Source organism: Zalophus californianus, chromosome 3 (assembly GCF_009762305.2).
Source record: "Zalophus californianus isolate mZalCal1 chromosome 3, mZalCal1.pri.v2, whole genome shotgun sequence".
NCBI lineage: Eukaryota > Metazoa > Chordata > Mammalia > Carnivora > Otariidae > Zalophus > Zalophus californianus.
The window spans coordinates 139149817-139293995 of record NC_045597.1 but is presented as its reverse complement, the minus strand read 5'-3'; the positions used below and the strand labels follow the sequence as shown (position 1 = coordinate 139293995).

The 144179-nt window shown below is 36.8% G+C and overlaps 1 protein-coding gene and 1 pseudogene across 1 annotated transcript; one reads left to right on the top strand and one right to left on the bottom strand.

Annotated features, from left to right (window-relative positions):
* Positions 1-10087: 10087 nt before the first annotated feature.
* On the top strand, positions 10088-11422 carry LOC113920723 (annotated as a pseudogene).
* Positions 11423-71965: 60543 nt separating this feature from the next.
* Positions 71966-134856, bottom strand: MTX2 (metaxin 2). The gene is made up of 11 exons (XM_027590663.1): positions 134851-134856; positions 133927-134293; positions 110353-110400; positions 109097-109143; positions 88150-88222; positions 84267-84343; positions 82906-82998; positions 82363-82401; positions 81854-81979; positions 80698-80774; positions 71966-72423 (listed from the first exon to the last, which is right to left on the bottom strand). The coding sequence occupies exons 1-11, from the start codon at positions 134854-134856 to the stop codon at positions 72240-72242; spliced, it is 1137 nt and encodes a 378-aa protein (XP_027446464.1). The 3' UTR covers positions 71966-72239.
* Positions 134857-144179: the final 9323 nt, after the last annotated feature.

The window sequence follows — 144179 nt, the reverse complement described above, 5'->3', positions numbered from 1 at the left end:
ACCAGGAATGACATATACTTTAATACAGATGCTACAGTCATTATAATGATAATAAAGGGGTACTACAAACAACTTTACACTCATAAATTTGATAACTTAGAAGAAATGTACCAATCATACTAGAAAATCACAAACTACCAACTATTAACCAAGATGAAATAGATAATCTGAATAGTCCTAATAACCATTAAAGAAATTAAACTCATAATTTAGAAGCCCTCCCAAAAAATGTCCTGGGCTTGGATAGTTTCACTGGAGAATTCTACCAGACACTTAACAAAGAATTAACATGAGTTTTACACACTCTTTTTCAGAGAAAAGAAGAGGAGGGAACAACTCATTCTGAGATAAGTATTAGCCTAATAAGGCAATCAAACAGCAACAACAACAAAAAACAAAACAAAACAAAAACCCTACAAATATCTCTCATGAACTTAGACACAAAAATCCTCAACAAAATTTTAGCAGATGGAATCCAGTAATATATAAAAATAATTATATACCACAACTAAGTGAGATTTATTCCACGTATGCAAATCTGACCCATTATTCACAAATCAAACAATGTAATCCAACAAATCAACAGGCTAACGATGAAAAATCATATCATATTAATTGATGAAGGAAAAGCATTTGGCAAAATTAACACTCATTCAAGATAAACACTCAGTAATCTAGGAATAGAGGAGAACTTTTTCACCTTGATAAGAGCATCTACAAAACTCCTACAGCTAACATCACACTTGATGCTGAGAGACTGGATATATTCTCCATAGGATTGGGAACAAGGTAAAGATGTCCTCTGCTACTGCTCCTATTCAATATAGTTAACTCAGAAAGGATCACAATCTTAAATGAAAAATTATAAAACTTTTAGGAAAAAAATAAGAGGAAATCTTTGGGACCCAGAGTTAAGAGAAGAGGTCCTAGACTTGGCCTTAAGACCACAATCCATAAAAGGGAAAGTTGATAAATTACACTTCATCACAACTTTAAAATTTTTCTCTGCAAAAGATCCTGTTAAGAAGATAAATGATAAGCTACAGACTGGGGAGAAAATATTTATGAATCATATATCTGAAAGACTGTCAAAACTCAATTGTGAAAATCAAACAATACAACTAGAAAATAGGAAAAGATATGGACCAACATTTCACCAAAAAAATACACAGATGACATGTAAGCACATGGAAAGATGTTCAAAATAATTCACTATTAGGAAAATGCAAATTAAAACTACAATAAGATATCACTACATACCTTCCAGAATAAATGGATAAAATTAAAAGCAATGGCCGGAAACTAGATCGGTCTCATACATTGCCATTGTGAGTATAAAATGATATGACCACCCTGGAAAAGAGTTTCACAGGTTTTTTTCTTAAACTAAACATGTAACTACAATATGACCCAGTAAATATATTCCTGGGCATTTAGCCCAGAGAAATAAAAACTTGTGTTCACACAAAAACGTGTACAAGATGTTTTTAACAGCATTATTCATATTAGTCAAAAATTGGAAACTACCCAGATGTTCTTCCATGAATGAATGGTTAAGCCAACTATGGGACATCCTTACCATGGAATACTACTTAGCCACCAAACAAGAAGAAACTCTTGATTCATGTGACAACTTGAATGAATCTCAGAGTATTATATTAAGTTTTAAAAAAAATCCCAAAAGTAGGGGCGCCTGGGTGGCTCAGTCGTTAAGTGTCTGCCTTCGGCTCAGGTCATGATCCCAGGGTCCTGGGATCGAGCCCCACATCGGGCTCCCTGCTCAGCAGGAAGCCTGCTTCTCCCTCTCCCACTCCCCCTGCTTGTGTTCCCTCTCTCACTGTGTCTCTCTCTATCAAATAAGTAAAAAATCTTTAAAAAAAAAATCCCAAAAGTATGAGATTTCATTTATATAACAAATATAAACTTACAAATAACAAAGAAAATTGAAATAACAAAATTAGAGAGATGAACAGAGTAATGGTTGCCAGTGGTTAAGGATGGGAGTAGAGGGAGAGGAAGCGTTGTAGCTACAGAGATAACACAAGGGACCCCGTAACGATGGAACATTTCTGTACCTTGATTGTAATGATGGTTACTAGAATCTATGCATGTGATAAAGTTGCCAGCACACACACACACACATACACGGTTATATAAAACTGGTGAATCCTGAATAAGTTCTATAGATTGACCAATGTCAATTTCCTGGTTTTGACATTGTACTCTGGTAATACAAGACATTAGCATTGGCAGAAACTAGGTGAAGGGTACATAGGACCTCCCTGTACATTTCTTTATGCAACTTGCTATGAATCTATAATTATTTCAAAATTAACAGTCAAGTAAACCCAGCTATTTTCACAAAGGATGAGGCACTCGGGAGAGTAAGGCTGGGTAGTGGGGAGATCTTTCACTTTTCACTTTATACGTTTCTATAAATAGTTGAGGTAAATACATAATAAAAATGGAGCTGGATCTCAGGGGGGATAAACACATAGATTTCTGATTGAGTAGGTCTGGAGTGGAGCTTAAGAATTTGCATTTCTAATTGGTTCCAAGGTACACTGATGCTGCTGGTCTAGAACCCACACTTTGAGAACCAGAGATTAAAGACTATGCTCAATCAATTCAGTCGTCCCTTGTTTGGTCTGATCTAAAAATGCTCCTTAATCCAGTGATTAGATAGCTGCAGAAACTAATCTGAGCTATCATGTCAAATTTCACAGAGGCCAGTCCTCTCAAATAGACAAATATGGACAATTAACGGTTCAGATCAAATGTCTTTCAACTCAAACAAATGGCAACTCAACATGGTCCTGGAAAATAAATAGGTTAACTGAAATTAAACAAATCCATTTGTAAAGAGAGATACCCCCATCTAATCTGTATCTTAAAATGAATCAATCCTTCTGAAATGCCAGGCAAAAGCAGCCTGTGAAAATCTCCTCAGCCTACCCTTCATAACCCAGAGCTTCATGTTTTTGTATCTACCACCCGAAGCAAGGACATTCACCATCTATCTCACAGAGATAGAAGCCAAGTGTAGCTCAGTGAATAAAATGTTATTTTCTTTCTCAGTTCCTTTCTCAGTCACATTTCATGCCCTCTTCTCAGAATGTTTATCACCACCCAGAGTCATATTTCTGTTTGAGTATCTGGCAAGTGACTCCCTGCTGAACAGGCAGGGAGAAGCCCCATAAATCAGAGTCCTGGAGTCCACAGGCAGCCTTGCCAGCCAGCAGTGGGGCCCCTGAATATTCTTCAAAGCTAAGTATTTCGGAGCAGCACTCTTAAAATTAAAGATCCAATTACTCAGAGCTGGATGGCATTAGAAATACCCCAAATCTCCAAGTGAGCAGGACCCTAAGGGGTTGTGAATAGTTCCCTTGGCTCCCAAGAAGTCTAATCAGCACTGACCCAGTGAGTTCAAGGAAAACATGCTTGTCTGCACTACTTGCTTCTCCCGTGTGAGAACAACGTACCCACTGGGACGCTAGGAGATGGAAATAAAGTACAAAATCATGGGTCTGTAATTATCAGTAAGAGATCGTGACAATTCAACATAAGGAAGTGTGGCATGTCTGCGGCACTTTTACTCTTAAAAATAACACCACGGATCATGACAAATTCTTCTGAATATTCCTACATCCTTACTACTCAAAGTATGTTCTTCAGACGAGCAAGACTGTAACCATCTAGGAGCTTCTGCAGTCTCAGACCCGCCCAGACCCACCCGATAAGTATCTGCCTGTTAAGACCCCAGTTGCGTCTATGGGCACATTGAATTTTGAGCAGCTGTAAGGCCAAGTAGCAGATCCCTGTTAATGAACGTGGGGAAGTGCTGGGAACGCAGTGAACATGGAGGCAGGGATCTCATGAGTGACTGGATCACCACCACAAACACTGTAAGACCACACTGGAGAATGGAGCAGTATTGACTCCAGGCCTGAACAACCAGGAAACCTGCCACAATCTGGGACACTCTGCCCTCATAAAATGCTCACGGAGGCTAGAAAGCTCCGAGACTCAGTCCTAAATTCAAACCTCACATATTCCTGAAGAAGCACTATTCAATCCCATTACCATTTCCTAATTGAATTTCTCATTTCCCAAATAACTGGTAGTTTGATAGTTTGCAGAAATTTGTTGCAGGGGAAAGTTTGAAATAGTTGAATAATATACCAGGTGAAATATTCTGGAAAGGCTGAAAAATTTATCACAGAATCATTACAATTATTGCTTGCCTTCTCTTTGCTTTCTAATCGCTGTTTTTAGTGATGAAACCATAGGCATTTATCAAGGAGAGAAGCTGCAAAGTAGAGATGGTCTGTAGAGACCTTACTGGAGTCAGTGCATTTTAGAGGGCTGTGTTTGGTGGTGTTTAGAAAGTTTCTTGCTCTCTTACATTGTATGGACTTTTATGTAAAGCTCTAGCTTCATAAATCATAGTAACCATAAATATATTTCAAATGACTATACTTTAGGCTTTTCAGACAATTTCAACACTCAGTTTAAAACACTTTACCTAATTACACAAATATTTTAAAATATATACTTAATGATGGTTCTGATATTGGAATGGGATAATCCTGCAATACCCTTTTCTTTTGAAATGACATTCTTTTAAGAGAAAGATAAGTTAGTCCTCTGTTCTCATGGAGCGCTATTGTGTAAAATATTAGAGGAGCTTTTCTAGAAATCAAAGTCATCCAAATCGGCAAAGAGGAAGTCAAACTCTCACTCTTTGCAGATGATATGATACTGTATGTGGAAAACCCAAAAGACTCCACCCCAAAACTGCTAGAACTCATACAGGAATTCAGTCAAGTAGCAGGATATAAAATCAATGCACAGAAATCAGTGGCATGCCTACACACCAACAACAAGACAGAAGAGAGACAAATCAAGGAGTCGATCCCATTTACAATTGCACCCAAAACCATAAGATACCTAGGAATAAATTTAACCAAAGAGGCAAAGGATCTGTACTCAGAAAACTATAAAATACTCATGAAAGAAATTGAAGAAGACACAAAGAAATGGAAAAACGTTCCATGCTCATGGATTGGGAGACCCAACATTGTGAAGATGTCAATGCTACCTAGAGCAATCTACACATTCAATGCAATCCCCATCAAAATACCATCCACTTTTTTCAAAGAAATGGAACAAATAATCCTAAAATTTGTATGGAACCAGAAGAGACCCCGAATAGCCACAGGAATCTTGAAAAAGAAAAGCAAAGCTGGCGGCATCACAATTCCGGACTTCCAGCTCTATTACAAAGCTGTCATCATCAAGACAGTATGGTACTGGCACAAAAACAGACACATAGATCAATGGAACAGAATCGAGAGCCCAGAAATGGACCCTCAACTCTATGGTCAACTTATCTTTGACAAAGCAGGAAAGAATGTCCAATGGCAAAAAGACAGTCTCTTCAACAAATGGTGTTGGGAAAATTGGACAGCCACATGCAGAAGAATGAAACTGGACCATTTCCTTACACCACACACAAAAATAGACTCCAAATGGTTGAAAGACCTAAACGTGAGACAGGAGTCCATCAAAATCCTAAAGGAGAACACAGGTAGCAACCTCTTCGACCTCAGCCGCAGCAACTTCTTCCTAGAAACATCGCCAAAGGCAAGGGAAGCAAGGGCAAAAATGAACTATTGGAATTTCATCAAGATAAAAAGCTTTGCACAGCAAAAGAAACAGTCCACAAAACCAAAAGACAACCGACAGAATGGGAGAAAATATTTGCAAATGACATATCAGATAAAGGGCTAGTATCCAAAATCTATAAAGAACTTATCAAACTCAACACCCAAAGAAAAAATAATCCAATCAAGAAATGGGCAGAAGACATGAACAGACATTTTCCCAAAGAAGACATCCAAATGGCCAACAGACACATGAAAAAGTGCTCAACATCGCTCAGCATCAGGGAAATCCAAATCAAAACCTCAATGAGATACCACCTCACACCCGTCAGAATCGCTAAAATTAACAAGTCAGGAAACGACAGATGTTGGCGGGGATGTGGAGAAAGGCGAACCCTCCTACACTGTTGGTGGGAATGCAAGCTGGTGCAACCCCTCTGGAAAACAGTATGGAGGTTCCTCAAACAGTTGAAAATAGAGCTACCATACGATCCAGCAATTGCACTACTGGGTATTTACCACAAAGATACAAATGTAGGGATCCGAAGGGGTACGTGCACCCCGATGTTGATAGCAGCAATGTCCACAATAGCCAAACTGTGGAGAGAGCCAAGATGTTCATCCACAGATGAATGGATAAAGAAGATGTGATATATACATACAATGGAATATTATGCAGCCATCAAAAGGAATGAGATCTTGCCATTTGCAACGACGTGGATAGAACTGGAGAGTGTTATGCTGAGCGAAATAAGTCAATCAGAGAAAGACATGTATCATATGACCTCACTGATATGAGGAATTCTTAATCTCAGGAAACAAACTGAGGGTTGCTGGAGTGGTGGGGGGTGGGAGGGATGGGGTGGCTGGGTGATAGACATTGGGTAGGGTATGTGCTATGGTGAGCGCTGTGAATTGTGCAAGACTGTTGAATAACAGATCTGTACTTCTGAAACAAATAATGCAACATATGTTAAGAAAAAAGAAAAAGAAGAAGATAGCAGGAGGGGAAGAATGAAGGGGAGTAAGTCAGAGGGGGAGACGAACCATGAGAGACGATGGACCCTGAAAAACAAACTGAGGGTTCTAGAGGGGAGGAGGGTAGGGGGATGGGTTAGCCTGGTGATGGGTATTAAAGAGGGCACATTCTGCATGGAGCACTGGGTGTTATGCACAAACAATGAATCATGGAACACTACATCAAAAACTAATGATGTAATATATGGTGATTAACATAACAATAAAAAAATTAAAAATAAATAAAATAAAATATTAGAGGAGCTTTTCTTACTTATCAAGGAAAATTTGAAGGCCTTCTCTTTGCTTAGACTTTGCACGAAGCCATGTTCACACATGCACCTTGCCTTTCAGGAGCTTACCATCTAGGTGAGGAGGCAGGCATGAAAACAGGAGATATGTTTTACAGGAAAAATTGATAGAACTTTAAATAAGAATATCAGGGGTAGATAAATGAATTTGGCTGAGAGGTAGATTGTGAATGGGAAGATGATGAACTTAGCTTTGGACCAAGGAGTAGGAGATGGCCATGAGGCATCGACTGCCAAAAGTCAATGTATGTTTCAGTGTGAAACTGATAATGAGGACTAAGGGAACAGAAAAGAAGAAACTAAACAGACTAGTCAGCAATGAGTAGTGACTCAAAACTCCACAGAGCTGTGACTTGTATTAAACCTTAAAAGAGAGATGAATTCATGAACGTGGAGTCAGATAATAGAACACTGTAGAAGTACAGTAGGCACTTTATATTTAAAGGGGTGGGAAAGAAACACCAAAGATTTTAGGAGAGAAGGGATGAAAACAGTAAGGAATTTTGGAGTAGGGGAAGTTTTTGTTCAAGGCTTCCAGAGCTAATATCCCTGTCAGGAGGGATAGATGAAAACTATATTTTGAAGGAAAAATAAATAAAACATTGAGTCAGACTATAAAGGAGTTGGCAAAGGAGAGACTGGATCTGATTGGTAGATTGGTGGTATTACTGATGAAGACTGGAAATATAGATGAGGGAAGGGAGAAGGATTGTGAATAGGATGTTGATGAACTTGGCAATGGACATCAACAGGTTGGAGGTGACAATGAGATAATCAACATGGCCACATGTACAGGTGGTAGGGCCGGGATTAGGGTAGGGATAACAAGGAGCCAAGGGTGCAAAATTTAAGAATTCTTAGGTCTCAGGTCGCACAACCCTGAGAGGGAGTGCTTCCCTAAATTCTGCACCTGGGACCTAACTGCTTTGTCCTGGAAATTTGCCATGGAAATATGGAACTATGAGTTTTGGTGGAAATATGAGTTTAGATGACAAACAAGACTGGAGATACAGGCTTGAGGTACGCAGCCTAAGAGCAATTGTATTCATGATGTCTTCAGAGTAAACAGCAAAGAGAAGGAAGGACATAAGGCTGAGCCTCAGAGAACTCTCTTTTGGAAACCAGAGAAGAAAGAAGAGCAAGCAAGTCTAAGATAGGAAGGACAATCGAAAAGTTCGGAAAATAGACATTTCTATTTAAACATGGTTAGATTTAGCAGATGCTCGCATTGTTATTCCCTCCCGAAACGCCATTGAAATGGTAATAAAATAATTTTTGAAAAAGCATTCACTCGCAAGGATTAAAAGACCAGGTGAGGAGATGACAGTAATAAAATCATGGAAGCTTGGGAAACAGGTAAAGAAGTCAGAACTATCTAGGCAGACTCAAAAACAAAACAAAACAGAAACTAAAGCCAGCAGTGGAGCAAATATATTTGCACCACAGAACCCTGAGAGGCATGGGAATTGGAGGCACTTGATACCTCTGAAGGTAGGCGTGTAGGTGAACTGAAAACAGAAGGATTGATACAATTCTGTACATTCCACAGCAGTCATATATATATCAGATTCCCTTCCCCAGCCAGCATGGTTAGACAGTGCGCTAGACCTAACCTGGCAGAATTCTAGAGGTCTATTCTCTAGAAAAGTTGAATCAGAGTGACTTTGAATACAAGATTACAAATCACAGCTAAGCATATCATTTCCTTACTGGAAACAGGACTAAGTGAAAGCCTGCATACAGAATAGTACCCTTCCCCAGCCGAATTCCAAGAATGCTGGGAGCCCAGGCAGGATTCCTCTCTGAGAAAAACCAACCAAGCTCCAGAGGAGATCTGTGAATGTGAGCAGCTTCAGGCACTCGCCAGGGGAGGAATGGAAGCTTCCTAACAGTGAGGCTTACTGGTCATCTGGTACTGACTTGGGCACACGCGCACACATGAACACAGCCTCCAGATCCCATGGTAGAGACACTCTGACAACTGAACAGTCAGAAATCATTTAGACATTTAGGAAACACTTCTAACATGAAAGACAGAAAAGGGAGAAGGAAGGAAAGAAAGAAGGAAGGAAGAAAGTGTGGATCCAACTTGGAGAAAATGAAAATAATGTAGGGACAGAAGAAGACATCAAAAAACAAGAGAGATCCTCAAAAATATAAGTTATTTTAAAAGACATAGTCAAATAACAGTAAAGAATTCTTGCAAATTATGATCACTGAAATGGAAACAAAAAGCGGTAGAATGGTTGGAAGATACAGTTGAGGAAAATTCCCACAAATCAAATAAAGAAAATAAATATATGACTGTGGAGGAAATAAAATGAAAAATTTTAGGTAATCTGTTCGGGAAGTCCAACTTCTGATGATAGCAGTTTAACAAAGAAAAAACAGGGAATGAGGTGAGGAGGAAATCATCAAAGAAATAACACCAGGAAAGAACCCTCAGAGAAGTAGGTAAGGTTCCATATGAAGAGGGCTTTTCAAGTACTCAATATGTTAAATGAAGAAAAGGCTGATATCAAAATGCATAATCATGAAACTTCAGAACTCCAGAAACAAAGAGGAAATCCAGGAACTCTGGTGTAAGGGCTACATACAAAGGATGGTATAGGAAATCATAATGGCAAAATTGGAAACAAGAAGACAATGGAACAATGCCTCAAAAGTACTGAAGGGAAATCACTTGCATAAAAGAATTCTATTTGCAGCCAAACTATTGATCAAATGTAAAGATAGGATAAAAACATTTTTGGAAATGCAAAAACAAAAAAAATTGCTTTCTCTGCATTTTTATTAGGAAGCTACTAGACTAGAGGCTTACTACCCAAAGGGGTGACAAAACAAGAGGAAGATTTGGGATCCAGGAAACAAGGGATCCAACAGAGAGAAAAAGGCATGGGGAGTCTACACAAAAATGGCAAAGGGAGCTTGTAGGGCATCAGCCAGGAGCCAGTCTAAACAAGAGCAAGGTGAAAAGGGCTTCTGGAAGGGGGTATCTTAGAAAAGGACCACCTGGGATTCGTGGTGTTGCTGGAGACTCGTAACGCGTCTGCAGTCAAAGACCCTCTGCAAACATCACCTGTTGGAACAACCATGCGTGAGTGTATCTCCATCCATGTGGGCCAGGCGGGCGTGCAGATGGGCAATGCCTGCTGGGAGCTCTACTGCTTGGAGCACAACATCCAGCCCAATGGCACCATGCCCAGTGACAAGGCGCTGGGCAGCAGCAATGACTCCTTCAACACCTTCTTCAGTGAGACCGGGGCTGGCAAGCATGTGCCCTGGGCTGTCTTTGTGGACCTGGAGCCTGCTGTCATAGATAGGTAAGAACTGGCATTTATAGGCAGCTCTTCCACCCTGAGCAGCTGATATCTGGCAAGGAAGATGCTGCCAACTACTATGCCCGAGGCCTCTACACTGTGGGGAAGGAGATCATCGACCTTGTGCTGAAGCGAATCCGAAAACTGACAGACTAGTGCACCAGGCTTCAGGGTTTCCTGATCTTCCATAGCTTTGGGGGTGGCACTGGCTAAGGCTTCACCTCCCTGTTGATGGAGTGCCCTTCTGTTGACTATGGCAAGAAGTCCAAGTTGGAATTTGCCATCTATCCCACCCCCCAAGTATCCACAGCAGTTATGGAACCCTACAACTCCATCCTGATCACCCACACCACCCTGGAGCACTTGGACTACGCCTTCATGGTGGACAAGGCCATCTACGACATCTGCCACCGCAACCTGGACATCTGGACATCGAGTGCCCCACCTACACCCACCTCAACTGGCTCATCGACCAGATCGTGTCCTCCATCACGGCTTCCCTGTGCTTCGACGGGGCCCTCACAGAGTTCCAGATGAACCTGGTGCCCTACCCCCTCATCCACTTCCCACTGATGACCTACTCCCCCATTGTCTCAGCCAAGAAAGCCTACCATGAGCAGCTGTCGGTGGCAGAGATCACCAACACACTTTGAGCCCTCCAACCAGATGGTCAAATGTGACCCCGTCATGGCAAATACATGGCCTGCTGCATGCTCTACCACAGAGAAGTGGTGCCCAAGGATGTGAATGCCGCCATTGCCACTATCAAGACCAAGTGTACCATCCAGTTTATGGACTGGTGTCCCACAGGTTTCAAGGTTGGCATTAACCACCAGCCCCCACAGTGGTGCCTGGGGGCGACCTGGCCAAGGTGCAGCGGGCAGTCTGCATGCTAAACAATACCACAGCCATCGCCAAGGCCTGGGCCTGCCTCAACCACAAGTTTGACCTGATGTATGCCAAATGGGTCTTTGAGCACTCGTACCTGGGCGAGGGCATGGAGGAAGGGGAGTTCTCAGAGGCCTGAGAGGACCTGGCTGCCCTGGAGAAGGATTATGAAGTGGGGACAGAGTCAATGGACAGCAAGGATGAGAGCGAGGAGTTCTAGGGGGTCCTGGCATCTGCGACGTCCGGTCTCTCCCTAGTTTTGTATTTCTCATTCCACTGTTTCCCTGACCCCCTACAAATACAATCAGTGTCTCAAGCAAAAAAAAAGAAAGAAAGAAAGAAAGAAAAGGACCACCTGATTTGTTTGATTGTCATAAGAGAAAACATACCCCTTTGTCCAAGATTTGGGGATAAACTAGAACAAAAACAGATAATGAAAGCAAATGAAAAAGAGAAAGAGAGTTATTGATTCTAGGGAGAATAACCAGAACAGACAATAAAGGAACTGGTATCATCATAGACTTAGCTGTGAAAAAGATGTACATAGTCCAAGACTTTGAATATTTATCTAACCAAAATGAGGGAAGGTGTTTGCAGGGAGGAATGGTGTGAAAGCCAAACCTCATCATTAAAGGTAGGAAACTCATAGTTAATACCTAAAGGCCAAAAAGAAAAATTTAAATAACAGTGTAAGGATGTTATTCAAAAACATGATCACAAATACTAGAATAGGTTAGAAGATTTCAAACTTGTTGCCACTGAAGAGGACTCAGGAGAGAAAGGCTGTTGGGGGCTTAATTTTAAGCCTTTAAAATAATTTGTCTTTTTAAAAAGATTGTATCTACATACACCTTTATAAAAGCTTTAAAAATAAAAGGATAAAAATAAGAGAATCCAGGGGCTCAGTTGGTTAGGCAACCGACTCTTGACTTCGGCTCCGGTCATGATCTCGGGGTGTGAGATGGAGCCCAGTCTCCAGCCCCAGGCACGGAGCCCGCTTGAGTCTCTCTCTCCCTCTCCCACTGCCCCCCCCTTCCACCCCCACATGCACGGGTACACACTCTCTCTCTCTCTAAAAAAAATTAAAAATAAGTAGAATCAAGGTATCAAAATAAATCCATAATCTAGAATCAGATGCATTTATGGTAATAAATGCATATTTCAAATTTAATGACTACACCTGTTAATCTATCAAGTTTTACAATTTCAAGTTAATATACTTTTTTAAGGAAGAACAATGAGAGGATTATGATGGAATTATATAGCCATTGTATTAAAAAGTGGCTTTTAAGATAGTTTCAATTACATTAAGTACACTCCAAAATCTTAAGTATTTTGTGGGTTTTTTTTGTAGTGTGTACCAATTTTTCTTTCCCAAGCATGTGTTCATTCTTTCCACTATTTAGAAACAACACTGGGTAGATGACATATAAATACAAAATCTCCTGTCCTCAGAGGTTTAAAAAATTCATTTCCCATGTTTTCCAGAGGTCTGTCTGGGAGAATCCATCATTGATTTTTTTTTTCAATTCACTATTTGAATAGTTTTTCCCATTTGTAAATATGAGTATCTCCAAACAGTGGCTCACAACACATTTCAACCTAAACATATAAACATTTCAGTGGGACAGAAAACTGCACTTTATTCAAACAATAGATTAGAGATGAAATAGTGGTTTTAAGGTTGTTTTTGACATTTAAAAAGGGCTGAAGTATTTTCATCCCTTTGCTGCCTGTTGTTTCGTGAGAGACCTAATAACTTTGAAGAGAAAGTCCCAGCACATTATATACACTGAAACCCCGTCCAATGCAAAGTGATATTTTCCTTTCTATTTTTCATTTCTGGATGCTGGCTCCAGTCAACAATATAATCATTTTCTCTTATTGATTTTCTTATAAAATGTATCCTTGTTAGATTCATTGATGACTATACATTACAGAAGCACCTGATAAAATTTCATTGTGTTATTACCACCACACAGGAAATGCTTTTTGCTGGATGAGAATAACTACTTCTCAAGGTGAAGATGAAACTGTGTTTAATGCAGAATTCCAGAGAATGGCATCCTTAGTTGAAAACTAATCATCAAGAACTCCCACCCTCAAATCAATTCAATATTATTCTCTGCTAAGAAGATGCACAGTATCACTCTAGCTTGACCTCAGTTTTCCAATTTCAAAAAAAAAAAAAAAGATGAATTTTCCCACTTTAAACACTTAACAACTTAAAGCTTTAGCTCTTCAAAAGAATTCTGATTCACTCATGACTGACCTGTGCAGCGCACCTCCTAAATCACTCTGTGTAGTTTTTGGTGGTCTGTATCCGATTAACTTGGATTGATTTGGGCTGGATTTGTTAAAACAACTCAAGTCAAATAGTGACTTGCATTTGCAGAGTCGTGTAAATATGTAACCCATAGTTATTTTTTCCTTTTTCATTTGGGGGCATCATAATAAAGTATAATATCATTGGGTCCTCTTTTCTACTGAGAAATACTTAAGTGCTTTCTTTCATTTTACCAAAATTATAGGCTTCCTGATATTCCTAAAGCACCACAAAAACAACAAAGGCTACATTTTTAGAAATTTATTCAAGGGTTATGGATTATTCCTAGGAAGTCTACCTAAAAAGGAAATAAAATGTTAATATTATCACTTAAAAATTTGAAAGGACATAATCTCTTCAGTTAAATTTTGTCTCAAGCTGTGTTGCCCCTAATGGAGTGGCTCACGAAGATACTGCTTCAAAAACAATAAACTTAATTTTTTTTCTTGGTGGGAAATGATTTTTCAAAAGCATTTTCATATTTAAAATTAGAATGATTGTTAAATTTAAATAATAAAAGCATTCAGAACCCCACCCCCCATAGATCAGATGACAGCAAATTTATGAATAAAGCTAATTTTAAAAATTAGGACACTTAAAGCTAGCACTTTGCTACATAAAAGATGGCCAATGATACTGCAACATTCTTAACTCAATCTCCTCTGAATTAGAGAATATTTTAAATCAATGCCATTTTATTTCTTTAAATCACACACAACTGACACAGCTTGCAGGACACTGCTAATAAGAGGTTCCTTAGGGATCTGATCGACACATAGGGAAACAATTCACAATAAGCATTCTGATTGTACATGATCGGCTGCTTAAAACAGCATGTACACTAAACTGGCCTTTGTAGATTATTAATTTGCGTGACAGATCCTTTCTGCAACCTTGAGGGAAGAGCCCAGCTCTTATCTCGACTATCAGCCTTCTTCTGACTAAGGAGGTTTCAACTCTAAGTTTATAAGCAGCACACTGGCTAAGATTTTCAGATAACCCAACTTTGCTCCTTAATACCTGACTGCCTTTGGCTTAAGCTGGAGCAAGCTATTTTCGTATCTGCAAGCCTTAGTGTCCCCATGTGAAAAAGGTGGTGAGGGTGAGAGTGTGCAAGTTCAAGCGAATCAAGTGTTAAAATCGAATTTGATCCTGAAAAAAGATGACCGGGCCGATAGCACTTTTCTCCATAAATCATTTTGAGGGAGTCCTGACCACAATAACATCCCACTTGGCTATTGTATTAAATGTGTGTAAACAAAGCGACTCTTCTAGCCATTCTAAAAAATATGCACTTGGGGACTTATAAACAGCATATTTTTATTCATTAAATCATTTTTAAAATAGGCTGTGAATGAGAACTTAAGAGTGCTTAAGAAAATATTATTCATTCTGCAAAAGAGTTACTCCGGCCTAGAATGCAAACTGGTCACCTGGGACTATTTTAAAACCACAAGCAGGAAGAGGCAGAGGTCATTGCCCTCCTCCCTCTAAGACAAGCCAAACCTCCTCAGACTTGGCCTATCCACTCCCAAGCTGGGGCTGGGCCATCCACTGGGGCTTTTGCAGTCTGGAGAGGACCAAGATTTTTTTATTTCAACAAGACAGAAAATCACAAAACTGAAAACAAATTTGCCGTAAGGAAAAAAAAAAAGTACTTTGTGTTCCAGATTTTATTTTAAAACATTTATTCAGCCTTCTCTACGATTTCAAGCCCCACAGCCCAAAGGCATTAAACTGTATTGAAGCTTAATGGCCTGAAAAGTTTCCTTTTGAATTAAAACACATCCAGTTACGAAAGGGGGAGGGGATGGCATCTGCAACTAATCTGAAAGTTCCATTTCGGGTCCTGGACTTTGAGGACATAAAAATAGCCAGCAGAAGACTTTCAAATCACACAGAAGGGAATATGATTTCTGGGAGCTGGGTTTCTAGACCAATGCCTCGCTAAGGGAATTTTCCATTAGTGCAGAGTGACCTAATAGAGAGGTTTAGATGAACACTGAGAAGAGAAAAACAACCTACCTAAGCTTGTCCAGACATTGCTCCTTCTCACCAGGTGCTTCACTTATTATAGAGACAAATTCTAGGGACTTGCATTTCATGGATAAAATGGGGCCTTTGTCTCCAGACCAGTGGGCCCCAAAATAAGAATGGTATATGGGGATATGGGGAGAAATTTTAAATTATTTTATTTATGTGTACTACTGAGATCATCTTCTTCAATTTTCTGTTTGATATACATAAAGAACATGGAACATCCTCTAAATAGGTAAATGTACCTATGATGGGTACTCAAGTTAAGGAAATTTAGAGACAATTCCTGTAGACACTATACCTGACGTACAGCCTCGGCTTCCACAGGAACTGAGGGCTGACAGTGGTTGTTCTAAACCTTTGTCCATGGAGGAACCCCTTGCATGTTGCAGGGCCAGTCATCACAACTCCAAGAACCTGACTGAGGACAGCTCTACTGACTGGATTTTGTTCTGCTTCCTGCTCTTTTGCCCTTCATTTAAAAAAAAAAAAAAAAAGTGCTACTGTGCATCATTAACAATGGTACTATAACAAAGTACAAAGAGCTGGTCCTGTGCAAGTCTTTATTAGCAACTGTCACTGTAAAATATCTATATTTGCATTAGTGCAACACAGAGCAACTCTGACACGATTGTGTTCCATTCAACACCCTATTTCTTGTGATAGCGAGCTTATTTCAGCAATAGAGAAATGCTGGCTATTAAAGTGGACATTTTTATTATCAACTTCAATCTGCTATTTTTGAAGAGCTATTTTTGTCTCCATACAAACAGGATACAGAGTACAACTTTCTTTTGTTGATTGTCAGTGTTTCCTCTTTTGAGTGTAAGTTGCCTGAATGGCTGGTTAGTGAAAGGAGAATGGGGTGGTCTCTGAGAAATACAGATTTGGTTTCTAAGCTTCAGGATGTTCAAAGAAAGAAAGAGTAACACAAACAACTAGTTAAGGATTTGAAAAAAAGTATTTTTAAATATCTAAATGACTTAACATTTCAAAGTAAGAAAGAACCTCCACCCTCCAATAAAATATCCCTTCACTTTAAGAGATTCCAATGGACATTGTATTTAAGCAGTTTAAACAGTTTTTGCTTTTAAAAAGTTTACATCCACGCGGCACCTGGGTGGCTAAGTTGGTTAAGTGTCCAACTCTTGATTTCGGCTCAGGTCATGATCTCAGGGTCATGGAATTGAGCCCCTAATCAGGCTCCATGCTCAGCAGTGAGTCTGCTTGAGATTTTCTCTCTCTCCTTCTGTCCCTCCCCCCAACTCATGTGCTTGTGCTTTCTCTAAAAATAAATAAGTAAATCTTTAAAAAGTTTATATCCTCATAAGGTTTAAGATACCTAATTTTAAAGATAAAACGCCTGGCAAAGTCCTCCAAGTCTCAAAGAAAATGATCAATATGACCAATTGACCAATCTGCTTCATGGGTAACAAGTATACTCTTTCCTCAAGAACCTTTTCTCCTCCTTACTCAGGTGGCCAAACCCTGGCAGGTCCCACTGTTATAATCTCTCATAACATATCTCTTGGGGACCTTTATCATAAGTATTTAAACAATTGTCTACTTCTGGTTTAAAGATTTTTTTTGTAGATTGACTTTTCTGTTCCCCAACACCCCATTTGAAAACCACCCCTAAAACAATAGGAGAAACAAGAAACAAAAACACAAGCTCTATCTCTGATGAGACTCAGAGTCATCTGCAACCACCAGCCACAATATATACACGTGGAAAGCAGGTGGAAGGTGCTAATAGACTTGACCAAGCAGAAAGGGCAAAAGCTAAGCACTCGTAGAGGGACATACTGAGGAGAAGCCAGCTCAGCCAACAGAATGCCCCAACTGGGAAAGCCTCAGGAATGGGAAGCACCAGGGGCTGGGGGGTGGGAATTAAATGCCCTGTGAAACCAGAGCGTTGGGCTGACATCTTCAACAGACCAGTTGTTCACTCCCTCCTCTATCTTGGATCCTCACCTCCACCCTGCAAGGCCAGGTTATGGGAAGTGTGTTCTCTGGAGAAACAGAAACAGACTCAGGGACACAAGGCACAGCAAAAAGCAATGGAAAGATGGCTGTGACTGCTCATCTTCATATTAAATGAGACGCCCAGCTCTTCTCCCACCTTCCTTCTAAATGCAATAGTTAGATTTATACACCCTTAACAAAAGATGATAGCCCCTTGATGGAAAGCCCCAGAGAACAGACCAATATGTCGTTATATCTGGGGGCTTGTCAATGAAAAAGGCAATTCACAGTCTGATGATTCTACAGTGACTTTCACCAGCTAAGTTTCTCACATATAGTGTCTCCAATCTTAAATATGTACCTCCCTATGTTCTCAGCAATTTTCCTTTCAGAATTTTTTCCTAAGGAAGCAGTCACACAAGTGGACAAAAATGTGTATACAACAAACCCTAGCACAACATTACTTATAATAGTAACAAACTGGAAACCTAAATGTTTCCAACAATAGATGGCTGGGTAAATAAATGTTGTAACCATTAAAATGGATCAGTATATGTATTGACATAGAAAGATACTAAGGGCCTAGTGATAGTGATAAAAGACAGGTTTCAAACACTGTATGTTGTAATTCCATTTATATAAGTAAGTTTATTTATATATGCATAAAAACATGAAGATTTTTAAAAATAGTGGTTCTCTCTAGAAAGCAGAATATGAGAGAATTTCCATTTCTCTGCATTACTTGAATATTTTATCAAACTTACATCAGAAAATCAAATAAAATTCCTATTTAGAAAATAAAATGTTACAGATAATTTTAAATACGGCCCTTGATCTTAATTATAAACTTACAGACAATAAATACCAGACATTTGAGAAAATCCTCAAACATGCTGGACAGAAATGTAAACCAATAAACATGGTAGAGGGAAGAGAGGACCTCTAAAGTGAGGAAACCATGCAGGGAGCAGAAGAAAACATCCAAAAAACTACAATTAATGTCCGCAGGGGGTAAAAGAGAAAACATTGCATTCATGAAACAAAGTGAAGCTCTAGAAAGGGAACGAATAATAAGGAAACGCTTTAGAAAAGAAAAATAGGGCCGCTAAAAGAAAAACTCCAGAAGACCGGAAGACAAAGTCAAGAAAATCTAAGGAAAGAGATGATGAAAGAAAAACATGAGAAAATTAGAGTATCAATGTAGAACACTGAACAGCTGATAATTAGAACTGACAAAAAGAAAGAAAAGAGAAAATTCTCAAGTAAGTAAGATAAGAAACATTTCCAGTACTGAAGTTTATAAATCCGAAAAGTGAAAGGCCTCCTGAAAGACTACTATCAGATATGAATAAAAAATGTCCACACTGGGAAATTTTAGAACAATAAGGATAAAGCAAAGATCCTAGTATCTTCCAAATGGGAGAGTGCTCAACTCAGACATACAAAGGATCAGGAGTAAGAATGGCATCAGATGCCAAAAGGCTGCATTAAAACCCAGAGGACAATGGAACAATGAAGAGCACTTTCATTTAGAATTCCATAACCAAATTATCATTCCAAGGTGAGGGCAGAAGAAAGATCATGTACAAGATGGAAAATATTAAAACAAGATGCAAAATATTAAAACGATTGCCTCTCCTGCCCCTCCTTCTCAGGCCCTTTTCTCTCACAAAACAAGTGAACAAAACAAGGACGAGTAAAACATGTGCTTCACGAAAATAGGGAATCCAATGTAGGCAAGAGGCAAAAGAAAATCCCAGGGCACAGGCCTCAGAGCAACTGGTTCAGATTAGAGCAAAGACCCAGAATCCAGGAAAGATGTTTTCATGGAGAAAAAGTCAGAAGGGAGGGTGTAGGGAGAACCTGACAGAGTATCAGATAAAGTAACTCTGAGGGAAATGGGACTGAGCAACTGTAAGAAAGGAGGGAAAGACCTATAAACGGGTACAAAGAAAACAAATCCAGTGATAATCAAGGGAATTAGTAACTCCAGGGAAAGTGAAGAGTTACATGGTAGGAGAAATGTAATCACAGTACACTAGCTGGCTCAGACAACAATGCTGACAATCATAATTTTATAAATTCGGAAACACTGATCTAACCAAAAATAATGGGGAAAGACTGGAGGGTGGTGTAAGCGAGCTAGGTCTTCAACAGTGATGAGTAAAAGTGATGACTCAACAGAGAGAAGCATACACTTATTTAGAAATATGGAAGTCTTACCAGAAGAAACAAGCCAAAGAACTGAAAGTAGTTGAAGGATGGGGACCAGAGCATTTCATTACATAGTAAATGAGACCATTCCTCTCCATGGAAGACTGTTACCGCTTTTACCTAAAGATAAGCATCAGTCCTGATACTCTACTACAAAAATTCAGCCTTAATTCTATACTTTAAAAACTAGACTATCATGTCTTTGTTCAGTGTTTAATATCCATAGGCAAAGAAATTCCTCCCATCCTGCCCCTTCATCACAGGCCTGCAAAGCCTTCTCCACCAAGATGAATTGGCTCAGACCAGACACTCTACTGGCCTGAATAAAATACAGATGTGCAACAGTCTCCAACTTGCATATGGATTTGTTGCAGAAATTCCTGGGCTAGTTAGTTGTCTGGAACATGGGAGTCTTTTTTCTTCCCTACCTCTACCCCATAAGACATGTTTTAGATGATTATTCCTCTCAGAATTCTGGACAGTAGCTTTCTAGGGTCAATGGGATGGGGGGTGGGAACCATAAGTCAGATGTAGGTTGTTGTTAAGACTGAGATTCTGTGTTGGATGGTGGGTTTATGGATACTTAGTATAAAATTATAGTATAAATCATGAAGTATAAATATAATATAAATCCTATAGTATAAATCATAAAATTATAATAAGTAAGCAACAAAACTAGGCCCAGTGATAAGAGTATTTCATGGACCAAAAATTATCAGCCCATTTCTATGTACCTAAAACCCAGTGGAGACAAAAATATATCAGCCCCAAATCCTGTTTAACTGATGATATAACAGATGGCACATTTGCCCACATCTTCAGCAATTACACGCAATACATATTTCTAATAATATTGTTCAGTATATTTTTTGAGGGTTGACTGATTTTATTTCTTTAATTTTTTATGGGAATATAGTTGATACACAAGGTTACATTAGTTTCAGGTGCACAACATGGTGATTCGACCTCTCTATACTATGTTATGCTCACCGCAAGCGTCGCTACCGTCTGTCACCAACCGTATAATGCTATAACACTACCACTGACTGTATCCCTATGCTACCTTTTATTCCTGTGACTTAGTCATCCCACAGCTGGAAGCCTGTAGCTCCCACCGCCCTTTACCCATTATACCCAACACCACACCCCCCTTCCTCTGGCAACCATCAGTTTGTTCTCTGTATTTACAGGTCTGATTCTGCTTTGTGTTTGTTTATTCATTTGTTTTGTTTTTTAGAGTCAATAAATATTTATTAAACGCCTCCTAAGGGGTAAGGCACTGAGCAATCCTCTGATTACAGTAATCAAGAGAGACACGGCCTGTGTCCTATGGGCACCGAAGAATCACCTGTATCTTTCAAAATTCAGAAATTATATTTAAATACATGGACCATTCCAAATGTGTTAAAAACATACACATAGTAGTTCTCTTATGCATCCCATTGCTGGTCATCAAATAAAAATGAAAAGCAACAATAAAATGGATTAGAAAAAGTATATTGGTTTTAGCTTGATCGTGGGTACTTGTGAAAAGCAGACTTAATCAGGAAAATGGAGAGTTCCAAGAAGGTCCAAGCAGGGACCCCTTTTGAGGTTCTAAGAGAGGATGATGCTGGTCCTTCCCCCTCCCTTGACACAGACATCCCTGAGTACTGCTTTAAGCTTATTAGTCAAGATCAGGGGCATATTTAGGTCACAGATAATAGTGAATATATGTTAATACTGAGAAAGTAACCAAAGTCTCTAAATTCTCCTCAAAAAGCAATTTTCCCCATGATTTCCTGATTTTTTTCTCTCTTATACACTTCTTTTCCAGAGTTTCTCTCTAATTCTCTTGAGTTGCTTCCTCTCATCCTAAAAATCTGTCTGAATATCTCAGTACCAAACAGGTTTTCACCCAGAGATCCTGGTTTATACCATACCCCACATACCTCCCAGACCACACACATATACATCCTGATTTACACACTGCACACACACACACACACACACACACACTCCACATGCGCCTGACAGCTCCCATTGCCAGCAGCCTCCCGGGCTTGGCAGGCCCAAACCTGCAGTCATGATCCCACATCAGGGCTAAGGCCTCACATGAGCTCATTCAGAGAAAATGTACTAACCATGCAGTTACGCCTTTGCCACGGGCTGCAGGCAGGAGAGGCCTGGTTCCCGATGCCCACACATACAACCCAACCCTCCTGCCGCCCAGAATAACAATGCAATAGGAAAAGGCAAGATAGTTAGACGGAAGACAGGGGAGGGAAACATTCACATTTGTTGAACAACACTTACATAGCATGTACTTTTTGCCAGGCCTGTTCTGAGTGCTTTACAAATGCTAACCTGTGAGGCAGATACTATTATTTACACTGCAAGATAGAAAGATGGAGGCCGGAGAGCTTAAGCAACTTGTCTAAAGTCACACAGCTGTAAGGTGATGGATTTGATCCACGCAGTGTGGCTCCCGAGTCTGTGCTCTTAATTATGACTCTGTATAACTCCTTGAGCCTGAGATAGAAAGCCTAGTCTCTACCCTCCTAATTCCTGGGATAATCAAGAAGCTGTTTTTCTATCAGAAGGCATAGAGAGAGGTGGGGCAAGTGCTTGAGAAAAGCCAAGAAACTTGCCAGCCAGGCAGAGGAACAGAGGTTGAGAATAGGGATCAGGGAAGGAGAGTCCTGGGGGATCTTTTGACAGCGTGAGTCCAGTACTCCGTGGTCGAAACATACATGGGGTGGGACAGTGCTAGCGGCTAAGGTAGGGGAGGTGACTCCAGTCCTGGAGGCCACTCATAAATAGGAAATAAACCAGAAGTGGAGGTTAAAGGCTGCCTGAACTGATATGAGGGCACTCTGGCTATGTGTGGATATAGCACTCTGGAAAATGAAGCCAAATCACTCTCATCCAAGAAGCAGATAAATAGCATTTACAGACCCTGGCTTCTTTTCAACTCAGTGAATGTTCATAAAGACCGTCTATGAGGAAAGCATAACATTCGACAGAATGAATTAAGGAGCATGGTCCAGATTTTTCTCACCTCAGCGAGGTGTTTACATTTAACTTGATTGTGGGCTTGGCATGCATGAGACGTTCAGTGGGGACCTCAGCCACCAAGGGCCCCTGAGAGCAGCCTGCAGCACTGTCTGCAAACTGAGAGCAGCCAGGTTTCTCAGAAGCATCACCAGTTGGAGGTGAAAGAAAGAAATAAAAGGGGGGAGAAACAGAGGAACCAAAGTTAGTCAAGATAAAAGAAATCCACAATAGGAAGGTCAGCCACTCTAAGAATAACTGTCCTGCAAAAACAAAACCAGGCCAAATATAATGTCTCCTACCTCAGCCAAAATCATCTGCCTTTGGAAGTCAGTGTGATGTTCCGGTATTTTTTTCTCCTTTATTCCCTATAGGCTCTTCTAAGGTAGGCCATTCTCTATGAGAAGATATAAGTGAGCAAGGTTTCATTTGAAATCTGTTTTCCAACTATGAAATTTGTGGTGGTTATTTTTAGAACAAAAGATAGTTTAAGAAATAATTAGGTGCCCATATGTGATAGAGGCTAGATAGCAGCAAATGTTTTTAGGATTCTGTCTAAAAAATTCAAACTGAAAAGTAGAAAAAAATAATGTAGATTTGAAGTTTATCTAAAGGATCACTTATTTAAAATTCAGCAATATAATGTAAATGTACCTCAATTTCCCCATTTGCATACTGCACTGTTGTTTGCATAAAATGACTTCCCTGACCCCTCCCTGCCCCCAATCTGTGAGGCCAGCATGATCAGTTGGGTTTCCAGTAGTGGTGATGGATTTGCTCTGATCCACCCTCACCCTTTATCCCGTTTCCGCCCATGATGAATGGGCACCATTACAAGATGGCGACTGGGGTTAGGAGTGCAGCCTAGAGGAGCTCATCCCCATGGGGGAATCAAACGCTGGACCTTGGCCTCTTTTGTGTGGTGCTTTAACCTACTGAACTAATCAGCCACAGAAAAATAAGGATGCTTATCACTGACTTGCCAAATAGAAGTGCTATGAGAATGTATTTTTAAAAAAAGAAAGGAGAGAGATCTTAGAAGCTTTGCTTCTATAGAAAACAGCTATTTAAATACCAACTAATATTATTATAAGTCAGAAATAGGCAACAGCAATAAAAGCTGTTTCTCTAAGTCAACAACTGGCTGGAGACTACATGTGTCTACAAAATGAGTTTCATAAGATCATGCTTATTTTAGAAACATCAATACTAAAACAGCAGTAACAGAAAGTGTTTTTCCCCTTAGTTTAAGCACTGCTTGGATATGCATTATATCCAGCCGAGCAATAACTAAACAAATTCTTCTCTTAAATTTCCCCCAAGTTCAAGTATATGGCTTTGAGCACATCACAAGCTTTATAAAACAGCCTAGCTTTAAGTATACAATAATCGCTCATTTCCTGGCCATTAATTCAGACATCATGCAATCACTCAAAGGCATCCATTTTCCTTTGCTGCTATTTTGGGGACTGCTGCCCTATTGTCATCCCTGCCTTAGACCCCTGACTTAGTCGTCTTTTAATTAGAGCCAGCGAGAGCGACAGGCGGAGTCAGCCTGCTGAGGGTGATCCATCACATGGCTCTCTGCTCCCTGGCCTCCTAGATGACAGTTTATAAACAGGACATCTTGGGTATCAAGACAGCTGCTTAAGGAAAGAGAAGAACAAATGGTGACCATCTTGTAAGCTACTTCCCTGAGATTACTCTATTCCAGGGCTGTATTTACTGACTTTGTATTTTGATTAAACATCCAAATAAACTTTACCAATGATGAGTCTTGGAAGATGCTTTGTCTAAGCTTGCCCTCAAACACACTGATGTCATACCCTAAAAGTTGCCCAAGGTGTTAACATACATACTTCCAACTGAGCAACTGGGCCTATTTTTAATGGATCTGCTTTTTAGCTAAACCCTGGCCATGTTGACCAACTGCAAAGGTACCAGTCCTGGAAAAGAAGAAAATAAAAATCAACTCAATGCTGGTAGGCTCTTTCACTGCCATTACAGAAATCACTAATTACTAGCCCACAGAACACTACTATTCAACAGTAGTTTCCAGGTAAAACTAAAAGACTGACTTATGTCTGCTGAAGTCTAACCCTGTTATCCCAGAGAGAAGACCTATAAGACCCAAAGTTATACAGCTGTAATTCAACTCTACAACCCTGGGGTGAGCTGGTGCATGTTCTGGGTGCCGGGTTAGACACCCAGCCCTGCACTGGAGAAGCTCACAGCTAGAGGGAGTGGTGCTGGTGAGGCTGAGGGGAACAGCATGACACGTGCAGAACCAGCACTGTGATGCAAAAGATGCCAAGAGGCTAAGGCTAGAGCTGCACCGGCTAGATTTAACACAGTTCTTTCATGTACTGTGGACTGTGACCTGGGGTGGCTTACTTAGCCCATCTGTATCTCAGTTTCATTACTGTTTGATGTATTTCTTTCCAGTCCTCTGAGTGTGTGTGTGTGTGTGTGTGTATGTGTGTGTGTAATCTTACACACAATAGAGTTGAAATTTTAATTTTTGTACACTTAAATCTTATTTTATACACTTAAGAGTATAACAAAAGCATTTTTCCATGTCAATGTTATTTCTCATGACTCTATAAGAATACAACATACAAATATGTATTAACTTGCTGGACACCTACATTGTTTCCATTTTTCACTATAATAAATTATGATACATATTTTTCCTACCTTCCAAAAGAGCTTAATAGTATTGGATTGAAATAGTCCATGAAAACAGTATGGAGGTTCCTCAAAAAGTTGAAAATAGAGCTACCCTATGACCCAGCAATTGCACTACTGGGTATTTACCCCAAAGATAAAAAGGTAGTGATCTGAAGGGGCACCTGCACCCCAATGTTTATAGCAGCAATGTCCACAATAGCCAAACTATGGAAAGAGCCTAGATGTCCATTGACAGATGAATGGATAAAGAAGATTTGGTTTATATATATATAATGGAATATTATGCAGCCATAAAAAAAAGCAAAACGAAATCTTGCCATTTGCTACGATGTAGATGGAACTAGAGGATATTATGCGAAGTGAAATAAATCAATCAGAGGAAGACAATTATCATATGATCTCACTGATATGTGGAATTTGAGAAACAAGGCAGAGGATCATAGAGGAAGAAAGGAAAAAATGAAACAAGATGAAACCAGAGAGGGAGACAAACCATAAGAGACTACTAATCTCAGGAAACAAACTGATGGCTGCTGAAGTGGAGGGAGTGGGAAGGATGGGGTAGCTGGGTGATGGACGCTGGGGAGGGTATGTGCTACGGTGAGCACTGTGAATTATGTAAGACTGATGAATCAGAGACCTGTATCCCTGAAACAAATAATACATTATATGTTAATGATAATAAAAAAATTTAAAAAATAAAGATTATACACATATAACATGAAAAAAAATATTCCATGAAAGATTTTAATTCCTCAATGAAACTGTCTAAAACCCAATCATTTAGGAGGTAATTATGCCATAACTATTTGATTCTTCCTTAGCTTGGTCATGTTCTATTCCATTTTTTAATAAGAATGCAGATTTTACAGACTGTAAATAGAATCCAATTCAATATTAAACAATGAATGTTGATTTGACCTCCTACTGTATTTCCAGGCATTGATCTAGGCGTTGAGGATAGAGCAGTGAACAAGAGAGATCAACCTCAGATGGTAACTACATTTGTGGTGAGCATACCATAACATATAAACTTGCTGAATCACTGTGCCGTACACCGGAAGCTAATAGCACATTGTGTGTCAACTATACTTTGGTTAAAAAAAAAGACAGACCAACCAACCTCAGTCTTCAAGGAGTATGCCGCCTAGCAGGGAAGACAGAAAAACAAATGCACAAGTAAACATAAAGTACGTCAGAAGCTGGTAAGGGCCATAGAGGAAAAGCTTGAGAGAGAGACAGGTAGGACGTACAGGTTGGGGGAGGTACTATTCTTTTTAATAGAATAGGCAGGGAATAACTCACTAAGAAGATGATATTTGAGTAGAAATTGAAGGAAAAGAGGTGGGAAAGTGGTCCAGGCTGAGTAAACAAGAAAGAGCATGAAGGCCCACAGGCTGGAGACGAGGAGGTGAAGTGAATATGACAGGAGATGTGTTCCGAGAGGTAGCAGGGGCCAAATAATGTCTGGCCTAATAGGCCTTTGTAAAGACTTTGAGTTGAGTTGGTAGACCCGAATTCCTAAAAGATGCTTTCATACACATTCTGAAAGTATCCACCTCTTTCTAAAGAATGGCTCTCAAAATAACATGATTTGCTGAGTTCTAGTTGATGTATTTTTAGGCCTGCTTCCCATTCTAATCCACCAATATATGTCCTATTGGACTCATTCTTATCCAAATGGCTATTCATGAGCTCAAGATCTTTATTCTTGAAAGTTTTGTTGTTTTGTCAGGAAGAGAGAAGTACAGTAGTCCCCATCCCTCCCTTACCTGCAGTCTCACTTTCCTCAGTGTAAGATACTCATAGTCAACCACAGTCCAGAAGCAGATGATCCTCCTTCTGATGAAAGGTCAGAAGGTCAACAGTAGCCTAACACTACATCTCAAGGCCTATGTCATTCACCTCACTTCATCTCATCACACAGGCATTTTATCACCTCATATCATCACATGAAGAAGGGTAAGTACAGTACAGTAAGATATTTTGAGAGAGAGATACCACATTTGCTTAACTTTTATTACAGCATGTTGTTAAAATTGTTCTCTTTTATTATTGTTGTTAATATCTTACTGTGCCTAATTTATAAATTAAATTTTGTCATAGGTATGTATGTATTTTAAAAAATAGTATATATAGTGAGAGTTTAGTACTATCCACGGTTTCAGGTATCCACTGAGACTGTCTTGGAATGTATCCTCTGTGGATGAGGAGTAAGGACTACTGAATAAAGGCAAAAAAACAAAAAACAACTAAAAGTAAACATTTTTCTGAGTTCAAAATTGGTTTCCATAGAGATCAGAATTGGGACCATCTGATGTTTTATAAGCGTTCTGCAAGAGAGCACAAGAGAAAGCTCCCAGAGTATAGACAACACTAAGGTAGCTAAAATGTGAAGCGCTGATAGGAGCAAAATACTAAAAGGATCTCTCAAAACTCTGTGATTTGATATAAAATTGAAAGATGAGTGTCAGCATTTAGAGAAGGCGTGCAAAATGTTTCTATGAAACTCCACAGTCTGGGCTTTTAGTCTTGCCAAAGAGTTTAAGGGCTTTCTTCTTATACACGCTGCCCCCTGCCATCTTCCTGCAAGCAAATAAGTGAATATATGTGGATGGTATCAGAAGATATAACAAATAAACACTATTTCTTTCAATAAACATGTTCTGAACATAGACTATGTGCAAAGCACCATGCTTGCTATTGGAAATGCAAAGCTTCTGGTCTTACAGGGTAACAACTTGATGGAATGTGATGAGTTCTCTCCTAGATGCACCACATGATACTATATGGAAAAAGAACACATAGCCTAGATGGTTGGGGTCAAGTAAGGTAAAAGAAGTGGTAGGAGTTAGTTGAATGTAGATGGCTGGCTGGAAAGGATTTGGTGTCCCAGAAAGAAAAAACTACAAGAGATAAGGCCCATGGGTGTTGATGAAGCTGTTTGGAGGGGTTGGAATGCAGAGACGGAGAGATGGGGGTCTGGAAGTGATCAGGGGTGAGAGGTAAATACTTGCTCTTACCCTCGTGGGAATGATGGTACATCCATGTCTGGAAAAGTGTATACAATTCTGGCCTCATATTCAATATCCACACATGACCAGAAGCTTAGATAAAAGGCAACTAAAATGATTGTGTGGGTGAAGCATTTCTCATAGAAAGAAATACTAAAAAAAAAAAAAAAAAAAATTGACTCCTTATCCGATAAAGGCTAAAAGGAAAAATGTACCAAAATCTTTGAAATTAAGATAAACAATGAGTAGGATAACATGATGTGCTTGCTCATCAAATCCCAGAGATCAAATTCTAGACAAAATCCAGCCAACCAGGGCATTTCATACATAAACCCTATCTAAAGTCAATGTCTCCTAAACTTGTAGGATTACCTGAGGAGTTTGTTAGAAATACAGATCCCAGACCTCACTGCACAGATCACCATCCCACCTCACCCTCCTACCAGCCTCCTGAGTCAGAATCTCCAAAAGATGTGCCTTGGGATTTGTATTTCAACAAATGTCTCAGATGGTTCTTATGCTGTAGCAAATTTGGGAAACACCATTCTAAAAGTATAGGCTGGAAACTCCTAGGATCAATAGTATTAATTGCAAAAATTCTCTCACCTGGCCAGTGGTTCATCTCGAATATACCAATTAGCACTATGTTAGATGGCTTAAATCCCCTTGAGCGGTGGTACCGATGAAAAGTACAGAAGCTTCTCAATGATATGGGATGTTCCATGATGACTGGGGCTATTTGTGGATAGCTTGACTGACCCCAGATCTCATGAGCCTCACCAAGCCTGTGGAGACCATGAAGGTCCAAGTAACGATATTTGACTGTGATTAGCTCAGTGTCCCAAGGGCTTATGTAAAATTTCAGCCTCCTTCAAAATGTCCTTTGTGGTTTCCTCAAGTTCCGCCCCTCGGAGCAAGTCCATTCAAAGTCTTCCTCTCAAGAATCATGGAAGCTGACAAGCCACAGGACATTCAAGGGAGCCACCACCTGGCAGCTGCAACTCCTGGTCCTCCTGTGTCCCTCTCTGGTCTCCCTCCAGATGCCCTTCTCTAGAGCCCCGCTCCTTCCTTCAGCCTTCCTGACCATAAATGGCTGAGGAAGGGATCGGGACTTGCACTGCATCCCCACTCTGGGCTTTAACTTACCCAGCACTATGCTCCTGCAAGGCAATTCCCCTAAAAAGGCACGACTTTCACCTGCTTGTCAAAAAAATGGATTTTAACATTCATGTCTATCATTTTAAATAGCATCCCAAGTAGATAAAAGATTTTTTAAACATATCTAGAATAGAAATGGTTTTGCCAAATTTCAGCTTGAGAGCCTCTGAAATACTTAGTGTCCAAATCAATAAGATTATGGGGTTTCTGCATCCTAGGAACCACTAAGAAAAGACAATTCTTATACTGGATTTGTATAAGTTGCCAGCAGGTGGAAGACATATGAAGCTTAATAAATATGGTACATGGGTGCTTCTAAAACATACTCGTATTTCAATAGTTTGTGATAAGTGAATATGTTCTAAGTAAGAGCTCAATTAACTAGAATCACAAATACAACTGTTTCACACACCAAATCCAAAACCCCCAAAAGTTTAGGACAAGGTTAATATTTTTGTAAGTCTGAGTCAAACCGATCCCTTGTATATAGTCATTTCCCTGATTGCTAAAACCTTCAACAAAAGGTAGAGGAAAGATCACAAATCAATCAATAACAGATGTTGATTCACTATATGGGGACACTCAGTCTGAAAAATCTGGGAGGACCTCTTCTTGGATAACATAGAGGACCAAGAGAAATTTCTTCTGGGCAAAAATTTCTCACATCCTAAACAAGCACAACCATTGTAAAAATTATGTTTACAACTTAACAGATGTTGCCAGCCAAGATCAGAATCAGCTTACAACAGCGAAGTGACTTCTTAAAAGAATTACATGAAATGTCACAGGGAGTAGAAGCCATCACCAGGCGAGGCACTCCCATGCATAACCTATTATTTTTAAAACACATATTGCCTTCATGAGACAGTGTATAGGCCTTGGTAATTCTCCTATTCAGATGCTTGCCCATGAATGGGATATGTTCACTCTATCACTTTTGTTTCTCCATATAATTAATGACTGGCCACTTGTGATGTAGACTCTTATTTGGAAAAGGGGATAGTTCTCTAAAGATGTCAGCCTTAGTCATAGGCACCTATCAACCACTTTTCATTATTCAACATTTTGTATTACAAGACCCTTCTCAAAATAAATTATGAGCCAATATATTTGTTCATCTGGTATGTTTGTGGATCCTAGACATATATCAATGTTATTTTCTTATTTCCCCTTCAATTTACTGGATAATAGATCTTATGCTGAAATGCTTCTTTCAATTAAACTTGCAGTAGATCTAAAGATTCAGGATTGTAAGTTCATTACAATGGGAGTAACATAGGAGAACAATACCATTGCTGGTGGCCCTGGATACCCAGATGTAAGGGTGGGAATTCCTTATAACAAGTTTCAAATTGAATCTTTGTGTTAAGCAGATTCAATTCCTCTGAAGGAGACAGAATCAGACATCAAAATCCAATAAAAGGAATACTGGCATGCAAAATCAGTAGTTGTGAAATATTTAACAAAAGCCAAATATTGAACTTGGACTTGGGGAAGACAACTTTTCTCCTACTGTGACCTGTTGGAGGTGAAATGGAAACACCCAGTCTCATATTGAGCCAGAAAACAGAAAATGATCATGTAATCCAGCTCAGAGTAACTCCCTATGGACTGGGGGTAAAAGAAAGCAAACATACCAGGGGTGTTTTCATTCCCAGAATGTTTACATTATTATTTAATCATTCTAAAAGTTCTAAATGTGGAACAGGTAAGTTGTACCAGGATCTCTGGACAGAGACATCTGTCTGTAAAAACAAAATACACATGTATCTTGGGCTTATTTTAGACATACTTCTGTGCTAAATTCATTAATATATAAACATGAATATTATAAGAATGGTCTTTTTCCAAGAAACCCAAGAACTAGGGTTGCCAGATTGAGCAAATCAAAATCCTGAACACCCATTAAATTTGAATTTTAGATAAATGATAAATAATTTTTTTAGTATAAGTATGTCCCATGCACTACTTGGGGCATGCATACACTAAAAATATATTCATTCTTAGGCTGAGATTCAAATTTCACTGGACATTCTATACTTTATCTGGTAACTCTACCAGCTCATTGTTACAAAAGGAGACCACACTTGAGTCTACAGATAAGAAACTAAATTTGAACTAATTTACCTTGTTCAATATTACCCGAACACCATGAGTACTTGGGCAGAAAGCAGTAGATTTGGTACAAAGGAAAAATCTCAGTGATAATCTTGTTCCTGCTTAAAGTAGAAGGACATTGCATGCTATCACAGTGCTTTTATTCTTGTTAAATTCCCTTGAGTTAATACAATACAAAGCCTTAATACTTTGCATTTTGTAGTAGCCTTCCAAACAGGAAGACTGCCATCTCTATGGGAATCTATGCATTTCTAACAAGACGACAGTGACAAGGGGCTAAGTACACACCTCAGTTACATTTAAATTAAAGAAAGAAGGGAGTGTTAATGTGGCACTTATGCTTCGAGATGGGCAAACCTGGAGTGGGTTTATTTGTTTGGGGTTTAAGGTTTGGTATGTCTGTGGATATACGTGTGTTTGAGGGTTTCCCCCTTAAATCAGAAAAGCACTGACTGCACTGATATAAACAGACTATTTTTTTTAAGTCAGCAATAAAAAATAAAATTATAGATATTTTGGGCAATGCAAAATACATATATCTCTTTTTATAAATATGTACCTGTAAAAGGCACAGAACACCTCTGATTAAGCATTTGTTTAAGAAATTAGGGGTGCCTGGGTGGCTCAGTTGTTAAGCATCTGCCTTCGGCTCAGGTCATGATCTCAGGGTCCTGGGATCGAGCTCCGCATCGGGCTCCCTGCTCAGCGGCTCGGTGGGAAGGCTGCTTCTCCCTCTCCCACTCCCCCTGCTTGTGTTCCCTCTCCCTGTCAAATAATTTTTATAAAAATTAATTAATTAATTATAGTAAAAATACCAAGGTGACTCAAGATCAAAAATTATCAAGCATAATTCATTTCCAAATACATGGGATATCTTAGAGACTAAGGAAATTATTCAGCCATCTCCTATACTCTTGGGTATTCCGGTGTTTTTTAGTATACACAGAATCCCATTACTGGGGCGCCTGGGTGGCTCAGTAGCTGGGCGTCTGCCTTCGGCTCAGGTCATGATCCCAGGGTCCTGGGATCGAGCCCCGCATTGGGCTCCCTGCTCAGTGGGAAGCCTGCTTCTCCCTCTCCCACTCTCCCTGCTTGTGTTCCTTCTCTCACTGTGTCTCTCTCTGTCAAATAAATAAAATCTTAAAAAAAAAAAAAAAGCATCCCATTACTTCCCATTACACATCAGGAAATCAGAAACTGATTCCAAAATACAACTGAAATTGAACTTCTTTATTACACACATTAGTTTCCCTCTATTTATCTAGAAATCGCTTTAGCACAAGAAAGTCACCTGGCAGTAACTGACTCAAAAGTAGGTGCTCAGGAAGTTGTGTTAAATCAAGGATTCCAGCAAGATTTGTTTGGAAATAGTTCAGATGGTACAAACAATATTAAAAAGTGTTGAATGACCTTTAGCATAAGTTTTATTGAGTAAGATTTGAAATGAGTTTTTTTGAAAAATCTATATAGTTGGAGTCTAAGAAAACGTACATCAGGCCCGAGCTTGGCTTTCAGCTCTAGTTCTAAGATCTCCCAAATTGTGTAGTGGTTTTCTCTGCATCCAGGAAAGATTCCATTTGTGTCTGTGGAAGGAGAGCAGCAGATATTCCTGGATCTATTCACATCTTCCAGGAGCCTGGCCAGGAGGCTTACTTACTACTCTCTACTTTCCCAGCTTTTGTTTCAAATACAATTCTAGCAAAAAGACAAACACATTCTTTGTTTTTTCTAACTTTCTAACTCCAAATAAAATGAAATATAAATTGGGGCGCCTGGGTGGCTCAGTCGTTAAGCGTCTGCCTTCGGCTCAGGTCATGATCCCAGGGTCCTGGGATCGAGCCCCGCATCGGGCTCCCTGCTCAGTGGGAAGCCTGCTTCTCCCTCTCCCACTCCCCCTGCTTGTGTTCCTTCTCTCACTGTGTCTCTCTCTGTCAAATAAATAAATAAAATCTTTAAAAAAACATGAAATATAAATTTAGAGTGTCTTCACCAACACAATGATAATAAGGCCAAGATCACAGCTTTAACCCCTGGATATGTCAATCGGCATACTACAGAGAAAGACCAGGGCATGAAAATAAATCTTAGCCCTCCCTACTCACCTGCATTAATGATGCCTTAATAAATGGCAGGAGAGAAATGAGACTACTATGCATTTGACATTTAATCAGCTCAGCACCTATAGTGTAAGTATTAGATGCTCATTTTACAACTGGAGAAATTGACTTCCCAAGGTCACAAGACTAGGAAGCAGAAGTGGTAAGATTTGAACCCAGGTCTGATTGATTCCAAAGGCTGCACTTTTGCTAAGGCATCGTGATGCCCCCCACTACACCAAGAGCAGATGGCTTACAGCAGACCATTTCTGCTAGTGGGTAGTCAATTTGGTATACATACGTGTCTAAGACTGGATTGGGGATGTCTTTTCCTATCTGCAAGGGCAGCAGACAATTCTGTTCTTTTACAGGATGAAAAATGTCAAAGTTTGGACAAATTAGCTCTCACTAAAAACTGCAATGGGACACATAAAATCAGATTAGTACAAAAAGAATAAGATAAATCATTATTTCTTTCATTGTTATTTTGGATTTCTGTTCTTTGTTTTTTCATACATGCTTGCTGAAACATCAAGGATTAGTAATGTCTTCATCAGGTTCCAACTTTCCAAGGGACCTTTATCCCAATTACCCTTCCATGCAACACCTGCTTCAGAAATATTGACCTTCAAAATGCTCCTGAAATGCAACTTTATCTATAGATCTGTACCCTCTGAACAAGTACCTCCCACTTATCTTCCTCTCACTTCTGGAGTTAAACAAGTTGATTAAAGAAAGGGCGCCTGGGTGGCTCAGTTGGTTGGGTGGCTGCCTTCAGCTCAGGTCATGATCTCAGGGTCCTGGGATCAAACCCCGCATCGGGCTCCCTGCTTGGCGGGAAGCCTGCTTCTGACCCTTTCCCACTCCCCCCCGCTTGTGTTCCCTCTCTGGTTGTCTCTCTGTCAAATAAATAAATAAAATCTTAAAAAAAAAAAAAAAACTGTAATAGAAGGGAACTTTCTCAACCTGATTGAAAAAAAAAGCTATGAAAAAAACTGCAAATAATTTCATGTAATGGTAAACATCTGATATCCTAATATTGAGAATAAGGCAGTGATGTTTCATCTCACCATTTCTATTCGACAGAGTACTAGAAGTCCAAGCCAGTACAATAAGGCAAGAAAAAAGTAATAAGGAGCATACAGATGGGAGAGGAAGAAGTAAACTGTCTTTATTTGCAGATGTAACATGACCATGTATGTAAAAAACTAACTAATCTACAAAAAGCTATTAGTACTTATAAGTAAACTTAGCAAAGCTGTATGGTACAAGAGAAATACACAAAACTTAATTAAATGCCTATATATTAACAACAAATAAGTCCAAAATGAAATTTAAAAGCACTAAGTACAACTTCATCAAAAACATGGAATTCCTAGGGAAGTTAACAAAACACTAAAAACTATAAAGTGTTGCTGAGAAAAATTAAAGAAGACCTAAATAAATACTATGATAATTAGATGGAGGAAACAATATTGTTTAGATGTAAATTCTCCCTAAATTTAAAGAAATCCCAGCAAAAATCCCAGAAAGTTTTTGTATGTACATAAACATTGACAAATGGATTCTAAAATTTACATAGAAATTCAAAGGACCTAGAATCACGTAAACTTTTTTGTTAACGAAAAATAACATAGAAAGATGTACTCTGCCCGATTTCAAGACTTACTATAAAACTACAGTAACCACAACAGTGTGGTATTGGCATAAGAATAAACATATAGATTAATGGACAGAATAGAGTGTCCAGAAACAGATACATATGTGGTCAACTGATTTACAACAAAAGTACCAAAGTAATTCAGTGTGGAAAGAACCGTCTTTTCAACAGATGGGGCTACAACAACTGGATATCCATATGGGGTAAAAAATAGACTCTACCCCTCACACCACACACAGAAATAAATGTGAAAGCTAAGACTTTAGAAAATCTTTGTGGCCTTGGGGTAAGAGAAGATGTTTTAAATGGGACACAGAATGCACAAACCTAGAAAGAAAATAGTAATAAATTGTACTTCCTCAAAACTTACAACTTTTGCTCTTCCAACAATACTCTTTATAAAATTGAAAACGCAAGCCACAGCCTGGGGAAATATATTAACAATATTGACAAAAGACTTATAGCCAGGATTTTTTTTTAATAGACTCTTAGACCCCAATTAACATTGGGCAAAAGATTTAAACAGACACTTCATAACCAAAGACATATTAACTGGCCAGTAGGTCTACAAAAGATGCCCAGCATCACTGTCATCAGGGCAGTGCAAAATAAAATCACAATGTGATACCACTCCTCATGCACTACAACGGCTAAAACTTAAATAAGTGCCAACACCAAGTGATAGTAAAGATGAGGTGCAACTAAAATTCTCAAATGCTGCTGGTAGGACTACCATATAGTACAACCACTTCGGAAAACATTTTGTAGTTACTCATAAGGTTAAATATACACTTACCATACACTGAGCAATTCCACTCCTAGGTGTTTAGCCAAATGAAAACATATGTCCACATAAAAACTTACATGTGATCATGAGTATTCATAACAGCGTTTCTCAAATAGTCAAACACCTAAAATAACACAAATATCTATCCAGAGGTGAGTGGATAAAGTGTAGTATATCCCTACAACTTATAAAAATGCATTTCAAAAAATGAACTGATCCATGCAACAACATGGATGAATCTTACATAGAATCTCAATTTATATTAATTGAAAAAAATGTCAAACACAAAAGTACATACATATAATTCCATTTATATGAAATTCTGGAATAGGAAAAATTAATCTATAGAGATACAAAGCAAATTAGTGGTTGCCTGGGACCAGGAGTGGGGTAGGGAGTGAGGACTGACTACAGAAGAACTTTGAGGGATGATGGAAATATATTAATATATTAATTTTGGTGAGAGTCACATGGATATATATTTTTTTCTAACTCTGAATACTGTATACCTAAAATTTACATTTACTATGTGTAAATTACACCTCAATAAAGTTGATTTAAAAGCTAGATGGAGATATTATTTCTCACCTATCAGATTGGTAAAAATAAAAGAGAAAACATACTATGTTGATGTGGAGGGAATAGAAACTCTCATATATTACTAGTGACAATGCAAAATTAGATCATCCATTAGGGAATTTACCAATAGTGACCAAATGACATAGGCATTTACTTTTAACTCATATATCTCACTTCTAGGAATCAATTCCAAAGGTGTATTAGCAAAAATATGGAAAAAATATATATGCAATTTTTCATTAAAGTACTGTGTTCTCTGCAATAGAAAGCAGAACAATAGGAAAACACCCAAATACCTAAGGACCATAATATATCCAGGACAGAAATGCAAGTTAGACTTCTCTAAATATGCCTCCTGTTTCAACTATGTATATGAATATACTTATATTATGTTTCCTACTTCCAGTCACTGAAAATGCCTAAAATAATGATCAACCCAGTTGCAAGGGGTATCTCAATTGTGTTCTCTAAATATCGTTTCCCATCAAGAAAAAGCCAGAGTTCTTAAGAGAGACAGCTCATCCCAGGCCTGGGAAAGGACATGTATAAATGGATCATAATAAAAGCCAAATAAAAATTGGAAGCCACCAAATACTACCCGAGTCAAAAGGATTCAGAGCCAAACTCGAGAACCTCCCACTAGCTGAGGATGAGACCACTTGAGCGTCAGTAAAGAATATAAATACATGGAGTGAACAAGCAAATTTTAAAAATCCTTTTGTTCATAATGGTACTAAAAAAAAAAGTACACTCATTAGTCACTGAAGATTGTTAGGAAACCAATTCATTAATTTGAAAACTGGTAAATAAAGGGAAAGAAACTGCCATCAGCAAATTCAGACTGCAGAAAAAGCTGTAGGACATATACCTAGTTTTTACAACAACTAAATGCCAAGAAAAAATAAAGAGTTGGGGGTGTTCTCTATAGATTACATAAGATTAAGTCACTCATCAACCTGACAGCAATGTGTACACCTCATTTAGATATTAATTTGAACAAACATAATTTTTAAAATACATTTTATGAGACAACCAAGGAATATGAACATTGACTACATACTAGATGATAGTAAAGTGTTACTGTCAATTTTGCTAAGTGTGATAATGGTGTTTAATAAGGTTTCAAGGGAGTCTTTGTCATTTAGAAATATATAGTATATTTAAAGGTGACAGATCATCTAGGATCTGACTCTAGCCAATGATGCACAGAAAAAATGGGGATGGATATATAGACAAAAGAAGATTGCCCATGAGCTCCTTACTGTTGAAGCTGGACAGCGGATACAGGGAGTTCATTATGTTATTCTCTCCAGATTTTTGTATGTTTAAAATTTGTCAAAATAAAAAAGTTTTTTTTAAGCACCAGTAAACAGTTGAAAGGAAAAGAGAAATCTAATCTGGGCATATAAGCTAAAAATAGATGTCACAAAGAAGAGAGATCAGACTTGGTGAAAGCTGCAACTCAATATAAAGAATTATATTCTAAAACTCAATCTATGCAAAAAGTTAACAGTAAGCTAATATTTGATAAGTCCTGATTGGTGAAACACAAATAATCAATCCTATAATGAGGCCATGAGTCCCTGGAACAGCAAGACGAAAGCAGCAGCATATGGACCACCAGGAAACATGTGTCCACCTAGAGTAGGGGCAGAAATGGGAGACTTCAGTCTGGACAGAATAGCTAGCACAAAGTAATAGAAGGACGATGAGGATCAGAAGCCAGGAACAAAGCAATGGAATGAAGATGGTGCTATAAATTCTAGAGACAGTTCATAGGAACAACTGACAGTACTTGATACTGAGATGAGGGAGAAAGAGAAGCCAAAGATGACTCAATTTAATTCAACAAATCTTTACTGAACAGCTGTGTGCCTGACATGGCTTCGAAGACCTGGCAGTCTAATTGGAGAGATAAATAATTTAAATAATTAACTGTGATATATACAAATGTTTTATGGCAGAAATGAGCATGAAAGTTGTAAGAGAACATAGACTAAGGAGCAACTGAATAGATGGTGACATTAACTGAGATGGTGCGAGTGCTGGAAGAAGAGCATTTCAGAAAGGATTGTTAGAGGGGCACCTGGGTGGCTCAGTCAGTTAAGTGTCTGCCTTCGGCTCAGGTCATGATCTCAGGGTCCTGGGATTGAGCCCCATGTTAGGCTCCCTGCTCAGTGGGGAGTCTGCTTCTCCTGTTCCTCTCCCTGCTTGTGCTCTCTCTCTCTTGCAAATAAATAAAATCTTAAAAAAAATAAATTAATTAAGAAAGGACTGTAGAATCTGAGGTGCTTAATGGGACATCCAATTGTATGGGTCCAACAGAAGGTTAGACAGAGGTCATATCAGCATATAGGCAACGACTTCCAAAATAAATGGACTAGTTAAGTTCGTTGGAAGACAGCAAAAATTGCCATCTTTTCACTTTGGTCCTATAAATGCAATATTTTATTTTATCAGCTTCTTCATCGAGTTTACATTTTTATTTATTTAAATCTTTCCTGGATGCTAAGTAAAGAATATTCCAATTTAATGCTACTATGAAGACTTCGTGAAATCATCTGAACTTAATGTTAAATTCCCTGATGCACTGTTTAAGTGCATCATTTAAGATAGATTAAAGCAATTTATTTATAAATGCTTGCCTCACTGCACTTATCAGTACAGATATAAAATGGTATAGTGATAATGGCTGCCTTCAGTGAGAAAAAAATGTTACCTCAAAGAAGGAAATGCAATAAATCTTTGTTTCAAGGGCTGTGTACTGAGAGAGGGAAGGTAGATGCAGCTAGACTGATGTGACTAAATAGAGCTAACTTTTCCAAATGAAAACAAATCCTATTTCCCTTTAGAAATCTTTGTGCTCGGGGCGCCTGGGTGGCTCAGTCGTTAAGTGTCTGCCTTCAGCTCAGGTCATGATCCCAGGGTCCCGGGATCGAGTCCCACATCGGGCTCCCTGCTCAGTGGGAAGCCTGCTTCTCCCTCTCCCACTCCCCCTGCTTGTGTTCCCTCTCTCACTGTGTCTCTATCTGTCAAATAAATAAATAAAATCTTTAAAAAAAAAAAAAAAAGAAATCTTTGTGCTCAACTTCTGAAAGCCCTGTTTTGGAATTGGTAGTTTTCTTGGAAACTCTGGGAAACTGAGAAACTGTTTCATTTATCACTTGGTCCAAATATAGGCAATAGAACAATGATTCAGGAGTGCCTACATTTGCTCTGCATGGTTCAACTGTAAGACACAGTCTTCAACATCAGTTGGCATCAGGAACTCAGTAAGCACAATGTGTCATGTGGCATTAAGTTCATACTACAGCAACCAGGACCACATGTCTACTTTTGAAGCACCATTTATAGTCATTTTCTTGGGTTGAGAGAGACATCCAGTACTACCACATGTAAAATGAAAGGTCACCATGAGGTATCAATGAACACTTGCATATTAATTTCTTAAATGTAGTAGAAAACATAACAAAAATCCACCCGATGGGCCATTTCCAACCTATACACAATCTAGGTATCTTTATAGCGAGAGACGCAAGTCAATATTCTCAAAAAAGAACCTCACCAACTTGACAAATGAACAGAAGTTGAATAATGGTGCAGATGAAGACGTTTATTTAACCACCAGAGATACAGGATGGAAGACTGCCTCAAGATCCCCATCCCACAGAAGGCGCATTTTTATTTTTATCTAAGCAATGTGCATGATACAGTACATGACTAAACATAATCCAATTTGATTTGTGTTGCAGTGGCTCTCCAAAGAACAAATCTGTGAAATTACAGCATGTGAAAGCTTAACACAGTGATATAAAATGGCAGTGGCACGGTTCATATCTTAAACTGACAGACTGATGGTGATTATTGCAAGGACAATGCCCTGCATATGTCAAACGATTTGCAAATAATTTATGTCACCTTCTCCACCATTATTGTTTTTGCAGAGGACATAAACTGTGTCACCAATATTAAACTGTCTGCAAAAAGAGCCGAGCTCAGCTTTCTCCTCTCTGAGAATGCAGAGCCATCTGCACCCAGACAAACATGCATATGGCCATCATTTGTCCAACATCTTACCCAGTGTGAAGGTTTTTTACTTGAAATGCCAACCTGGGTGGCAGATGATGTATGTGTTTCCTCAGCCCTGTGATTACCAGGCCTGTGCCGCTGTGCTGCGCTCTCACCTCATCAGTTCCACAAGCTGCGCTCCAAGGTGTGTGAGGCATTTGCAGCGAGATGGCTTCTGACACATGGGGAGGCAGGCTGCTCTGGGGTGAATATCTGCCTCCAGATTTTGTTCCAATCAGGGTCAAAGTCTGACCTGCAGAAATTAGTGCAGGGAGAGATTTAGGACTCAAAGACAGCGATTTGAAAACTGGAATGAAGATAGTTTGATAAAGGGGAAAGCAAAGGGCACTCTGGCCATCCCCTGGTTAGCTGCTGTGTCAACAGCCTTCCAACAGCCTGTGTTCTGTCCCCTTGGAAGAGAACGTAGTGTAAGGTGTACTTGGTGTCAACAGTTGTAAACAGGAAGGTCACACCTACAACTAGAAGGTGCGATCAGTTGTAGGGATTTGCCATGACTATAGACCAGAAGAAGTAGAGGGAATTGTCATCCCTACGATGACATGACAAGGCAGCTCTTCTGCAGGTCTGAAGTTTTAGGAACACATAAATAAGACTTTTATGTATATGCACGCCCCCACACACACAGGGTACAAGTGAGATCCTAAAACAAGTGAGATCCTAAAATCCCCTATTAAGATGGGATTATTTATTTATTTACTCACTTACTTAACTTGTAAATGCTCTCCAGAATCCAGACATTTGATTCTTTTCTTACTATGATCCTCTGTTTTTATCAGGGAGGGAGAGGGAGCAATAGAGAAGAACTAAAAAGTTTACAGATTGTCCCAAAGGGATCTGTTTAGACATCAAATAGTTTTTACAAAACCACACATTTTGATGAGTTAAGTGTAAATTCATCAGAAACATATGGATTTATTTTCCTATAAAATTCACATGGACATAAAATATCTCCCCGGCCCCCCTCTTTCAATGGCGGGTTGTGCGGGGATGTGGGGAGGAACTAAACGAAGACATGTGATATTTAGTTCTTGTCTTCTATCATTTACCATATTACATAAACAAAAAAAATTTCAAACATGGACTTTGAAAACTTGAGCAAAAGCACTTAATTTTAATAAAAAGAAACAATTCCTCAAAATTCATTTACAAAACAAAAATCTATGTACTTACCAAAATGAAAAAAATCCCATTTAGAACCAGTTATGCTTATGGGAGTAAGTGAAATAAAAGCCATCAAGGCCATCTTAGTAGTGACTCAATAGGATATGATTTCTAGAAAACGAATACTCTCAATTGAAAAGAACAGCCAGTTAACAGAATTTCCATCAATATTTGCCACTTCTGATTACCTGTAATTCTTTCAATTAACGACAAGAGGGAAGAAAATGGAAACATACATATGTTAATAATAAAATTATAGAAAAACAAGCAAGATGGATTTTGTGAATCTACATTTGGGGAGTTTTTAAGATGTGGCCAGCAGCCCCCTAGGAACTTATTCTGACAAGTTTAATTTACATGTTTTAAAATGAGCATTGTCAAGGTTGGCAGAGCTAAATTACACTCGGTTTATCCCTCCTTCATCCCCAGGCTTTTTGTTCTCCTATACCCTACAAATACCGAGGACATGGATAGTAAAGATCTCTCTTATGTAGAGAAGATTCTTTGGATGATTTGTTAAATTAGAATTGTAAAAATTAATGTCTTTTTAAATTGCCTATAGGACATTGTCATTTGGACGCCCAACTCAACATGTCCAAAACTGGCACCCAGACTGTCAGTGTCTCATGAATATGCTTTTCTATCAACTGGGTTTTTTTCTGCCATTGAGGCTCCAAATTTTGCCACTACCTTTTCTTCCACCACATCTCATTAGCTATCAGCCCTGTAACCTTTTCCTCCCAAGTTTTTCTCAGATCTACCCCTCTATTTCCTTTTTCTTGGCAACCTTCCTAATCCAAGTACTCATTACCTCAACTTAAATTAATGAAAGGGGCTTTCATTTTTGTCTCCTAGCTACAGGAGGCATAGAACACATCATTTCCATATCATTCTTGCTCAAGAGCCAACTTAATCATAGCTTATCCTTCTCTTCAATAAAAATAATACTTTGGAATTGTAGATTGCTTCATAATCCACAAAGCATTTTCCCATCTCTTAATTTGTTTGATCTTCACACCAAACTTGTGAGGTGGACAGAACAGGTATTAACATTTCCATTTTGTAGATGAGGAAGATAAAACTTGTAGAGGGCATAACTTGCCTGAGACCATTTACACAGTTACCAGTTGAAGCCAGGAGTCCAACGCAAGGTTTTTGACTCCAAGCCCAGAGAAATTTCCATTACACCATACTATCTAGGATGACTGCACGTTGCCTAAATGTCAAAAATTTTTAAGTGTGCTCAAGGCCATTTGTTACCTAGTCCAAATTTATACTTATAACCTCATCTTTTATGGTTATCCTACAGAAACCATTGATCCAACCACACTGATTTCCCTGCCATCCATGAATTTGCTGGGCACTTTTTACCCATACTGTAACCTTTTAGTAAAAGTCTTCCCCTATTCAAAGTCTACCTTCCTACCTTTTAAAATGCAATTCAGGTTTACCTGCTCCATGAAGCTTTCTACAACCATTCCATTAAATGTCAATAATTTTTCACATGTTTAAACTGTCATTTTTGGAACACTTAATTACCTATGACCTTCTGTCTCAAGTGGTTGCTTTTTTGCCTTTTCATTTAACTTTGCACACATCTTTGCCTTATCTGCCCCTATAGATTATAATCCGCTAGAGAACACAGGCTGTGTCTATCTTTGTATCTCCTTCAGAATCTAACAAATACAAGATGTTCGTAAATATTTGTTTACTTGAATTAAATTCAACTGAATTTTGTTAGTAGATGGCTTTTATATCTGGCCTTATTATTATAAGTATTATGACAATACTTATAAGTATTATTATAGTATTCCATATACAGGCATCTTGACTACCCTCTCTTAGATGCTTTCAATTTAATTTGATATTTTTTTATTTTAGTTACTTTAAATATTATATACATTATCAATCATCATAAAATGAGGAGTTTAAAATAAAGTAACTTTTTTTCTTGGTCTCATTTGGAAGTCAAGTTTTCATGTGACACATTATCTTCTGATTAGGTTTACACAGAGCTGGTCTTCACTGACTCCTATTAGAAAACCATTTGAAACAACTTCTATAACAGAAATGTGTCATTAATCAATAGTAATTATTGAATAAATTGTAAAGCTTTGACAACATACCAAATGAAGTGGACATTTGCCTTCACTTTACTCCTTTATATATTAATCATCTTAACATGGTTTCTAACACAAGCATAAATATGATAAAGTTGAGCATTTCAATTTGCCTTTCAGGATAATTTTCTTTTCCAATTGTTTTAAAATACAAATAACAATTTTTTTAAGGTTTTCTATACTTATTGAAATGATTCTTCTGAAAAGCCAATCATACCAATCCTGGCTTATTTGCATTTATTGGGTCCTTAGCACACTTTCAGAGTTCTAACATCAATTGTATACATAGAATAACATTTATTTTACATAGGGTTCTCTCATCTACCTTCTTGAACATTTGGAGTATATTTATAATAGCTGTTGTACATCTGTGTCATTTCTGGGTCTGTTTCTACTGATTGATTTTTCTTCTTGTGTTTCTTTGCATGCCTGATAATTTTTTTTTTTTTTTTTTGGATGCCAGACATTGTGAATTTTACATTACTGGGTGCTGGAGATTTTTATGTTCCTTAAATAGTTTAAGGTTTTGTTCTGGAATGAAGTTAAGTTACCCGGAATTAATTCAATTCTTTTGAGGTTTGCTTTGAAGCTTTCATAGGAAGGTCCACACAGCCTTCAGGCTAGGCCGAATTTGGCCCTAATCCCCTTCTGAGGCAACACTAATGCCAAGTGTGTCGAGTGATCTTTCCACTCTTGACTGGTTGGAACACAAATTATTTCCAGCCCACCATGAACTCTAAAGATCATTTTGCTTGTTTTTCAATAGTTCCTTGAGTCTTGGTAGTTTCTTCTTATGCATGTGATGATCAACACTCAAGACCAGAAGCACAACCTTTTAGAGATCTCTTAGAGTTCTCTATGCTGTTGTCTCCTCTCTGGTACTCTGCTTTGTGTTTTCTGGACACGTTGGCCTTTTTGAACTCTGAACTCTTATCTTCTCAACTCAGGGAACCTCATGGACTCTGTTTGGGTTCCCCTGTCTTGTGCTGCGGCTGAGAAATGCTCACTAAGCAGAAGCTGGGGCAACTGAAGGGCTCACTTTGTTTTCCTTCATGCAAATATCACTATCCTGAACTGACTACTGTTTCATGTCTGAAAACCATTGTTTCCTGCATTTTGTCTGCTTTTTTTTGGTTGTTTAAGGCAGGAGAATAAATCCAGTCACTGTTACTCCTATACTCCTATCAGAACTACAAGTGGAAGTTCTTAGATCGAATTTGAAAGGTAAAGATTACTCTAGGGTACAGAGGAAAAATGAGCTTTTCTTTTTTGGAACTGTCAAAAACAAAACAGACAAATAAACAAACAAACAAAAAAAACAGAAATGAAAATTTACCCTTTCTAAAAGAAACCCTTCAACAATGGTATTCAATTCAGAGTAGAAAAAGTAAAATACATCAACTCTTTAGAGTAAAATCTTTGACTTACACAGGTATAAGGAGGTAATTCAACATTTTAAAGGTGATTTACCTAACTTCTTTTGAAATCACTTTAATTTCTTAAAGGTCACAAAAAGCATTGTATTGAAATGGCCTGATATTCTATTAAAATATAAGGTATTTCTCCCTTTGTTATTTGGTAGCAAAAAAATAAAAAATAATGTGACTGGCTGTACAAATCTGTTCATAGTCAAAGGGAAAAAGAAGGAGAGCAAAAAAGAATAAAATAAACAGAAAATTGGACTGAGCAAGCTGGTACTTTTTTTCTTACATGCCCCACTTTGTATTGGTAAGACCAGATAATGAGTAGCACTTTTTCTTTGTAACAATTCATTAATCAGAGAAATGATCCTTGCTAGTGTTTAGATGTTTTACTTAATTTGGTACCTCTGGCCTGCTGCCCCACTAGTGCCAAAATTATTATTTCTCACCCAGCAGGTGATAAATAACAACTTCAGTTGTGATTAATACCATGAATCCTTCAACCTGACTAATGCAAAAAAACTTGAGACCTACAGAACAAGTGGGTGATAATTGTTGTAAGGACTGTTGGAGCTCCGCTCAGCCTGTGAGGAAAGAAATCCACAGGAAATGAAGCGTTTGCTAGCAGGCCAGCTGATCCTAAGAGGCTTCATTAAGCCCAACTCAGTGACATTTGCCATTTGAATACCAGTGCTAGGTTTCCTCCCTCTCAACACTAAGTTTTAAGTATCTTCAGAGAAAAGAAACCACTAACTCATTTTTGCATGCATTTAAATATTTATTGAATGGTTGAATGAATGGATGAATGAATAATAAATGAGAAAATAGAATTTTTGCCCAAGTACTCGACATTGTAATATGGGTCATTTGAGAGCTACATATGGTTATCTCTTGTCATTTCTCTAATAATGCAATTGTGCACAAATGTAGTTTTGTTCAAACCCATAGCAAAATTACCATTCTCTGCTGGCAAAATGAAAACTGTTAGCAATGGCCAGTAACTAAAGCCACATGGTGCCATCAACTTGATTATTATCATTTAACACTAGATACAAAGGTAGTATACCAGTGGTTCTCAATTAGGCAGATGGGAAGGGGAATATGTATTGTTTGAAAAGCTTCCCACAATATTCCTTGTCTCCTAATTGAGAAACTTCTTTGAGTGGTACTATATATTTTAAGTCACAAGTCAATGGATTCGTAATGGTGGTCAACCAGTTTAGTGTGGCCTATAGACATATTTGTTTGGCAGGCAAGTTGTCTTTTGTTGTTGTTGTTGTTATTTTAATGCTTAGGTAGAGGGATGCATTCTCCAGTTTGGTCCCCACTATTACCTATTGTCTTAATATTCAGTCTGTCTCATTCTGTTCATTACAAGCCTGGCTTCTGAACTCAATTTGTCATTCCTGGCTAAATGGAGAAGTATTATATAACAACCAAGAAAAAAAATCTAAAAAAAATAACTTGGATCCAGGATATGTGGCTAAATATATCCAGAGCTTTTCAAGATTCACAAGTTATATAAGCATCAATTTCTTCAGCTAAGAAATATTTTACTTCTGCCCTTATCTAAACAAGCAATGCCTGGCATGGTATCAAAACCACTTGAAAATTGCACAGTGTTGGAAGTGATGTGGAAACACAAAAGAGGGGAAAGTAACCAAACCTAGATCTCAGGATGACTCTTAAGAATAGTCTTAACTAGGATTCGAAGTAAGTGGAGAAAGAGAATGAAAATTCCCTCATTAGTATCTCATAATTCTTAATAAAAAGTAAAGAGAAGTAACCTAAATTGGAATCTAGAGCACTGATTTATCACTGATTTGCTCTTTAGGAAGAAACAGAAAACCTAAAGAAATTAATAACCAAAAATATAAGTTGAAATAGTAGTCAAAAATCTACTCCTCCCCCAAATCCAGTAACTTTTTTTTATTATGTTATGTTAATCACCATACATCATTAGTTTTTTTTAATTTTTTATTGTTATGTTAATCTCCATACATTACATCATTAGTTTTTGATGTAGTTTTCCATGATTCATTGTTTGTGCATAACACCCAGTTCTCCATGCAGAACATGCCCTCTTTAATACCCATCACCAGGCTAGCCCATCCCCCCACCCCCAGCCCCTCTAGAACCCTCAGTTTGTTTCTCAGAGTCCATAGTCTCTCATGGTTCATCTCCCCTTCCGATTCCCCCCCCTTCATTCTTCCCTTCCTGCTAGGTTCTTCTTCTTTTTTTTTTTTAAACATATAATGTATTATTTGTTTCAGAGGTACAGGTCTGTGATTCAACAGTCTCACACAAATCCAGTAACTTTTGAAGAATGGTAATCCCTATCTTATATAGGTTTCAGAGAACAAAGAGAAAGTGTTACTTAATTCATCTCTTTAAATCAAACTTATTCAAGTATAGTATAATTTTCATAGAATATAGTTTGATGAGTTTTGCCAAAATTTGTTATACATCCTATAAACAGCACCATTATCAAAATAAAAATTTTTTCCATTACCCCAAAAAGTTCCCTTGTGCTCCTCTGTATTCAATTAAAAAAAAAAAAACCTCACCCCAGGCAACCTTTGATCTCTTTGTCACTATAAATTAAATTTGCCTACTCTAGAATTTCATATATATGTATATAGAGTTTACACTTTTGCTTCTGGCCTCCTACCCTCACTAAGGTTTTGAGATTCATCCAGACTGTTGCAAGTAACAGTAGTTTGTCCCTTTTTATTACTGGGTTGTATTCCACTGTTTGAATATACCATAATTTATTGTTAAATGTATAGATGGATTTTTGGATTTTTCTCAAAATCCAGGCTATTACAGGGGCGCCTGGGTGGCTCAGTCAGTTAAGCGGCTACCTTCGACTTAGGTTATGATTCCAGGGTCCTGGGATCGAGTCCCACATCGGGCTCTCTGTTCAGCAGGGAATCTGCTTCTCCCTCTGCCTCTGCCGCTCCCCCTGCTTATGCTCTCTCCCTCTCTCCCAAATAAATAAATGAAATCTTAAAAAAAAAAAAAAATCCAGGCTATTACAAACTAAGTTGGAATGAACATTCAGGTACAATTCTTTATATGGATATGGTTTCATTCTTCTAGGGCAAATACTTAAAAGTAGATTTGTTCAGTCATATAGTAAATGCATGTTTAAGAAACTGCTAGTTTTCCAAAGTGCTCACATCAATTTGTATTCCTCCTGGCGGTGTATGAGAATTCCAACTGTTAATACACATCTTTGCCAATACTTGTTAGTGTCAAACTTTTCAATTTTAGCCATTTTAGTAAGCATGTAGTGGTATCTCCTTGTGGTTTAATTTAAATTTACCTGATAACTAATGACATTAAATTTGTTTTCATGAATTTATTGGCCATTGACAATATTTTTTGTATAATTTCTGTGTCTTTTGTTCATGTTTTAACCTGGGTTGTCTTTTTATTAAGTTCTAAGAGTTCTTTGTGTGTTCCAGATACAAGATGTTTATCAGATACATTATTGCAAATATTTTCTCCCAGTCTGTGGCAACCCTCTTCATTTCAGTATATGTGCTGCCAAAGCGGGCACTGACCCTCTTCATTTCATAGTGTCTCTGGGAGAGCAGAGGTTTTTAATTTTGATGAAGTCCAGTTTTTTAATAGTTTCATTTTTTATAAGTGTTTCTGTGTCCTACCTACAAAATCTTTGCCTGCCCCAAGGTAATGAAGATTTTTCCCAGGATTTTCTTTTAGAAGTTTTAACTTTTACATTTAGATCTATAATATATTTTGAGTTTATATTTGTGGATAGTTAAGATTTTTTTAAATATGATACTGAGTTGTTCCAGAACCACCTGTCTAAAAGGCTATCCGTTTTTCTTTTGGAATTATTTAGAGTTTTATTATTCTCTATTGTGTTTCTGCTTTCTATGTCATTTTGGGTTTCTCTACTGTATGTCCATTTCCTATTTCACTGATTTCCATTATTTATTATTTCCTTTATAGTACTTATTAGGGGTTAATTGCTCTATTTCTAGATTCTAAAGGTGGAAGCTGAGATCACTGATCATAAATTATTTTTCCTTTTCTAATATGAACATTTAAAGCTATAATTTTCCCTCTTGGCACAGCTTAAGTTAAATCCCACAAATTTGGATATATTTTTGTTATTCTTAACTTCAAAATATTTTCTAGTTTTCTTCATGATTTTGTTTCTGATCCTGGGTTATTTTGAAGTGTGTTGTTTCATTTGCAAATATCAGGGGATTATCCCTGACCTAAATTCACTCAATAACTATTTGTTGAGAATCTACAAGTTCAATAGGTATACTCTTGGAGATAAGGAGCAGTAAATTAGGTAGCAGATCTTTATCCAGACTACTTGCATTGCACAGATCCTGCAAACTAAAGATTTCTATTAAATAAGTAAAAATAAGCAGTTTGGGGAATGTATACATCAAATCTGATTAGAACTTAACTGTCAAGAGTATAAGTCTAGCAATGAAATAAGAATATGATACCAAGAGAAAGACAATGTGGTTATTCAAGAACTTGACGAAAGGCTTCCTGTGCTGTCCAATGAGAAATGCAGCACTTCTAAATTCTCCAAGGGAGCAGACAGATAATGGATGCCTATTCTGTTATTAATTTTAGTCGGAAAAAACTTTTAACATCATATAGTCAAATGACTGGCAATAAATGATACTGTGAATCTACATTATATGAGTGTTAAATTGTTTACATAATTATGGCCTTATATCCAGGAATATATCACAGATTAATCTTACAGTCTATTTAAAACATCAAGTATTTATCATGATAAACAACTAGACAGTTAGGGAGTGATCTTTCTTAGTGAGAAGCCTGGATTTTTTTAAAAAATCATTAATTGCCTTAATTTCATTATTAGCTTTGTCTTTTTACTTTGAGACTCCATGTAGTGTCAATAATGAGACTTGCTTATATGTTTTTCCTCATGGTATCTTCTTATTGGTTTTCAGTTTCCCTGTTATACTAGTTCTCAGTAATACTCTTGTGATCACACCTTGCTTATTCCAACAGAAAAAAAAATAAATAGGACCAGGAATTCAAACTAAATACATATAAGAAAAACCTAAAAATAGCAGTATCTTTAATGTTTTGTTTTAAATTCTCTCTGGTTTTCTAGGAATGACACATTACACTGATGAAAGTATGTTGCATTAAGTTCAGTAAGGCAACATTCCTGATTTAAAGAAAAAAACAGCATAAAATTGATAGTTTTAGTTTTTACACATTATTATTTCTAAAACAATTTTGCTAAGTTTAATTTGAAAACCTAGGCAGTGAAAAAAATAAGGAGCTAATCCCCCAGAAACAACTTTCTGCCTGCAAATGGTATTTCTTTCAAATATATTATTAAACCAAAATGAAATAATTACATGTTGAACATTAACAAAATATACACGTAATATGGAAGCAGAGTACACTCTCCCCTCAGGAACACAATTTCAACTCAATAATCATTGAAAGTGCACATATTAAGTACTTGGTTGAAAAAAACACAAAAATACTGAATAATATCTAATAAGCCAAACTTAGGACATTGATCTAACAGTCAACAGAATCACCTAAGTTCAAGGCATCCAAATCGGCAAAGAAGAAGTCAAACTCTCACTCTTTGCAGATGATATGATACTTTATGTGGAAAACCCAAAAGACTCTACCCCAAAACTGCTGGAACTCACACAGGAATTCAGTAAAGTGGCAGGATATAAAATCAATGCACAGAAATCAGTGGCATTCCTATACACCAACAACAAGACAGAAGAAAGAGAGATTAAGGAGTCGATCCCATTTACAATTGCACCCAAAACCGTAAGATACCTAGCAATAAATCTAACCAAAGAGGCAGAGAATCTGTACTCAGAAAACAATAGAACACTCATGAAAGAAATTGAGGAAGACAAAAGAAATGGAAAAAGTTCCATGCTCATGGATTGGAAGAACAAATATGGTGAAGATGTCAGTTGCTACCTAGAGCAATCTACACATTTAATGCAATCCCCATCAAAATACCATCCACTTTTTTCAAAGAAATGGAACAAATAATCCTAAAATTTCTATGGAACCAGAAAAGACCCCAAATAGCCAGAGGAATGTTGAAAAAGAAAAGCAAAACTGGCGGCATCACAATTCTGGACTTCCAGCTCTATTACAAAGCTGTCATCATCAAGACAGTATGGGACTGGCACAAAAACAGACACATAGATCAGTGGAACACAACAGAGAGCCCAGAAATGGACCCTCAACTCTATGGTCAACTCATCTTTGACAAAGCAGGAAAGAATGTCCAGTGGAAAAAAGTCTCTTCAACCCAAATGGTGTTGGGAAAATTGGACAGTCACATGCAGAAGAATGAAACTGGACCATTTCCTTACACCACACACAAAAATAGACTCAAAATGAAAGACCTAAATGTGAGACAGGAGACCATCAAAATCCTAAAGGAGAACACAGGCAGCAACCTCTTTGACCTCAGCCGCAGCAACTTCTTCCTAGCAACATCGCCAAAGGCAAGGGAAGCAAGGGCAAAAATGAACTGTTGCGACTTCATCAAGATTAGAAGCTTTTGCACAGCAAAAGAAACAGCCAACAAAACCAAAAGACAACCGACAGAATGGGAGAAGATATTTGCAAATGATATATCAGATAAAGGGCTAGTATCCAAAATCTATAAAGAACTTATCAAACTCAACACCCAAAGAACAAATGATCCAATCGAGAAATGGGCAGAAGACATGAACAGACATTTTTCCAAAGACGACATCCAAATGGCCAACAGATACATGAAAAAGTGCTCAACATCGCTCACCATCAGGGAAATCCAAATCAAAACCTCAATGAGATACCACCTCACACCAGTGAGAATGGCTAAAATTAACAAGTCAGGAAATGACAGATGTTGGCGGGGATGCAGAGAAAGGGGAACCCTCCTACACTGTCGGTGGGAATGCAAGCTGGTGCAGCCACTCTGGAAAACAGTATGGAGGTTCCTCAAACAGTTGAAAATAGAGCTACCATACGATCCAGCAATTGCACTACTGGGTATTTACCCCAAAGATACAAATGTAGGGATCCGAAGGGGTACGTGCACCCCAATGTTTAGAGCACCAATGTCCACAGTAGCCAAACTGTGGAAAGAGCCAAGATGTCCATCGACAGATGAATGGATAAAGAAGATGTGGTATATATATATATATATATATATATATATACACACACACACATACACAATGGAGTATCATGCAGCCATCAAAAGGAATGAAATCTTGCCATTTGCAACAACATGGATGGAACTGGAGGGTGTTATGCTGACCGAAATAAGTCAATCAGAGAAAGACATGTATCATATGACCTCACTGATATGAGGAATTCTTAATCTCAGGAAACAAACTGAGGGTTGCTGGAGGGGTGAGGGGTGGGAGGGATGGGGTGGCTGGGTGATAGACATTGGGGAGGGGATGTGCTATGGTAGCGCTGTGAATTGTGTAGGACTGTTGAATCACAGGTCTGTACCTCTGAAACAAATAATACATTATATGTTTAAAAAAAAAAAGATAGCAGGAGGGGAAGATGAAGGGGGGGAAATCGGAGGGGGAGACGAACCATGAGAGACGATGGACTCTGAAAGACAAACTGAGGGTTCTAGAGGGGAGGGGGGTGGGAGGATGGGTTAGCCTGGTGATGGGTATTAAAGAGGGCATGTTCTGCATGGAGCACTGGGTGTTATATGCAAACAATGAATCATGGAACACTACATCAAAAACTAATAATGTATGGTGATTAACATAATAAAAAAAAGAATCACATAAGTTCATATTTCAGTAATTTGACATATTTGGTAAAGTTTTCAAAATACTTAGTAAATAACAAAGTGTTTTTTAAGGTGTAGTCTTTGACTATCTCACATTAATGGAAGAAGGTAGGGGCCATGAGGGAAAAACATCATTTTTCAAATTAGAATATTTTCTCCTCCAACACAACCTCATTGGTAGGTAGGTGAGGATAAAATGAATACTATATATCTTTAGTGTTTTATAGAATGTGAATGCTGGAGTGACATCACCAAGATGGTGACATAGGTTATTGCTGACTTCACTCCCCCTCACAAGAACAACTAACAACTATTTAAGAGCAAGACACCATTTGGGGTGCCTGGCTAGCTCAGTGGGTAGAGAATGTGACCCTTGATCTGGGGATCGTGAGTTCAAACTCCACGTTGGGCACAGAGTTTACTTGGGAAAAAAAAAAAGAACAAGACACCACTCAGAATCCTAGAACATGGGGTAAGACCAAAGCACCCCCAGTACCTCAGAGACCAAGACAGGCTGCATTAGAAGAGTAAGAACAGCAGCTACACACTGACCACTTTGCCCCTCCCCAGGAGAGCGCAGCACCACTCAGAGAGGTCTCCCCTGAGCCTGTGATCCCCCCATTGGGAAAAGAGAACCCAGGGGGAGCAATCAGCATCTCCCCTACCACTGCACTGTAGGTCACTTTGTAGGCACCTCTACTCTGATCTTGCATCACAAGATTGCAGAGGGATCTGTAGGGCCTAGCACCACTGGAAATCTGACTGTGACAGAGGAGAGGGGCTTGCAACAACCAGCACACAGATCTTGGCAGATCAAGTGCATATCTGCAGTGCCCAAGTAGTAATCCCAACCGGTGGCTTTCCTCAACTGTACAACGAAGTCAGGGCTGCACTCTGACCATGGAGACTCAATGAGGTGCAGATCTGCCTATCCAGATCCTCAAACAAGGAGTTTTGCTGGTCCTAGAGCCCAGGTGTCCATGCCCAGGCAAAGTGCTAAGTCATAGCCCCACTTGCTGTGGAGTGTCTTCCAGTCCCATCCGACCAGAAGGGCTGGTGACAACTTCTGAAAGCTGTACTGGCCCTGCAGCACCCAAGCTCAGAGGCAGGCAGAGCCAACAGTCTGCAGAACAAAGCCAGTGGTCCTGCTTGGTCAGGGAAATTGAGGTGTGGGTTGGCTTGAGTTAAGACAACATCAAAGTGCTTCACTAGCTTTAGAGCTATTTCTCCCACTGTGCCACTATTTCTAATCATAGCCCTGCTCATTGCAGAATACAGCCTTCAGCTTCTCTGCTCAGGACACCTAATCAGAGCACAAAGGAAGTTGTGAAGCCCATTCAACAGCCCTATGTACAGAGAATGCAGCCCATGGCTTCCCCTATCTTTAGAGCAAAACCAGTAGTCTCACCTGACCAAAGAATTAAGTGCACACTCTAGACTGAACTGGGTCCCCAAACAAGTTGTACTGACCCCTGGTCCTGTCCTCCTGCCCTACCAGGGCAGGGAAGCTAATTCATAGCCCTATCTATTATTGACTATGGTACCCAGCCCCGACCATCTAGTAAGCCTAACCAGAGAATCCAGACAACCATGGAGCCCATCCTATAGCCTCACTTGGGTACAGAACCAAGCTAGCAGTCCAATCCAACTGTTCTCAGTCAGAGGCATACCCCCCTCCATCCCTGTCCTCAGAGCTCAAACAGCTGCCTCACCCAAAAATAATGGCAGGCCCCACCTGCCCAAGGACATTACCAGAAGACACACCTAGAAACCCAAAACAAGCTGAATGACTAGGCTACCAAAACAAACATGTAAAGTCTGAAAGAGAAGGCTGATTACTCAAATGTGCAGATAGCAATGTAAGGAATCAAGGATATGAAAAATCAGGTAGACATGACACCATCAAAGCAAATTAATAAAGCTCCAATAACTGCCCTAAAGAAATAGAGATCTATGAACTGTCAAATAATTCAGACTAATCCTCTTAAGGAAGTTTAGTAAACTACAAGAAAACAAGACAGACAACTAAACGGAATTAGGAAAACAATACATGAACAAAACAGGAAGTTCAACAAGGAAATAGTAACCATTAAAACAAAAACAAAACAAAAACAAAAACAGACATCCTAGAGCTGAAAAATACAATAACTGAAGAACTGAATAGTTACAAAAGTAGCCAACCATTCAGAAGAAAGAATCAGCAACCTGAAGGATAGGACATTGAAAAATACCTGGTCAGAGGAGCACCAATTAAAAAGAATGATAAAAGAATGAAAGCCTATGGGAATTATGGGACTCAAGGAAACGAAAACAATATTTGCATTATGAAAATTCCAAAAAAGAGAAGAGAAAGGGATAAAAGTATATTTAAAGAGACAAAGGCTGAAAACTTCCCAAACCTGGGGAAATGAACATCTAGATCCATGAGGCTCAAAGGACGCCAATTTAGTTGAACCTCAATAGGTTACACAGAGACACATTATAATTAAATAGTCAAGAGTTACAAAGGAAGAATTTTAAGAGCAGCAAAAGAGAGAAGTTATATACAAGGGAACTCCCGTAAGACTATTGTTGGATTTCTCAACAGAAACTTTTCAAGCCAGGAGAAATATTTTTCAGCCATAAAAACTGAGGAAATTCTACCATATGTGACCACATGATTGGACCTTGAGGGCATTATGCTAAGTGAAATAAGTCAGAAAAAGACAAATCCTGTGTGAGTTCACTTATATGTGGTACCTAAAACAAAACAAAAACAAAAACAAAAAACCCAACTCATAGAAAAAGATAAGATTTGTGATTACATGAGGCTGAAGGTAAGGGGAGGGAAAATATGAAACAGGTGGTCAAATGGTACTAACTTCCAGTTATAAAATAAATTAAGTGTTGGGGATATAATGTACAACATGACGACTATAGACAATACTGCTGTATGATATACAGGAAAGTTATTAAGAGAGTAGATCCTAAGAGTTCTCATCACAGGGAGAAATTTCTTATTCCTTTTTTTCTTTCTTTTCCCTTCTTTATTTTTTTTAAGATCTATTTATTTATTTATTTATTTGAGAGAAAGAATGAGAGAGAGAGAACACATGAGAGGAGGGAGGGTGAGGGAGAAGCAGACTTCCTGCCGAGCAGGGAGCCCAATGCGGGACTCGATCCCGGGACTCCAGGATCATGACCTGAGCCGAAGGCAGTCGCTTAACCAACTGAGCCACCCAGGCGCCCTTTCTTTTCCCTTCTTTAATATATATGAAAAGATGGATATTAGCTGAACTTACTGTGGTAATCATTTCACAATATATGTAAATCAAGCCATCATGCTATACGCCTTAAACTAATACAATGATGTACGTCAATTATTTCTCAATGACACTGAAAGTAAATAAATAAATAGTAATGATGTGGGTAAATCAAAGTTTTAGAATTTTATAAAGATTAATAATTATAATATAAACATGTATCTAGCATTCTAGCAACTACGTATGTTGGCACTAAAATTCTTCATTCTAATTATAACTGCTTTTTATAAAAATAACCCTAAAGCATTATAATATCCTAGAATACTTTGATTCATTCTGAGGAATTCAAATTATGCCAGATGCAATTTCACTGTTAAGTACATTCTATTGCATTTTAATTATTTGAAAACTGATAATCCATGTTAACAAGAAAAGCTATAGCTTACTATAATAACTAAAATTACTGTAACATTTCTGGACAAAATTTCAAGTTGCAATTTAGTATGATAAATATGGCATTTCTAATCAGTGAATTCATAAAATAGTATTGAGACAACAGCCTAGCCATTTGCATAAGCCAGTAAATAAATAAATATATAAACAAACAATAAAGCCAAGTCTTTACCTCTCTTATCTCTTGCCTCACAATTTCTAGAGACCACAAGAAGCACACAGATCAGAAAGCCATAATGAAAAAGAATGATATAACTCAACACATTTAAAATCTTTAAATTTACTTCTGGAAAAAATAAAGTCAAATAGCTGAGGACAAATATCCATAACACCTATGAAAACAATGGGTTAATTTATCTATGATACAAAGATCACGTTGTGTAAATAAGAAAAGAAAACCAATTGGCAACAGATAAAACCAGAGATTACAAATAACCAATAAAGATATGACAATGTTAAGCCTCACTTACATAATTTGAAATACAAAATCAAAGAGTAATGAGGTATGTTTCACTTAGATTGGCAGATTTAAATGTTTCACAGTAAAAGTTTTATGGGAATATAAATTGATATAACTTAGCTATGTGACCTTGAACAAATTTCTTAATCTCTCTGTACCTTAGGTTTTCTCATCTTGAAAAACGGTGATGATATTATATCATAGGGTTGTGAAGAATAAATTATTTAATATCTGTAAGGAGCTTAGAACAGTGCCTCATATACTGTAAGCACTATATATCTTCATTAAATATTTTAAAAATTCAGACTTAATTTTTTAGAGCAGTTTTAGGCTCACAGCAAAGTTGAGGATAAAGTAAACATTTCTCATATACTCCCTGCCCTCACATATGCATAGTCATTGTCAACATCCCAAACCAGAGTGGTACATTCGTTACAACTGACAAATCCACACTGACAGACACATCATAATCACTCAAAGTCCACAGTTCATAGAGCATTACCGTTCATGCTTGGTATTGTAGATTCTATGGGTCTGGACAAATGTAAATACACTTTTTAGAAAGATAATTTGACAATATATATTTTAAAGATTTGTCAAAAGGGACGCCTGGGTGGCTCATTTGTTAAACGTCTGCCTTCAGCTCAGGTCATGATCCCATGGAGCCCCGCATCGGGCTCCCTGCTCGGCGGGAAGCCTGCTTCTCCCTCTCCCACTCCCCCTGCTTGTGTTCCTTCTCACTGTCTCTTGTCAAATAAATAAAATCTTTAAAAAAAAAAATTTAAAAATTAAAAAAAAGATTTATCAAAAGCAAGCAGCACATTTTTTTTTTTAAGATTTTATTTATTTGAGAGACACAGCGAGAGAGGGAACACAAGCAGGGAGAGTGGGAGAGGGAGAAGCAGGCTTCCCGCGGAGCAGGAAACCCGATGTGGGGCTCGATCCCAGGACCCTGGGACCATGACCTGAGCCGAAGGCAGACGCTTAACAACTGACACACCCAGGTGCCCCGAAGCACACACTCTTTGACAGAAAATTTCCACTATTAGGAATTTACCCTTCAGAAATACTACATAAACATGTAAAGATATATGTCCAAGAATGTTCATTACAATGTAACTTATACACACTGTAAACCACCAAAATCTCTTAATGGCACATCTTTACATAATAAAATGTTATGGAACCGCCGAACATGTGTACACATCTCCTTCTACCCTATAGCCCATAAACTGTCAAAAAAGATACATATGTTTAAAAAATATATTCATAACAACAGTGGAAAGCAAGAAAAAAGTGTTCCCAGAGGGCCAGAAATTCTGAAGAACTCCTGATTAAAAAAGAATGCAGATGGCATTAGATCAACATAGAAGTAAGTTTGGAAGAAACCAAAACTCCAAATGATAGCAGAGGGTTATCACAAAAAAATGAGTCTAAGGAAATTCCATAGGTCAGTGGCACTTTATATAAAGTGCAGGAAGGGATGTATTCAAGGGATTAATTAGAAAAATGAATTATGAGAAGCCAAGCTGGTGGTGCTCTTCTCCATCTCCAGCTTTTGCTAAGAATAAGAAGCAAATGTTCAACGGTAGTATTTGCTCCCAGGATGATGGAGTGTGCACAGACACGGGATCAGAGAGACAGCGAAGTATACAACGAACTAATCCCAAGAATGAGAAACACCACATTCACAAGACAAACGGCCACCAAACTAAATTTAGAAGTATAGCATGAAAAATTGAGAAGAACCAGATAAGGTTATATTATTGGCATCTACAAAGAAATGTGTAACAATTCTCAAATGCAAAGAAAGATAAGCAGACAACCAAGAACTGTCAAACACATGAAGAAAACCAACCCCATGAGAAAGACTCCAAATTCAAGAGAAACTATCATCCAAAAAGAGTGACTTATGTAACCAAAGATAAATTTAAAGTAAGATCTTCAGAGACTCAAGAGAATAGTTATCTGTGAAACAAAAATAAATAGAAATTTTGGAAATTAAAAATACTCTTATTTGGATAGCAGCTTCTGCTAAGAGTAACAGAAACCAGATTTATCCTCCAACCTGAAATACCTAAAAATCCAGACAAAAACATGAAACAATGGTTTCAAGACACTGAAAATCAGGCACCAAAGGACAGTGATCCCTTCCATGAGGGATAAGAAACAAAGTGATTCCTATGCTTGCCCGATTGTCTTGGGTATACAGGATAGGGCTCAGGAAGAGGAACCCAAGCAGAGCCTGGCCGTCTCCCTAAGTTGAGAAGGTAGAGGGGAGAGTCCAGGGAGACAAAGGCAAAGTATGCAGGGTAGAATAGTAGAGGGGAAAGAGAACTCCAGAGATCTGCAGAGGATCCCCCTTGAATATTCAGCAGGATACTGATCAGTGCACATGTATGAGGAAACTATCTGGGGTTGGGGCCAGGAAAACACAAGGAAAGGATTAGAGGGAGCAGTATTCAGAGATCATACAAGGGTAAGAATAGTGCCTATTCCTACCACTGAGATTTTTTCATAATTCATAAAATGTTAGTGTATTTAGAAGGGTCTTGTCTCAGAAGGGAAAATTAGCCCTAAATACTGTTCCTCTCATGTCTCACAAATATTAAAAAGACCTAAAAGGATCAAACCATTTCCAAGTAACGGAAGCTGGAGAATGGTCAAAGGAATACAAAAATTTCCAGGTCCCCAAAAGATAAAATTCACAATATCTGGCATCAAATGAAAAGTTACCAGGCATGCAATGAAATAGAAAGATAAAACCTAGGAGTCTATCTGTAGCAAAACATAAAACTTTCATGAAGTACACAAAAGAAAACCTAAATAAATGGAGAGATTTAACATATTTTAAGAAAGGAAACTCAGTCTTTTTAAGATGTCAATTCCCATCTAATTAATATGCAAATAAAAAGGTTTTTTATTTTTATTTAACATTAACTTAGAGGTGCTGGTTACCATAATATGACAAGAAAAAGAAAAAAAATTTTAAAACACTGCCATTTCCTGGGAATTGTATTCTTTTATCCATAGAAAACCAAAAAGGTTTTCTCTCTGCAGGAGAGAAAGGCATCCTAAAAGGATGGTGCAATGGGTGTTGAACATCAATCCACCATATTCATCAACTTTCCTGAATATTTTCTTATACAAGTTTTGCCTCTCATATTTTCTTAGAAATATGAGATATTTCTCATAATAATTTTCTTAGAAAGATCGTTAGAAAGATCATTAGAATAAGGTCAAAGGCGCCTGGGTGGCTTAGTCTGTTAAACATCTACCTTCAGCTCAGGTCCTAATTTCCAGGTCCTGGTATGGAGCCTGTGGCTGGCTCCCTGCTCAAGCCTGCTTCTCCCTCTCCCTTTCCCTCTATCCCTCCTCCCCACCATGCGCTCTCTTTCTCAAATAAATAAATAAAATCTTAAAAAAAAAAATAAGTAGGTTCAATAGGATTACTGGATAGATTTCACACAAAAGTCAAAAACATTTCTTTATACTAACAATTTAAATTTTTATTTATAATAGCTAAAAATAGAAAAAGTAAGCAAATAGCAACAAAATCAACAAACAAGATGGACTTCTATGGAGAAAAACTTTATTGAAGGACATTAAAGAAACATATGGAAGCATGACACATTTATGAATATAAAGACACAATTTTGTAAAGGTATTGATTCTTCCCAAAAAAACCCATTCCATGTAAATCCAATCAAAATCCTATTTTTTGCTTTTGATGGAATTTTAAACATTGATTCTAAAATTTGCATGAAAGTGCAAAGATCCAACTTCAATTCCTGAAGACAAAGAGTAAGATGGGATATTTGCCTTATCAGACGTCAAAACTTGGTATATACTACAGTAATTATGAGCATTTGATTTTGATGCAAAATAGGACAGTCAACTTAATAGACCAATGTAAAAGGATAGCCAAGAAACAATTCTATGTGCAACTGGATAGATAATAGAATTGGGATTATATATCAACCAAAAAAACTCAGACTAGTCAAGAAGGTCAATAAACAGTGCTGGGAAAATTAGTTACCCATTTTGAGAAAAGAATGAAATTAAATAGCTACCTCATACCATTAAAAAAAAAAAAAAGCTATTCCACGTACATTAAGAACTTTAATATGAGAGGCAAAACTTGTATAAGAAAATATTCAGGAAAGTTGATGAATATGGTGGATTGATGTTCAACACCCATTGCACCATGCTTTTAGGATGCCTTTCTCTCCTGCAGAAGCCAGAAAGTTAAAACTTAACATTTTCCAGACTCCTTTACAAACAGGGCTCTGGATGTTATTTAGGTTCAGTCATTCAGATGCATTTGTGAAAGATTTGAAAAGTGAAAATAAGGCGCAAGGTAGAATTCTGTTTCTCTAGCAAGTGTTTTCATAAAGGTTCTGTTTTTTCTGTAGCAGCATCAGCAGAGGTCCCAATAATCTAGTCACTAGCTTTGTTAAGCAGCAGCATGTGGGCATCCATTTGTCCAATGCATATTCCAGCAGGGACTGTCTGACTCTTGTTCAATGCTGCAGCATGGCAATGGCATCCCAATCATGGCACCTTTTTGATCACAGCAGTGATGGAAGGGTTGTAGAGCCCATGGTTTCCTGATTATAGGAGGCAGGAGCATCACTGGTGACTGAGTTCTGTGGACTCATTCCTGAAAGTACAACCTAGAGCGTTTCTTCAGTATGCTAAAAAATTCTGTAAGCCATTAATATCTTGTAATAAATTTCCTCTTACCTAAACTACCTAGAGTAAATTCTAGTGGGATCTTCTTTAGTTTTGCTTCTTAATATTTTGGAAGATTTGTTCATTAATATAGTCATCATAAATTGTCACCAAAATACCCTGTGAGGAACACAGGAGCCAAGTAAGCAGAGTTTAGGCCTTTGTAGACAATTCTTCATGCCAACCAGTACCTGAAGAACTTTTTTCCTTAACTTTTATAGAGGTGTGTTATGCAGGTGAAAATTACATCTTTCTCAACATGTCTGATTTCCCACTGTCTTCCTCTACAAATTGCAATGAAAAGTAAAGTGAATGTGCTTAGGCATTACACAAAGTGTTCTTTGCCTGTATTACTTTGACATATGGTTTTTTAAGGTCTCCCCTAAGTTAACAAAGTAGGCAAAACTTACAAGGGAAACACTAAAATACACAGAAATATTTTACTCAACAACACACAATGCACTTAGTTTCCAGTGATGGGCTCTATGACACTGAGATCCACCATAACCATATTGGTTCTCAAGACTGTGTCCATCTGATAGGTTAAAATACAGAAAATAAGTCAGCCTCAAGGGCTTAGGGGTCACCTGCCATGGAAAACAATAAGGCCTTCTTATTCTCACAAATGATGGGACACTAAAACTGACCCCTGAATTATACATAAGGATTTGGAAGGGTTTCCTTTTTCATAAACAAGGCACAAAAAACTCAAATCATAAAGAAAAAGACTGACCAACACTTCAACTATATAAAACTCAAGACCTTCTGTACATTAGAACATACCACAAAGACTGAAAAGACAAACCACAAACTAGGAGTAAATATTCGCAGCACTTATAACCCAGTTGGCATTAATATCTATAATACAACTAGGACTCCCATAAATTACTAAGAACAGACAAAGCCAAATCATTTCTCAAAAAAAAAAAAAAAAAGAAGAGAAAAAAAGCATTGGCCAATAAACATATAAATTTATACTAAGCCCACTGGTAATCTCAAAAATACAAATTATAGAGGTGCCTGGGTGGCTCAGTTGGTTAAGCGTCTGCCTTTGGCTCAGGTCATGATCCCAGGCTCCTGGGTTCGAGCCCTGCATCAGGCTCCCTGCTAGGAGGGGAGCCTGCTTCTCCCTCTCCCTCTGCCTGCAGCTCCCCGTTTGTGCTCTCTCTCTCTCTAATAAAATCTTAAAAAAAAGAAAACACAAATTATAACCACATTTTAAAAAAAGTGTCTAATAGTTCCAAATGTTGCAAAAGAGAGAAGTATAAACTGCAAACTCGCACACATATTTGTGAAAACAATTTGGAATTACCTAGTAAAGTTAAATATACATATACCTGACAACCCAGAAATTGGACTCCTAAGTATATGCTCTGGAAAAATTGTTGCACATTCATAACAGGACATATGTACAGGATTGTTCATAAGCAACATTTTTTTATAACAGCAAAACTCTGGACACAACCAAAGTGTCAACTGACAAGAGAACGGAGAAATTAAGTGTTACATTTGCATATAAAATACTGCATAATTAACCACTGCTAAATGGATGAAATAGAAAATGTAATATTGTGTGAAAGAAGCAAAACACAGAACAATGCATATATTATGATTCCATTTATAGAAAGATCAAAAGAAAAAAACTAAATCATGGGAATGATTAACACAAAATTCAGGAGAGTCGCAACCTCCAGTGGTAGGGTAAAGAGCTGGGATCAGGTGAAAATAGTGTCATATAGAGGTCTTCAAGGTACTAGTAAATGTTCTATTTTAAAATCTAGGTGTGGGTATGATCTATATACCAACAGTAATAAGAAAAAAACCCATTTGTATATTATATCTTAAAAAGCAAACTTCTATGAACTTATGTACAACATATATTAAGTAAATAGAGTGAATAAAAAAGAATGGGATTATAGACTGCCCTCAGTTGGTAGCATCTGAAGCAAGGGAGTGGTTCATAGGTACATGGGAGTTTTTATTGTTTTGTCTCCTTTTTACATGTTTGAAATTTTACATAATAAAACCTCTTTAAGAATTTAGCACTTTTAATTCTAAGTGAGCATTTCTTATCTCAAGATTAAAAAGCAGCCTAGATTTCCAGATTTCCATTTTTAGAATGTAGAAAGCTGAAAAGAGCATTGCTCCCATCCTTACAATAATGATGAACAATCTACAAATTCACCCCAGTTCTTGACCAGCAGAGAGCTGAGGCTGCAGGGCCAACCAGCCCAGCCTAAGAAGAGAAGATACACAAGCATTTTTAAAAATACTGGTCAACAGTAAGAACTTAGCTAAAAGTTCTAATTAATTGCTAAAAGCTGAGTGTGGCCTCAGAAAAGACTATTAAAACCCTTGGGGCCAAAGACAAAAAGAGGAATTCACATTCACTCGCAGACTCTTGTCCAAGGACCTCACAGGAAGTTTACCAAAAAAAAAACTGGAGACACGGTGGGAATCAAAGAAAGTGTCCCTTGTCCCTTGGAGAGGAGAACAGCAGTAGTTGCAGTAAAGGCACAGAACCCCCACCTGGATCCTTCTCCCCTATTTCTCACATGGAACAAAAGGTGCCAAACAAAAGCAACTGTATAGCCATATGGAAAAATAAAACCAATTTAGACTCTTCATTCCACTAAAATTAACTCATTACAGATCACAGAACCTAATGACATAAGAGCTAAAACAATAAAACTTCTAAAAGAAAACAAAGAAGAAAATCTTTAGGACTTTGCATTAGGTAAAGATTTCTTAGATCTATGACAACAAAAGCATAATCTATAAAAAATATAAACTCTACTTCATCAAAATTAAAAATTTCTGCTTTTCTCAAAACACCACTGAGAAAATGAAAAGACAAGTCATAGACTGGGAGTAAAGCAATATATATTATTTGAACATAGGCTCTGAGTAAAGATAGATATTGTAAACCCTGGGTAACCAGTATAAAAAAATTTTAATGTATAAATAATAAGCCAACAGTGGAGATAAAATGGCCTCATTAAAAAAAAAAAAAAACAAACCCAATCCGAAAAAAGAATTAAAAGAAACATGGAACAAGTAGAACGAATAAAAAGTACCTGGCAAGATGATATATTTGAATCCACCAACATCAATAATTACTTTAAATGTTAACATGTTAAACACATCAATTAAAAGACAGAAACCGTCAGGGAATCCAAGATCCAATTCTAAGCTGTTTATAAGAAAAACATTTTAAACAAAAGGATATAAATAACCTAAAAGTAAAATGATAAAAATAAACAGACCTTGCAAATATTAATCTAAGGAAATATAGAGTAGCTATATCAAATAACTAAATTAACTGAAAAAACTAAATATCAGACAAAAACTTTAGAGCAAGAACATTACCAGAAATAAGGAAGGATTGTACACATCAATAAAGGGATCAATTTTCCGAGAAGAAATAATAACCTTACATATTTATATACACCTAACAAGAGATCTTCAAAATGCATGAAGAAAATCCGATAAAAATGAAAGGAGAAAAAAAACAATTTTACACTCCTCTCAGTAATGTAGAACAAGTCACAGAAAATTAATCAGGACATAAAAGACCTGAACAACAGTATCAACCAAATTAGACTAACTTAACATTATAGAATACTGTTATCCCATAACAGCAAAATACACACTCTTTTCAATTGCACATTTATCACAAATTGCTGTAACTTGGTAACATTCACCAAGATAAACTATATTCTGGACCATAACACAAACTTTAACAAACTAAAAAGAAATGAAATATAAAGTATGTTCTAGAAATAGAACAGAATTAAACTAGAAATCAATAATAGAATGATATCTGGAAAATCCTCAAATATTTTCAAATAAAAGAATATACTTATAAATAATCCATGGGTCAAAGAGGAAATCACAAGGGAATTAGAAAGTATTTCAAACTGAATGAAAATAAAAGTACATCTCAGATTTCCCTTCAAGCAATACTTAGAGGAAAATGTATAGTATTAAAAGCTTATATTAGAAAAGAGACTTTTTTACAAATCAGTCTAGACTTCCACATCAAACTATAAAATGCAGAACAAGTAGGGGCACCTGGCTGGTTCAGTCAGTAGAGCATGCGGCTCTTGATCTTGGGGTCATGAGTTTGAGCCCCTTCTTAGATGTAGGGATTACTCAAATAAGCTTTAAAAAAATGTAGAGCAAGTAGAAGGAAATAATAAGAACAAGGAAGAAACTGAGAACAACAAAGGTACACACAAAAATCAATGAAACCATTAAAGCCATCTATGAAAAACCCACAGCAAATGTCATTCGCAATGGGGAAAAACTGAGAGCTTTTCCCCTAAGGTCAGGAACACGGCAGGGATGTCCACTATCACCACTGCTATTCAACATAGTACTAGAAGTCCTAGCCACAGCAATCAGACAACAAAAAGCCATTCGAATTGGCAAAGAAGAAGTCAAACTCTCACTATTTGCAGATGATATGATACTTTATGTGGAAAACCCAAAAGACTACCCCAAAACTGCTAGAACTCATACAGGAACTCAGTAAAGTGGCAGGATATAAAATCAATGCACAGAAATCAGTTGTATTTCTATACACCAACAACAAGACAGAAGAAAGAGAAATTAAGGAGTCGATCCCATTTACAACTGCACCCAAAACCGTAAGATACCTAGGAATAAATCTAACCAAAGAGGCAAAGAATCTGTACTCAGAAAACAATAGAATACTCATGAAAGAAATTGAGGAAGACAAAAGAAATGGAAAAAAGTTCCATGCTCATGGATTGGAAGAACAAATATGGTGAAGATGTCAGTTGCTACCTAGAGCAATCTACACATTTAATGCAATCCCTATCAAAATACCATCCACTTTTTTCAAAGAAATGGAACAAATAATCCTAAAATTTCTATGGAACCAGAAGAGACCCCGAATAGCCAGAGGAATGTTGAAAAGCAAAACTGGCGGCATCACAATTCCGGACTTCCAGCTCTATCACAAAGCTGTCATCATCAAGACAGTATGGGACCAGCACAAAAACAGACACATAGATCAGTGGAACAGAACAGAGAGCCCAGAAACGGACTCTCACACCTCTATGGTCAACTAATCTTCGATAAAGCAGGAAAGATTGTCCAATGGAAAAAAGTCTCTTCAACAAATGGTGTTGGGAAAATTGGACAGCCACATGCAGAAGAATGAAACTGGACCATTTCCTTACAAAGGAAACAGTCAACAAAACGAAAGGACAACCAACAGAATGGGAGAAGATATTTGCAAATGATATATCAGATAAAGGGCTAGTATCCAAAATCTATAAAGAACTTATCAAGCTCAACAACCAAAGAACAAATAATCCAATCGAGAAATGGGCAGAAGACATGAACAGACATTTCTCCAAAGAAGACATCCAAATGGCCAACAGACACATGAAAAAGTGCTCAACATCGCTCAGCATCAGGGAAATCCAAATCAAAACCTCAATGAGATACCACCTCACACCCGTCAGAATGGCTAAAATTAACAAGTCAGGAAACGACAGATGTTGGCGAGGATGCAGAGAAAGGGGAAGCCTCCTACACTGTTGGTGGGAATGCAAGCTGGTGCAGCCACTCTGGAAAACAGTATGGAGGTTCCTCAAAAAGTTGAAAACAGAGCTACCCTATGACCCAGCAATTGCACTACTGGGTATTTACCCCAAAGATACAAACGCAGTGATCCAAAGGGGTACATTCACCCCAATGTTTATAGCAGCAATGAGTGGTGGGGGGTGGGAGGGATGGGGTGGCTGGGTGATGGACAATGGGGAGGGTATGTGCTATGGTGAGCGCTGTGAATTGTGTAAGACTGATGAATCAGAGATCTGTACCTCTGAAACAAGATAGTAGGAAGGGAAAAAATGAAGCGGCGGGAGAGAATCGGAAGGGGAGACAAACCATGAGAGACTATGGATTCTTAGAAACTCTGAGGGTTTTAGAGGGGACGGGGGGTGGGGGGATGGGTTAGCCCTGTGATGGGTATTAAGGAAGGCAGGTATTGAATGGAGCACTGGGTGTTATACGCAAACAATGAATCATGGAACACTACATCAAAAACTAATGATGTAATGTATGGTGACTGACATAACATAATAAAATAAAATTAAAAATAAAATCAATGAAACCAAAGCTGGATTTCTGGAAAAACAATCAATAAAATTGATAAATCTCTAACCAGACTAAGAAAAAGAGAAGACAAAAATTACAAATATGAAGAAGAAAGAAGGGTCATCACTACAGATGGTGCAGACATTAAAAGGATAATGGAATGGAATACCAAGAACAACTCTATGGCCATAAATTCAACAACATGGATAAAACAGCTAAGTTCCTTGGAAAGCACACACCAAAGCTCACTCAAGAGGAAACATTATAACCAAATAGTCCTAAGTCTACTAAATAAGTTAAAATTTTAAGTTTAAAATCTTCCAACAAAGAAATCTCTAGGCCTAGACACCTGCATTGGTAAATTCTACCAAAGAGAAAAAACACCAACGTCAACTCTCCTAAGAGGAAGGAATACTTCCTGACTCATTTAACGAGGCCAGCATTAACTTGATACTAAAACCAAGGCATTACAAGATAACCGAAGACCAACATTTCTCATGAATATAAACACAAAAATCCTTAATAAAATCTAGGAAATCACATCCTATGGGATTTATCCCAGGAAACTAAAGCTGATTCAACATTTGAAAATCAATTTATGTAACTTCTCATTCCCACATACTAAAGAAAAAAAATTTCATCTCAATGGGTACAGAAAAGCCTTTGATTACCATTCATTCATGATTTAAACACACATATACAAACTCTACAAACCAGAAACAGAAAAGAACTTTCTCAACCTAATAAAGGGCATCTAAAAAAGCCTATAATCACACTTAATAGTGGACTGAATACTTTCCCCCTAAGATCATGAATAAGGCAAAGATGTCCATTCTCACTACTCCTGTTCAGCACTGTACTAGAAGTCCTAGTCAGTGCTGTAGACAAAACCAAAAAACAAAATAAAACAATACAAGCAAAAGGCATATGGATTAGAAAGAATTAAATAAAACCATTCCTATTCACAGAACACAGGATTGTCAAAATAGGAAATCCCAAAGAATCTACTACAGTTTTATCACAAATTCAATTACTGTAATTTGACAAAAACATAAGAAAAACAAACAAAACCTAGCTAGAAATCCAACCCCAATTCTTAGGAACTTAAAAACAGATTAGGAAAATATTTATATCAGTCTAGATATAATCAATGTTAATATTAAATATTTAAATAAATATTAAATTAACAATTTAATAAAAAATAATTTAATATTTTAAATATTTCCTTTTAAGACTCAATATATAAATTAGCTCATAAGAAACCACTGGTTATACTACTTTAAAACAATAAGTTAAAGTAAGTTCAAAAAAGTTATTTTTACTTTAGAATATAATATCTTAAAATACCTCAATGTACAGCTACATTTTACCCATCCTCATTAAATAACAATCATACACAACAGTAAGAAAAATACTACTCACTATCTGTTCATCAAAAAGGCATCAAGAGGGCTCAGTCTGTTAAGCGGCTGCCTTCATGGGCTCAGGTCATGATCCCAGGACCCTGGGATGGGATCCCCATGTCAGGCTCCCTGCTCAGTGGGGAGTCTGCTTCTCCCTCTCCCTCTGCCCCTGCTCTGCTAAGTAAGTAAGTAAAATCTTAAAAAAAAAAAAAAAAAGTATCAAGATGTATTAAGTGAATCTCTCAGATTGACATTTATACTACTACTTTTCCTGGATTTGGGCTCCTAACGAATTAATACAGTGTCTACTGTCCAATAGTAAAGTCAATTAAAAAGTAACAAGTTGGACTTCTAAAGGGTTTCTAGAAGATATATTAAAACCAGTAACGCACATCATTCAGAAGTCATCAAATGACACTGTAGACTATATCTATCTTGATTCAAACTTTCTCACGACTCATGATTTAAATTTTAATTTAAATAAAGGATCATCCTAGTTATTCTCAAATTCAGTACACACATTATTTTGGCAGTAAAACAACATTTAACTTTTTAGACAGGAAACTAGCCTTTCAGTGATCATTTTTAGCTACTAAGAATTGGCTTTGTGGACCCAAATTTAAAAGATAAAAGGAGGTAACTGAATCACCAAAATGGGATAATCAAGGTTTCTACTTTCTAATGCATTGTTTTGATGGTGATTCACTCAATACTAGAGAAAAACAAGGCCTCCCAGAGTGATCCATAGATACAGTTAAGTCTTAAGGAAGAGCAAATAACTCAACTTGGAATAAATAACCATTGTCTCCCAATGCTCCTCATTTTAAAGTAAGAATACAGCCAGCAGTAAAGATAAAAATACCACAACTTATTTTGATGGAATATCTTAATATCCAAAAAACTCAAAGAAAAAAGTCTAGATTTCATATACTGAAGTACAAATGATTTTGGTTCAATTAAATGAATGTTATGATAAAAAGAAAAAAGCATCAAGTACAAATACACAAAAATATATACCAAAAAAAAAAAAACCATCATAAAAACTCTGCAAAAACACAGGTGACTTGGAATTTTTTATTTTAATAATACACATTACAAAACTAATTAGTTTAGGAAAGCTATAAATAGCACTATGGTCCAAAGAGAGTACCCAAAGTTTATATAGGATTTAGACTAAGGAGAACCTAATATATCCTTTATATTGTATAAATCTACACTCTTAACAAAAAAAAAAAAAATAAAGTGTAGTGTTCACTAAAAGCCAAACAGATGCCAGGCTGCCTGTTTGAATTCCAACTCTACTATTTGCTAACTCTATGACTTTGGACAAGGCATTATGCTTTCTGTCTACCATTCCCTCCTCTGTAAACTGGGAATAATATCCTTCATAGTGTTTTAGTAAGGATTAAATGAGGTAAAAATGCCTGGTGCCCCTATAAATATTATTATATATATAATTATTATAATATATAATATATAATAAATACGCTATTTAATATGTATAATACTTATAAGTTATAGTATTATAAATATTATTATTCTCAGTATTTTCAAAAAAATGACATGATTTTCGCATCTCTTTCCAGCATCCTTGGTTTTGTACAAAATATTTAAAAATTTTAAAGGGATAAAACCTATAATCCTTAGTGCTCATATACAAATTTCACCTCTGTAAAAACTATACTCCCTTCCCCACAAGAGTAATAAAATATTATTAAAATATTCTTGACTCAAAAAAAATAAGGTCCCTGAAACTATAAAAATATAGCTGCTGTGATGAAATGTTCACAAATTCAATTAGGTTTAGATATGAAGAATGCTCTTAAATGGTAATCTGTTCCAGGATTTAATTGCCTTGCAATTATTTACATTTTCTAAGTGCATACTTGTTAACATTTTTCCCATGCCCAGGTTCACCATATATCTATTGAAGTCACCTGAAAAGTATGGAACACAGATTACTTATCTTAGAAAAGACAGTTTATTCCAGAGTAGCTTTCAGAAAGATCAAAAGGACATAAATACACCAGCCATACAGTTCTTTGAGCTTTATTTTTATATGCATACATGTTCCACGAAAACAAAAATTTCAAGATATCAAGTACAACATATCAAATGAAATCATTCAGAATTATTTTAATTAACAGTATAAAGTACATGTATAGGATGCATTATATAATTTATTCTGAGGTTTCAAAAAGCAGTGTTTTTGGTTTTAAAATTCTGATACCATTACTTACTGTAACTTTCAAGTAACACATTTCAAGTTAAATTTTTTTTTTAAATAATGACTAAATTAAGACATTATCTCTAAGATGATTTGACAGATGAGCTGACTTTACCACGATCTTCAAAATAGTGCTGTTCAATTCTTCTACAGAAAGCAAGGAGGTTGCTATAGTTTTTCACCTTCTCAGAAAGTTCATCATTGGTCAATTGTGTGGTAAGAATGGTATACAAATGGCCAAATACCAATGCATCTAGTTCAGTAGGCCTAAAACAAAAGTAGAAATGAAATTAACATGAATAGCATTTAACTTGTATGGCAGAATATACACTACTTTTTAAAACATTTTATTCATCTATTTAAAAGAAAAAGTCACACAAGAAATAAATCCTACCTCGACATGCTAGAATTTATTTTGTTTTTACTTGCAGTTTCTGTTGTAAGATATGAAAAAAAAAAACCTTTTAAATTATAATTTGCTAGTTGTGTGACTTGCTTTTTAAAGTAGTAATGAGTTAAAATAATATTGGTGTAACAGATCATATTCATTTTACTCATTAATTTATCCACTAAATAAATACAGCAGGTCTCCAATGTGCCAGGAACTGTGCTAGATGATAGAGACGTAAGACATGGACACAAAACGTAAATTACAACGCAATTTAGTTAAGTGTTTTAATAGAAGCATAAACAAAATGGTATCAAAGCACAGAGGATTTCACTGTGGTGCTGAACATATGACACCTGATAACCCAATTATATATTAACAACATGATTTAATTTTACCTTTACACTTTTAAAAATAGTTTAGCTTTCTTTTTTTTTTTCCTAAAGATTTATTTATTTATTTAGAGATGAGGAGGGTGGGAGGGGCAAATGGAGAGGAGAGAATCTCAAGCAGACTCCCCAATGAGCTCAGAGCCCAAAGTGGAGCTCAATCTCAGGACCGGTGAGATCATGACCTGAGCTGAAATCAAGAGTCAGACCCTTAACTGACTGAGCCAGCCAGGCACCCCAATAATTTAACTTTCTGAAGGAGAAATAAAGATGTCTTCAACAAAGAATTTTCTAGGGTTTTTTCCCCTTTAAGTATGTATTAGTAATAAAAAATTGAAATTTATCCACCTCACTACTAATGGTCTATAGATGAGGCTTCACCAAACTACATCATATTAAAATAATTGCCAATAATATTAAAATATTACTGAAAGGAGAAAATTATCACCATAATTATGAACTAATTACTGCTGCCAGTCCTATCATGATAAAGTTTTTGAGAAAATATGTGTTAGCCTACCTACATGTGAAAGTATGTTTCAGTAATCTGGTTTGGAAGAACAGATTTGGGGGTCCATCAAATCTAAGTTTGAATCCTAACTCTGCCACTTACTTACTAACTATGTGGTCTTGATCACTAATGATGAAGGACCTCATGCTGTTGCATGGTTTTAAATACATCTTTATGCCACTAATTCCCCAATATTTATCTCCAATCCCAGTCCCTCCCCTAAAGTCCAGAATCATAAATTCGAATGTCTACATAACATCTCTACTTGAATGCTTATGAAGCATCTCAAACTTGCTCATCCCATATTCCCAAAATAAAAGGCACCATTATCCACTCTGCTATTTGAGCTAAAAATCTCAGGGTTACTCCTGAGTCTTCTCTTTCTCTTACCCTCTCATATCCATTAGCAAGTCTTTTGAGACAGAACCGCCAAATATGTCCTGATTACTACCATTTCTCTCTCCCCATTATCATCTACTCTGAGCCACCATCATCTCTCACCTAGACCACTACAATAGCCTCCTAACATGCCTTCCTGCTTCTATATATTGTCCACATAGTAGCCAGAGTGATTTTTTTAAAATGTCACCAGACCATACCACTCCAAGCATAAACTATTCTAATGAATATCGATTCCACTTACACTAATATGCCAAACTCCTTACCTGAAGCACAGAAAGCCTAGATGACCTGGCCCCTGCTTTTCTCTTCAGTCTCATCTCCTACCACTGTCAACACACAACCAATATTGGCCTTGCCTCCTCCATTTGAACATAACAAACTCAAGCCAATCTTAGGGCCTTGACCCAATTATTCCTGCTTCCTGGAACACTTTTCCCTTGACTTCACATTGCTGGCTCCTTCCTGTTTTTCACAACAAGGCTTAAATGTCACATCTGAACACCCAAACTAAAGTGGACATGCATGGGGTGCCTGGGTGGCTCAGACGGTTAAGCGTCTGCCTTCGGCTCAGGCTGTGATCTCAGGGTCCTGGGATCAAGCCCCGCATCGGGCTCCCTGCTCAGTGGGGAGTCTGCTTCTCCCTCTCCCACTCCCGCTGCTTGTGTTCCCTCTCTCGCTGTCTCTCTCTCAATGTCAAATAAATAAAATCTTAAAAAAAAATAAAGTAGATGTGCAGTCACATATTACCATGTGATCCTATATGAATTCTCCATGTAGCACTTAATACTATCTAATATTTGTTATTGTCTGTCTCCCTCTACCAGGATCTTCTCTACTTCTTTCCTGCTGTGTCCCCAATACTTAGAACGATGTCTGAGAGAGTTCTTAATATGTTTTGAACGAATCAATAAAAAGGTGATGCATTTCTCATGCCACACTATAACTGTGTCCACTTAACTGTTTCTCCTCATTATACTCTAAACTGGTTAGAAGTGACGCTGCATACATCTTTTATATCCCCACTTCTTAGAAAAGGATGAAAGGAACTGAATCAGTATTTGCTGAATGCAAATCGAGGGAAAGCATCCTCCCTAAGGTATGCAGGATATTTAATTTTTCAGTAGTAGTTATTCATTCTTTCAAAGCCTTCCCTTTTTTGACACATTCATCAAGAATTATTAATCAAAGTCAGATGTGCAGTCAATGGTCATGTTTAAGAGGGTAGCCAACAGGATAGTTTAAAAAAAAAAATCACAAGTTTCCTTGGACTAAATAGCACCATGAATAATGTCATTACAAATGAAGGATCAATAACAAATGGATATCTGAAAAGAACCAGGGATGTAGGTAGATAAATGTAGAGGCACTTTGTGAGAAGTAGTCACCACACAACTTTATTACAATATTACTGACTATATTCCTTATGCTCTACTTTTCATTTCTATGACTTATTTATAACTAGAAGTTTGTACTCTTAATCACCTTTATCTATTTTGCTTACCCCTCCTACTCACCTCCCTTCTAGTAACTGCCAGTTTGTTTTATTTTAGAGTCTGTTTTTTTGTTCATTTGTTTTGTTTTCTAGATTCCAAATATAAGTAAAATCATATAGTCCTTCTTTGTCTGACTTATTTCACTTAGCATAATACCCTCTAGGTCCATCCATGTTGTTGCAAATGGCAAGATCTCACTGATTATGATTAATATTCCATATTATATGCATATATATTACATATAGCATTTTATATTTCATACACACACACACACACACAATCTCCATTCATCTATTGATAGACACCTGTTCCATTGATCTATGTATCTACTGTTAGACACCTGGCTTGCTTCTATTCCTTGGCTATTATAAGTAATGCTGCAATAAACATGGGTACATATTTTTTTTCAAATTAGTTGTTTTTATTTTCTTAGGGTAAATACCTGGTGGTGAAATTACTGGATATTTCTATTTTTAATTTTTTGAGGACACTCCATACTGTTTTCCACAGTAGTTGTGCCAATTTACATTCCCACCACTAGCACACAATTTCTCCATCCTCACTAATACTTTTTATTTCTTATCTTCTTGATAATAGCCATTCTGACTGGTGAAGTGGTATCTTATTGTGGTTTTGATTTGCATTTCCCTGATGATTAGTGATGTGGAGCATCTCTTCATGTGTCTGTTGGCCATCTGTAGGTCTTCTTTGGAAAAATATCTATTCAGGTCCTCTGCCCATTTTACATCAGATTGGTTTTCTGATGTTGAGTTGTTGAAATTCTTCATATATTTTCTATATTAGCCCATTATCAGATATATCATTTGCAAATATCTTCTTCCATTTCAGTAGGTTGTCTTTTTTAGCCCCAAGTTTATTTTTGTTTGTTTCCCTTGCCTGAGGACACATACCCGTAAGTATGTTGCCAAGGATGATGTCTAAAGCATTACTGCCTATGTTTCTTTTAGTTTTATGATTTCAGGTCTCACATTCAGGACTCTAATCCATTTTATTTTTGTGTATGGTGTGAGAGAGGGGTCTGATTTCATTCTTGTACATGTGGCTGTCCAGTTTACCCAACACCATTTATTGTAAAGACTATCCTTTTCTCCATTGTATATTTTTGCCTCCTTTGTCATAGATTAATTGACCATATATGTATGAGTTTATTTCTGGGCTTTCTATCCTGTTCCACTGATGTATGTATCTGATTTAGTGCCAGTACCATACTGTTTCGATTACTATAGATTAGTAGTATATCTTGAAATCTGGGATTATGATACATCCAGCTTTGTTCTTCTTAAGATTGCTTTGGCTATTCAAGGGTTTTTGTGGTTCCATACATACCTTGGATATATTTGCTCTCCTTCTGTGAAAAGTGTTATTGGTGTTTTGATAGGGATTGCATTCAATCTGTAGATTACTCTGGGTAGTATGGACATTCTAACAATATTAATTCTTCAAATCCAGGAGCATGCTATATCTTTCCATTTGTGTCATATTAAATTTCTTTCATCAATGTCTTATAGTTTTCATAGTATAGGTCTTTCAGCTATCTGGTTAAATTTATTCCTTGATATTTTTATTCTTTTTGATGCAATTATAAATGAGATTTTCTTAATTTCTCTGTTACTGCATAGAAATGCAATAGATTTCTATACATTAATTTTGTATCATACAACTTTACTGAATTCATTTGAGTTCTAGTAGTTTTCTGATGGAGTCTTTAGGATTTTCTACATATATTATCATGTCATCTACACTCAGTGACAGTTTTACTTCTTCCTTAACAATTTGGATGCCTTTTAATTCTTTTTCTTATCTGACTGCTGTGGCTAGGACTTCCAGTACTATGTTGAATAAAAGTGGTGGGAATGGATATTCTTGCCTCGTTCCTGATCTTAAAGGAAAAACTTTCAGTTTTTCACCACTGAATATGTTAGCTGGATTTTTCATAAATGGCATGTATTATGTTGAGGTGTGTTCTCTTTATGCCCACTTTGTTGAGTTTTTATCCTAAAGAGATGTTGTATTTTGTTAAATGCCTTTTCTGAATCTACTGAGATGATCATATGGTTTTTATCCTTCCTCTTATTAATGTGATGTATCATACTGATTGATCTGAGAATAGTGAGCCACCCCTGCATCCATGGAATAAATCCCACTTAATCTTGGGGCGCTTGGGCGGTTCAGTTGGTGAAGCAGCCACTCTTAATTTCAGCTCAGGTCATGATCTCAGGGTCAAGAGATCATGCCCCGAGTCCCGCTCCACATTCAGCAGGGAGTCAGCTTCAGATTTTCTCTCTCCCTCCCCTTTTGCCCCTCCCCCTGCTCACATGTGCTCACTCTCTCTCTCTCTCTAAAACAAATCTTTTAAAAAAATAAAGTAAATCCTACTTAATCTTGGTGAATGATCCTTTCAACAAACTACTGAATTCAGTTTGCTAATATTTTGTTGAGGATTTTTGCATAGATGCTCATCACAGATATTAGCCTAGTTTTCTTTTTTTGTATCAGAATAATGTTGGCCTTACAGAATGAATTTGGAAGTTTTCCTTCCTCTTCTATATTTTGGAATAGCTTAAAAAGAATAGGTATTAACTCTTCTTTAAATGTCTGGTAGAATTCACCTGTGAAACCATCTGGTCTTGCACTTTTGTTTGTTGGGAGTGTTTTGATTACTGATTCAATTTCTCCACTGGTAATTTCTTTATTGAATAAACCTCAGTAAAATCCAATTCTTCCCTGAAATTTTTCATCTTAAGATTCCCATGTATGATTTTTGCAGCATTTCTTCAATACCCTTTCCCATCAGTATATGAGGGTATATTTTCAAGTTTTACCATTTAATAGTTAATGCAGAACTCTTTCTTTTTCAAATATAACTCCTCTTCCAACTTCCCAATTTAAGCTACTTTTAACCAACACTTACTGACCCTCTGCTGATAAGCAGGTTTTGTTTAGAAAACATACAGACCTGCAAGGAGCTCATAAATGGTTTACAACAGTATAACTCGTTCTATCCTGACTACATGTAGGGAAAAAAAGATAACATAAAAATAACACTTTAAGAAAAGTTTTACTTTTTCATTCCAAGTCCATGCCAACCACATGAAAAAGAACAAATAACCCAGTAGCCTTTGGATAGGTGTCTTAACAGATATCACATCAGTAAGATAGCTTGTATACAACAGGAAATACAGATTTTGTTTTAGTTGCATTTGGGAAATATGACTTAAATATTTAAAAGCTACCAACTAACACTGTGTATTATAAAAGATAAAAAAGGCCACCAGTGTTAGTATCTATCTTGTGTTATTTCTAATTTCTTCCAATTTCACTTCCCTAAATTTTTCTTTCCACCATTTATCTTCTTTGTCCTCTTTTCCCAATTCCTATTCTTGCTGCAGGATCTCCCTCATCTACCCATTCCCCTTCTCTCAGCAAGTAAAACTACTGAGTTTCTTTTCATGAGTCTTCTCAACATCCCCAGGTGGTTAGCTAGGAGAAAAATTTATCCTAATTTTAGAGGGTAAAGGGAGGATACACAGGGAAATAAAGTAACCTGCCAAAGTCTGGTATATATTAGAGCCAAGAAAAGAATTCAGGGCCACTGACCTGGAATCCAATACTACATTATCTAGACTTAAGCCAGTGCTCTATTCACTAAAACACAGTATCTCACAAAGTAATAATTCCTGACAGATAAAAAATGAGAAAAATGCTGTCACCTCAAAATGAAAATACAAATGACTTTTTCCTAATTACAGTTTACTACTAATTAGACAATGGGGTAAAACTAAAATTAAAAATGAAATCTATTTTTCAATCATTAGGGAAAAATGTTTATGTAAGTCTCATACAAGGTAAAATTATTTCAGAAACCTACATCTTAATATCAATTAAACGGTTCCTCCATAGCAAATCTTTGGTTTTGTGCTTGTTTTAAATTTTGAGTTTTTCATTAGGAGCTTAAATATAATTGTACCCTTACAAGAAAAAATATACTTTGATATTTCCACTAAATCACATGCTGAATGATACCTGGTCATGAATGAAGTCTTTGACACTGGGTTTAAATGAGAAGAATAAGTCAGATATATTCTCCTGGCCTCCATGAAGACAGCATGCATAACAAAACTAACTCCTAACACATGATAATGCACTTCAAACAGTAAAACACACCTCTTCTGGGCTTTTCAGCCCTAAGACTTCCTGTATCAGCAAGAAAAGGAACTACCTGGGTCTAATACGTAGCTATAGTTCTTTTGTGTTAGAGACTAAACAGACTCTGCATCGCAAACATCACTAGAAATAGGAACATAGCTGGCGAAGTTTTACCTACCAGGATTTCATGGTTTGAATTCTATGACCTTTGTGCTTCAGAGATCAAAAGACCCCAAATTTCAGTTATATGTAGCATACATTAATATAACAAATACTTCCAAGCTATCATCACTGTCACTTTTGCTAATATTAGTATCTCTACCAAAAGATACAGGATATGGCTATAGAAGATGAATGCCTATAAAGATATAATAATTAATAGCAAATACACCTTTAAAAAATTATCACTCTAAAAAGCAAAAATTTTTATTACAGAGCCAAGAAAAGGCTAGAATTTCTAAGTAAAACATTAAGATTAAAATGTTAATTTAAGCCCATCTTAAACTGGATCACAGGATGATTCTAATATATTAAAACTGTAACTTAAAAAAAAAAGGAAATCCATTCTTTGCCTGTATTATTCTTTTCAGATTACAAAATAATTCTGTCTTAATGAAACATGAATTATCCAATTTAGATATATGTGCATATATATTTAATCCTTATCTTTCATACTAATTTCTGTGCTTTACAAATATTTTCATTAACTTTTAAAAGATAAGTTCATAATAGTGCTTGTCCATCCAACAAAATTTTTTATTGTTTAGTTTTATTCACTTTTCTGCTCCCCAGGATATCACCCTGTATAAACAAGTATGGTTATACTTCATGTTTCAACAGTATTTTGCAAATGTAGATTTTGTTAAGATAATGTAGTTCCATACACAGCACCTCCAACTACCTTTAGTAGTACCTCTATCATACCATAAAATAATGACTGGTTTACATGTCTGCCCTTAAGACAAATTTTTAATGGCAAGGACTGCATTTTAGAAATTTTAGTATCCCAGAGCCTAGAGCTGTGCCTGATAACCAAGAAGTGCTAAGTAAATATTTAATGATGGCAAAAATGAAAAAGAAAACAAAATCTTTTCATAAATATTTCTGGATAAAACAATTCCTCTATGGTAAAATAATTTGTAACCTAACAATATAGAAAAAACTAACTAAGAAAAAGATAAAGTTTCTTACTGCTTATTGAAGAAATATGGTTGTGTTCCCAGTCTTTGAGAAAGCGCTTGACAGCACTGGTCTACATCTTCTAAGACCTAACATAGGCAACAGACCCAAAGGAAAATATTTAAATTAGCAAAACAATAAAATGTGTCTAAAACTTAATTTGTATCACAGTTTATAACAAAAAATGTAAATTTAGGTAACCTTTTAAATATATTTAAATCAGACTACAGAACATATATAGAACATAAGTAATACTTTCTATTTAAGAAATAGGAAGAAAATTTGAGAGCAAACTTCCTTTAAACACAAGTACATATAAGTTACTTATAAGGATTACTATTAAGAAAGTTTCTATCTCAAAACTTCACCCCCTACAAAAATGTTTTCCTGAATCCATAGATTCAAATGACTTTACATATATGAAAAAATCTGCTTCATAAAGATGACACTGCTGACCCACCATGAGTAAAAGCATTTGAGTTGTTTTCCCACTAGTGGAGATGGATTTTATATACTCAATCCCTATTCATTTACCCAATCCCCCAGTGTGTCACACATCAGTAAACTGGCTGGCTAGGACTATGAGTAGCCTTGGAAAAAAGACATTTTAGTTTAATGACTGAATTAGTTCAATCTCATGACCTTGAAAAGCTATATATTTTTTAAATTTTGCAATTTCAGTAAACTTAAGACCAAAGAAAAATAGATATAGTAAGAGCTGTATTTAACAGGGTTTTTTTTTTTAAGCCCTGATGCTGCAGATCTGTATCTATTGACATAAAAGATGCCCACAATGTATTGGTGAATGGAAATTAGATTACAGAGTGCCAGGTATAATACGGTCCCCATTCAAGAGACATCTAGAAGAGACATCTAGAAGAATGTTCTCCAAACAGTCAGTAGTGGCAATTTCTAGGTGGTAGGATTTCAAGCAATTTCTAGTTCCTTTTTGAACTTTTCTGTATTATATAGTCTGTTTTACAATAAGCATGTGTGATTTTTATAAAACAAATAAAAACCACTTCATGTCAGAAAAAAATAAGAGCAAATGTTTTCTTAATTTTTTTATTATGCTGAGATTTTTAAAGATTATCAACATAAAAAAATGAGTTTCTTATGCCTTAAAGTTGAGGAAACCCTCACTTCGATCTGAATTATCTGAATTCACCTGGTCCAGAGTCTTGTTACCCCATCCAATAGCTTTCATTTTACGTCTGACTTCCCACTGTTTCTGATAGGCCAAAATATGATTCAAAGGCCAAGGATAAGGAGATCCATATCTGGCATGAGTGATCTAGAGCAAAAAGATTTTGTGACAAACATGATTCTTTCTAAAAACAAAGCCTGTTTTTACAAACAGAATACTTAAGAAAATGTTTTCAGAACACAAATACAGCAATCTGAAAAAAATACATAGCTTGCAATCTAAAAAATTAAAATTTCAAACAATTTCCTTTAAAAATATATAAACTTTTATGTACTTTGCAACCAGTTATATCAAACAATGACATATAACTTCCCTAAAATGTATGTGCAAGCAAAATTAAAGTAAGTGAAAAACTGTATCACTAATGGTATAAGCCACAATGTTTCATTTATGAGCAGGGACTTACGATTCTGAGCAAAAGTGTTTTCTCATTAAATTTTAATTAAGATAAATGCTGCAGAACCACTCACCTCCCCTACTGTAGCTTCATCACACCACTGAAGATATAACTAGGAACAAAAGAACAGTCACTAAAACTTTAGAATACCAAAGAGAAAATGGATAAAGAAAATTACTTCTTGCCATGGTGATTTTTTATAAGCCAACTTTATAAAAGTCACATATATGAGTTTTCCCTCCTCTGGCTAATGTTGCTATACAGAATTATTAAATTTAATTAATGGTAATACTTAATAAAAGTATTTCTTATTCATACAGTAGTACATCCCTAAATACTATTAAAGTATTTTACAGATATTATTTAAGTAAACCTCCCAAGGCCAAAGTCAAATAATGAGTGGGCAAGAATCACTCCTTTTTACAATAGAAAAACTGAATCTGAAAATGTCAGACAATTTGTTCAAACATAATAACCAAATAATTTCAGTAACCATCCTAGCCCTAGAATTGCTTGACTATATTCCTATTTCTCAGTAACTTTAAAATAGCCCATAAGAAAGATGATCTTTTATGAGAGAAAGTTTCTTTTCAAGGCCTATTATCTTCTATTATACCTCTGCAGTCAACAGCATATTGTTGACTAATTCCATGTAGGCTTTCATTTCTGCTTTTTGGACTTCATCCAGCCCATCACTAAGAGAATGGCCCTAAAGGGAATTTAAAAAAATTTAAAAGAGCATCATATTAAATAGACAAAAACTTTCAGTTATCTTACTACCAAGTGAATATAAATGTTTTTACTACATCAATGTTTTTACTATAAATGTCTAATAAATTTCTAAAGTATCTCCTAAAATTATATACGAAAAAACAGTTAATAATCTATCACTACAAAATATTAATATAAGTAGTATTTATGTGCCATTATAAAAATGTATCTTTCAATGAACAAAATTACATTATCAAATATTTCACAAAAGAAGAAAACAGAATGGTCAGTAAACCTTGTTTTTTTTTTTAGAGACTAACCTTATTAGTAATAAAATAAATGCCAAAAGACTGACATGTGTTGCTTATAAAGTGGTCAAAGTTGAAAAAAAAAGTTAGTAAATGTATAGGGAAATAGACACTAATTTTAAAATTCTCATATACTATAATAATGAGTAGATGCATAAAATGGTATAACCCTTTAGTTCAATCCAGCCATCTGTGGTGAAACTTTAAAAATGCATACCCTTTAATACTGCAGTATCACTCTTAGGAATTTATCCTGAGGAGATAATCTGACAAGTGTACAAAGATATCTGTAGAAGAATATTTATCTTAACACTCAATAAGAGCCAAAAACTGACAACAATTTATGTGTCCATCAATAAAGGCTTATGTAAATAAATAATAATACATCCATACAATAAAATACTATACAACAACTTAAAAGGATGATATATTTCTACAGTCATTAACATGGAAGAATCTCCAAACATATTGATGATTTTAAAAGGCAGGTTGCAAAATACCACATAATAGTATGATCTATATTTTTCTGTATATGCATAGAGAGAAGTCTGGAAGGATGTTCCCCAAAATGTTAATGGAGGTTGTCCTTTGTAACTATTAAAACCTAAACTGAATTCCAATGTATATATTAATACGTTCAACTTCTAAATATATCCTATACCTCCCTTCTCAAAGGTTAACCTGACATTTTATAACAACCTAAGTTTTCATTTATGACCAGAACTCTCATAAGTGTAAGTTAGAAAATTATCTACCATTTTGTGAAGATCAAATTACATCTTCTGCCATTGATTTACATTATGGGAGAAAAAACTTACACTTTAGAAATATTTCTCTACTAGTTTATATTGGCATTTTATAAAACTAGGTTAAAATCAATATAAATGTTAAGACACACTAAAGAATGATGAATGACTTAAGACTGTGATCAAATATATTTAATATCTTTTTTTATTACCTTGGCTTTAACGAATTGGACTATTGGACCAAGTTCTGATACTACTTGATTTCCTACATGAATAAAAGGTACTTTACCTGTTGAGGGAAAAAAAATGTATGAAAACACTTTCAGTAAATTAATACAAAAATAGAATGTGTTTTATTAATATACTGATTTTGTATCCCTATAACTTCTGAAAATTATAATTAAATGTGTACATTAAATTCTATAAAGTTTTAAACAATTACTGACTAATTTTAAAAGAAAAAGGAGATTCAGGGCACCTGGGTGGCTCAGTTGTTATGCATCTGCCTTCGGCTCAGGTCATGATCCCAGGGTACTGGGATCGAGCCCCACATTGGGCTCCCTGCTCGGCTGGACACCTGCTTCTCCCTCTCCCACTCCCCCTGCTAGAGTGCCTGCTCTATCTCTTGCTCTGGGTCAAATAAATAAATAAATAAATCTTTAAAAAAAAAAAAAAAAAAAAGGAGATTCATTTCTAGAGTTCTCACTTGTATATAACTGATCACAATATTCCCTTTTCAGAACTAACACTAACAAATCGCTATATAATATAGCAGTAAATACTAATTATTGAAATTACCTGAACCAAGGCCGAACACTGGTTCACAGCCACTGACAGATTTGAAAGAAATGTAATGGGACCTCCTATTCAGAGTATAATTAATCAATCTGTATTTTAAACTACATTTAAGATGACTTCTTTTTACATCTATAAATCTCAGATACCCATTAAGTTCAAAATTTTAAGTATATAATGGTACAATAATGTCTTTGACTCAAAAAAATCAGGAATTAAGAGAATTAGCAATCTTTGAAGATATGCTAGTTTATGAATTATAATACAAAGTATGTTCCCAGACACATTTGGGGGGAAAAAATAAGAAGTATGCTTATAAAAACTGGCTGCTCTAAATAAATGTCACATTAAAAAAGTAGTATTTCATTTTTATAAATACTAATTGTTGATGAAGTTATCAGAGATGATAACAAAATAGTCTCCAAATAGCAACAAAGTTCACCCCAAAAGCTAGAAGATGAAACTTGGCTATCAGACCTAGTTCAGAGTTCACACTAACAGTAGGCTTCTTCATGGTCCTTTTCAAAAGATTCACTCCTCTCTGTCTCACTCAGCCCAAGGGTAATGGATGAGGTGCATAGCACCAACAAAAGCTTCATCCACATCCATAGGATAACACACATTACAAAAGGCAGGCAGGCCTTCAGGGAAACAACTCAATAGATATATTTAGAAGACATTTCCATGTAACCAATAAAAAACACTGAATTCCACATTCCTTTCTTCTACTGCTTCATAAATCTTTCAAAAAAGAAAAGAATTTATCTGGGTATTAGGTCATACCGTTTTTAACTTGAGATAAAATCTTTGTAAGTACTCTAATGCTAGAAATAGTACAGGTCCTCTGAGATAAAATAATCTGAGAATGAAAACTATGTGTGGATAAATGCCTACACTGAAGGTTACTTTTAGGCTGTAACATTTTGAAAGGAAAGTGTATTTCTTATTTTCAATATCCAGTTGGTATTCTTGGAAGAAGGAGTTTGTGTTTTCTTTTTGTAAAAATACTTTCAGTATTGTAGATTCTGAAGCAGGAAAGCAGTGTGGGTAGTCAACTGAGTACTCATGTATCCCTAAATATAAAGAAATATATAAAAATCAAGGCAACAAATTAGAAGTGAATAAAGTTTTTTGTCACTCGCCTGACCTAAAGTGAAGCCAATGTTATATTCTTAATATTGCAGGTATCAAGCAAAAGCACGGTGAGACATTTATTCTCTGGCACCCATCAAAGATCATTTTAAAAAAAAGAAAAACAAACTGAGGGCCCTATTTCTTATTTTAGGGAGAATAATCATTCTTAGAACTTAAACAAAGGAAGCAAGAAGAAAGCAAGCAAGTTTTTAGATTAAGAAAAGACTAGAAATAAAAAGAGCCCCAAATACCATCTAGTCCAACCACCACATATTACAGATGAAGTCACTGAAGCTCAAAAAAGAGAAGTGAAATTTCCCAAGGAAACTGTCAATATGTGACAAGGTCACAGAAGGATGAGTAAAAATTTCCTAACTCTTAGCCAAGAGTGACTTGATTTCTGACTACTGCACAATGTTCTCTGCTTTAAAAACTTACCACAACAAGATCAAGCAAAAAAATAAAACATTCTCCTAATCACCCCAAATCATATGATAAAAGAGAGTAATACTAGTTATGATGAAATTTTAAATAAACGCTTTAATAAAAAGTGCCATTTTCATCTGCCTACAGGAGACTCCTCCTATGAGTGAGTGAGTGAGTGAGTGAGTGAGTGAGTGAGTGAGTGAGTGTGTGTGTGTGTGTCCTGCAGCCTCTAGTTATTTGTCTTTCATATAGTCTATAAAAAAGTATCTACCTGGGTGGTACTTAGTATAGTCATTTTAGGAAACAGGTGGATGAATTCTATGGCTTCTCCTCATTTGCCAAAGATATCAACTTTAATATTAGATTAACTTTTTTATATGTATAGCTATATACTCTTTTTATATGACTACATAAAGGAAAAAGATGGACAGAACCCAATATAATTCATCTCACCAGAATTCAGAAAGTTTATAAAACCTACATTCAAAATTAACAGAAAATGAGTCAATTAATGGACTTCAACAATCTAAAATATGTCTATGTTTACAAGTCTAGAAATTCTTTTATGGAGATGTTTTAAAATGTATATTCATAATCTTTTTTTTTAAGATTTTATTTATTTGACAGAGAGTGCACAAGCAGAGCGAGAGAGAGGGAGAAGCAGGCTCCCTGCTGAGCAAGGAGCCCGATGTGGGACTCGATCCCAGGACCCTGGGATCATGACCCGGGCCAAAGGCAGCCGCCTAACCAACTGAGCCACCCAGGCATCCCATATTCATAAATCTGTAAGTGTAGACGTATTTGTGTAGAATTTTCAGTGTGTATGGAGGCTGTCTTCACAGCTTTTGACAATTATTACCACCTTTCAGAACCTAAGATGAAAAGAAAAAAAAAAAAGGTTTACACAAATCATTTCTAAGTTACCTTCAGAGGGAGGAGATAGATAAATGTCTCCCTAAAAAAGCAATGTAACACATTTATCCCAATCATTTATATTCAAAGGATTTACCCATAAAGGAATGATTCTGTGTTACTGCTGCAGCAGCAGAACCATAATTATAATCCATACCAATTCTAGTTAACATTTATCAGCTTTGTGGCACTATATTTTTATATTAAAAATTATCTGAACCATATTTATTTAAAACTTTACCTTAATTTACTAATACATGACACACAGAAAAGGCAATACTGATCATAAAAAATAGCAGAAAGGCTAAAATCTTAGTAAGTATCTTAAAATCTGTTGAAATAAAAATAAAACAAAGATTAGAAACCAAAAGCATTCAGAGATGAATTTAAGATCTTTGACAAGTAAATTTAATTATTCCATAATCTCTCTTCTTCCCTTTGAATAACAGGAGAACATAGTTTGGAGAAGTGTGTTTAATACTGAATGGATTCATTAATATCAAAATTTGTTTTCTGAAGTGGAAACAGTCCTATGTAAATAAGACTGGGGATATCTAAGATTATGTATTTTCTTAATATTTACTACTTAAAACAATTTCTGTAACTTTCTAATAACCAACTATGACCACAGAGTTGAAATGAATAGCCATGTCCACCCAAAGACTATCAAGTTTACAACTGTTACTTTACAAAACCATGGGGAAATTCTTCAAAGAGTAAATATACAAACAAACAAAAATAGGCCTTTTAAAACTGTAGGTACAAACTGGACTAACATTACAATTGTATCAATGCAGAATATTAACAGAGAATTTTTAAAAAACTTACCAGATGGAGACATATATTCTGCATTTGCCCTACAAACCACTTTGATAGGCAGATTACACATTTGCAAAAAGGCCTGCAAATCAAGAGAAGTATAGTTAGCCTAGTGAAAGTATATATATATTTGAACACAACTTTTTATTTATTTTCTAAACTTAAGTGACGGCTCACATAGTAACACTTTATTGGAAAAGAATGAAACAATTTAAAGTGAAAGATCTGTATTCCAAACAAAACAAAACGTCATTTCAGTACTAAAAAAATCAATATAACTTAGACACCAGTAAATGTATGACACTTAAAGCATTTATACATGCTTAAGAAAAAAATGTAAATTATCTACACTTATTTTACTGCATTAGTTTGTGTAAGCCAGCAATACTATATTTTGGTTTAATTTTCTTTAATGATGACTGGAGCCCAAATTTTATAAGGTATTGCTTAATTCCATTACTCCTTACAGGATCTTCACCTTTCTCGACTTAGAGAAAAACTCTCAAAATATTATTTCTGCTACTTCCAAGTTCTCTCCTATAATACTCAGTATTCTAATGTGTAGCTTTTATGCTCACTAATTCACTTTATAAAGACGTAAGTTGTTGATTTGTACTTTGTTATAATAACAAAAATCTCATAAGCAACTTAAATGTCTAACAATACAGAACAAGTAAATCATTTATGGTGAATCCAAATCATGGAATGTTATGCAATCCCTTTTAAAAACCATGAATTATATCTTCACACCTGGCTATCTGAAATAAGCTTATTTCCCAGCCTCCCTTACAACTGGATGTGACCAATGTCTAAATTCTGGCCAATGGGCCTTAAAGTTCTGGGCCACTGCTAGGAAGTTTCTTTGAGAGGAAGGGTTATGGGCGCCTGGGTGGCTCAATCATTAAGCATCTGCCCTCGGCTCAGGTCATGATCCCAGGGTCCTGGGATCGAGCCCCATGTCCGGCTCCCTGCTCCGCGGGAAGCCTGCTTCTCCCTCTCCCACTCCCCCCTGCTTGTTTTCCCTCTCTCGCTGTCTCTCTCTCTGTTGAAAAATAAAAAAAATCTTTAAAAATAATAATAATAAAATAAAAGGAAGGGATATGGCCTCTCCGCTTTTTTTCCTTACCGCTCACTAGAATAGGAAAAGGATGATGACTATAGCCACAGCAGTTAAACTGAACCATGAAACAGAAGTTGAGAGTTGAAGATGGCAGCGCAACAAGAGTAAAGCCTAGTTCCTTGAGAATCATGGAGTCACCGAACCTGGATTACCTGTGCTTGTAAGAAGAAGAAATAAACTTCGATCTTTTTAAGTCTCTGCTATTTTGGGTTTTCTATAGCTCATAGCCAAACCGAATTTTAACTAATTCATCACTAATTACTATTTCTGGCTTTAAACACCACCTCAACCAACCAAAAGTTGACTCTTCTGTGTCTGTTTAAGTGTATATTGTCCTCTAAACACTATAACCTGTGCTGCCAAATTTTTTTTAAATTTAATTTTATTATGTTATGTTAGTCACCATACATTACACCATTAGTTCTTGATGTAGTGATCCATGATTCATTGTCTGCATATAACACCCAGTGCTCCATGCATTATGTGCCTCCTTAACACCCATCACCGGGCTAACCCATCCCCTCACCCCCCCTCCCCTCTAGAACCCTCAGTTTGTTTCTCAGAGTCCTGTGGTCCCAAATTATAACAACGATAGTGAACGACTTGACTGACCCACAAGTATAGACTAGGATCAAAAATCACAGATTGCTAGGAATGGAAGAATTAGAGACAAGAAGTGTCAGCAGCTCTTTCAAGAAGAATGGATAAGAAAAGGAAGAAGGGATTAGAAAGGTCTTCCTTCTATTACGTATGTATCTATACCCGATGATGAAGAAAGGTTGTACTTGTTAAAACATAAACAGAAAAGAAAAAAACACAGCAGAAACACACTGAACTGACAAAAACCAGGTAGAATAACAGGCATACAAGATCCATGAGAAGGGAAAAAGGGACGTGGGAGCACAGGTACGGGTACCCGGTCTTCGGCCGTGCGCGCGCACTCTAACGCAAGGGCGGCTGGACTCAGGAATGACTGCCACTGATAAGCAAAAAGGACCAGAAAACGACAGAATGTTCACATTCTATGAAATGGGGAAGAAATCATCTTCTGAGAATGAAGGAATAAAAGGGGACTGAGGCCTTCAGAGAAGAACAAAAAGAATCTGAAAGAACTACTTAATATTATCTTCTAAAATGTCTGAATATATTCCCTTAACAATTATACTACTATAAAAATGGTCAATACTGTATATTTTGCTAAACTAAATGTACAGTGGTAATTGTACTAATCACTATTTCAAAAAGCTCTATTTCACCAAAAAGGATTAAGCAAAATGGTAATGTTCTGCAATCAAAGCCATGTTTCCAGTCCTGTGAATTTTTCACTTTTTTACTAAAATATAACTGACTGCATTTTGACCAATTTAGCCTCACTCTACTCACCCACAGACCTCAACTGATGGCATAATTGTAGTTAGCCAAAGATTAATTTCGCAGCATTTACTACAATTACTCTCTATCCCCGATTCAAAAGAAATTTATGTATTAACCTGCAGTTCACAAAGAAGTCTGATGTCACGCAGTATTTTCATTCAAACATTAAAAATGTAAAACAGGGGGCGCCTGGGTGGCTCAGTTGGTTGGACGACTGCCTTCGGCTCAGGTCATGATCCTGCAGTTCCAGGATCAAGTCCCGCACTCGGCTCCCTGCTCAGCAGGGAGTCTCCTTCTCCCTCTGACCTTCCCCCCTCTCATGTACTCTCTCTCTCTCAAATAAATAAATACAATCTTTAAAAAATAAAAATGTAAAACAGAACACTACTATGACCGTCTTTGAGAATATAAAAATGTTAAATCCAAACTAGGCTTTGATTCAAACAGTAGTTCCTCCTTTCTTTTGTAGAATGGAAGAAAATTTCTGAGAGGTTACAAAATAATTTCAACTTTCACTTTCCATCTCTTATCAGCCCCCAAATAAAATGGCATGATACACCAACCTAAAACACATTTTATTTTCAATTCTGAAATTGCAGTCTTCATATTTTCATTCTTATGTAAATCCAAAGAAAAAATGTAGTTCTAATTATAATAAGCAAATTTAGGATAACTCCGCTAACTCCTATTCTTCAGCTGGATACTTTTTCCAAACTAATTCAAGTGATTAACAATATAAAATAATCTGCACCAAAAACTTAGCACATACTATCAGAATCTAGAACTGTGCTGCCCAATATGGTAGCCACCAGTCACCTGTGGTTATTTAAATTTAAATAAATTAAAATTGAATAAAAGTTTAAATTCAGTTTCCCAGTCACACTAGACATATTTCAAGTGCTCTAGAGCCACATGTGGCTAATGGCTACTGTGTTTATTGGACAATACAAATAACTGAACATTTATATCATTGCAGGAAGTTCTATTAGACAACATGGATCTACAGCAATGGTAATCAGTGCATAAAAGACATCTTAGCAAGACAGGCTGACATCATCTGAAGTGATCAGGCTAAATATTACAAAAATAATCTGCACAATATTAGAGTGTCCACAAACTCTGCAAGCGATCAATCAACTTTTGATGACAGTGACACATTAAGCACCATAATATTCAATTTTAAAGAGAACTAATATAGGGTCTACTCTGCCAAGCAACTCCAACTGATAAAATGGTCACATAAATTTATGAACATGTGAAAACTAAGAACTTAAAAATGAATAAATTAAAACTAGAGTCAATAAATACATTCATTCTTTGAATGGTAAGGAATTTTTTAAACACACATACATACACACAGAACATAGTACCCAGTACTTGACTTCTAAACCCTGAAATTTAATAAGGTTGATGTAGTTTCAACATATTGAATAAACTAATGAAATTCATAACATCAAAAAAACTCATTGAAGGGATGTTGATACATTTTTTTATTTCCTTAAAAAAAAGAAAGAGAGTAATACCAGATCACGGATAACCAGTTAAACATGAAGAAATGAAGTTACACGTTTATCTGCAATCTTTCAAAAATTCTACTAAAATAAGGACACCTGGGTGGCTCATTCAGTTGAGTGTCCGACTCTTAATTTTGGCGTAAGTCATGGTCTTGGGGTCACAAGATTCAGCCCCACATAGGGCTCTGCACTCCTTGGGGAGTCTGTTTGAGATTCTCTCTCCCCTCTGCCTCTGCCCCTCCCCCCACACACGTTTTTCTCTCTAATAAATAAATCTTTAAAAAAAAAAAAACTCTACTAAAATAACAGTGAATAGGAAACTGATAAACCCAGAATGACACAAAGAAGGGGGAGAGGTGACCAAAGCCAACCAGAGGGGTCTGCCTATTTCTGTCAGATGAAGAACAGACTCAGCAGGGCAGAGGAAGCTGAAACCTATGAATATGGAGAGGAAAAAAATCAATGCATCTACATCACAGAAACTAGGAGATTCCAAAACTGGAGGCACCAAGTACCACAGAAGGCAGAGGTGAGGTAAAGAACTAAAAATAAGAGTGGCTGAAAGTCTGTACAAGCATCACACAACTAGCCCGCCCCCAGCCTGGTAGGAGACAGAGGTTCATTTTATGAAGAAACCGAAACAGAGAGACTCCTGACTCAAGTCTCAAGCATAGCAGAGTGCACTGGGTGGGTGGGGGTAGGGGTATCACACTGAAAAGAGAAAGGCTAAGGGAGAGTGCACACATTGACTGAAGAGACCCACAGCACCCCTCTCCCTCTCAGCTCCCATACACTGGCAACCAAATTAAGTCCCTCCAAGACAAGAGAGAGAACTGTAGAAAAGCCCTACAAATGCTGATAGTTTGGGTAAGGGTGGGGGAGGGTGGGATAGTAGCCAACAAAAATAGCAGCTCACTGTGCAGTCTACAGTTAAGCCTACGTGTCATCTCCCTCATCTCCCCATCAGCTTCTTTTTTTTTTAAGATTTTATTTTTTTTTTTTCAAAAAAAAATACAGCTTTTTATTGTCTTGGATGCAAATATAGTTTTAAAACTGCATTGTAGTGCTGAATACAGCTGGCGGAAACGTGCTTCTCGACAGCAGAGCATGAAGAGTGGTGCTCTGGATGGTGCAGGCCTGAGGGAGCCTCTGAGTAACAAGGCTCTTCTCGGGTTTTGCTGTTCGGACCACAAGGGGAAACCGTCTCCTAACGGAGCCCTGACACAATCGCCAAAGCTCACAATAGAAAAAACGAACCATTTACACAATGAACTGGAAGCTGGCAAAGGAGAAGAGAACGCTGTGGTGGCTCAGCCGTGATGTTACAAAATAAGTAGATGAACAAGGTTCCTTTTCGCGGGCCGTCTGAGAAGATTCGTGTAGAGAAACAGCAGGGCGTTGTTGGGGAGACACTGTGTCCAAGCTCCCTCGTGAGAAACACAGCCTAGGAATTGTGTGTCCCTGGGCTGAGCCCTTCATACCCTTCAACCGCAGGACAAACTCTACAGAAATGTATCCGTTTCTCCCAAACCCTCCACAATCTCAAGCCTTGGGAGGAGCACACCTCTGTTTAGAAACCCAGAAGGCAATTCTTCAAATTAGTGATGCCCAGGGTTGACTGAAACCAAAAGTTTGACTGGGAGATGGAGGTGAATTCTGCTACATATTTGGGAAGGAATTTCACAAAAATAAAATTCCATTAAGTAAACACACACAGGCGTGCTTGTGCAAGCACGTGCACATGTATGCGCGCACACAAACACACACACACACACACAGAATCAAAGCCAACATTTAACATGAAAAGTTCCTTTTCTTTCTCAAAGGCTGATTTTCGCAAACCCCAACAAGGAAACAAAAGATTTTATTTATTTATTTGAGAGAGAGAGAGAGAGAGTGAGCACAAGCAGGGGGAGTGGCAGGCAGAGGCAGAGGAAGAAGCAGGCTCCCCATAGAGCAGGGGGAGCCCGATGTGGGACTCGATCCCAGGACCCTGGGATCATGACCTGAGCCGAAGGCAGTCGCTTAACCAACTGAGCCACCCAGGCGCCCTCCCCATCAGCTTTTTAGTGCCTCGCTCTTAAAAATAAACTGTTAGCACAGACCAACAGATATTTGAGGAGAGCCTCCAACATAAAATTTAGAGCCAAAATAAGCCACAAAAAAGGAACTGACAGGAACGAAAAATTGCAGAGAAAAGACAACTTTAAAGAAAAATTTAATGGTTAATATTTACTGAGCACTTACTACCATGTGCCAGGTACTTGCATAAGAGCTTTGCCCAAGAGGTAGGTACAACAAATATGCCTATTTTAATATGGGAACACACAAACATAAAAAGAGTTTAAGGGATCTGATCACAGCATATAGGAAAGAAGAAAGGAAGGGAGGGAGGAAAGAAGAGAGAGAAGAAAGAGAAAGGAAGAAAGGAAAGAAAAGAAAGGGGAAAACAGAAAAATGAAAAGTGAAGCATACAAAGGACTGAGCAAATAGATGACATTCATGTCTCAACAGCAACTCCGAAAGCTCGATGGTAATACAAGTCCTTCAAAATGCTAAGAAAAAAATCTTGCCAATCTAAAATTCTACATGTGGACAAGGTATTAATCAAGTATGGAGAAAGAATAAAAATAGTATCATATAAGCAAGGTCTTTAACTTTTTATTTCCCGTGTACCCTTTCTCAGAAAGCTAATGAAGAATGTGCTGCACAAAATAAAAATAATAGACCAAAAAAAAAAAAAAAAAAAAAAAGAATATGGGATCCAGAGAATAAGGGATCCAACATAAAAGAAAAACAAAGAGAATTCCCTGGATGCTGATGAACAGCAGTCATAAGAAAACAGCTCTGAAGCCAGCAGAGAAAGGAACTGTTCCAATTAGAGTAGAAGGAACAGAAGTTTCAAAGGTAGTATTTCTGAGAAAAAAGAAAAAAAAGAATCTGATGTTTTTGACCATTGAGAGGGAGAGCATTATAGTTCAGAGTTCAGGAGAGAAAACTACCCAAATGAATTAAATAAAACAATTACTAATCTGAGGGGGGGGAAATCATATAGAAAGAATATGTTCATGGTACACTGAGCTACTCAACTGAGATCAATATCTACATTCTAATTATAATGTAAATACTATTAATTTAACCAAAAAAGTGAGAACACAATTGGGAAGATGGGGAAGGAGAGAAAGGTGAGTTGTAAGAGGAAAATTTCATAGTGGAATTCAATAGATACTTTAAAATTTTTAAATGAAACAGTAACACAAGCATCTTAAAAATACAGAGGTAAATACCTGGAAAAATAATACAGCTAAAAGAATTGAAAGTTGGTTGTCTCTGGGTATCCGAATTTGGGGATGGGGTAAGGGTGGGCCAGTAGACTGTGTGTGTGTGTGTGTGTGTGTGTGTGTGTGTGAAAGAGAGAGAGAGAGAGAGAGAGAGAAGCCTATCATACATTACAGGTGGAGTGTAAATTAATCCACCCACCTTGAAACTGTTTGGTAATTACTACTAAGCACGTGCCTACCCTATCAACAATTCCATTCCCAGAAATATACTCCCCAAAAAAAGGCATATAGTCATTAACATACATGTACAACAATGCTCATAGCAGTTTGAGCCATAATAATCAAATACTGTGTATTTTCCTTGACTCCGAATTCTTTAGAAAGAGTATTCACTGAGAACTTTTAAATCAGAGAAATTCTAGAAACAATCCCAGAAGATGACACCTACAGTACTCCATGAAGATTCTAAATTCTATTTCTTTAGTAATTACTTCTGAATCATATTTTCTGGGAACCATGGCTCAGATTTTTTCATAAAGAATGACTGTGAAAAATAAAATATATATTATTTGCACATACGTGAAAGCAAAGCCAAAAGTATAAAGAACAAGAACAATCTGTTACCAGTCAATTCAACCCTTATAAATACCTTAAATCCTAGATTCAAAAGTTGTTACTGTAAATAATAATGCTGCTGCTTTGATTAGATTAAAAAACTAGCAGCTTCAAAGTTGGGAAAACCCTTTCAAATGTTGTAGATAACAGAATATCAGGAATACAGGCAGGGATCCTATTATAGCAACCTTTCAGTAATATGGTGGCAAGCTTCTGATTCTTCTCGCTCCTTTCAGATACCTCTGTCTTCTAAAACTAGCATTTACTATTGTAATTCCCAGTTATGTGCCAGATAATGATTATCAGCTCAATAAATGAATGAATAAACATGAAAATCTGAAAATACATCAAATCACAAAATGAAGACTAAAGAAGTCTAAAACTCAGTAAATCTTCTAGTTCTAATCCTATGTGAATTTTTTTAATGAAGCAACAGAAACTTCTGATAATAAAAACATTTTTTAAGACTGCTTAGTCAAAATTCAAAACACAAAATTTATACTCAACCAGTGGTTGAAGTATAAATCAATGCACTCTTTTACAAGGTTAGTTTGGCAACAGCTACAAAAATCCTAATGTACCTATCCTTTGACACTACAATTGTATTGCTAGAAATATATGAACGTATCTGCATAAAATTTCATAATATATGTAATGATATTCATGCCTAAACCCTACTTTAGTATACTTACAATATTTATACTTAGAATAATAATAACAGTACCTAATATCCATCAATAAGAGACTGATTCTATAAACTGCAGTGAATCCATCAATGGAATATTTATAGTCTTCAAAAAAGAATGGGGTCAGTCCTCAACTGAATTCCTCATACTAAACTCCAAAAGACATTTTTCATCTGGAATCTTCTCTAAGGGCTACTGAATGACATGAGACAACATACACCATATGCAGAATTGCTTTTTGTGTTATTTTTCTTCTAAAGCCCTGGAGCAAAACATTAAAACACAACTCAGTAAGGCCTGCAAAAGGCTAATTTATTTGGTCTAATGCATAGCTTCCCGTGAACTAACTTGATAGGAAGACACAATATTGATTATCTAGAAGAATGAATGGAAAGCATTTATGCATTCATCCATATACCTGATACAGATTTACTAAGCAGCTACTATGTATCACAACTGTTCTAGGCACTGAGAGAAGAGCAGTGAACATAAACTCTAGGCCTTCATGGAGTTTACATTCCAATGGAGACAGATGATAAACAAACTAGAAAATATGTATTGTGATCCCTGCTACTTAGAAATACAAAGCAGTATGAAGGTCCTGCTGTTATATGTAGAGTGGTCAGATAAGGGCTCACCAGTAAGGCAACATTTGAGCATAAAGCTCAAGGAAGTTAGGGAGCAAGCCATGTATATATCTAAGAGAAGAGCAGTCCAAGTTCAAAGGCACTCACACAGTCTTATACTCCAACTGGTGTGTCTGAGGAACAACAAGACCAGTCTGACAATGCAGATTAAGGAAGTGAGTGGTAAGAGATGACATCAAAGATAACCAGGAGATCATGTAGGACTTCCAGATAATTTTAAGGATTCTGACCTTTACTTTGAGTGAAATGAACAATCATACGAAGGTGCTGAGCTCAAGACTGCTGGAATCTAATATTTTAAAGGACTACAAGCAGCTATACAAAGATTAGACTATAGAGAGTAGAAGAACAGAAGCAGAAGCACTAGTTAGAAGGATTCTGCAACAATCCAGGCAAGAAATGATGGTGGCCTAGATTAAGACAAGAGTACTGAAGGGAACAAGAAGTCAGATTCTGGCTGTATTTTTAAGCTAGGGCCAAAAGGTTTTGCTGACAACTGGCTGTGAATATAGGAAAAAAGAGAGGACTCCAAAGATGGCTCAAAATTTCTGACATAAACAACCAGAATAATGGAACTGCCATTTACCAAAATAGGAAAAACTGTGGGATGAGCAGGTTTCAGTGGGCAGAGGGAGACTTGGGAATCTTTAAGACGGACTTCTCTAATATCACTTAGCAGACAACTCTGCTCTCTTTTCAAAGACGTGGTCACTAAGGCACAGTTATATGCTTTGAAACTATATAAGCAATTCTACTCAAATGTTGAGAAGCCCAACCTTAAAGGCCATCCTCATTTCTTTTGTGGAAGAGGTGACGAAAGTACCTACAAATCCGTATAATCTTTGTCAATATTTTCCTGCAAGTATGGTAGTATTGAGGTATTAAGAAAAGGGTAGAGCTATAATTATTATGCAGAATAAAAACACAACCAAGAACAGTTATCTTTGATCTCTTGTGTCCCCTGCATCTACAGCCCACTAAGTTTAAAAACTGAAAAGTCAATATCCAAAACATAAAAAGAACTAACATAAGCTAACATCGAAAAAAAAAAAAAAAACCCAAATAATCTGGTTAAAAAGTAAGCAGAAGGGGGCTCCTGGGTGGCTCACTCGGTTAAGTGACTCAATTTTGGCTCAGGTCATGATTTCAGGGTCGTGAGATTGAGCCCCACGTTGGGCTCCATGCTGGGCATGGAGCCTACTAAAAAAATTTTTTTAATTTAAAAAAAAGAAGAAGAAAAATAGAAATCCTCTGTATCAATTTTAAGAGTCAATAAGGAACGATAAGGCTTAATAGAGCAGAAGTCTTGAAAATCTCAAGTTCCTTTACCTCATAAGCTTTCTCATTTCTAAAATGAAACAATTAATTAGGCAAATTAACTGAAGTACTAATATGTAAAACATTTTATATACTATCTGGCACATAGTAGTTCAATAGATATAAGATATTATTAGGATTAACAGTAATAATATTAGTAACCATAAATACTCATTTATCCATTTATAAAGGAAGAAAGACTGCTTAACCTTGGTGATTTCAAAAGAAAGTTGACTTCACTTATTACCCTTTAATACCTCCTTAAGAGAAAAAGGTAAATAATTTCCTTTATAATCAAGAGTAAAACTGTACATAAAATTAAAAAATCCCTAAATACATATTAAAAGGATAAATAAAGGAACAGAACCAAAAGTACTTTTTTAAAGAATAGTAAGGTAAAGAGTAAATATGATTTCTATGATTGCAGTACGTACTTTATGTAAAACCTTTTAAACAAGGCAAAAATAAGTGAATAAAGATGTTTTGATATTAACATAAACTTTTACTTTATGAATAATTTTTCAAAGTCACACATACTGATGAAACTGATAAATGAACTGATAAAAGGCCTCCAGAATGTAAGCTCTGTTAGCACACACTGACCACGTCTATCTTGTTCACTACTTTATCCTCAGCATACCATAGGCTCTCATTTAACATTTGCTCAATGACTAAGCCATAGATATTCACAATAATAAATGAAAACATACCTAAATTTGTAGAAAACTAGTAAGCTACAACAAAGATTAGTATTTTGTTATTTTATGGAACCAGAGCTCACTGCATTAAAAAGTTAGATGTAACTCCTGTTAAATTCAGAGTTATTTTTAAAAATCAATAAAATGACAAATATATCCATAAGCAGATAACGTTTTAGAAAAACAGTAACAGGAATTTAAGTTAAAAAATTATCAGAAACCACAATTCAATGAGCATAAATAGCTTTAAATAGAGCAAATTTGGTATCAAAAACATGAAATGCTATTAAGAGAACATATGAGACAGATCACATCAGAGAATAAATCTCCCTTAACACAACTCTCACCTGAAAACTACTTTTGGAATATCTGACTCAACTTTAGATACATCAACATCTGACAGCTGTAGAAAAAAAATCAATTCACAAAGAAAGCAACAAAAAAAAGATAACCAGAATAGGAGAAGACACAAGCTCTCCCTGTTAGAATTAAATATAAATAAAAGTAAGTTGTAAGGTCAATATTAAGTATAAGGAGCTATAAAATAGTCAAAGGCACAGAGAATAATTCCTATAACCCAAGAACCTAAAGCAATACCAGTCACATATTTGGCACTCAATAACGAACAGTTTGGGAGTAAAGAAAGGAAACTACTTTTTTTTGAGCTCCTATAATGAGCGTTTTATTATTTACAGATAAATATTCCCAGCTGAGAAAAATAACAACAACAAAAATCCAACAAATTTTAAATTCTTAGGACAAGCTAAATAGCAGACGGCAGGGATATGTATTCACTGTGATAATCTAACAGTAACTCAACATTGGATCATTTACCAATAAACAGCACCAACTACCTTCTTTCCTCTTCTTTATTCCAAAAACAAAATGAACATTTATTTGTCTTACAAATTAAATACATAAGAATACTCTTTGTATTTAAGCAATAAAATCAACATTGCTTGCCAATAAAAATATAAAAATACTACAAAATTTTAAAGCATTGTTTTTGAATGTTAAAAAGATGAGGTGCCTTACACAGATTAATATTATGGAATTTAAGGGATTATAAACATAGCTTAGCTTCTAAATGTATGTAGACCCCATTAACAAAGTTACCCAAATTCTAGATAGGGAAACAAGCAATTTTCAGTCTAATCATGTAAAGCTATCCTTAGAAAGCAGACCTTGGATTTTCTTCTTTAGGACAAAGCTTCTATTCATTTCATAATTAAATTTGAAATATTTCACACAAGAATTCACTAAGGACTATTCTAAAGCATGCAATGCCATTTTCAGGACACAAAATGAAAATGGTTCTGAATTTTAATTCATATCTTATTCTACCAGGACACAAAAGAAAAATCTGTGACGACAACCAAAGAATTACTTTCCATCTTACTGAAGAAGCATGTTTTAAAATTAAAAACCATGAACAAATCTACCTACAAAATGATTCATTTTTTATATCAAACAGCTGCAGACCCTGTAACTGAAATAATGTATCTAAGGTTACAAATGAAAAGTGTTAGGTATCATTCCTGAAGTGACAGATTAAGTTCCTAATCCAGTTAAAGTAATAGCCATATTTGTAGTTTAACATAAATTAAGACCTTAATTATATTTGTGACTATTTTAAACAAAATAACAAATTCCTTTGTACCTGAGAATGTAATTTATAGCAAAGCCAGGTTCATTTTCCAAACCAATCTATTTCACACTGCAGAAGTACCCTGGTATAATGGTGTAATGTAATTCTTGTTGTGGAATGTTGAAAGAGTAGATACACTAAGAGCACAGAAGAGGTTTGAAGATAAATGAAGATGCTATTCATTCAAGGGTAATTTCATCTTAGAACTATATGAAAGATGTTTCGTTCACACAGGCTAGTGCATGGCCTCAAATTTAAGTGTATTTTCAGCTCAAATATAATGCTGCTAGATCGATTATGCTGATACTGTATATCTAATAATGAAGAATCCTAGCCCTTTTCTGTTTAAAAAACAGACTGTCATTTTTTCATCTTACTGCTATGTCTTCATTGTTCTGTTTAACAGCAACAAATTTTAAAATCCTGCTCGCTATTTACTTTTTACACTGAAAAGTATATGGTTGATATTCTAACTTGCAATCTCTCCTGACTGCAGGAAAGTGCATTTTTGCTAAGTTAAATACTTATGTTAGTAAACCATTTCCCTGCAAAATCATTTTATTTCACTATTTACTAAAACTGACAACTCTAATAGCAACCTAATTCTATTTTGAATATGCTTCATTTTTACAAATCCTATAAGACTAATTTAAATGTTTTGTATATACCATACCACTTATATGTTGAGTAATTAATATTAATACTGAAAATGTTTTTAATCTGCTAAATTCTGTTTGTAATTTAAGTTCAATTTTAATTATCTCAATTTAAATTATCTTTTCTGAAGATATTTTATATATTTAAATTCTTCCACGTTTTTTAAGCATAAATCACCAAAATACTTTAATACTGCTGGTATATAAAAGGGGATATAAGACATTCAGTCTGAAGAATTTAAATTCAGTGATATCAAGAAAACATCCTACAGCCTCCATTACTAAAATTCTACTGAAAAGGATTTTACAGGTCCCCTTATGTAATAAACATTCCCTAAATTCTCTCTACCTCTAAGCTTTCCTTTCCTTCTTCTAATCCTGAAAGTAAATACAGAAGCCTCATTTTGCAGAGGATGATCAAAATGAAGGGATGAACAAACTTCAAAAAACTTTTATGCTCTATGAAACTTTAACTTACATCAATTTTAAAAATGTTTTTCATAAAACAGTATTCTCATAATTCTCTATTAAAACATATACACTGGTGGCATCCTACTTGGATTTTTATCAGGTTTGAACAGACATACTTAAAAAAACTGTATATAACCATGAACAACTTGTTTAAAGAAAAAAATGTATCCAACTAAACTGAAAATTCAAAATCATTTCCTCTACAATTCTCAAGGTAAGCTGTCCACAGCAGCCATCTGAATGACAAGACATGTTTACAGTGGATGTATCTTCATAATCACTGTTATTTCTCCAATGGCACAAATGACTCACAGTCCAAAGGAGAGAGAGATACTCCTCTCTCCTGCCCTTCCCAATCACTATAGGAGGATATTATCATTTAACTGCTAATTAATATGTCTACCTAAAAGGCACCATTTGCTAAAAGGAAAAAGCAAGGGTCAGCTAACAATTTATCAGCAGATGTGACATGTAAGTGTTCATGGCCCAGAATTAATAGGGCCTATAAAAATGCTGACTTTTTTAAATGATACAACATATTCAACAGAAAAAAAGGTTTTTTGTTGTCTGCCCTTTCATTTTTAGAGACAGAGTATTCATTCACAAAAAGTACAGGAAAATGAGAATATTAAGTAGAATAGTGATCTTTCCCTTAACCTGAGCTTAAATGTTATTCTTACTGGAAGTGAGTATAAAAACTAAGTAAAAAGTACCATTCTCTTTTATGCAGCATTCTAATAATGACTATCAGTTTGAGACACTCTATAAAAATAAATTCAAACTTTTACAAAAGATTAAGCCATACAAAAAAGGAAAACAGGTTTCTTTTTAAATTGGCTTCCTATAATAAATAACATCCTTTCTAAAACTTATTAGAAAGTAACAATTTTATTATATACATTCATAAAATATGCTATTGTTATTTCTATTGCTTTCACTTTTTTCAAAAGAATTTCTCATTTATTATCTAACTTGAGCTTCACAATAACTGATAATATAGGTAAAACTGCCTTTATCACATTTCAGAGATCCAAAAGCGGAGACATGTTTATCTTTCACATCTTAAAGTAATCTATAAACTGTAAGATATAACTTGCTAGGAAATGTCAGAAATGATTTTCGAATTCAATGTCCACTTATTTTCGAATAAAAATTCAAAGATCTGTGTCCCTGGACTGAACTGATGATACGCAACAAAGTATTATAAGCATGAATTCTTGACTCTAGACTCCCCCTCGGATTGCATTCCAGCTCTACCAAGTACCACCCATGTAAGTTTGAGCCACTTGCTTAACCTCTTCACTTTAACTTGCTAATTTGTAAAACAGAAATACTACTACTACCCACCTCCTAGAGTTGCTGTGTGAGAAAGTTACCTATGATACATAAGGTACATTTAGCAAGACCTGGCACATGGAGTAAGTGCTGTGTACATTTTAGCTTCAGTTATTATTGTTGTTCTTACTAACATTACCGGCAGAATGCGAATTATAATAGCACCTACCCCTTAAGTTGTTTTAAGGATTAAATGAGTTAATAAGAATTAAGTGCTCAGCATAGTGATGAGCACATTAGGTAGGTACTCAACCATTACTGCTGTTATTGTCTGTTTACACCTCCACACTCTGTGGGCTCTTTGACCTTGGGAAAAGCTCTCTTTAGTTCCAGTTTCCACAAATGAGGTTCATAATAGTCCCCTACACCAGGATTATGGTAAGAACTGAATGAGGTACTTCACATAAAAGCTCTCAGTAGAATGCCTTAAACAATAAAAGTATTCAATAAAAACTCACTTTTGAAACAAATCCTATTCAGCATTTTCTAAAAAAATATTTTGTTTGAATTAAAGCATTCAATATTAACATTTTTTAGGTATGCCATGAATGTTACACAAATTCAAGTATGTCCCCCCCCAAAAATGTTTTAAAGATTTTATTTATTTGAGAGAGAGAGCACGCGAGCTGGGGGAGGAGCAGAGGAACAGAAGGAGAGGGAGAGAGACAAGCAGACTCCCGCACTGAGTGCAGAGCCCGACAAAAGGCTCCATCCCATGATCCCAAGATCATGACCTGAGCCGAAACCAAGAGTCGGACGCTTAACTGACAGAGCCACCCAGGTGTCCCTCCAAAAAAATTCTTAAACCTAAAATTTATTTTAATTACTTCAGTGTGTTCAGGCAATATAAAGCCCGCAAGCTTCCATTCCTCCTGCTGACACTGATTATACACACTTCTTGTCAATGAGTAGGAGAGAAGGAAATAATAACCAACATTCACTGCATATTTCCATTGTGCCAAGTACTTTTCTAAGTATTTTATATATATTAACATATCCAATCCTCATGACATACAATAAAATAGCTGTTATTATATCTCTGTTTTACAGATGAGGAACAAAGAGTAATGTTTAAGGTATACTGTATTTGGAAGAGACCAACTCCCATTTCACTTGGTAAAGCTACTATGAAAGACAGCATATACCAAATCAGTAAAGTCATAAACTTGAAGAAAATAAGACATTTTACTCAGAAAAACTGCAGGGAAGTTCATATGTATTTGCTCATACTGTATTTCTAGATATGTGCTGTTCAATACAAGAGTCATCAGCTACATGTGGCTACTGAGCACCTGAAATGTGGCTAGCACAAACTGAGATGTGTTCTAAGTGTAAAATACACATCAGATTTTGAACTTAATATAAAAAAGTAAAACATCCCATTAATAAATTTTGTACTGATCACATGTTAAAATGGTAACATCTGGATACACTGGGTTAAATAAAACATGATTAAAATTCATTTCATCGGGGTTTTTTTACATTTTTTAATGGGACTACAAAATTTCTAACTACATATGTGGCCAACATTATATACAGTACATATCTATTGGACAGTGGTTCAAGTTTAGGAGGTGAGAGAGTAGTAACAGAACTTCTTTTTTAATTTAAAAAATAACAGATTTATTGACATATAATTTATATACCATACAATTCATCTTTTTATTAAAGTGTTCAGTTCAATTTTTAGTATACTTATAAAATTGTGCAACTATCACCACTGTCTAATTTTAGAACATATTCATCACCTCAAAAAGAAACCCTGTACCCATTAACAGTTATTCCCAATACCTTGCACTTCCTCTTTCTACCTCTCCCCAGCTCCTGGCAACCACTAATATACTTTCTCTCTCTGTGGATTTGCCTGTTCTGTAACAGAGTTATTATCAAGATTTTTTTCCCAATTACACACACACAATTTGATTATACAGTATGCACATACTGCTACACACACACACTCTGCTCATGAGAACCAGAGGAACATGCTACACTAATACTACACTATATTCAACATACAAGATTGTTATATGACTAGACAGACACTTCAGGTAATACCAATACTTTGTGGGGGAGGGGGAAAAAGCAAATCTACGAGGAAATAACAGCCATGGGGGAAAAATTTATTTTCTTTTAAACTGAAATCATATGGGTTCCTTTAATCAAAAAAGATCTAACCACTTAGTTCCAGGAATATAATAAATGCCAAGTCTATGTGGTAGGTAAAATTTAAATTTCCTGATGGCTTAACTGGCAGACTATTAAAATATCTGATGCTTGATATCTGGTATCTTCTAGAAAATATCCAATTTATGGATACCTGTCACATTGTTTTGATCAATTTTACACATTTAACTGATTCTTCTAAACGGATACTGGTCCACTATATAGAAGAAAATTACTCCATAAAGTTTACATCAGATATCTGGAAAAGTCACATTTATAGTCATGGCTACTATCAGCTGTCAAGTCAAAGAATATTGAAGAAAACTAAGAATTTTTAATATATGCTGGTTAATTTATCATCTAGGTGACATATGTAGGATAACAAAAAAACTGAAATGGTTAAGCAAATTCTGCATTTTAAAAGGTTCTTTCTTTTTCTGGTTTTATTGTTGATTATAACTATGATTTGAGAAGCCATGGTGAGAAAGTAAATTAAAAGGAACCATAAAAACAGAGTTGCTAAATAAAGTACACACTAAGATTTCTTTTCTCTTCCCTCCCCCAGATTACTTAAAACATTATTTTTTTTTAGTGGTAACATATTGATATCTTGGTTTGTACTGAAAACTAGTTCACTCCAGAGCTTCTCAACATTGACACTATTTACCTTTGGGGCTGGGTAATTTTTTGTTGTGGAGGGACTGTCCTGTGCATTGTAAGCTGTTTAACAGCATCCTGGCATTTACCCAGTAGATGCCAATAGCACCCTCCCCAACAGTTAGGACAACCAAAAATGTCTAAACACTGTCAAATGTCTTCTGTCGGGTAGAAATCTCCTTCAGTTAAGAACCACTGTTCTATTCCTTCTCAAAATACCTTTCTACTTGGTGAAAATTACATCAGTAATTTTAGGGTCTTTTCATAGGAGATCCCCAAATAGCTTCAGCAAGGAGATCAGTAAGCCCCCTGAAACCATATGCAGAATAGCTTAGGTACGTGTCTATTTGTGTGTCTATGCTGGCATGTTTTCTGGAGAAATGTTTCACAGTTTTCATGAGGTCCTGAAAGAGTTATCCCAAAAATGGCAATTAAAAAAGGGTTAAGAATTAGTGTTTCAACTAAAATATTCACTGTGTTAGAAAGCTATTTTTTTCAAAGATAAACACTCAAAATTCTATTTTATACACAGCAAATAATTTGTTTGCGCTTTCAGTTATCAGGCAAAATTGCTTTTACCACACTTATAAACCTTTCACTTAACAAACATTTACCGAGTACATCTGGTATGCTACGCCCTGTGTTATTTGTATCCGAAAGCTAAATTTAAATTCACCCTCACCAAAAACAGAAAAAGATTAATAGCAGTATAAAGTCCACATTTATTGTATATAATCAACTGCGAATTTCTGCTTCTCAAAAGTTAACATAAGAAAAAAAATTCACTAGTTATAATAGTAGTATCTAAAGATAAAATAAAGGGGGGCGTCTGGGTGGCTCAGATGGTTAAACGTCTACCTTCAGCTCAGGTCATGACCTCATGAGGCTCAGGTCATGACCTCAGGGTCCTGGAATAGAATCCCACATCAGGCTCTGGGTTCAGTGGGGAGTCTGCTTCTCCCTCTCCCTCTGTGCTTTCCCTCTCTCAAATAAATAAATAAAATCTTAAAAAAAATAAAAATAAAACAAAGGTAAATAAATAAAATATATGTAATTTACATTTTTGGTAAAAAGATTTAAAATAAATCTAAAAGAAAGAAACTTAGATACTCATAGATACTCATATGAATAAATTATTGTCCAAATACATTTCTTTCCATCTTTTCCTTCTTTCCCTGCCTTAATAAAAACAAAGATATACTGAATGACATGCTATCAAACACAGTAACTAAACGCAGAGAATATCAAGTTGCATAAAAAAATGTGAGATGGAGGCGCCTGAGTGGCTCAGTTGTTAAGCGTCTGCCTTCGGCTCAGGTCATGATCCCACAGTCCTGGGATCAAGCCCCACATTGGGCTCCCTGCTCAGCGGGAAGCCTGCTTCTCCCTCTCCCATTCCCCCTGCTTGTGTTTCCTCTCTTGCTGTCTCTCTGTCTCTCTCTCTCTCTCTCTCTCTCTCTCTCTCTGTCAAATAAATAAATAAATAAAATCTAAAAAAAAAAAAAATGTGAGATGACCCAAGTGCTTACCATCACGCCTAGAACACAGCAAAAGCTCACAGGCTTTCTTTCTTGCCTTTCTTTCTGTCCTCCAGAAGCTCATACTCCCATCTCCAAAAATGCCACATGTCTTAGGTTTCTCTTTTAAGTTATCTTTTAGTGCTGCACAATAAAATCCTCTTTGTGATTCAAACTATGTAAGCTAACACTAATAACAGCCACATATGCAAAATGTTTGAATAATTTTAATTCTATAATCTCCATAGACATTTCTCTCCCTTTTTCTTTAGTAAATTGTGGTATATTCATACAGTGGGATAACATACGTTAATAAAAATGAGTAAATCAGAGGTATATCTATCAATACGGACAAATATAAAAAACCAAGTCAAGTACCAAAAAAACAATCAAACACATACAATTTGTTAAATTTACATGAATTAAAAAAGCAATCTATAATACTAGTTATTTTTGTTCCCTTCTTATGTATGCATAAGTTATCTATAGTCCCATCATATGATAAGCAAATTCAGGATAAAGAAAGAGAAGGGAGAGGGAAACAGAATCAGTGAAGATTATACAGAGCCCTTTAGCAATATCTGGAAGGGTTTGCTTTTTTTTTTTTTTAAGTTTTTATTTTAATTCCAGTTAGTTAATATACAGTTTTTAAAGCAAATATTAGTTTTTACAGCAAATAATCCCCAAGTATTCTATTCTTCCTGTGATGCAGTTTAAAGTTTACAGGACCACTAACCTTTTTTGGATTATATAACTGTGGTATACAACATAAAGAACTACTGCATTCAATAAGTGGTTTGGGAATAAAAGACATTAATGTAATCAATAAATATATAAGGAATAGCTAGAGAAGAGTATGTCTGCTTCAAGATTAACAAACGGATTAGGCTAGAATGAGCACAGTGAAAGAATGATGCTTAAAAACATGTGGTAAATAAATCTTTACAAATAAGTTAGAAAATAACTGTGTCCATAAAGGAACGTATCACCATAAATAATCAATACCATATCTAGCCAAAAGCTACACTACTAAGAGAATACATCTAGCATATAAGTGATTTTTATAAAAAGAATGAAGACTTTTATTTTATATACTGACAACAATTAACTGAAAATATTAACATAATAAAATTACACTTCACAGAAGAGATGTTATATTGATAATGGTAAATCACACAGAAAAATCACAAAGTGCCCGGAGAGGAAAAAATAGTTGCAACTCAAAAGTGAACATTGTTACATTATTTACATATTTACCTGCACAGCAAGAGAAGCTGCATTGTCAGAAAGCAAAATTTGCTCCCCTGTGGAAATACAATGAAAGGTCTGAGTCAAAAGTGAGATCGCTAAACAAGCAAAATATACTTATATTTTTATTTTAAAACAGTATTCCTATTTTTAAAAATAAAAGGTACAGCCTTTCACCAAACTATGAAGTTCTATATGAACGCTATTGGGTAATCATAATTCTGATTAAATTATCAAAATATGTCCATAATATAGACTATTTCCCCTAAAACTATTTGATCATTCTTCTCATTTTATCAACCATATTTAATGAAAATCATTCACTTAAAAACAAATTCGTTTTTCAACTTTTCAAGAAATATTATTCCTCTTTTCATTAAAATTAAGTACAATAGTATGTGCTCAAACCCCTCTAGTTAAAAGTAAAAGCATTCAAAATCATATAAAACCAGCTTGGCGTTAATATTGCACAGGGTGTCTAGCTCTGTCACACAAAAGAAAGATGACAAGTTTGCTGCAATAAAAATTCCATGCGTAGAAGACTAGGGCTGCTGCCTATTAGTCTTCATTACTTTGCAGTCTTCTGACAACTGCAGCAGGCTGCTGAGCCCCAAATGGGGTCCATAATGTGATCTGATGATATATGAAGAGCTGCTAAAGGAAGCCTGAACCATCCTAGCCTATACATTTTAACAGTTCCTTTTTACTGAGAGCCCACTTTACCACAGGACTTCAAAACTCTGCTGTGTCAGCTACTGGCGCAGTAAATGTGCCAAGTGCTCCTGCAACCAATCATTTTACACGGCCTACAGCAGCCCATATAATGAGTCAGTAATAAACTAAGGACCTTATAGGCCATGAATAGTTGCTTTACACTAGCAGATACCAGTTTAGGCAAAATCTCCTTGACAAAGTATACAAGAGAAGCCCTTCTTTATGTTCTCTCAGAAGTAAATGATATTACTGAGGGGTTGTGTTTTTTTGGTAACAAATATATGTTTATTTATTTATTTATTTATTTAAAAGATTTTATTTATATATTTGAGACACAGAGAGACAGAAAGCACAAGCGGGGGCGGGGAGCAGAGGCAGAGGGAGAAGCAAGCAGACTCCCTGCTGAGCAGGGAGCCCGATGTGGGGCTCCATCCCAGGACCCAGAGATCCACAACCTGAGCTGAAGGCACATGTTTAACCAACTGAGCCACCCAGGCACCCCTAGATAAATTTTTATACATAGCTATTTTTAATTGTGAACAAGTACCTACCTTTCAGTTGCTGATATAAGGTAGCATTTTCAGGCCAAGGCTCTGTAGCTGTGGAAACAAGGCAGTGACAATTAGATACATAGGGCAAAAACATATCAATAACCAAATTAATAAGCACAAACACTTGCCTAGAGCATTTAAGTAAAGTCAATTGCCAAGGTTACCTTAAATATGGCAACTAATCACACTACCTTAGGTTGTATGGTATCCTGTATAAGTAGGTTAGATAATTTCTTTTAAATGCATGTTTGGTTTATTTGGTAGGGAGTTGTGTGTTGTTATTTTAACGGAGAAGAGGTGGAAGACATCTTGCCCAATCAAAAGTGAAAATTTAAAAACGAAAACAGCCCACATGCTACTCTTCCTTTAGCTCCCAAACACAGACCATTCCAAATTACTTACAAGATACTTAATTTGGGGGTGCCTGGCTGGCTCAGTCAGGACAGCATGTGATTCTTGATCTCGGGGTTGTGAGTTCAAGCCCCATGTTGGTGCAGAGATTACTTAAATAAATAAATCTTAAAAAAATTAAGATAATTTGATTCACTATCAAAAAAACAGTGAAACAATATTTTACTATAAACTTTAACAAACTAAATTTTCAAATGGATAACACTATATGAGAGAACCAAATAGATCTTTCAGGCTATGCATCTTTCCTTATAAGTTGGTAGTATTTATTTATTTAAAGATTTTATTTATTTATTCATGAGAGACAAGGAGAGAGATAGGAAGAGGCAGGCGAGAAGCAGGCTCCCCGCTGAGCAGGGAGCCCGATGCAAGACTCGATCCTAGGACTGTGGGATCACGACCTGAGCTGAAGGCAGACGCTCAACCGACTGAGCCACCCAGGCGCCCAAGCTGGTAGTATTTAAACATACAGAAGAACCCTGTTGTATTATAGAACATTCCATTACCTTGAACCCACCACCACCACCACTCCACAAAAACGAAGTGGAATAGCATGATGAAGCAGTAAGTACCTACAATGTGAAATAAAGCTAGTAAAACTAATTTTAGGCCCAAAGTCAGACTTGACCATAACTCTTAACCTCTCACTGAGATGCACTAAACAGTCCAGCGAGTGGGGGGGAGGAACCCTTTAATTTCCTTTAACTCATACTTTAGAATGAAAAGGAAAAAAATCATATTATGATAAATTATAAATGCTACTTTTGGTTTGGTCTGGGCTACGTAAAATTAGACTCATATTTAGGGATAATACCATGAAAACCTCAAGCAAATAATGTACCATACATCGTTCTGTATGCTGTTGCTCATATATATATATATATATATATTATATATATATATAAAAGCTACTGAGTTTCAAGTCACATACCAAAAAGGAAGTAAAACTAAATATTTATTATATGTTACTGTAAACTTGTAACAAAGCAGAATTTTAATAAGAACCCAATTAACCTGGGTAAATAGTTTTTAAAATAAAAGTCAAGGAAACAAAAACAAGCTGACATCAGCAAATTACTAAAAAATAACCTTTTAGGATAAACTGTATGGTCAGCACACCTATACCGTTTACATCTATATGAGAAACAATACAATGAGGTTCATTCGTTGTAAAATCCTACATCACTGAAGAGTCAATTATTTTAAAAAAGATTCAATTATATGCATCTAAATCTAATTAAAGCAATAAAGCATAAGAATAAAATTTACAAAAATTTCGAAGATATTGAAACTAAGTTTCTTGAGGGCACAGATGTGTCCCGTCTGTGTCTGCCACCCTGTACCGTGTTTTGCATACATTAATTGTGTGTAGAAAGAAAGACAGGGGATATCTGATTAAATCTACCACTCTGTTCCCTCAACATTCTGGCTAATCAAAGTTTTACTGAACTTAGTACTATTAACTATGTTAAAGCAATGGGGTGTTCTAATTAAATATTCTGGCAATTTTAACTTATGGTTAGCTAGGTTTTATATGTACTAGACATGGATTACAAGTTTTCAAAACAATGGAGTAACATACACTTAGCATTAAGCAGATGCTCAATATAATTTAAGTATTCTCTGATTAATCAGAAGCTACTTTACTACTCAGTAATACAGTAGAGTTCTCATATAAGCAGCAATGAGTTCTAAATGACCAGGTAAAAGTTAATTTATTATCACCACCATGGATTCTCCAGATCTAATACAACAGACATATGTGAAAGTAAATAAACCTGATCACAAATAAAAATAAAGAAGCCTACAAATACTAAAATTTCTGTTATTAATAAGAATCTAAAGATGGAAACTGGGGTGAAGGTGTATGTTTTCCTTGATCCAGTATACAAAATATATTCCAACTCAGAATTTACTGTTGAAAATAAATTCTCATAAAGTAACTCTTCCAAAACATCTGATGTTATCTTCACAAATAGAACCTATCATTTAAAAAGATAGGGCAAGTAGGCTGATATAACCCTATATATATGTCAGTTTAGCAGCACAGCATTCCAGTGTATCCATGGACCAGGAGGCAAGAAATGGTGGTGGAGTATGCAAGGAATGATCAACTACCTATCTCACCCATGAGCAGCTCAAAGTATACAAATATCACTGATTTAAGTGCATCGCCTACATGAACCAGCTCAAATAATTAATTACATTTTAAACATAACATGGGAGAAGAAATAGCTAGAGTGTTATTCAATAGAGTGCCAAAAGTGAAAATCCTAAGTGTGTGGCACAGCAATGGATCTACAAACCAACCATGCAAGTATCTTTCCAGGAAATGAACTCTACTAACTGCCTTCATTAAGTAAATCCACAAATCATGAACACTATTATCCACACATGACAAAGAACGATGCCTATTTCTTGATTTGGATAATATTAATTGAAGTTTTCTTTACCGAGAACACTATTACATGAAGGACAAAGTCCAAAAATGCAACTGCTTCCCTATTTCTCTTTCCCAAGGTTAGGCAAGTCAATACCCACCCCTTACTCCTGAGCACATGAAAAAGAGGGAGTTTAAGAATTTATAATTATAGTGCTAACAACAGACCTTAAAAATCTGTAGCATTTAAAAAGAAACATCTTAAACAATAATAAAACATTTTTATCTGTTTCTAGTTTTACTTCCATTGACCCAAAACGTTTTAGACCATAAACTAATTCAATAGTGAAAAAAATTTCATGACTCATCTATGCTATTTTCAACTTCTACCACCAAAAACACTCCCAGTATGAAGTGCCTTTTTAAACTTGCCTTTGGGAAAGACCAGCCTTAGAATACATACAGAAGGAGAAACTCAAAGCTTCTGAAAAAAAGTATGGTAGGAAATGGGGACCGGGAGAGACTGCTGTCCAATGTTGTCAAGGTACAAGATACTGGTATTATTAGCACATCAAAAGTAAACTTTATGCTTCCCACACATCAACAGTTGGTGTGGCTCTTGGAATAAAGATGAGATTCCTCACCTTGACCTTACACATCACCCTCTCTACCTCCCTGGCTTTCTGGCCTCATCATAACTCCACTCCACCTACTCTACACTACAGTCACACTGGCCTTCAGCCAGTTTCTGGATGCACCATATTCCTTCCTGCCCCAGAGATTCATCTGTGCTGTATCTGGCCTGGAGCTATCTCCCACTCCTACTGTGTCTCAGCTCAAACATGCTAAGATGTTGGGCCGGCTTCCTGGATGTGCCACCTGAGCAACTGCACAGGGCCACTGCTTAGAAGGGCTCTGCATTTAGTTTCATGTTCTGCTGTTAGTCTTGGAATTCTTTTGAACAAGGGGCCTCATGTGATCATTTTGCACTGGACCCTACACATTCTGTAGCCAGTCCTGTCCTGAGGGAAGCCTTTATTGACCCTCCCTAAATAGTTCAAATACTCTCTTTACAAGCTTGACTGCATGCACTGTCCTTTGTACCACTTACCACAGACAACAGTTTTACACTGATTTGAGGACTGATTCTCTCCCCTAATAGAACATAAACATCATGAATCCAGTGTTCATTTCTGATCTTTGCTTACCACCTCATCCCCAGAACTTAGTACCTAATCAGTAAATGTTGGCTGAATAAATATTATTACCACTATCAGTACCATTACTACTCTGTACTGTTTAGGCTAACCATGCAGCAGAGAAGATAAAGAAATTATAATTTCTTTTTTGGCCAAACAAACAAACAACATGGCCAAAAAAGGGAAACTTGACCAGGAAAACTTTAATACTACAACAATAACACAAATATAAAAATACCAAACAGCTGCCTAAATAGTTGGCAGAATCTAATTCCATAAACTAGTTCCCACTTGATATTACTGTTGTAGCCCTCCTAACACTAACCCAAGGCCTTCAGTTATCTGATGTGTCATCTCAGTACTCCCCTTTCCACAGCCTATACCTCTAACCCAGGCACCACCACTTTTTAAAAACGTCCCCATCAATAAAAGATTTGAGCATTCGGACCCAAATAGATTTAGAAATCATATGGTCAGTACTCCTAAGCCAACAAATCATGCACATTATAAAGCATATATGAAAAAAGAAAATAGAGTTAAAAAATAAATTGAAGTCCAAGTTCCAATACTTTCTTCCCATACTTCAAAGGATTGTCTTACGTACACAGGAGGTATATACCCCACTCCACTTTGAAAAACACTGCTCTAATTAAATAATTACTTATTTGACATTTTAGCAGGGAACCCAGCCGCTCATATACCCTTGAACAAAGATGAGTCCTCCTCTATTCTAGTGAAATCATCTTTTTTGACTATGAGAAAAGGTTGGAAAGAACACACACAAATTAATGGCGGGGAGGGGGGAATACAACAAGACCCTCCTATTCTACCAGAGTACCTAAAATTTCCCCTATATACTTCCTACTTTCTCACCTTTGTGACTTTGCTCCACTTCTTCCCCTCTGTCCAGAATACTCCCTGCACCACCACATACCCAAATCCTATACCTTTTTCAACACCAAGGTTAAATGCCACCTACATGAAGAAGGCTTTTGAATTGAACAAATCTAACTTCTCTTTTATCTGTATTGTCCATAGCAGTTTGTACTTGTCTTATATCATACTACTTTCTACTCCATTCTATTATTATGTCAGTAGCTTATCTCTCTCTCTAAGCAGTAAGTCCCTAGAATGGGAAAAATCCTACGGTCCTGAGATTACTTATTAAAGACTTGGCTTCTCAATTGCTCTAAACTGAATGTGGCATTTACAGTAATTTACAGTAATTTGAAATACAAATTAAGCTAGATTTAATTTTTTTGTCTAAGTATCATTTAAAGCTAATATCTTTATTTCAAGAGTTTCAAAGTAAAACTATCCACCTTTCAGAAACTCTTTCATAATAAAAAACTACTACATCATTTTCATAACACAGCAATAACTTACTCTAAGGTACTTAGTGACCGACATTAATTCATTATCTCAAATTAGAATGACTTCTTAGTCCTTAGCAAAAGACCCATGAAAGTTTTTATTATTTTTATAAAGAAAAAACATATTCCTATTTTATAGATATAAATAAAAGAACATCTAGAAATAAAACAAATATCAGAGTACATCATAGCTAATTTTCTATCCAACAAACTTTGTTAAAAGTCTTTTACCTACTTAGCCTTTTACCTATTTTCCAATTCTGCAGTTATTTCACATTTAGTGTCTTTTTTACCAGAAGCAAAGGACACGCCTCCTAAAGTTTCAGTCTTCAGTGGAATGGGAGCTTTTTTTATCCAAAGGAGTGTTTTTAAATTTTTCAAAGACATTTTCTCCACTCCTGTTAAGTATTTATGTTGGAGAAGAATAAAATTTAAAAAAGGGGGGGGGGGGGGACCTGGGTGGCTCAGTTTGTTAAGCAACTGCCTTCAGCTCAGGTCATGATCCTGGAGTCCCACACCAGGCTCCCTGCTCGGCGGGGAGTCTGCTTTTCCCTCTGATCCTCCCCCCCCCCATGCTCCCTCTCTCTCTCTCTCTCAAATAAATAAATAAAAATCTTAAAAAAAAAAAAAAAGAGGGGGCACCTGGGTGGCTCAGTCGGTTAAGCGACCAACTCTTGGTTTCGGCTCAGATCATGATCTCACAGGCCGTGATACTGAGCCCCATGTGGGGCTCTGCGCTCAACAGGGAGTCTGCTTGAAGGTTCTCTCCCCATGTCCTTCCCCCTACTGGTGTGTGCACACTATCTCTCTATCTCTCTCAAATAAATGGATAAATCTTTTTTTTAAATAAAATAAATAAAAATTTAAAAAAGAGAGAGGATACTCTTGGACTTTTGAAAGCTGTAAGATAAAATAAAAGCATAAATAAATTAGTGTTAGAAATGCACACAGGGTAAAACAATACCCACAGCCCCCAAAAATACATATTTGCTTCTCATCTGATAATCTTTAAGGTACCCACTATTTTTAAGCTTTATCAGCCAAAACAATATAACAACAACAACAAATCTACTACTAGTCAATTATAACTTATAGAGAAATAACTACTGGCCCATAAATTCATATATATATATATGCCCACGTCTCTTACACGTGCTACCTTTTACCTGCAGTAATCTGTCAAGTATCAAGTTGGGTCATTCTAGGGGCAGATAATCTATCTATGCCATTCAATACAGAGTATTCCATAGTATGCAAGTGCTATGACCTAATGAACAAGTTTAATTCCAAAGTCTATTGCTGTGATCTAATCTAAGAGGACAAGAGAAGGGCCATGGAAAGAAGTACCCTCTGTTGTTGTTTTTTAAGTTCTGCATTCTTAATGCACAACATGACTCTTCTGGCATATGAATGCAGGTGAAGACATAATTTGTAGAATAACAGGCACTAATATTACATGCTGCTTCAGTACTGTCATATTTCCAATCCATCAAATTGATTAATGCCATAATAACTCTACACAACCCTATCATTTGTGCACTAATGAAGTCAAACCCAGTTTATCCTTAGGCAACTAGATTCCAAAAGCTCATAGATGTCACCTCTTCAGCTTCCTAAGACTTATTTAGACAGTGTTATACAAAAGGAGTAAGAAACATGTATAACCTATCTCCAAATTTGGGTGGCTTTCTGCCAAAGGTATAAATGCAAATACTACTGAGATAACAAAATATTCGAAAAGCATTTGGCAGCTCACAAACATGGACAAGTTACTACAAGACACAAAGAGAAAAGAAGGAAATAAGTTTACTAGTTTGACATAATTACTATGCTGATGATCTCCATGATTGCAACACAGACACCTATCAAGTTTTAGGCAGTTATGACATAAAGCTTTCATTTAAAATAGATTTCTAAGATGTCTAGACTTTCAGTCTGATGACACGGGACTTCATCAAAACTAGAATTTTAAGAACTATGTGTTAGATTTAAAGCAATTCAACCTGCAGACTATAGTACAGGACAATCCAAAGATAACCCTGTATCCAAGAGAATACTAACCAAGAAAGTATTAAATAGCAATGTTCCCTAAGCTACTGTTTCATAGGGGATGTTTAAAGATATTACACAGAATGTACAAGCAGGAAGTGACTCTTAGCACAAAAAGAGTTTAAAACCATTCTCCCATCACCTCAATAGTCAGAGATCAATGTTCATGTCCAAAAATGGCTCATGTTGGAAGTGCAGTGTCATCGTGCCACTTCCATAAACCTAAAAACACTGGCAGGTAAGCTTTCTGTAACATGGTGGTAAGGCTACTGTCTTAGTCCATTTGGGCTGCAATAACAAAATACCACAACTGGGGGGCTTATAAACAACAGAAACTTCTTTCTCACAGTTCTGGAGGCTGGCAGTCCAAGATCAGCAGTGCCAAGCATGGTCAGATTCTGGTGAAGGTCCTCTTCTGAGTCTCTGCCTTCTGTTCTCACATGGTATAAGGAGCTAAGGAACACTCTGGGATCCCTTTCATAAGGGCTATTAAAATGACCCAAAGTGAGGGCACATGAATGAATGATGGAGCAGAATTACTAAGCAAGGCAAATGAGCTCTAATAACCTCTCATTCAGAAAGCAGAGAACAGAAAGCAAACAAATTGAAAATTCAAGAATACTACTAGAGGGCAGAGCTTCCCCTCTCACATTAGGCCCCAATGAAACCAGAAAATAAAGAGAATCTATCTCCTTCCATCAAACACTACCTAAATTTCTATCTAGGTAGATAACGATAATGGTGATGACAGCTAAGATTCCCCAAGACTCATAAATCTTACATCCAGAATACATAAAAAGCTATTACAACTCAATAATTGAGGACAACTAACACAATTTTTAACGGGCACAGGATTTGAACAGACTTTTATCCAAAGAAGATAAATATGAATAACCAACAAGCACATGAAAACATATTCAGTATCATTAGTCATGAGAGAAATGGAAGTCAAAACCACAATAATGCAGTCACACCCACAGAACGGCTATCATCGACAAGACAGAAAATAAAAAATGTTGAAAAGATGTAGAGAATTTGGAACTCACACACTGCTGGCAGGAATCTAAAAAGGCTGGCAGTTTCTCAAAATGCTAAACACAGTTACCAGATGACTCAGCAGTTCTACTCCCAGGTATTCACCCGGGAGAAATGAAAAGAACATATCCATGGCGAGACTTATACACGAATGTTCACACCAGCATTTTTAACAATAGTCAGAAAGTGGAAACAACCCAAATGACCAACTACTGATGAATGAATGAACAAAACGTGGTCTATCCATACAACAGAATAGCGTGTGGCAATAAAAGGAACCAAGTATTGATACACGCTACAACAGGGATGGACTTCCAAGGGATTATGCCCAGTGAAAGAAGCCAGTCACTAAAGAAAACAAATTGCATTATTCCATTTATACGGAATGTCAGAACAGGCAAATCTACAGAGATAGAAAGTAGATTAATGGTTGTTTCAGGCTGGGAACAGAAGTGACTGTAAATGGGCAAGGGATTTCTTTTTGCAATGACGGAAATGTTCTACAATTTGTGGTAATGATCACAACTCTGTAAATATCCTAAAAAATCGCTGAATTGTATACTTTAAAAACATATGTAAACTATACCTCAATAAAGTTGAGGTAAATGAAAATGTAAACGCTCTTACTGTGCTCATTGTGCACTTAAGTGCTTGACATGTTAACCATCTCACAACTTTATGAGGCAGACACTATTATTATTATCCCTATTTTACAGCAAGAAAACTGAGGCACAAGCATAAGTAATTTGCTCAAGGTCACAGTATTTGTAAGTAACAAGAGCCAGGGTCTGCCCTCAGGTAGCCTGGCTCCAGTCAGTGAACACACAGCTGTTTCAGCTAACCTCTTCCACAGCCCACAAAGAAACATTCTTGGGTAATAATTAATTATTAAATTAAAGCAATTATAATCATCCTACAACAGTAGTTCTCAACCCTTAGTAAGAATCATCTGCGGAACTTCGTAAAATTATGTATTTCCACCAAACCCTAAACCCTGAGATTCTGATACTGTAGAGATGAGGACCAAGAATCCAAACATGCCACAAGCACTCCCAGTAAATCTGATGCAGATGGTCTGTAAATACCACAAAAAAAGGCTGTCCCTGGGACACAGAATACACCTGATAGAAGATTAAATTCTTTTCACCTCTTTCATTCATTTGCCTCAGGGAATGTGGTAGTGAGGACCTGTGTGGTTTAATTTATTCAAGAAGATTTTTGTCCACCTTATTCTACTTAAATATTTGCACATATGGCTTAAAGCCATGTTTTAAAACATGCCTTAGTGACATGTTGCAATTTTATATAGTGTTCCAGAGTAAGCCTTTAAGATTAATGAATGCAGACCTCACTTATTTTGGAACCAAAGTGGTTAAATGATAGTTTTTCCATTAGATGTAATCAATAAGGAAAGTAAAATTAAGTTAGTCATTATGAGGCTTGAACATGAGCCATCTAAACCTATCTATGTGAAACTGGAGATCAATTTCAAAAAGGATCAATTTCATAAAACTAACAAACTTCTGGAGGTTAACAAGGGTCAAGAAAACTAATTCACAGCATCAACAAGCCAATAATTGAGGTTAAAGTGGATACAAGTTGAATTTAAAACCTTCCATTCTTTCTTAGTAGGTACACATCATCTTCCCAAATGGCCATGTTTAGACTTTGTCAGATTATAAAAATAATCAGCCATTTTTCATTAATTTCCAATTAAAAGCAGGCCAACTACGTGGGGTTATGGATATGAACCTGGTAGCCAGGACTCAAAATTGAATTCTCTTTTAAAAAATGGTAAAATTCATAAAGAACAAACACTGACACCATGTCTGAACTTTTCTCAGAAATGGAGATGAATATTAGATCAATAGCAGAACTACACAAAAACAGCTGATTATGATGAAAAATGCAATTTCTAGCCAAAAAAACCCAGAGAAGACAAACAGCCCCACACAAATATCAGACCTCAACAATGTTAACAATGTTAATATTCAAGGTGTAATAGTTCTCCAAATCTAATCCTAGAAAATGGAAAATAGATGTCTCTCAAACTAAGGAGCAATTCTCCCACTACTTTAAATCAAACACAATCACTGTAGTAACAGGACCCATGTTTTTAAGTATCTACTATGTGCTTACTACTCTCAGTACTCTACATATACTCAATCTCTCACATCAAGCTAGGTGACCATTCCTTTCCATCCCCTTCCCATTCAGCCTTCCTCACTCCTCCCAGCTAGCCATGAAACAAATGATCCTACAGAAGATTAAATGTGTCATTACACCTCCTAAAATCTTGGCAAAACTGCAAAATTCCCCAAGAACAAAAACAAAACAAACAAACAAAAAAAAAACAAGGAACAAGATAACACAGCCCAACCATCACAGAATCCCTTCATGAATAAGAGCGAAAAGGTAGAAAATCCTCGGAGACATAGGGAAAATACATACTAAAGGCATTTAACTAAACATAGGTTTTTATAAACTACCAAACTACCAAAATATGATAAAAAGACAAATATGAATATAAAACTATCATTGCTCTCTAGGATCTAACTTTGTTGAGTGGGTAAGAGAGCATGGAAAGGGGTTTGGAGGGAGAACAGGTAACTGAGATACATATAACCACTTGGAATACAATGAGTGAGGGGCACCTGAGTGACTCAGTTAAGCATCCAACTTTGGTTTCAGCTCAGGTCATGATCTCAGGGTCCTGAGATCAAGCCCTGTGATGGGCTCCACGCTCAGTTCAGAGTCAGCTTGTTCCTCTCCCTCCCACTTTGCCCCTCCCCTTCCCCCCCTTCCGTGTGCGCAGATGTGCTCTCTCTCTCTACCCCCTTCTAAAATAAATAAATCTTTTTTAAAAAGTTTAAAATACAGTAAGTGAATACAGGTGGTATAGAGAAAAACATAGGTCTTAAAGTCAGACATATTTGAGTTCCCCTCTCAACTCTACAGCTTATTATCTGAGTGATCTTGACCAAGTTGCTTAACCTATTCTTGCCTCAATTACTTCATCTGTAAAAAGGGGAAATGTTACCTAAATCATGTAAGTGCCTTACTACAGTCTCTAGCTTACAGAATATATCAATAATTAATATTAACAGAAGTGTCAGACCAGAAGTACATATTCTGCCTCAGGAAGACAAGAAAGAATTCACAGGAAGAGATAAAATCTGAACTGGGTCCGAAACATAATCAGAAGTGTGCCAGACAGAAGGTGAGGGGCAGGGAGAGGAGCTGAGATGTTTACTAAAAATCCAACACCTCAATTCAGTTTGAGAAGGGACAAAACATGCTCAGTAAAGACTACCTAAATTACCATTTCTATTAAACAATACACCACTTTATATTGAAATTATCCATTTCAATGGATGTGTCCTACATAAGAATATTAAGTTCATCAATTGTTTTACTATTCTAGGTAACTCAGCACCTAGCCAAGGACCTGGCGCAAATTAGGTACTCAACCTAACAAATAAATATATTCTGTAGGAATCAAGCAGGTCTTTTGCTATCTAAAGCCTGAAAGATACCTGACAGCAAAAAGTTGCTATTACTCTGGAAATAAAACCATCAAAGCAAATTAAGGAATGATTACATCTCAATAATATGTACTAAATTCAACAGTGGAAACTCATAAACTCACTTTCTCTCCAAATTGTTTAATGGTTCCTAACAAGAGGTGCACGGTCCAATCATCTATGGAGTGTTTTAAAAAATATATACCTAGGGGTGCCTGGGTGGCTCAGATGGTTAAGCATCTGCCTTTGGCTCAGGTGATCCCAGGGTCCTGGGATCGAGCCCCGCATCGGGCTCCCTGCTCTGCGGGAAGCCTGCTTCTCCCTCTCCCCGTCCCACTCCCCCTGCTTGTGTTCCCTCTCTTGCTGTGTCTCTCTCTGTCAAATAAATAAAATCTTTAAAAAAAAATATATATATATATATACCTAAAAATTGCCCTAGAGCTGCCCTCTACCTTCACATATAACGGGCCTTTGGTGAGAAAAAAGGGAACATGTGCAAGCGCGTGCATGAGGTTTGAGAAATGCCATGTAATACAAGCATGGCTTGTTTTAGAGAGCTCCACAGATAATCGACTGTAATGTGCAATAACACCCTACCACTTTACACACCATTCTACCTACACCCACCTCTCATCCACCCCATCTTGTTTTAGAACCAAATGGATGGAACTAGTCCATTCCCAGATCTAATTAAAACAGACTCAGCTGACCCCTCTGCACCAGTATATTACCACCTTGTCCACTGTGGCATATTACATTCTTAAAAATGGCCACAACAGTATAACCTGTCCTACAAACTCTTCTAGAACCTCACCAACATCCCACCTACCCCATCCGCCCAACAAGAGGTGAAGTTGAGGCACCTGGGTGGCTCAGTCATTAAGCGTCTGCCTTCCGCTCAGGTCATGATCCCAGGGTCCTGGGATCGAGCCCCACATCGGGCTCCCTGCTCCGCGGGAAACCTGCTTCTCCCTCTCCCACTCCCCCTGCTTGTGTTCCTGCTCTCGCTATCTCGCTCTCTCTCTGTCAAATAAATAAATAAAGTCTTTAAAAAAAAAGAAAAAGAGGTAAAGTTAAATCCCCTCCCCTTGAATCTGGGCAGACTTGTAACTCTGTTGTGACAGACAGAATATGGCAGAAGTGATGCTTTAAGACTTCCAAGGCAAGGTCATAAAAGGTGATGCGTCTTCTCCTTTGGTAACTTGAACAAATGCCTTTGGAGCACTGAGTAAAATGTCTGACTACCCTGAGGCTCCCAGGCTCCAAGGAAGCCCCAGGCCACTTGGAGAGGCCATGCATAAATATTCCAGAAAACAACCACAGCTGAGTTTCTTGTCAGCAATTCTTAGACATGTGAGTGAAGATGCTTCCAGATGTTTCCAGCCCACTATTGCTGGATCCCTAGCCTTTGAGTTTTTCCAGGTGAGGACCCAGACACTGTGAGGTAGAAACAAGCCATCTCTCCTGTGATCTGTCTGACCTGACCCACAGGATCCACGAACATAATAAAATGACTGCTTTACAGCCCTAAATTTGTGGTGTGATTTGTATACTACAATAGTAACTGAACAGTTACAGTTGTGATAGTTACTATTATTCACAGATCTATCATTAAAGACAGAATTAAATATTAATCCATCTGAATGAAGCCTCAGAATTAAATCAGTTACCAAGCTGACTCCTGACCATGTTACATTTATAAATTCCATTCACTGCTTCAGGCATAGATTTTGACATTTCCACCCTCCCTCTAGTCAGTGCCATTTTATTAACCCATTACTTGAAATTTACCTTTGTGATATCTCACTCTCCAACTTCCTGGCCACACCTTGGCTCCCTGACCTCCAGTCCCCAGAATTTGGAACCCAGTGACTACAATGGCTTACCTCCATCAGAAACTCTGCTACATTATTCAAGAAATGAGAAAAAAAATAATCCAAGAGAAAATTGATGTAATTATGCTAGCTAAACTCAGCTAAATAATCTTTTTGTAAGAAGCAGACAGGTAAAGCCATTTACCTATGATACAAAGATAATCCAAAACAGTAAATAATGAAACATACTTTATATGTGTCTTTAAACTGCAATCTATCATTTCTAAAAATTATCTCCCTTTCAAAATATTTAATATTAAAATCATTTTACCTTCTCCAAACAGCCACAAAATGACAGTATGGGAAAATCAGTACAAGTATATATGGCAAGACAGAGCAATCTGTTTAAGAAGAAAACACATCAAGAATAATTCACAATCTTGGGGCACCTGGGTGGCTCAGTCAGTTAAGCGTCTGCCTTCGGCTCAGGTCAAGATCTCGGGGTCCTGGGATCGAGCCCCAGATCAGGCTCCCTGCTCAGTGGGGAGTCTACTTCTTCCTTTCCCTCTACCCTTCCCCCCCACCTGCTTGAGCTTGCTTTCTCTCTCTCAAGTAAATATTTTTTTTTAAAAAAGTATAATTCACAATCTCAAAAAAAAGAATAATTCACAATCTCAGCTAAAAAATAAATATAAATTACCACATAAATAGTTAACATTACATAACCAGTTCTCATCCTCTAGCCAAACTAGGATGTTAAACTGAAGGGACAGTAAAAATTACAATTATAACAATGTCTAATAAAAAAAGAAAGTAGCTTTTACTTTTACATTCTTATTAACATATAATCTTTTTTAATTTATACATAAAAAAATCAGAAGCTTATCATTCATGATGCCAAAACATTCCCCTATAATATAAAGGCTAATAACCAAAAGAAAAGGAGGTTAACAAAAGGCCAGATCATTAAAGCATCAGCTGCCAATATTAGCTTACAGAAATAAATGCTGGAGTAATTATGGCCCTCTTCCCATCTAATAAATGATACAATTTATTTGTATGAAGTTGTAGTCAGTGCTCTAGTTTGTCCAGGTAATGGAGTATGATATGGGGGCAATTCCATGACAATATCCAAGGATACTACATCCCCTGGGATAAATATACCCAACAAACTTTTCTGAGAATCCAAATGCGGATTAAGTCATGAAGAAACTTCTTTGGCTTATAAAAGTTCTTAAAGATAAAAATATATAATCAGCACAAAAACATAGCTAAGTGTATAAGCACAATGAAACGCTTTTTACGGTTTCTATTTTGCTAACGCAGTTACAGTTAATGGGAATTGCCATGACAAAATGACTGTTTTTATGAAAAGAACCCTCTTTATCACAAACCAATCAAAATTCATTTTTATTACTGATGTAGAAAAGTTTAAAACCATGATTCATTTATAAAGCGTACAAAAATAAGAAAGTGTTCAAGAATAGAGGATCATTTACAAAGCAATAAAAAATTAAAACATGCATTTCTCTTACTGGCAAGGCAAATACTTCTACACATAAATGTCTATAACTGGATTTGTTGAATATTATAATTTGTCTTTGAACAAAAAAGAGAAGCCTGAATTTAATATCTCATCTCCATTTGGTATCTTCGGTCCATCTGATAACTGCTTATCAAGAAATTTCAAAAATGTCTGAAAACTGTTAAAAAGTTTGATGATATTTTCTTTCAATTTTCACTCAAATATGGAGGGCTTGAGCTAACGTTAATGACTCAAAAGTCTTCACAGAACTAAGACTAGCAAATCTTTATGGGGTACCCAGCACCAAATCTTTTAAATTAAAAACTAAAAAATCATGTAATTTCAGAGTACGGAATGTTAATAAAGCATACAAGAAAATTAAAACTCACATTATGATTAACTATGGACTACTTCAAGATCTTAACATCATATCAAAGTTTTCTAAAAGGCAACAAAACACTGCCTCTGAGAATTTGGTTTCCAACCTATTCATGAATGTAAGTATGATAAAATAAAATAAGCCACACTGCTCTCAATAAATTGTACTTTACCTCTACTCTGCAGTAGAACCTATTATGTCTTTGCTTTGCTTTTCCATCTGCCCCTTCAATATCCCCTTCACATGTGCCAGGTGATACGCACTACAGTATGAGACTATTCACATGACTAATATGAATGAAAGAAGAGTCTCTGAAATGCGATGGCCAGTTCAATAACTTCTCAATAATTCCTCAGTGCCTTCTTCAATCCTGGAGAACCCTCAGAATACTAAGTAAAACTAACAATATATCTTTATCTTCACAAATAAAAGAATTGAATGCACTGTATTTTTTCAATTATCTGCTACAATCATCATCTTTAGATAGTCAGGCATGCAGCTCTAAGAGCTTTGACTATCAGATATAATAACTCTATCACTTTCTGCATTCTCAATAAGCCTTGTGAGAAATAGCATCACTTCTATTTTACAAAGGACTTTTAAACTATGTTTTCCACTTCTTTGAGCTTCTAGTACCCTTCCAAACTGCTTTCAAAGTTCACATTTCCCGGGCACCTGGCTAGCTCAATCTGTTAAATGTCTGACTCTTGATTTCAGCTCAGGTCATGATCTCAGGATTGTGAGTCTGAGCCGCAAGCAAGGCTCTGTGCTAAGCTTCAGACTGCTTAAGATTCTCTCTCTCTCTCTCCCTTTCCCTCTGCCCCGCCCTCTCCCACCCCCATGCTTTCTTAAATAAATAAAATTCTCTCTCTCTAAAAAATAAATAAATAAAGTCCACATTTCCTAGTACTTACGTGGAAGAGGGATGAAACAGAAAATACTTTATTGATGATATAAAAACAAACTGTTGTAAACATGCCCGTTTTGATAAGACTTACTTTCAAGATGCTTACATATGGGTTCCATGGAACCCATAAAACTACTTTTCCAGATCATAATATAAATTAATGCTACTGCTAGAATGAAGTTATTAATAAATTTAAATAATTAAGCACCCACATGCCCACAATGAGATAAATGAAATATTGCAAGTCTTTTTTTAGCCCTTATATAGTTTACTGAGCTTCTAAATAAAGAACAGAACAGATATTGTACTGATTTCAAAAGATTAATAATTACAATATGATGAAATTAACTGATATGCTTAAAATATAGCAAGGCACTGGTGAAGTAATAAGGTCATTCAGAAAGATGATACAGGGTTACTAGAAATAAAGACACTCTGGACAACATGCTGTCCAAAACAGCAAAAGGATAACATTACAAATATAGTATCCTCAAAGGCTCTCGGGCAATAAAAGTGGTAACAGAATCTACCATGTACCACTGTAAAACAGATGCTTAAAATATGTTATAAAACATCTTATGCCCTTTTACAGATTTTGTAAGGAAACTGTGGCCCAGGAAAGTCTGCCCAAAATCAAAGATCAAGAGGCAGAGCTGAGCTTAGAACTCGTTCTGTCTTACTCCCATGGCCTGGTTCCTAACCTTTACATTCTATATCCTAAGGAGCTTCAATTTCCATCTATAAAACAAGAATAATATCTATCAAACAGGATCAAATTGTTAATATTAGCAATTATGTATCTAAATCATCTAGGACAGCGGCTCAAAAAGGGATGCTTACTCTTATTATCAGTAACTAGATAATTATCAGCTAAGTTTTTAAGGCTAAAACATTTTGGCAATGTCTAAAAAACAGACCAGCACTTCTTAGAGGCAAAATCTGGTAAAAGAGAAAAACTAACAGGTAAACAGCTAAAAATGAAAATAATGAACACTCATGGAGCGCTTACAGTGTGTCAGACACAAGGCTAAGCATTATTACCTTTTCTCATCACCTTTAAAAAATATAAAATTATCTTCACTATTTTCCAGATAAAAAACCAAAGCTTTATAAAAAGGGAAGTAATTTGTCCAAGGTCACACATTTAGTAAGTAGCCAGATGTGACTTACTCCAAAGTCCGTTGGAAGTGTAGAAGCAAGGTGAATGAAGTCACTGATAGGGTACCTGGCTGGCTCAGTCCCTGGAGCATGTGACTCCTGATCTCAGGGGTTGGAAGTTCAAGCCCCCACATTGGGTGTAGAGATTACTTAAAAATAAAATCTTAAAAAAAAAAGTGATTGACACTGTGGGAGATTTCTACTGTTTAGTGTTCAGCACCTCTCTCTCCTTTTATGTGTATCTGGTGGCTCTGGGGAGCCCTAAAGCCTGGAGCCACTCCTAGCACAGGGATAAGCAAGGGAGTCAGGCTCATCCATCACAGTACTCCATCCTTTTGGCTACAGTGACTGCTCCAAATGTGCTCACAGAACCCAGATGGGGATACTCCACCCTCCCCTAGGATATATACCCCAGTGACAGTAAAAAATTAAAAAGAAAAATAAAAACCTCATGTAATATACTGGAAAATCTTGCCATTAAAAACAACAAAAAAACAAGCAAATGAAAATTTAAAATACACAGGCTGTTATAAAAAATTTTGAAAATGATTCAGTATTCAGGATTATTTTTATCCCTCTTCTAAAGTTTTATATCAAGCGTATCACCTAAAGATCCAAGCTATTAATTCAAAAATTAAAAATTAAGAAAATTCAAAATTCAAATTCAAAATCATAATTTACCCTTCCTTTCCATATTATTAAATGACAAGAACAATTCAAAATCCTCTTCCACTTTAAGAAATTTATCCAAAGAAACTACTCAGTAGATACACAAATATGTTTATGAAAGCACTGTTCACATCAGAGAAAAATAATATATACCAGTGATGGCTTTAGGATACATCAACTTACTTGATGGAATTACAGTTGCCAGAATTCCCTTTCTACTGTTTCTGACTACGTGAGCTACAAAGGACATTCTCCAGCAGGCTCTGGGAGGACAAAAGAGAAGCAACAGCCATTGTGTAGCATATAAACACCTTCTCCCAGTTATCCAAACACTAATTTAGGTGCTGCTGTGAAGGGATTTTGCTGATATAAATGAAGTCCCTAATCAGCTGACTTTATATTCATCTAAAGGGAAATTATCCTGGGTGTGCCTGATTTAATTTGTTGGAAGTCTTTTAACAGAGGGCCTATGAGTTCATACGCTGCAAGCAGCACCTGCCGCATGTGCCTTTTCTTCCTCCTGAATCCCCCCTTCCTGGCTGCCTACTTTGCGGACATGGTCCTTGCTTGGCCAACCCCCACAACAGCACAAGCCAATTCCCTGTGTATGTGTGTGCATGCATGTGTGTGTAGAGACACAGATACAAAGCTAGAGCTAGAGATCAAGATCCTACCGTTTCTGCTTCTCTGGTTGAACTAATAGAACACACTAAATACTTACCAAAATAAGACTAGATAAATAATGCTTTCTTCATTACAATGAAATACTATATAGGCACTGAAAATGATGATGTGTAATTCCATTAGACAAGGAAACACATCTCAATGTCATACAACAAAATAGCTTACAAAAAAATATGCACGTTTTATATTATGTGTTGTTGTTGTTGTTGTTTTTAATTTAGGGGCAGAGAACAAGATAGCTCTGCTTACCAAAGTTTTAATGATGATGGTGAAACTTTAAAGTCTTAATCTGGGTGTTATGATTTTAGGTGATTGTTATTTTATTCTTCAGATTCTTTTGGATTACTTCATTGTCTACAATGGCCATGTATCATAATTATTATCAGAAAATAAGAGAAAAAGAACCAGTTCTCATTTAACAGGAAAAAATGTAAGAGAGACTTACAGGTTAAAATGTGCCCAGTCTTAAGGACAAACAAGAGTTATCCAAGCAAAGTGGACATTTCAGGCGGAGGACAGTATGTGCCAAAGATGAACTCTACAAATAGTTTAGAAAGGTGAGAATTTAAGAGTGACAAGAGATGAGGCTGAAGAGACGGACTAACTTATGGCAGGTCTTATATGCCATATGACAGTTGAAGAGAGGAATCACATTTGCATTTTAGGAAAATAACAATAAAATAAACAAAACCCCACTGAGGCTTGTAGGGTGGAGACTGTATTAGAAGGACAGACTAGAAACACGGAAACCAATTCAGACACTACTACAGTAATCCAAGTGAGAAAGACAAAGTCCTGAACTAAGGTAACAGAGGTGGAGATAAAGAGGTAACACTAAGGTACAGTAGTAAGGAGTAAGAACTACAGGATTTTGGTGGAGAATACACTGGTAGTAAAGAGACAAAAATGGTTCACTTAAGTTGGGGAGTTCAGAGAAGTTTTCCACAAAGATGCCTTAAGAATAAGGCTCTCGGGGTGCCTGGGTGGCTCAGTCGTTAAGCGTCTGCCTTCGGCTCAGGTCATGATCTCAGGGTCCTGGGATGGAGCCCTGCATCCGGTTCCCCGCTCCGCGGGGGGCCTGCTTCTCCCTCTCCCACTCCCCCTGCTTGTGTTCCCTCTCTTGCTGTCTCTCTCTCTGTCAAATAAATAAATAAATCTTTAAAAAAAAAAAAAAAAGAAGGCTCTCAAAAATATCACTGATAGATGTAAGACCCCTTTAAATTTTTTTTTTTAAATATTTTATTTATTTGACAGAGAGAGACACAGCAAGAGAGGGAACACAAGCAGGGGGGAGTGGGAGAGGGAGAAGGAGGCCCCCCACGGAGCAGGGAGCCGGATGCGAGACTAGATCCCAGGACCCAGGGATCATGACCTAAGCCGAGGGCAGACACTTACCGACTGAGCCACCCAGGCACCCTGCCTTTAAATGTTTCTAAAAGAAGTATCAGTGTGTTGGCTCACACCCACTGAAAGGAAGAATAATAAGCAATACACTAAAAATGAGAGCACTCAACTACAAAAACCGATTCACAATTATTTATTGTATTTATAATAGAAGTATATAGATATGTATCTCTAATCTTTTGAGGTTGACCTCTTCCAAGAAAATCAAATTATTGCCATAAATAAAATACTCTGCATAGCTGCTTCCTCTGAGTCACACTTACACGTCACTTATAAGTCAAACATAATGTTTCATATAAATTGTTATTTTAGCCACCCCTTATTTCACTGCTTGCCCAAATACAATCTTTTAAAATTTTAAATTATAAGTAAAATAAATTTGAACAATTCAGAAATGTAGTTCCTCTACTACCCTCCACCAACTCCCTATACTTATTACTCTGAAATTACTAGTTAAAATGAGCTGAATATTCTGTTTTTCTTTGCTTACATAAACATATACAAGTGTATATAGGGTTTATTTAAGAACAATGGGTTCATACAGTATATATATTATCCTATAACTTGTTTTTACTTAAGATAATCATAAATTTCAAGCCAATATATTTAACAGGTATATCTCTTCATTTCTATTATTTGTAATAATGTGGACATACCATAATTTGACATATATTTAGGACATTTCTGGTTTCCTGCTATTAAAATTAATGCTATAATGAATATTGCTATATATAGTTTTAAATAATGGTACTCCTATTTCTATCAGATAAAAATTCCCTGAAAAGTTTCTGGGTCAAAGGATGGCATTTTAATCAATATTGCTACATTAAGTTCTCAAAAAGTACATTTACAGACTCACCAACAGTTTGAGGGTAGATTTTTCCCCATACCCCTGTCAGTTTTAGAAATTATCATATTCATTTTTACACATCTAACTAAATGGAAAACTTTATCTACTTTTAGTGACAGCATCTTTTCATATGTTCATTGTCCATTTGCATTTCTCCATTTGTGAACTGCCTGTTCCTGTCCTTTACTCTTGATCCTGTTGTCTTTTTCATTAATTTTTACAGAAACTTATGTGTTTTATCATATAAAGCTTTTTATACTTTTCTGCAATCAAATCTGCCAATTTTTTCTCCTAGGGATTTTGGATTCTGTGCCTTGCTCAGGCCTCCTCTGCTACCCATGATTACTGAAACTATCTCCTATATTTTCTCCTAATTATTTTATTACAATTTGGTTTTTGTCCTTATTTCACATTTAGATCTTTAATTCATTTGGAATTTATTCTTGTGGTGTTATGACTTGGAGTTATCCCAATACCATTTATTGAATTATTCATCTTTAAATGCCTCCTTCTAGAGTAATAGATTACAAATAGCCAGATGGCACACAAATGAAATTCCTAGGAATTCTTAAATTTCACTAACTGAAACAAAATTCCAAACTTATCAAAAGTTTATCAAAGGACATTTATGATTTTTTTCTTTAGAAGAAATCACACATTGGGACATATGGGTACAGTATACCAGAATCAGCATACAATGTGAAATGGTTGATTTTTTTAACATAGCAGAGATGGAAATTAAACGAATGATCTAACTTTTAACATAAACAGTAAAAATAGAAATAATCATTGTTTGAAATCTCAAGATTATTCATTGATTCAGGTCACAATTTTTTTTCTATTTATTTACTTATTTTTTTGATGTAGTGATCCATGATTCATTGTTTGCATATAACACCCAGTGCTCCATTCAATACATACCCTCTTTTAATACCCATCACCAGGCTAACCCATCCCCCCACATCCTCCCCTCTAAAACCCTCAGTTTGTTTCTGAGTCCATAGTCTCTCATGGTTCGTCTCCCCGTCCGACTTCCCCCCCTTCATTCTTCCCCTTCTTTTTTTTAACATATAATGTATTATTTGTTTCAGAGGTACAGGTCTGTGATTCAACAGTCTTACACAATTCACAGCGCTCACCATAGCACATACCCTCCCCAATGTCTATCACCCAGCCACCCCATTGATTCAGGTCACAAATTTTTATTGAGCACCAACTAGTAGGTGTTCTGGATACAATGAGGGCCAAAACAAGTAGATCCGTACTTTCATGAAGCTTGTAATCTAGTGAGAGCTTCTCTCTCTTCCAGAAAACAATGTATTTAAGTGAAAAAGAAAAAAAGAAATGTATGTTCACACAAATGCAATGCAATGAAAAACATTTTGGCAAATTTTATGACACATTCAGTACTTTCATTTCCAAAATACTACTTTATTTCAAATGCACCCATTCATCCCGGTAACTGTGTCTTTACTCATGTTGAAAATACTGCTAGGAAATTAAGAATAACTCCATTTAAAGATTAGCTATTACCCATCAACCCACACCTACAATACCTACGTCTAGTCTTATCGCTTCAACAATATTTAATTTCTTTCATTACGGTAAATGAACCTCGAAAACAGAAATCTATTTACATCAGCCACGTTCAGTCCATCAAATCAAAGGTGTTTCTAAAAAGTGTATGTAAATTGAAAGACTTTTCAGTGAATCCTAGAGATTTCACGGTAATATTGTGTTGCTTGGAGAGGAAGCAAGAACTTCGGTGGCCCTTAAATGGCATCAGGTAACAAGGGCAACTCACTAGTGACAATCACCTTAAACTTCAGATCCCACGACCGAGGCTACTACCCCCACTCTCAGACTAAAGCCTTATAATACCCGGCCCTTGTGGCCACGCCCCCCCATGCCGACCCACGGCCTACTCCACCCACCCCAGGCCCTCCGCACCCAACCGGAGCTGCACAAAGTAAGCCCTCGAGAAGGAGGACGTTATTACTGCCCCTGCGGTGTGACCTTCGCTAAGTGTCTCCCCCTCAGTTTTCTCATCCGTGAGATGAGGCTGGTACTCCGTGCCCGCCTCTATCCCCAGGCCTGGGTTCAGTACCTAATGCCACAAAAGGCAAAGCTGCAGCCCTAAACCCCACGCTGCTCCCCGCGACTGCCCCCCGCCGCCCCCGCCTCCACCCGCAGCCCGAAGCCACGCGCGCTACCTGCGATTTGCGAGACGAAGGCTTCGGCCGCCAGAGACATGGCTGCTGGGCGGCCCCGCGCCCGCGGTTTCCGCTCCTCACGGCCCTCAGCGTCCTCTTCTGAAACCCCAGCGTCTCCTGCTGCTACCAGGCGTGGTGCCGGCTGAGGCTCGGACTCACACAGCCCACCCGGGCGCCGGTGGAGGCGGGAGGACCCCAAGGTTACCGCCAGGCCTGGCCAAGAACTTCCGGCGCAGCTGACAGTGGAGGGAGACCGCTTCCGCTGGCGCCACCGCCGCGCTCCTCCCCTGGCGCGGGGGTTCCCGAGTCCTAATCTCCTCGTGGCAGCCCAGCGGCTGGGGGGCGGGGTGCCTGGTTCCCGACCGCTCTAGGCTCCAGCCTGGGGGGCGGAAAGAGGGAATCCTGGAGGTTTTCAGTATCCTTTCTTTAAGCGAGAATTTTCTAAGCAAGTTTTTTTTTTTCTTTTTTAAGAATTATTTATTTGAGAGGAGAGCTCGAGCAGGGGGAGGGCAGACTCTCTGCTGCGGGACCGCCGCTGGGCGCGGAGCTCGATCTCACAACCCTGAGATCAGGACCTCAGTGGAAGCCACTCAGGCACCCCAGCAAGTAATGTTTTTTTTTTTTTGTTTTTTTTAAAGATTTTATTTATTTGTTTGAGAGAGAGAGAATGAGAGACAGAGAGCATGAGAGGGAGGAGGGTCAGAGGGAGAAGCAGACTCCCTGCTGAGCAGGGAGCCCGATGTGGGACTCGATCCTGGGACTCCAGGACCATGACCTGAGCCGAAGGCAGTCGCTTAACCAACTGAGCCACCCAGGCGCCCGCAAGTAATGTTTTTAAGCGCACCATACCCGTTCCTTTAAAAAATGTATACACTATTCTATTTCATGTCATCTTCTCAACAACCAAAAAGTCAATATTGTTACCGCCATTTTATGGATAAGGAAACAGGCTTAGAGAGTTTAAACTGCCTGCTCAGGGAGGATGATGAAGCCCAGATTCAAATCCACGTTGAATTTCCTCTGTTTCACTATACTGCTAGATTGATTAGTCCATGGACGGACATTAGTGTTTATTCCTTTATTCAAACGTGCTTGCCAGACAGGAGGCATGAGCAGCTAGCTCCTAAGCCGAGAGATAGTTTGCCCTTCAATTCTGGACACCCGAAAAGAAGCTCATTTTGCAGAACAAGATAAGTTTCACATACTTCTTCTCCCTTTTGGGGGGTGAGAGGAGCAGGAAAAGGAGGAGACATTAAATCCATAAGTGGCTTTTTATACAGTTTATATACAAACATACAATTAAGGAAACATCAGGATATGTTACAGATTTAGAGGCATAAAATATTACAGGTGGAACTGACTTCAGAGATCATCCAGTAAGCCAAGGCCCCCTTTCAGTGATGAGAAATTCGTAACAGATTACCACAAACTAAATGGCTTAAAACAACAGAAATTTATTCTCTCCCAATTTTAGAGGCTGGAAGTCCAAAGTCAGGGTGTCCACAGGGCCATGCTTTCTCTCAATACTCTAGAAAAAATCTTTCCCTGACTTTGTAGCTTCTGGAGGTTGCCAGCAATCTTTGGCCTTCCTTGGTTTATAGACACATCAACTCAAATCTCTGGCTTCATTATCACATGGCAGAGTATGTTTGTATCCAAATTTCCCTCTTCTTATAAGGACACCAGTCATTGGATTAGTCTACCCTAATCCAGTATGACCTCATCTTAACTTGATTTCATCTGCAAAGACTATTTCTAAATAAGCTCACATTCACAGGTACTAGAGATTAGAAACTTGAACATAACCTTTTTTTTTCTTTCTTTTGGGGGGGGGGGATACAATTCTACCCACTACACTAAATAATAAATTTTTTAAGAATAAATCATCAATATTTGCATCACCCTTTGCAACTAGGAAATGTGTTAAACTAAATTCAAATTTACCCAAAAAAGTACACGAACATAAATACAGCAATGTTTGGTTTGGTTTGGTTTGGTTTGGTTTGGTTTGGTTTGGTTTGGTTTTTAAAGAATTTATTTATTTGACAGAGAGAGACGCAGCGAGAGAGGGAACACAAGCAGGGGGAATGGGAGAGGGAGAAGCAGGCCTGCCGTGGAGCAGGGAGCCAGATGCGGGGCTGATCCCAGGACCCTGGGATCCCGACCCGAGCTGAAGGCAGATGCCCAATGACCGAGCCACCCAGGCGCCCCTAATACAGCAATGTTTTGAGAAACAGCATCTTCTCGCTGACATTCAGAGTTGACGGGTTGAAATAATAGGTTTTTCTTGTTTGTGCTGAGGGAGATAACACTGATAGTAAAGAACATCCTGTGCCCAGTTTCCTCCTCCTTATCCCATGAGTGATATTGACCAAGAGAAATGAACTGTTCCAGGATATGGAGAGTCAATTGAAAGAAAAGCTCTCAGTTCCTATCTGTTTCTCTGCACAGTGAACTAGTATAACTTGTAAAAGTGAAGATCTGTCACTTATTCAAGTTCTGTTACCAAGTTTGGTTTGTCACTTTTTTAAAAGTTGGAATAAAATTTTTGACTACTTTTTGACACTTGCAGATTTTTTTACAGATTTCTCCACATCATAGAGATTATGTGGGAATGTGAACCAAAGCCCTTAGGATTGGACCAGGGAATCCAAACTCCAGCAAGTCCAAAGGGCAAAGATGAGCCCCAAAGTGGAAGGAGAATGGCAAGATCCAGGGACTTGGCATACATGTAAGAGAAACAGAGCAAGATGAGAGGCAAAGGAGAACGTGCCCTCAAAATTTCAGTTAGGTGTCTATGACTTGATGCATAGCACATCGACGAACTGGGCTGGCTCGAAGGTACTGGGTTGGGGTTGACACCATCCCTGTTCTAGAAAGCTTTTGAGAAAGAAACAGGGATCTGCTGGGGGCACTGTCTATACTCAACCCTTTCATCATTGTAGCTGGGGAAACAGACTCATCAGCACCATATGGATTCACTTTTTCTCCCTGACTGATGGTTCCTTTGCTTCCCACACAGGCTAATTTAGACTGGAAAGAATCTATAATGTGGGAGGTCTTTATTACTAAAAATTAGATCCAATAAAATGCAGATGTCCTGACGGTATCCACAAACAAGCTGTCTTTGAATAAATAACCAACTGGAATAAATGTATTTATGCATCTATATTAGAACAACTGGCAGATTTAAAACTGAAGATCTGTTTAAGATCACAATTAAGGAAAATACAAGAAAACAAGCCACTGGAATTTTTAAGGATGAGGTTATAAAACAAAAGTGCTAGTGAATCCATATGTTACTAAAAGGATAATCACACAATTATTTAAAATAAAACATTAATGCATGATATGAACATTGACCTAATAAAATCACTTTTCTTGCAAAACTGTTCTATCATGAAAATATTTTCATGTCTCTAATCTAGATTTTATACTACTATATTAAGTAGGAAATACACAGCTATCATGATGAATATATACTTTATTAACATTAAAATACTAAGGTATTTTATCTGCATTTCATTTTTCTCTGACAGAATGTTAATATTTTAAATGTAAATATTTTCTTTTTTGAAAAATGCCTGCAAGATAAAATTTAGGCTGAGCTTCCTTCAAAATTAAACTATTTACTTGACAATGATAAAATAAATTCAGACCTTTTTATCAACTTAGTCCCACCCCATCAACAGAATTAATTACAGATAATTCAATCAATCCAAATAAAGTATTAATACAATTAAAAACACTAAGGTAACCATGTTATGCCTCAGAGCTTTTTTGTTCATCTGTTAACAGTTTTTACTTTAAAAATAATGGAATTGTAGACAACTACAAGCAATCTAATATATGGGGTTTGCAAAGATATTTTTTAAAGGGTACAGAAATGTGGCCATCATTTGTCCTTACATCTCTCAACTCCACTTTCATCCATTTTGTTTAATTCCTAAGAGATCATGACCGACCCAGAACTAAATTTTTACCATTTTCTCACTTTCTGATCCCACCCTCTTGTATTTTAGGCTAGCACACCCTCAAATGAACTACAAGCATATTGACTACAACACAACACTTTGGGAAACATCTACACTACTGATTATAGTGGGCCTGGATTCTTCAAATATTAACTGGTTTTCAACAGTTATTAAGATGCTAAATTTCCAAAATATTCTACCAAATTAAGCACTTTTATAGCTTTATGTTATTGTTGAGAGTTGAGTTTTAACTATATCTAATGTGGGTGCTTTTCACAGGTGGTTGAAAAATGTCTTATCTACTCTTCTAGGAACTGAATTAGTTAAGACTTTCCTGACTGCAAGTTATAAAGACACAATTAAATCTAGCTAAGCAAGTTTAAGTTTATTGCCTTGTAGTGGTAGAAAATACACCAGAGTAGTTCACAAAACTGAATGAAGACCTCTAGAACCAGGGTGTCAGCTCTCTCTCCTTCTACCTCTCATTTCTGTTCAGCTTTATTCTTTCTCCCTGAAGACACACCTTCTCCCAGCTGGCAGGAAAAATAGCTGCCTATAGCACCAACTTGACACCTTCTTAGCTTGGCAGCCCCAATTTCCATAAATTAATCCCAGGGAAGAATTATAATTGTTTGGATGTTGTCACCTTTGAATGAAATACTTTGTCCAAGTGAATGGATTCAGTCATCAAGCTGGCAAGGGAGGTATAGGATCTGTTATGAAGGAAAATGAGAAAAGAGATGCAAGGCAGCCCATATCATAGTACCACAGTCCACAAGAAGAATCGAGAGCACTATAGTGGGGCTACCACTTGTTTTCAAACCACAAAGGTCATTTAAGCGGTTTAATATTTTTATTTCCATAAAGGGGCTAATAAAATGTAACGATGCCTTAACTACAGCCCCTGGGGTGGGGAAGGAGGAGAGAAATTCAGATGATCGTGTTAACTAAGAGGAAAAGCTGAGGATGCCTTTACCAGAATTATTATATTTATTTATATAGCTATTTATTATATTACTATATTTATGCGAACGTAGCTACTTTTGCATAAATGTAATGAGCTAACTCAACCCTAAATCACTAGAGCAGTAAACTTACAGTTTTTCAAAACAAAACAAAAAACCCACACACAATTGTCTCATCCCATGGTGCATATATTGCCCTTTCACAGCTGGCTAACAAGGATATGTACTTTCTGAAGCTATAAATAATATGTGTGAATAAAACAACGTGGAAAACATGAATGATGCTATGTTAAGTAAAAAGAGCAGAATTGGAAATGTGCTTTATTGTGAATACAACTACGTAAAAATGTATATGAAAAGAAATATTTCTCAAATGTGATAAAGCCTTGATACAATAGGGTGGGATTTTGATTTTTTTTTTCTTTTTGTTGTCTTTCAAACTCTCTGAAATATTTTTGTGCCACTTTTGCCATTTAAAAAAAAAAGTGTTTTTATCACCCTGGATAGAACTTCTATAAGGTGACTAATATGGCAAGTGCTCTGATATGTCTACATCTAGGCCTTGCATAATATAGGCCTCATTAGCCTTAATGATACTGCCAAGCATTTATCTTAGACCAGCTTCACGTTCCATAGCAGAGATTCACGTCCATAGTAATAATGAGAGAAGAGCACATGCAGATAATAGAACAACATCCAAAATACCTTATTGTTTGCATGTCCTCATGTGAGACTGTGTACAGATAGGCAAGCACATCTCATTGTGTGACTACTATTGTTTAATACTGTGTGATGTGTGATGGAAACTGGCAAATTTTGTAGATCAGCTGTAGACACTCTTGCTTTTGATGATAGTTTGGCATTGGTTTTAAACTTTATCTGAGTTATCATATTTTACCTTATAACCCTTACACAAAGCCAAAGAGTTGGTGGTGGTGATTAAGAAGGCTGAAGCAAGAGTGTCTACAACATGAGTGTCGAAAACACAGTAAAGAGATGGGCCTAAAGCAACAGAAATTTGAAAGCACTCCTGAGCACTTGGAGTCACTTTGAGAGAAATGTTCCCATGCTGGAGAACTAGGTCACCTCTGATATAATGTTAGCATCTAGAAGATTATGCCCAATGACATGGCCACCAATATTTTCCTTTGCCTTCTTTTTAAATTAGAATCTATCTTAGAGAATGAGATTCATTTCACTAATTCATTCATCAAGTATTTATTGGACCCCATTTTGCAATTGGGCCCTCACCTACATCATGGAGATACTATAGTGAGCAAAATTCAGTGTCTGCTCTGAATTACAATCCAGTTGGAAAGATGGTTAGGCCAACAAGCCGTTTAGACAAGTGTAACAAGTGCTATGAAAGAGTGTATGGGTGCCTGGGTGGCTCAGTTGGTTAAGCATCTGCCTTCAGCTCAGGTCATGATCTCAGGGTCCTAGGATCGAGTCCTGTGTCGGGTCCTTGCTCAGCAGGGAGTCTGCTTCTCCCTCTGCCCCTCCCCGCTGCTTGTGCTCTCTCTCTCTCTCTCAAATAAATAAATAAAATCTTTTTTAAAAAAAGGAAAGAAAGAAAGAGTGTCTGCACCCATTTAAAGTCATAGACAATGTTACCTAAGAAATGTTTCAAGTTGTCATGTTGCCATAGCTACCACAACTCTTCAGTATAAGTGAAATGCCCTTGCCAGGATACCAAATTTAAATATATGAAAAATAACTTCTTGGCCTGGTGTGAAGTACACCTTCAGTAATCCAAAAGCTTGCCAACTATCTTACACAAAACTTTATTTTGGCACATGTTTACATTTTACAGTCTTTAAGGGGCACAACATCCTTTTTTCATGGTAATTCTTAATTTTTTCCTTTCCAGATAAAATGAAAACATTTCACTATATCATTCTTCAAATGAAATTCAATTTGAAGCAACCATCTTAAGCTGTTGCTCAGTTCAAATTTCAGTGTGAAATATTTGGTAACTTGCCAGCTTCCTTTTTTTTTAAAGAGTATCCCAGAAACTCAAATGGAATAGAAACAACTAATATTGGGTAGCAGCACCTCTTGCCAATTACAGCAATGGTTTCCATTTTGTCTCTGGAAAATTTTTTATAAGTGACTGAATATTTCTGTCTTCACTGTTGAACCCGGTCATTCACATGAACCCACATGAATTTTATCTAGATTTATTTAGATTTTTTGGTAATTTTTTAATTTAAATTCAATTAACTAACATATATTATTACTTTCAGAGGTAAGGGTCAGTGATTCATCAGTCTTATATAACACCCAGTGCTCATTACATCACGTGCCCTCCACGTGTCCATCACGCAGTTACCCCATCCCTCCACTCCCCTCTAGCAACCCTCAGTTCCTATGATTAAGAGTCTCTTATGGTTTGTCTCCCTCTCTGATTTTGTCTTGTCTTATTTTATCCTCTCTTCCTCTATGGTCCTCTGTTTTGTTTCTTTAATTCCACATATGAATGAGATCACATGATAATGATCTTTCTCTGATTGACTTATTTCGCTTAGCTTAATACCCTCTAGTTCCATCCACATCATTGCAGATGGCAAGATTTCTTTTTTTTTTTTTTGATGGCTGACTAGTATACCATTGTGTGTGTGTGTGTGTGTGTGTGTGTGTGTGTGTATTATATATATTACATCTTCTTTATCCATTCATCTGTCAGTGTACATCTGGGCTCCTTCCATAGTTTGGCTATTGTGGACATTGCTGCTAGGAACATTGGGGTGCAGGTGCCCTTTCGGATCACTACATTTGTATCTTTGGGGTAAATACCCAGTAGTGCAATTGCTGGATCATAGGGTAGCTCTATTTTCAGCTTTTCGAGGAAACTCCATACTGTTTTCCAGAGTGGATGCACCAGCTTGCATTCCCACCAACAGTGTAAGAGGGTTCCCCTTTTTCCACATCCTTGCCAACATCTGTTGTTTTCTGAGTTGTTAATTTTAGCCATTCTGACTGGTGTGGGGTGATATCTCATCATGGTTTTGATTTGTATTTCCCTGATGCCAAGTGATAGCATTTTTTCATGTGTCTGTTGGCCATTTGTATGCCTTCTTTGGAGAAATGTCTGTTCATGTCTTCTGCCCATTTCTTGACTGGATTATTTGTTCTTAGGGTGTTGAGTTTGATAAGTTCTTTATAGATTTTCGATACTAGCCCTTTATCTGATATGTCATTTGCAAATATCTTCTCCCATTCTGTTGGTTGTCTTTTGGTTTTATCGACTGTTTCCTTTGCTGTGCAAAAGCTTTTTATCTTGATGATATCCCAATAGTTCATTTTTGCCCTGGCTTCCTTTGTCTTTGGAGACATGTCTAGCAAGATGTTGTTGCAGCCGAGGTCACAGAGGTTGCTGCCTGCGTTCTCCTCTAGGATTTTTTTATTAATTTTATTTTATTATGTTATGTTAGTCACCATACAATACATCATTAGTTTTTGATGTAGTGATCCATGATTCATTGTTTTCGTATAACACCCAGTGCTCCATGCAGTACGTGCCCTCCTTAATACTCATCACCAGGCTAACCCATCCCCTACCTCCCCTCTAAAACCCTCAGTTTGTTTCTCAGAGTCCATAGTCTCTCATGGTTCGTCTCTCCCTCCAATTCCCCCCCTTCATGTTTCCCTTCCTTCTCCTAATGTCCTCCCTGCTATTCCTTATGTTCCACAAATACGTGAAACCATATGATAATTGACTTTCTCTGCTTGACTTATTTCACTTAGCATAATCTCCTCCAGTCCCATCCATGTTGATGTAAAAGTTGGGTATTCATCCTTTCTGATGGCTGAGTACTATTCCATTGTATATATGGACCACATCTTCTTTAACCATTCATCTGTTGAAGGGCATCTCGGCTCTTTCCACAGTTTGGCTATTGCGGACATTGCTGCTATGAACATTGAGGTGCATATGGCCCTTCTTTTCACTACATCTGTGTCTTTGGGATAAATACCCAGGAATGCAATTGCTCGGTCATAAGGTAGCTCTATTTTTAATTTTCTGAGGCACCTCCACACTGTTTTCCAAAGTGGCTGTATCAACATGCATTCCCACCCACAGTGTAAGAGGGTTCCCCTTTCTCCACAACCTCTCCAACATTTGTTGTTTCTTGCCTTGTCAATTTTTGCCATTCTAACTGGTGTAAGGTGGTATTTCAGTGTGGTTTTGATTTGAATTTCCCTGATGGCTAATGATGCTGAACATTTTTTCATGTGTCTCTTAGCCATTTGTATGTCTTCTTTGGAGAAGTGTCTGTTCATGTCTTCTGCCCATTTTTTGACTTGATTATTTGTTTTTTGGGTGTTGAGTTTGAGAAGTTCTTTATAGATCTTGGATACCAGCTTTTTATCTGTAGCGTCATTTGCAAATATCTTCTCCCATTCTGTGGGTTGCCTCTTTGTTTTGTTGACTGTTTCCGTTGCTGTGCAGAAGCTTTTTATCTTGATGAAGTCGCAAAAGTTCATTTTTGCTTTTGTTTCACTAGCCTTTGGAGATGTATCTTGAAAGAAGTTGCTGTGGCCGATGTCAAAGAGGTTACTGCTTATGTTCTCCTTTAGGATTTTGATGGATTCCTGTCTCACATTAAGGTCTTTCAACCATTTTGAGCTTTTGTGTATGGTGTTAGAGAGTGGTCAATTTCATTCTTTGGCATGTGGCTGTCCAATTTTCCCAGCACCATTTATTGAAGAGACTATCTTTTTTTCTACTGGTTACTCTTTCCTGCTTTGTTGAAGATTAGTTGACCATAGAGTTGAGGTCCATTTCTGGGTTCTCTATTCTGTTCCATTGATCGATGAGTCTGTTTTTGTGCAAATACCATACTGTCTCGATGATTGCAGCTTTGTAACAGAGCTTGAAGTCTGGAATTGTGATACCACCAGCTTTGGTTTTCTTTTTCAACATTCCTTTGGCTATTCGGGGTCTTTTCTGGTTCCATACAAATTTTAGGGTTATTTGTTCCAGCTCTGTGAAAAATGTTGATGGTATTTTGATAGGGATTGCATTGAATGTATAGATTGCTCTAGGTAGCATAGACATTTTAACAATATTTATTCTTCCAATCCATGAGTATGGAACATTTTTCCATTTCTTTGTGTCTTCCTCAATTTCTTTCATGAGTGTTCTATAGTTTTCTGAGTACAGATCCTTTGCCTCTTTGATTAGGTTTATTGCTAGGTATCTTTTGTTTTTTGGTACAATTGTAAATGGGATCAACCCTTTAATTTCTCTTTCTTCTGTCTCATAGTTAGTTAGAAATGCAACTGATGTCTGTGCATTGATTTTGTGTCC

Excerpts from the sequence above, each read along its gene's own strand:
- MTX2 (XM_027590663.1), bottom strand. Across the intron at positions 109,144-110,352 it reads CTTATATCAGCAACTGAAAG|GGGAGCAAATTTTGCTTTCT; the intron begins GTAGGTACTTGT and ends GTATTTCCACAG. Across the intron at positions 72,424-80,697 it reads CCATATTTCTTCAATAAGCA|GCCTACTGAACTAGATGCAT; the intron begins GTAAGAAACTTT and ends CTTTTGTTTTAG.